Here is a 144179-nt window from a genome sequence, read left to right on the forward strand (position 1 = left end):
ACAACCACCAAATAAATGAATAAATATTTAGTATTTAGGACTAAATCTAACAAAACATATACTATGGACTGAATTGTGTCCCTTCAAAATTCATATATGGAACTCCTAAACACCCCCACCCCTCACCATGTAATTGACTTAGAGATAAGGCCTTTAAGGGGGTGATTAAGGTTAAGTGAGGTCATAAGGGTGGCCTTTCCGAGAAGAGACACCAGAACTCTCTGTCATGTGACACAGAAAGAAGCCATCTACAGGGCAGGAAGAGAGCCTCCCCAGAACTCAGCCATACTGGCACCCTGATCTCGGACTTCCAGGCTCCAAAACTGAGAAAATAAATTTCTGCGTTTAAACCACCCAATCTATGATACCTTGTTATGGCAGCCTGAGCTGACTAGCACAAGGTGGATATAACACCTTTATGGAGAAAAGTATAAAGCTATCAAAAAATATTTTAAAAGGCTTAAATAAGTGGAGGAATATTTCATGTTTCCAGATAAAAACACATAACGTGTAGAAATGGCAGTCATTCCTAAATTCAAAGATTCAGTTTCCAGTCTACAAGTAAGAATCTTGAAAGTCACCTCTCCATCCTAACAAGTAAAAGAGCTGAAAAAACTTAAGGCCAACTCTTCTTAGATTTGTAAAAGAAGTAAGGTCACAGTACAAACCACTGCCACAATTGGAGAGACCAGCAGGAGAACACAGACTCACAACTTACCCAAGCACAAACCCTCGAGCTGAAACCACAGGAACCAGTGCTGATGTAGGGAAAACAGCTGTAATTGACAAGTTGCCCCAGAAAAGTGTGAATAAGCCTGAGAAATAAAAACTCCAGGGGGACCCAGTCTTTGGCAATAAAACTTTTGTGAGTTTTACCTCCTACAGCTCTACCAAGTTCTTACATTGAATATCAGAAAAAAAAAATCCCTTTGTGCTTCTAGCAGGGGGAGGGGGAAAGGAACCATTTAAAAATATGTCAGAATATTCTGTTCTTAACAAAGTCTGCTCTCGGAAGAAAGTAGCCAGAACCTAACAGATGTGGGAGAAGGGAAATCCCCAACTCCAGTGGACTCTAGCCTTCCACATGGACTGGAAGGGAAATACCCAACTTCAGCCCACTCTCACCTAAAGCAGGAGAAGGGGCTGAAGAGCACAGATAAAGTTCATAGTCAAGAATACAGATTCACTAAAAGACAGACCACCACATTACTAGGGCCTATTTACAGCAGTTCTTTTTACCTGGTACATCATGTCTGGCTATCAAGAAAAAATTATAAGATACTAAAAAACACAATTTGAAGAGACAAAGCAAACTAGAACAGACTCAGGTATTGGAATTCTCAGAATAGGGATTTAAAACAACTATGATTAATTTGCTAAGGGCTCTAATGAATAAACCAGAGAGCATGCAAGAACAGATGGGCAATGTAAGTAGATAGAAAGCAGTAACAAATATGGTAGCTCTTAATCCAACTATATCAAAAACCATTTTGAATGTCAATAATCTAAATACACCAATTTGAAGACAGAGATTGTCAGAGTGGAACAAAAAATAAGACCCAGTCACAAATTGTCTACAAGAAACCCACTTTAAAAATAAAGACACAGGTAGATTAAATGGATGGAGAAAAAATATACCCCATGCTAATACTAATCAAAAGAAAGCAGTAGATATATTCATTTCAGCCAGAGCAGACAGCAGAGTAAGGAAAGTTATTGGGGATAAAAGAGGGCATCACATAACGATAAAGAGGCCAATTCTCCAGCAAAACATAACAGTCCTTAACATGCATATGCCTAACAACAGAGCACTGAAATAGGTGAGGTGAATACTAATAGAACTGCAAGGGGAAGTAGATGAATCACTAGTATAGTTGGAGACTTCAGTACATCTTTATCAGAAATGGACAGATCCAGACAACCTACGGAATGGGAGAAAATATTTGCAAACAATGCAACTGACAAAGGCTTAATTTCCAGAATATACAAACAGCTCATACAACTCAATAACAAAAAACAAACAAACAACCCAATAAAAAATGAGCAGAAGTCCTAAACAGACATTTCTTCAATGGAGACATACAAATGACCAATAGGTACATGAAAAAATGCTCAATATTGCTAATTATCAGAGAAATGCAAATCAAAACCACAATGACGTATCACCTTAGTCAGAATGACCATCATTAAAAAGTCTACAAAAACAAATGCTGGAGATGTTGTGCAGATAAGGGAACCCACCTACATTGTTGGTGGGTTGGTAGTTTGGTGCAGCCATTGTGGAAAACAGACTTTACCCTATGATCCAGCAATCCTACCCCTAGGCATATATCTGGAGGAAACTCTAATTCAAAAAGATACATGCACCCTAGTGTTCACAGCAGCACTATTTACAATAGCCATGGCACGGAAACAACCTAAATGTCCATCAACAGATGACTGGGTAATATGCATATGTATATAATATAAAAATGATGGAATACTATTCAGCCATAAAAAGAATGGAATTATGCCATTTGCAGCAACATGGATGGACCTACAGATTATCATACTAAGTGAAGTAATCTAGAAAGAAAAATACAAATACCACATATTTACATGTGGAATCTGAAAAAATGACATAAATGAACTTATTTACAAAACGGAAACACAATCACAGACATAGAAAACAAACTTATAGTTACCGGGGGGAAAGGGTGGGAGGGATAAATTGGGAGTTTGGGATTTGCAGATATTAACCACTATATATAAAATAGATAAATGACAAGGCCCTACTGTATAGCATGGAGAACTATATTCAATATCTTGTAGTCACCTACAGTGAAAAAGAATATGAAGAATATATGTGTGTGTGTGTATAACTGAATCACCATGCTGTACACCAGAGATTAACACAACATTGTAAATGACTATACTTCAATTAATACAAACAGCTCATACAGCTTAATATCAAAAAAAAAAGCCAACAAACAACCCAATCAAAAAAATGGACAGAAGACCTAAATAGACATTTCTCCATAGAATACATCCAGATGACCAATAGGCACCTGAAAAGATGTTCAACATCACTAATTATGAGAGAAATACAAATCAAAACTACAATGAGGTATCACCTCACACCAGTCAAAATGGCCATCATTAAAATGTTTACAAATGATAAATCCTAAGAGGAGGTGGAGAAAAGGAACCCTTCTACACTGTTGATGGGAATGTAGTTTGGTGCAGCCAGCATGGAGGACAGTATGGAGTTTCCTCAGAAAACTAAAAATAGACTTACCATATGACCCAGCAATCCCAATCCTGGGTATATATCCAGAGAAAACTGTAATTTGAAAAGACACACTGCACCCCAATGTGCACAGCAGCACTATTTACAATAGCCAAGACATGGAAACAACCTAAATGTCCATCGAAAGATGAATGGATAAAGAAGATATGATACATATATTATATATATACATATATATATAAAATACATATATATATATATATATAATGGATATTACTCAGCCATAAGAATGAAATAATACCATTTGCAGCAACATGGATGGACCTAGAGATTATCTTATTAAGTAAATCAGAGAAAGACAAATACAAATACAAATATGCTATCACTTATATGTGTAATCTACAGAAAGATACACATTTTATTTACAAACCAGAAATAGTCTCACAGACATAGAAAACAAACTATGGCTACTAAAGGGGAAAGGGTAAAGGGAAGGATAAATTAGGACTTTGGGATTAACAGATACACACTACTACATATAAAATAAACAATAATGACCTACTGTATAGCACGGGGAACTATATTCAGTTTCTTGTAGTAAGCTATAATGGAAAAGAATCTGAAAATATATGTATATGTATAACTGAACTGCTTTGCTGCACACCTGAAATCAACTACACATCAATAAAAAAACAAAATAAAATAAAAACAGCAAATAAATAAATAAACACTAGCTCTGTCTGGAATTCTGTTTTGTATATGATAGTGGGTGAAGATTCTTTTTTTTTTATTTTAACAAGCATCTTGTACATCATTTATAATTGGCCCATACTTCACCACTGATAATTCAATGGATATACTGTCATGCATTAGGCTTTTACATATGGGTAGATATGGTACTGACCTCTCTGTCTTAAGCTTATAAAATATGGTCTTGATGAGTTGAATTAATTCATGGAGGGCCTAAATAAACAATGTCTTCTGTAGATTTCAGATATGCTCTGTTTGGGAAGAGAGTTTTCTAGATCTACTTCTGTCAGGTCCTCTGATGGCCACTGTGGTCTGTGGGGTCTGCCTACTCTTCCTCGATGACAGAGCTCTACTTGTCACAGGGTAGGAACATGCCAGACAAAAGTGAAAAATCAAGATGGCATAAACCATTGGATCTCAACCTGCTACATATTACAGTCATTGGGGAAATGTTTAAAACCGCCAATATCTGCACCCCACCTCAGCCAAATAAATAAGGAACTCTGAAGGAAGGGCCCAGGTTTTTGTTACAACGGCAGATGGTGGCCCAGGTGATTACAACGGCAGATGGTGGCCCTGGTCTAAGCTGGCCATGACTATCCAATTTTCCTTTGCCTGTATTTAGTTTAGGAGTGTGCATCTATGTGACCCAGTTTTGGTCAGTGAGACGTAAGAGAAAATCTGCTAATGGGTCCTAGAAAAGATCTTCCACGCTGATGAAAGTTCAGTAAGATGTACGTGTCTTCTTTTGCCTGTGTGTCTTCTCCCTTCTTGCTCTGTTGTGATAGGAGGTAATGAGAGCTGCGGCAGCTGTGATCATGAAGGTAGGACGATCACCTGAGGCATCAAAAAAAATGTAAATCATGGAATGATGTGTGTGTATTAATAGCAAATATATTAAAAAATAATATGTATATAAACAGTAGAGTAGGTGCAATTATTTGAAATTTTAGGGTATTGGATTTAACGTCTTTAATGGTTACCTATATGTTACTACTAATCATTAGAGGTTTCTATCTAATTTTCATTGCACAGTCATGATCCTTTTATGTTTTGTAGATGATTTAAATAATACGTGCAGAATGCTTGAGAGTGCTTTGGAAGAAATTTTACATTGTTTCCTTAGAATTTAACATATCTTGTATTTGTTATACTTTAAAGAGCCCTTTATCTTTGGACGTTTTTTCCTACACCAGCAGCTCTTATTTTACCCCCCAAGCTTTGCCAAGCTGTAACTAAGCCAATATCGATTCTCTGCAACCACATTGAGGTCCAGATTGATCAGTCAATATTATAGCACTTAGGGAAAGAGAAATTTCTAAAAGGATTTCTAAGTAGTGGAATAATACAATATTTAAATCAAAACACTATATGCTTTCCTAAGTTTGTAGGTCCTAAATTTAATTTGAAAAAAAAAACTTGAAGTGGTTTGTATTAAAATTTACTCATTATAACTTTACTTAGTGTTTTTTAACCAAGTTTACTTTAAATTAACTATAGCTATAAATGTACTATATCTAACTTGGGCTCATAAAAAATCATTTCCATGTTTGTTTATTCAAGGGGAATAATCTGCTGTGAGATTGACCAAACCATAAAATTTATCACAGCAAATAGTTCTCTAAGTAGAAGAGAGAGGAGGAATAGTTAATGAGTGTAATAGACTGAATATTTTGACTTTTATTGATGGAGCCTGAAATTATGTGTCTCTCCCTAGGGCATCCTCTTCAGAATTGTGATTTCTCAGCTTATTCTCAGGGTCCTTTTTCTTTTAAATAATTTCTTGCCTCTTAGCCTTGTCTGGATCACAATTTTTTTTCCGCCTGAAAAATTACAGTACTGCTTATCATCGGGGGTATAAAATTTATCAAAATACTCTAGAAATGAATTGAATTTTTTCTCATTCTATATCATAGTAGAGTCATTCTGGATCCTGGTAGGACTGTACATCACAGTCCTCATGTTCTACAAAGATTAGGCAGATGACTAGCTGGACCAGTCAAACTCTCTGCCTCTGCCAGGAATTTGAATCTTGGGCAGAGTGACACTGGGTGGAATAAAGGCACTTGGCAGTAAATCATTCTGATGGTCGCACCCAAAGAGACCACCAGTAAATGTCTTCTATAAAGATCCCCAACGTTGTCCAGGTCTATTTCTCCCAAGATCAAGTGGTTCTGTTCTCCTTTGATTCTATGACTCACCCAACAGTCTTCCCATGTTGTTATCAGGGAGTGGTAGGAAGCCCTTAGGTTAGCTGAAGTTAGTTTCTGTAGCTTGCAACCAAAACTCCCCAAGTAATGCAGGCTAAAACATGTATATATACAAAATCAAATCAGCTATATTAAACAATGAATGATAGGTGCCAAGTGAATGATACAGACAGTAAATGTCGTAATAGCTCAGAAGAGTTAAATATATCTGTTGTCTGACAAAGCCATGGAAGACTTTATAAAGGAAATGGGACACACATCACTGAGCTCCTGCCGCCCACCCATTGGACAGCATCCATGAAAATCAGTAGCAGTGTAACATTGAGGTAAGAGCTCAGACTCTGAAGTCAGACAGAACTGGGTTCAAATCCTGGCTCTTCCAGGTTGTATGATCTTGTTCAAGTAGGTTAGCCTCTTTGTGCCATAATATCCTTATTTGTAAGATGGAAAGAGTAGTACTCCTCTCGTAGGTTCATTGTAAAGATTAAACCAGGTAATGTCCATACAATGGTTAGCACAGTGCTAATAAGCACTTAATTTTAAAAAGAAATGAATCAATCATGCATTTCTTGACAATGGTTGAGACATCAGACTCATCTCTCCAGGGGGAGTGGATGAAAGGGAGCAACGTCCTTGGGCCAAGGAAGCGACATCACCAAAAAGGGATCCATTCCTCACCCCATCCAACTCCCACCACACATGCACCACACATGCACCACACATTTTCTCAGGATGGAGGGCATCTCATCAAGGTCTCTGTGCTGCTATTATCACAAAGTCTTCAATAACTTGCTAATGTTGGCTTATTAGCCTGTAGCAACCCTGTGAGACAAGCATCATTATCACTATAACACATGGAGGGGCACAGTGATTATAATGTCCTCACTTGGGTAATTCAGAGGGTCGCCCAAAGACTAAGAAATGGATTTTTATTAATCTGATGCCTTTCCTAATTTTATAAAGCCTCCATTCTTTCATATGTGGCCAAGCAAGACTAAGAAGGCAACTATTCACATCTCCCACACACATACACCCAGTTCATCTCTTAGAGCCGAAAGGGTGAGAAATCTGACAGACTGAGCTTTTATTTTCCTAGACAGACTAACATCCCCCTTTAAATGGAGTGTTTAAATTACTGGGTCAGTTTTAGACATTAATTGTTTTTCCTCCTTACCAGCAGGTGGGGACCTGGAGGAAGAAGGCTGAATTCGTTAACAAAATGTCTCCATACTGCTGAGATGTGGTGTGAACTAAATTCACAATCCTGCTAAGTAAATCTAAAAAATCAATTAGAATACAGAGTATTAAATGCTATGAAGAGAAGCTCCTATGGGAACACGATGCAGCAAAGTAATTAATGTGTTAGATCAGACCCGTAGAGGATCCCACCCAGGATTTGGTACCCCCAGTGAAACCAGTGCACGTGGGCTGAGGGGCAGAGTGAGGGAGCATGGCTGATTTTGACTTGGCATTTCATCAACTGGAAACTTAAGAGTATTTCTTGAAATATCGCCAGGTTGGCATCTATTGATTTCTCCAACTCTCGTTGAAAATTTTTATATATCTATACCATTTCTTGGGGCTTTCAATCTCTGAAGAGGATATTTCTGAAAATTCTGTTTGTTATCACCCAGTTTTGGTAAGTTAGAAAGTGTGAGGTGATGCAGGTTCTCTGTGTATCAGAATCTTCCTCTTCAGATGGTTTCTCCCACTTTGAGAAAAAAAGAAGCCACTATGTTTATTTATGTTCGAGGTTTAGATAGTAAGTATACTTTGCTCAGAATGGCTCAAAACGTTAATTTTTATTTCCTCTCATCCAGTTCTTCTTCCTGCCCCCAGATAATAACTTGGGAAGAATCCATGACTTTTTTGGTGTCTTTGAAGTAGAGTAAGTCCTTGGTTAGTAATTGAAATACCTATGAGAGTTCCCTGTCATAAGCAGAACTGTGAACGTGGTTCAGTGGTCAATGTTCTCACCCTTCTCCAGCTTGAGCCCACCTCAGGCAGAGAAGAAAGGGGAAGTGGTCCCTTGCTTTCCTCTTTCGCCATCCCCACTTCAATTCCTCCTCTCCCCAGATTGCTAAAGGACGGGGAGGGGGGAGATGAGGGAAAGGGATAGGAAAGTCCTTGCTTGACCAGTATTTCTGTGAACCAACGCCTGCTCTCCGGTATTTAAACCTGACTCTCTCTTTGTTGTTGTGGATGCTTTGGAGGCCCTCCTCCCTTCCCTGAGGGTCTCTGACCTGCAGCTCATTTGCCAAGAGTCAATACATCTCAATTCCCAACAGTCTCTGACTCCTTCCCCTACCCCTGGAACTGGCATCATCCCAGTTTCCCTCAGCAGAAGACTCCTTGTCTTCTTGCAGACCTTCCTAGACAGGACCTTTTTCTGTTAGGGTTTAGCTGCAGACCAGAGAAACCCCTCTAGATCGTTTCAGTGGAAACGGACTTAGAACCAGGTTGTTGGAGGCTTACAAAATTGTTTGGAAGGGCTAGAAGAACAGGCTCTAGGCAAAGCTTCTTTTTTTTTTTTTTAATTGAGTTATAGTCAGTTCACAATGTTGTGTCAATTTCCAGTGCAGAGCACAATTTTTCAGTTATACATGAACATACATATATTCATTATCACATTCTTTTTCACTGTGAGCTACCACAAGATCTTGTATATATTTCCCTGTGCTATACAGTATAATCTTGTTTATCTATTCTATATATACCAGTCAGTATCTACAAATTTCGAACTCCCAGTCTGTTCCTTCCCACCCCCCTCCCCCTGCCAACCACAAGTTTGTATTCTATGTCTATGAGTCTGTTTCTGGTTTCTGTTTTGTATTTATGTTCATTTGTCTTTTTCCTTTTTTTTCAGATTCCACATATAAGCGATCTCATATGATATTTTTCTTTCTCTTTCTGGCTTACTTCACTTAGAATGACATTCTCCAGGGACATCCATGTTGCTGCATATGGCGTTATGTTGTCATTTTATGGCTGAATAGTATTCCATTGTATAAATATACCACATCTGCTTTATCCAGTCATCTGTTGATGGACATTTAGGCTGTTTCCATGTCTTGGCTATTGTAAATAGTGCTGCTATGAATATTGGGGTGCAGGTGTCTTTTTGAAGTAGGGTTCCTTCTGGATATAAGCCCAGGAGTGGGATTACTGGGTCACATGGTAAGTCTATCCCTAGTCTTTTGAGGAATCTCCATACTGTTTTCCACAGTGGCTGCACCAAACTGCATTCCCACCAGCAGTGTAGGAGGGTTCCCTTTTTTCCACGTAGGCAAAGCTTCTTGAAACAGCTCCCATTCCAAGATCACATCTCCTTTGTGGTCAGGAAAGCTTCCACCAATGCTGCAGACAGCTCCTGAAGCTACCTCCTCCACAACCCATTCCAGTCTAGTGGACGCCTCTCACACTGCCCTCCCCCTCCTCATCCAGTTCCTAATGCCAGTCTCATATGAGTGCAGATGATGGTGGAACTTCAGCTCAAGACACCCAGGAAACACAAAACTTAGCTTTCCAGCTTCTCAAACAGGAAGGCATGCCAGGGCCTAGAGTGGATGCCAAGGGACTCAGTCCATAGGATCTGGCACAGGACCCAGATCTCTCACATGAGATTCATACCTGGCTGTGGAAAAGATGCAACAAAGTCTGAGAGGGTGCCTTCAAGTCAGGGTCTCTCCCTTGTTCAAGAGATACATTTTAAGTGGTCTCTTTATGTCTCCTTCTCTTGATTTGAGATGAAGAGAGAAGCTGTCCAAAAATTCCGGCGTCACTTCTAACATTTGCTTACACTTGTTAACAGAACCCTGATTTGGTGTGAGAATAGGTCATAACTGATTCAGGCCATCTTGGCCAGTGACTGCCCTCGGGGTGGGTGGATGTGGAACCCCGTTCTGGCCAATAAAGGGAACTCCACTAGTGCATTCCGGGAGACATTTCTGTCTGACGAGAGGGGGGCCTGTGAGGAAAAACCTGGTGTTTTCTTATTGTGAAATCCCTGCCCTCTGCCCTCACTTCCTGTTTTCAGTGCTGATGCATGTGGACCTGTTTCTTGGACTTGTGACAGCCATCCTGTGGCCACGGGGCAAAAGGCCTGAGGACGGAAGCCACCCACTGAGGAGAGACAGCAGAAGCGTGAAAAGTGGTCAGGTCTCAGTGGCATTTATTGCATCTCAAACCAAACTAGGACCCACTACTGTCGGGTATTTTGTCAAGTGAAACCACAAGATACTTTTATTACTCAACCAGTTCTTAGTCAGGCATTCTGATACATTTTGACTGACCGACATTCATGCATTTTGACTGACCAACACCCAGGTTGAGCCCCTGGAACCCATGATAAGTGAGAGAGAGAGGTAGAGAGAGACAGAGAGAGAGCGCGACAGTCTGGGCCTAGGGAAAGATTTGGAGCCTAAGTCAGCAAGTGAGTATTTTCACACTTCTGTACAGTTAGGACTTTCTGAGCAAGTTTTACCAGAACCTGAGTTAAAGAACCAGCATCGGGAGTTAAATTATGACTATGATTGAATAGCTGGTGAGGCAGCTCTGGAGAGATTTACCTCCCTGGAGGTATGTGTTTACATTTCAAAGGGGGCCAAACCTGCAACCAAGGAGACGTCCCAGGAGGTGTAAACCAGGAGAGGCTTCTCTGGTCTTCGCCTCCCCCCCAGACATCTATTTATATTCCAGAAGGTAATAGCCCAGGAACTTTTCCCTTCTCTTCCCAAGGAAAATTAGTGTTAACTAGGCAGAATCTTTCTCTCCCTTTCTCAGGGAGGAAGGGAGAGAGAGTTATTCCTCTCATATATATACTCTCTGATTCCTGACTGGGGGCAGGTGCTTCCTCTCCTGCAGCACAGAACCCAGTGAATGTCAGGTGACATCTGACTCCATCTCACCCTGGGGGTTGGGCAAGGATAGCTCCTGATATAAGGAACAAGAGCTGATCTCTGCTCCAGAAACCTCACATATGCATTCAGGATAATAGAAATAAACATAGATATTAAAAACTGATCAGCCATAGAAAGAGGCTTGTGCATGATTCTTCGCTGGAGAATGTGACTCAGTTACAAAACAGTTTAATGTGATTTTAGGCTGTGTTGATACACACCGAAATTACTGTGCAGATATATCAAGGGAAACAAATATATCTAAGCCCCCGGTTCTAACCTGACGTAACCATTTCTGGGCATAAATTTCAGTAAGAAACTGAGAAACTAGAGTGTTTCTATGCCAGAGGAGGTAGCCAGATAAGTGATGGTCTTGGAGACCATGACTCGCAAGCAAAGGTAGAAGGATCTGGGGTATTCTGAAGGGTCATCCTACCTATGAGGGAAAAATTACTTTCTTTTTATTGCTCAAAACAAAAGGCTCACACACAAGGAGAGGCAGATTTTAGCTTCGTATAAACAAGAATTTTTCTAACAAAGATTTCAGCAATGCAGTGAGCTGCTTGGAAAAGTAGTGAGTCCTCTTGTCATTGGAAGTAGTCAGGTGGCAGCTGGGATGGCCATCTGTTGGAGAGGTTGAGGAAGAAATCTGTAGTTGATGTGGGAGACTGCCTAGTTGACATTTTAGGACCCTGACATCTCTGTCTCCACCAAGTTTAACTGGCCACCATCTGAATATTCTCTTTCTAGCCATTGTCCTATAGAGTTCCCTTCCTTGATAGTCTGCCAAATTCAAAGTTGTTTTTAACTTCCAGAGTTGAAGTCAAGGCTCTATCAATTACTTTGTGATTTCTGGTAAATTACTTAATGTCCTCTGTAAAATGGGGATACTGATACCAATACTTCCTACTTCATAGGGTTATTATGGTGATTAAATGAAATAATACCTGTAAAGCACGCACAGCACTTAGAACAGAATCTAACAAGTGCTCAAACCCAACGGTTAATATTGGTTTATTAATATCTTCACTTACTGTCTTTCTCCACCTTTCACTTGGCTACCTACCCATCCTTCACATCTTTGTTGGTTTGAATTTACATTTCTCTTATTTTCGGTGAGTTTGAGTGTTTTCCAAATGACAAAGAGCAATTTGAGCAATTACATCTTCAAATCTTTGTCTATTTAAAAATCATATTATATATAACATATGTAATAATAAACTGTATATTAAAAATTATATATTATATTTCTAATATAGTCTATTATTTGTTAGTCATTTTACTGTCAATTTATAGGAGTTTTTTATATATTGGGTCTATGGTGATAGTTGTAACATTTTTCCCAACTTATCCTTTGTCCTTTGACCATAGAACTTTCAAGGTTTCTTTTGAAGTTTAGAGTATGTGGAAGGTTTTCAAGTACATATGTATTAGTGCTTATCAATCTTTTATTCATGCAAAGCCTCCACTCTTATCTCTATTCTTACTGACTCCAAAAGGTAACAAAAAGTGTAGCTCCTCCCACTAGCGTTTCTGATGTCTTTGTAGACACACAAAATAAACTGCTTCATCATCAGGATGCTTTTGTGTTGTGTTTTTAAAACAGACTTACCCTTTCTTGATGATAATTTATCCGTGTCTCTGCTGCTGAAGAATAGCTTCTCAGAATAACATCTGATCATTTTGTAGCCAAGTTGCTACAGAGGTTCCACTGCAAGGCTCCAGACAGACTGGAACTATCGTAACCATTTTCTTATCTGCCAGTAATAATCAGGTTGCCAGCCAATCAGACACCTGGTGATAGGGAAATTGAGTCCCTGCTGCTTAAAAGAAAGGATCCTGAATTTGTTGGCAGTAATGTCGACATTTCAGCCCCATCGCTGGGCCACTCACTGAAGGGAGGTAGCCGTGCTATAGGGGACTTGTATCAGAAGGCGTGATTCATTCAGTTCAGTTCAATTCAATCCGTACTTCCTGGTCTTTTGTTAACAGCCAAACACCCTGCCTGGCTTATGGGCACAAAGAAGAACACATTAATCTTCTAGTGTACTGTAAGGAGCTCACAGTCTAAAGGGGGAACAGGATAATCAGTGACTACAATAGAGTTAGCGACATCCAGAGACACAGAATATGTTTTGGAAATACAGAGCAGAATTTTATCTCAATTTATCTCTAAGGTTCTCCTAAACATTACCTGTATATCCAGCTGTTTCCCTGTAAGTTATCTTTACTCACAACACTTTTAACACTTTTAAATGAGAGGTTTTTTCCCCCCCAACACCACATATGTGGCATCTTTTCCAAAACCACTTCTCCAACTCTCTGGACACCAGGAGGTCCAGAATTCAACTCAATTCAGACACAAACTGCTTGGCATTAGTACAGACCCCACTAATTATGGGCTCAGTCCCACAAGACTGTCTCCCTCTCAGGTTAGATAACTTACTAGAACAGAGCTCAGGAAGACACTCTGCTTACTATTACCAGTGTATTATAAAGGATGCAATTCAGGAACAGCCAGGTGGAAGAGATGCTTGGGGCAAGAAAGTGGGGAGCTCCATGCCTTCTCCAGTATTCCACCCTCCCAGCCCCTGGTGTCCTCACCAACCTAGAAGCTTTCTGATTCCTGTTTAGGGAATTTCTAAAACCCTGTCTAGGGTTTTTACAGAGTTCCAGTAAATAGGCACAATTGCTTAAATTATTGACCATTAGTGATTAGCTCAATCTCTAGCCCCTCTCTCCTGTTTAGAGGTTGGAGAGGGGCAGGGCTGAAAATTCCAAGCTTCTAATCAAGGCTTAGTCTTTCTGGTGACCACCCTCATCCTGAAGCTATCCAGGGCCCTGTTTAGGGTCATTTCATTAGAATAGAAGATGCTCCTATCACCTTTTTCACTTAGGAAGTTCCAAGGACCTTAGAAGCTCTGTTCCAGGACTGAGGGAAAGACCAAACAACTCTCTTACTGCACCACACCAGGGCATTTTTGCAATATCACCTTGAGCCCCTTATCTCACAGGCCATACTTTCCACCCACCACTTGTCCCCGTCTTGTCCCAGCATACTTCAAGGTGGCCTCCTGATTACATACCCAGGGACCTGTGCAGACTCTTCAGCCCCTGAAGCTCAAGACCTTGACATCTGCCTAGATTCCTTCCACTCCTTCCCTCCTAGAGACTGGTCCCTCACAAGCCTTGCCCTTTCTTCCTCTGTAATATTTCTCACATTTCCCTCAGACCTTTATCTCATCATTAAAATAATCTCTTGTCCTAAATAATAGTATTTTCTCCACCATTCACCATTCCATCCTTTACTACCCAGATTAACATTCCCCAAACTAGCTTCATAATGCAATTTTCCAGTTTAAAAAATGTTCAATAATTCTTCATTATATATTGGATAAAACTCAAGCTCTAAAATCTAACATTTGGTGAGTCTTTTAGTAACTGGACATCACTTTTCCTTTCCAGTCTTGTCATCATCTGACCACTGTGCTCATGCCTGTTCCCATCAGATCGCTGCCTTTGTTATTACTGAAGCAATCATTATGCTTCCACATAAACATCTTTCCCATCATGTTATCCCCTCTCCTCCTTTTCTCCTCTCCTTAAATCTCTCTCTTGCATGTGCTCTCTCTCTCTCTCTCTTTTTTTAATACTCAAGGTTTTATTTAATATAATAGCAACCATTGGTGAGAATTTAATGTTTTCCCTAATTTCCACACATCTTCTGGTTTGGAAGGACAATTACAAAAACAAGACACACAAAAAACTGATTAGGGAATCAGTGGTGACCTCACTATCCACCCACAACCAGGAAATGGATGGGAGGGAGAAGGGAATCTCCACATCAAAGGAGATGAAGGAAAGATCAAGGAAAGTACTGGCAGTCTCTGCATTTCCATTCAGAATGGATGGACCTGGGCCACTGGTGGCACTGGTACAGGAAAGAGCATTTTTAAAAAATTACATAAAATATTTAAAAGATGCCTAAAATGAACAGCTGAATATGTGAGTGTCCTCTAGGCTCTGCAAGATGCCTTTAAGGTTAACCCCTGTGGGAGCAGAGGGTCTCCTCACCCAGGTGGAAAGAAATGGACTCCATCTTCAGGTGAAGGAGAGGCAGTGGCTCACAGCCCTCAGTGATTGGGATAAAGACCCCAGGAGCAGGATGGCCCACCTGCACAGCCTGCCCCTTATCTCGACAGTGTTCCTCCCCAACCCTTCTGGTTTCAAGCGAAAAGTACTTTTAACCTGGGCTCGGGGTTTTGCTTTGTTTTGTTTTATTTTAACATTAAGATCGAGAGGAAGGGGGTACTCTGGAGCAAGAATGGGTATTCTGTGCTAGATTCATGGAATTCTCTAAGTTTGAAGTGTCCAGGGATTTGGATTTTAAGCACTGGCAAGAGTTCCCTTTGGAAATTTCATTGTGGCCAAATGATTACCAAGCATCGCAGCATCTCTCTGCCAGCCTCCCACTCTTGGAAAGGGGGCAGGGTGAGAGTTTAAATAGCCTGGAAAATGCGTTTCATCTTGGTAACATTTTCCACTGGGCATTCACACTGGCTAGTTTGCCAGGGCTGCGCTACAGGTCATCTGAACAGGGACTCTAAAGGCTTCTCCTAAATCTAAGCCTTGTCAAAAGATATCTATCTCCAGCACCAGCCCACAGAAAGAAATTTAAATTCCAGAGGGTGGGAAAGGTGACCTGAAGGATTATTTTTTTTTTTAAATCTAGTATGTATCAATCATCCTTAGAGTCTTCAGTAAGAAATGGAGGTCAAGACCTGGGAGTTGAAGGGGAGGGATGTGTAGCCATGCCCCCTTCAAAATCCAGACAGAAATTGCACTCTCAAAGAGTGCAATTTTAAAGAATGCTTCTTTAAAAAAAAAAAAAAAAAAAGAAACACCCCCTCCCAGATGTTGTTTATAGAATTAACAAGCTGCTCAGGGTATATTTGGTAGCTGTGGCACTGATGATGTGGGCAAGTGACTAGGTTTCACAGGTTAATATATAGCTGTGCATATGCATGTAGCCCAGAAATGTGCGGAGAAGGGGAAGTTCCAAACCAGGTAGAGAAAGGCAGTGGGTCCTCCTCTCTAAAGGGGGGTGCAAAGGGCTGAGTGCCCTGGCCGCAAACAGCCAAGGTACCTGATACCCTATCAAGCATTACAGATGGCGAGAATGGAAAAAGATTCTGTTTCTGGGATTTGCTGCCAACACCATGAGCCCCTTAACACAGTTGCTTTGATTCAAAGCAGATGATCGTTGTGCACTGGCTGAGTGGTGGACTCTCGAGTGAAGCCCACACAACCAGCAGGCTGCATTCTAATGGAAATATTTGAACTGGGACAGTCATGTCTGAGAGTCCAAAAGAGCTGGTAACCCAAAGGAAGAAAAAAAAAACCCATCTGTTTTGACTCCATCTCGAAATCAGAAGGAAAAACAAAATTCATTTGAAGGTGCTTTAAACATGAGTTCCTGGCTTGTGAAAGAAGTACCTTTTTTTTTTAACAAGCTGCCTCAACAGCAATGCTTCTAATTCAAGCATACCCTAAAGCAAACAAGGCTACAGATAAGAATATGGGACAAAGAGATAAGAGTATAAATCCAAACAGGAATTTGCATCTTTAAGATGTCTGAAATCTCTAAAAATTTGGTTGGGCATGGATGCCAGAAACATAGTAGACGTTCACTAAGAATGTTTGGAACTGGCAAGCCTCATCTAAGTTTGTTTTGAGGTTGAAGGCAGGACTTGTTCTCTTTAAGAACACATTTCCATTAGGAAGCCCAGGACAAGGGACCCACGGAATTAACCTGCACACTGGATGTAGAGGGGCAATCAAGCACAGATCAACATTTCTAATTCCCAGATGTTCCTGACTTTATTGAGAAGTGGCTTCTTGGGTGGGAAAGCTGACTCAAGTCTAAGCCAGTGGGCTGGAGGGACCCAGCATTGATTCTGGTGGGGGCCTGACTTCCAGATACTACCATCTATTTCACCCTGAATCTGAACTGTTAACTTTTCTTCAGCCCAGGAACCTAACATCTAAATCACATTTGCTCCCTTTGCTTGACAATCCTAACTCCAATTAAATCAGCTTTAGTGGCTCAGCTGGCAGGATTCAATTCCCTTTCTCTGTCAATTCCTGCTCAAGGAGATGGCAAATAATTGAGTCTCAGAGACACCAAGCCAAGGACTAGCAAATAAGCATCTTTGGGAGGCTGGTAGTTATACAGACAACATAGCTCTCAGTACATCATCTAGCTTAAACCTACCCATGTTGACCTGGTTTCATTCTCTGTTGGGAATGCAGTGGTTTTAAGGTATATCCACCAATTCTTTGCTACTGCTCCTTTCAGCAGGTGGGGTATAATTCTCCTCTCCTTGAATGTAGGCTGGCTGAGTGGCTTGCTTCAAAGGAATAGATGATGATGATGATGATGATGATGATGATGATGATGATGATGATGATGATGATGATGATGATGATGGTGATTAAGGAAGAAGTGACAGTGGGTGTGCAGCCTGCCAACAGACACAAAGAGAGAGCTTGGAAGTGGTCTCTCCCTCTTTTCTATGTGTCCAAGTTTTAGTTGTTTCAAGGTTCAACTCCAAGTTCCGTCTGCACCGTGAAACTCGAGTGGTTGCTCTTGTCCTCAGAGGATATTTTTTTTCCTTTTATGAATTCCTAAGACACTTATTCTGTGCCATCAACTGGTACTTAAACAGATATGTGTCAGTTTGCTAGGACTGCAGTAACAAAGTAGCACAAATTGAGAGGCTCAAACAACAGAAATTTATTGTCTGGAGGCTAGACATCTGAGGTCGAGGTGTTGGCAGGGCTGGTTCCTTCTGAGGGCTGTGAGGATGGACCTCTTTCCTGCTGCTCTCCTAACTTCTGGTGGAGTGTTTGGCATCCCTTGTAGATGGCATTCTCCCTGTGTCTTCCTATTGTCCTTCCTCTGTATGTGTCTCTTTCTCTTCACAGAATGTGCTCTTTTTATAAGTACACCAGGCATATCGGATTAGAGGCCAATATGACACCAGTATGACTTCATCTTAACCAACTACAACTACAATGACCTTATTTCCAAATGATGTCATGTTCTGAGGTGGTTAGGACTTCAACATATGAATTTTGGGCAGGACACCCTTCAACCCATAACAGTGTATAGAGTTTTATCCCAAAGCACTCACTTACATTCAGCAAAATGCTCTCAGACAAGAAATATAAAAATGGAAAGGAAAAACACAATCTGAATAATCTAAATGGCTTTGCCCACTGTTTTGCTTTATGCTCCCCAGAGGAAATTGAGACGGAAGATGAAATTCTGCCACTCACTCAGTCAGATGCAATTTCCTTATGCCTGTTAGAAACTCAGCATCTAGTCACTTAGAATGTGATCTAGTGTTTAAAAATATGTATTCTGTAATATACGATATTTGCCCTGTAGGCTGGCTTTATAATCTCACTTCCAATGAGATGCTATCTTACATTTTGCTGGGCTGCTCTAGTTCATTATACATCAATGGCAGAATAATGCGTTTACACTTCATTGAATTCTTTCACTTGTACCTGGACAGCCCTCTCCATCCCTCTCCCACCCCAGCCATAACTAAACAAATAAACACAGACTAGAAAGTTCTCAGCTTTTAAGTGAAACAAAAAGGGAGGGAGTATGGGAGGAAGAAAGGAGGAAACAAAAAATGAAAAAGCTTTCTGCAAGGGTAAGGCTCCACAGGATATATGACATGGAGGTTTATCTTCCTGCTCACCCAGACTAAACAAAAATGTCAAAACTAGGGGAGTGTGGTGGGTTGAATGGTAGCCCCCCCACCCATTAGATATATGTCCACATCCTAATCCTTAGAACCAGCAAATGTTACCTTATTTGAGAAAAGGATCTTAGCAGATGTAAGTCAGTTAAGGATCTTGAGATGAGGGGACCATCTGGATTTTCTGGGTAGGTCCTAAATGCAATGATAAGTGTCTTTATACAAGACACACAGGGAAGATTTGACTAATACAGAGAGATGGAGGTAGAAGCTGGAGTGATGTTACAAGCCTAGGGAGCCAAAGAATGCCAATGGTCACCAGAGGCTGGAAGAGGCAAGGAAGGCCTCTCCCCAGAGCCTCTAGGGGGAGGGCAGCCCTGATGACACCTTGATTTTAGACTTCTGGCCTCCGGAACTGTGAGAGGATACATTTCTGTTGTGTAAAGCCACCCAGTTTGTGATCATTTATAATGGCAGCCAGAGGAAACTAAAAGTAGAGGAGCGACTAGATGGACTGAATAGGATCAGTACCAAAGAACAGAGGCTAGGAAACCCCTGCCGTGCACATCGCACGCACCGAGCAAGCAAGTGCCAAGGGGCCTCTGGGAGACAGGGTAGTCTGTGCACGTATAGCACTGTGTCTAGGAGCTTTCACAGCTGTCTTTCTCATTATCGTCTGGAGAGGGCCGCACATTTGCAGCAGCCAGCAAATAGCTTGTTGATGTCCAGCATGAATAATGCGTATCTGTACCCACAGAGTTTGCTCAGCCTGGAACTGATGCAGCCTGCTGGCGGACCTGTAATGAGGTAATGAAGATGAGTGGAGCAAAGCAGCTACTGCTGGTTAAGGTGAAACTACATGCAACTGTTACCAAACTCAGGCTCGGCTGCTCATCATTCAAGAATCCAATACTGAGAGACAAGTGTTAGATAAAAGGAAAGACAGCTTTATTACAGAAGCTGGCAAGCCTGGGGAGGAAGTGGACTAATGTTCCAAAGAACCAACTCCCTGCTGCCAATCAGGGGGCAAGAGTTTTTAAAGGGGAGTTTCAGGACTGAATAGGCAGAGGGAGGGGACTACATGCAGAACAGCTCCAACAGTCATCTTGAAATTGGTCATGCAGTGGTCTGATCAGTGACATCTTGGTTGTTTTAAGTATAGTTACTCTTCAGTTCCAGAGTCAGTTTGTTCCCATTTCCTTGAGGCTAATTCTTGGAATTGTGCAAGACGGAGCAGCTTATGTCATGGCTACAGTCTGGTCATCATGTAGTTAATTTCCATTTGGTGAGGGTTTCAGTATCTATAAAACAGCTCAAAGAATATGGCTCAAAATATTATCTATAGCTCTTGAGGAGGAACTATTGTTTTGTCTTGTTTGACTGTTTTCTTTTGTTTCTGCATTTTCTTATGTCTCTGATTAAATTTATCCTTTGCCTAAAGTTTTTCTACTGACCAGAGGCAGGCAGAGGACATGGTGGTGGGGGACGTCTGTTCTGGGAAGGCCCTGTAGGGTCCTACTCCGTTACAGAACCAGCTCAAGATTTCCTATGGAGCAAGACAATAAAAAACACTCCACCAAAACCAACTCTACTGCTGTTAGCCCCTTCAGGGCTACATGGTGCCACCAGTCCCTGGGCTTTTGGGGTTTCTGCAGAGTAGTTAGGTTGCTTCTTACCTTTTCCCATTGCTGACTGGGATTCAAATTTTTCAAGGCTGAGAAGTCAATTTCTAGCTGTCCAGCTGCTTGCCAGTCACCAAATTTTATTGCTCTTATCTCCTCTACCATTCACTTTGTTCTCAAGCCTTTTTAAGTGTATCTTTAAAATTCCTTTACTGATATTTTAGAAGGATGAAGGAGGCAGGGAGAGAGTCTGAAGCTAATATATACATTTAACTTGCCATCTCTAATTAGAAAGATGCAAAATTTTTATCTGAAGATTTGTACTTTGATTCAGTTCTGGGAAACTCTTAACAATGATCTCTTTAAACATTTCTTCTCTGATGAATTAGTTTTCTCTTCCTACAGTAACAAGTCACCATAAACTTAGCAGCTTAAGACAACACAAATTTATTATCTCATAGTTCTGTAGGTCAAAAGTCCAGGTGGGCTCTGCTGCCAAAATCAAGGTATCAGCACCCTGGGATTGTATCTGCAGGTAAGAGAACAGGGGAAGAAATCTGCTTCCACGCTCACTCAGGTTGTTGGCAGGAATTCAGTTTCCTGTTGCTGGAGGGCTGAAGTCCACGATTCCCTGCTGGCTGTTAACCTCCTTGAGCTCTCCTAGGATCCCTGCATTCCCCATCACACTGCACCCTCCATCTTCCAACCAGCAACAGCCGTCAAGTCCTGCTCACACATCTCTGCTTTTAAGGGTTTGTGCAAATGCATTGGACCCACCTGGAAAATCTCGGACACTCCCTATTTCAAGGCCTTTAACTACCTTAATTATATCTGCAAAGTCTCTTTTGCCATGAAATGTAACATATTCATAGGTTCCAGGGATTTGGATCTGGACATCTTTGCGGGGTCTGCCTACTATCCCTTCTTCTGCCTTCCTCGAGTCTCTGAAGCTATTGTCTGTATTTCTTAATTGCTTTTAAAATATATTTTATTTCTTTGTCTGCACTGGGTTCTAGGTAAATTCTCTAATTCTTTTTTTTTCTAATTCTTTTAACTGTGCCTAATCTACAGTTCATCCCACCTGATAACTTTTTTAATTTTGATGACTATATTTTTAATTTCCAAATCTTCCGTTTGGTTCCCTTTCATATACATCTGTTCTTGTTTCATTTAATAATTCTTATTCTTTCTGATAGCAGTGCTTCCTTCCACCTGTCTAGACGAGTGGTTTTCCACCAGCGGTGATTTTGCCTCCGGAAGGAACAGCTGGCAATGTCTGCGGAGATTTTTGGTTGTCGCAACTTGGCAGATGCTACTGGCATCTAGTGGGTGGAAGCCAGGAATGCCACTAAGCATTCTGCAATACACAGGACAGGTCCTCTGAGACAAAGAATTTTTCAGCCCAAAATGTCAAAAGTACTTAGGTTGAGAAACCTTGATCTAGATCACGTTACACATACTCATTTTAAAGGTTTCATCAGAATCTTCAAGTACAGAGAATTCATGTTTTGATGTTTTATTTTGTTGACTATCTTCATTAGCACTGGATTTCTTCTTTGTATTTGATTTGCAAGCTCATTTTCAGTGAAAGGTTATTTCTTTTTCTCTCTGCATCTGGCTTTCCCTCCTCTTAATTGTCAGTTCTGAGGGTGGCCCCACCAGGATTGCCCCACAATTCAGAGTTCCTGTCCTCTGGTGGTTTTGGAGAACTAGAAAGCCCAGAGCAGGCTCAGTTTCTGTTTCCTTCTGCCTCCCCAGCCCTACCACTTGCTCAGAGACTAGGACCTGGGGGGGGGGGGTGCACCAGGTATCTCGACCTTAGACCTTGGAGTCAGTCCAGCTGCGAGTCTGACTCTGGCCTTCCATGTCACCTGGAGCAAAACTGGCCTGTTACTTCAGGGTCCCACTCGCCTTTCTGAATTTCTTTGATTTTGGTTTTTACATTTTCTAATTCCTATGTGTTTGGGGCAAAGAGAAGCCAGCCAAAGTGTCATCTGGACTGGACGGCTATTGCATAGCCACTTTGCTATGATACGAATTTATTTTTGGCTCAAAAAAGATATTTGTCACATCAGCAAAAGTGTGTTTAATTTTACCCGTTCAAGACTACAAAAACCATCTACAGAACCTAACTCATTGCCTCCTAGAAATTCCATAAAACAACTTACTAAAGCACGTGGGAAAATAGACAAGGCACACACAATGGAAAAATGGGTACAAAGTTATTTACAACTCACAGAGCAGTTAAGTGATAATGCAAAGATGGAAGAACATTTTCAGAATGGAAGTCCTACTTGGGAGAGTAGTAAACAAAAAAGTAGGAAACAAGCTCCTCTCTGATCATCTAAAAGTTTTCACGGAAGAAATGCAATTCTAGGATTTGACCATGTGTTTTCTGTATGTGAGCAAGCTCTCTATAACAAGTTGATTTACATTTAATTGCATTCACAAATGTTTATTGCGGTTGGTGTTAGAAAAACATAGCTGAGTAAAATAATCTCTGACTCAAGGAATTCACAGTTGGTGGGGTGGCAGGGAGAGACATACAAATAAATAATTACGTTTTGACGACTTGAGTTATAACTCATGGGATCAAAATACAATGTTTTACTCATCGTAATGGAAAGGGTATAATATAAGGGTCTGCACATCTTTATGGGGACATGGGTGTGGAAGCAACAGTTAATGGTATTGGGTGCTTGTCAGGGAAAGTTGCAACGGCAATTGGAATATTTAAGCTGGAGTTTACGTGGTGAATTGGCGTGCACCTAGCAGGTGAAGGCTAAGCCGCAGCAGGGACCAGGGCTGGGCAGCGTTTTAACCCCGCGCCCAGAAGGTCAAGGCACCCGACGAAGAGGAGGCCCCAGTCTCTGACACCCGCTGAGGTTCGGGGTTTGCCGGCCGCCAGGGGGCGCCGTGGCCCCGCGCGGTAGGGGCCGTTGCGTTTCCGGGCACCGGGGCCCAGCGCCGCCATCTCTGTCCCGCGAGTCCCCGCCGCCCGCGGCGAATCGTCTGCGGCTCCCGTTACCGGGGCAACCGCGGCGCCTCCTCCGCGCCGGCCCGGATCGTCTCTCCGCGCCATTTTCAAACTGTCCTGGCTCCGGAGCCGGTTTCTGGGGCGGAAGGAGCCAGCGAGGGAGGCGAGGCGCAAGGGGCGATGCGACTGCAGGCGGAGGGAGCGGCGGCCGGGGCTTCGGGTGAGCACGCCGCGGGGCGGGAGGGCCGGGCGGGGCGGCGCCTCCGCCTCCCGGGCAGTTCCCGCGGGCCGGGCCCGGGCGCTGCCGGGAGGGCGGCCGCGCGGCCGCGGGAGGAAGTGGGGCCCGGGCGGGCGGGAGACTCCCTGCCGGCCCCGCTGCCGACACCCGCTTCCCTTCAACACCCGACCGTGGAGTTGCGGCCCGGAGGTCGGCCTGGGGCTGCGGGATCCCGGGGTTCCTCCTGCCCCGCTCGCCACGGGCGTCGGTGCGGTCCCTGCAGCCCGCCTGCTACTGACTGATGGGTTGATTTAAAAGTTAAAATGCCTTCTTCCTGTAAGAATCGTACAGACTCGATAAAAATAAAAGTGCCCCAAAGCGTAGGACGAGAACCATTTACTAACTTCTGGCCGGCACCTTAGTAAACATCCCCTCTGCCTTCCACTCTTTACTACTTTTAGTTCGATAAGGAAGGACTCCGAGATAACCTCAGTTAGGGTTGGTTTGGAGTTTTGTTTTGTTGTTGTTGTTGTTTACTTGTTTGTTTAGCCTCTGTGCATGTATATACACAGGATACTTTTGTAAAAGTAAGATGTACTAGCTTTCAGACATCAACCCCCCCCCCAGAGTTAAGCAGGTGGATCGTTCTAAATAAGTATGCGTGGAGGATCTCCAAACCTAACCTTTTATGTTGCTTTGCTAGAAACTTTAAGGATAGTCACAATGTTTGGATGGTGGGGGTGGGGGGTTGCGGGGGACAGCGGCTCATGGGTGGAGAAAGCGTAATAGCATGTTTTTTGTCCTTGGGAGGATTTTAATCTTCATCTGCCCTGTGTGTTGATGATTTTTTTGATTCATATTCATATTCATATGAATATCATATCAAAAGTATCATTTCTGGGTAAGCAAAGTTGGTATCAGACAAAAAAGGAGAAACGTTTCGGCGGTGAGGCCCTGCTAGTTCTTGGTTTGACAGGTGCGTTGCTGATGTCTCCAGGAGTTTGTCTTCAACACCCTGCATCAGTCAGGTCCCTCTTGTGGAAAGAACCTAGAAAGAACCTATTATAGAATGGGGACGCGATTCAAAGAGGCTTGCAGGAGTGTGGAGAAGGAAGTGTTTGTAGAAAGGAGTAATCAAACAGGTGCTAACCCAGGAGTAATTTGGTAGGTTGAGGCGGCAGAGTACAGAAACCAGAGAAACCAGAGGATCAGGACTCAGGAGACCTGATTGCCCATCCCTTTGTGGCCCTGTGTTTTAAGAAAAGTTACTCTCTTGAGGCAGCCTTTCCTCATCTTTGAGGAAGGAGGATGTCCTCCGCCCTGTCTCCCTCATAGAGTAGTTGCCAGGATCCAATTGTGCATGTGTTCATACAAATGCATGTCTTCTAAATTGGAGAGCATGAGCAGTATGCCTTTCTTGTGTGTGTGGTGTGTGGCTTTTTTTAATCTAAAAATCTACGTAAAATTTATGTGGTGAAATGCACAGATCTTAAGTGTGCTATTTGAAAAGCTTTGGTAAATGTATACACGGATGTAATCTCTATCCCCATCAGCACAATATTTTCAGAAAGTTCTCTCTTAGCCCTTCCAGTCAATCTCCACCACCCCCACAGCCCTAGGTGACTGCTGTTCTGATTTCTGTTCACATAGTTTAATTTTGCCTGTCCTTAAACTTCATATAAATGAAATCATACAGTACATGTATGTGGCTTCTATTGCTCAAGTGATGTTTTTAAAATTCATCCATGTGGTTGTATCATGGGTGTATAACTACTGATACACGTCCCTTTTATTCCTGAGTAGTATTACATTGTATAAATATGTATAGTTTATTTTTTCTTCTACTGTTGATAGATACATAGGTTGTTCCCTGTTTGGGGCTATTATGAATAAAGCTGCTATGAATATTCTTGTAGAGTCTCCTTGTAGATGTTTATTTTCATTTCCTTGAGTAAATACTTCGGAATAGAATTACAGAATCACAGGATAGAAGTATGCTTAACTTTATAAGAAACTGCCAGACTTTTTCCACAGGGGTTTTATACTCCTGTCAGCAATGTGAAGATTCCAGTAACTCCAAATCCTTGGCAACATTTGGTATTGTGCCTTTAATTTTAGCCAGACTAGTATGGGCGAAGTTGTATCCCATGGTGGCTTAATTTGTGTTTCCCTGATGTCTCATGGTGTTAAGCACCTTTTCACATGATTATTCTCATCACGTATCTTTTGCAAATATTGGCCCGTTTTCTTATTCGGTTGTCTTTATTATTGAATCTTAAGAGTTCTTCCTATATTCCATGTACAAATCCTTTGTTAGATATTATGAGTATTTTCTCCTTTTGTTTTTGTTTTGTCAAACAAAAGAGTGTATTTTGATGACTAGACATTTTAAATGTGAAGAAGTCCGATTTATCAAATTTTTCTTTTATATTTAATGCTGTTAAAAAAGGCCTGTCAGTGTTCTCTGCCTATCTCCGGCTTTTTTTCCTTCTAGAAGCTTTATTGTTTTAACTTTAATGTACAGGTTTATGAGGAGATACTTATTTTAGTGCAGCAACATAAATATCATAAGCATTGGATTTAAATCTATCTAAATATTCCAGAAGGCTGCCTACCTGAAAAGAAACAAAAAAACATTGCTTCATATTAAACGAATCTTTTCTTTTAGCATGAAATAATAATAATAGCTAATAATTGAATGATGTTTCACCTTTTTCTTTTAGGACTTTAATTTTTGGACGTGAATAAAACTAGTTTTGGAAGATAAGATGACTACAGCTGCAGAAAGAAAGTATGTTAATATTAGGAAAAGGCTGGATCAGTTGGGATATCGCCAGACTCTGACAGTGGAGTGTTTACCTTTGGTAGAAAAACTTTTCAGGTAAAGCTAAAAATACAATTCTAAACCTGTGTGATCCTTAATGCCATTTATCTAGTTTCTGATTGAACTTCTGCTTCAGTAAAGAAATGGGTGGAGTTTTAAAAAGTCCTTAAATCGTCTGAAGCTCCTCTGTTCTTAGGTCCTTCTCCCCTGTCATCAGTTCAGGGCCTCCGCATTGCAGAACTCCTGAGTCAACCATTTAAACTATGCCGTTCAGAGTAAATGTTTCTGAGGATTTTGCCTGTGAATAAAAGTACAATTTTTAATGTGATTTTCTGATATAGTTAGAAGTTCTGTATCTGCTTTACCCACTGGTCTTTATTTTTCATTGAAATACAGTTGACATGTCCCTGGGCTCTAATTACTGTTACATCTGTAATGGTTCTCTAACGTGGCTGGCCATTCCTTTACCTGTTACATATTACTTTAACTGAAAGAGTCTTTGTGATTTTTGTTCTTTTCCACGAGTTCTGTTACTGTGATCTGAGACTCGAAGCAGGGAAGTTGCTCAGGAAGCTTTTGCGGTAGGACTGCAAGCGATGATGAGGGAAAGGAGAGAACGAGCATGAAAGATACCTTGTGGTCTTCAGTAGGGTCTCTAGGATCCCTCATGATCTAGTTCTGGAGCTGCATTTCAGAGTTATAGGGTAGAAGGATGTTTAACTTTCTAAGAAACTGGCAAACTTTTTCCACAGTGATTTTACACTTGCACAGCTTCATCTCCCGTGTATGAACCACTAGAAGCTCCTAAACACATGTACACTGTCACCCTTGGTCTCTCCATATGTAAAGCCCTTCTCCCCTCTCCCGCCTTCCTTGCTGGGATGCTCGGTTAGCTGTATGGCCCGCAGGATTCTGTCACACCTACCGCATGTAACCTGAAATACTCATCATTGTTAGAAACTTGTTTTGTCTTCCCGTTAGAATGCAAACTTCATGAGACCATAGGCTGACTCGATCGCTGCTATGCCTAGGGCAGGCTGAGCACATAGTTGGCACTGAACTATTTGTTGAGTTTATCACATAGTATTATAATTTTTGACAAATTGTTAGTGGAATATAAGCTCCGTGACAGTGGGTTCTCTGCTGTGTTGCCTGCTCAGTAAGTATCGATGGACTGACTGTTCCGCTGGTCTCTGTTCTTAGAGTGATTCTTATTTGTTGTGGTCCTTGTTCTTAGCATATAGCAGACATTCAGTAAATATTCGTTGAATAAACAAATAAGTTTCACAGATCCCACAGCATCAGGTAACTAATTAGATATGGGGGACAAGTGAGAGAGATTCTAACTATGTGGCTCATAACTTTCAATTAATTCTGTTTGAAGAAATTTTTGAGTACTTCCTGATACTTTGAAAGACTCCTAGTGTTTGTTTATTTTTGGATTTGAGCCCACTTAGCATTAACATTTATTTTAAGTCTTTTTAGAAATATGTTTTTAGTTATTAAAGGTTAATAGGCTGTTTTCTTGTATTTACATTTTTTTTGTTCTTTAATATTAGTGATCTAGTTCATACAACTGAAAGTCTTCGGAAATCAAAATTATCTGCTGTGAAAGCTGAAAAAGAAAGTGCCAATTTCGATTTTGTATTGGAACCTTATAAACTTGAAAATGCAAGATTGAGTAAGGAAAATAATGAATTATACCTGGAATTAATGAAACTGAGAGAACAATCAGGCCAACACATTAAAGGTAAAACTATGATTTTTTAAATGCAATATTTTTGCCCTTTTTGTCTTATATGTAGGAAAAAAGCTAGTCTACTTTTAAAACTATTGATTAGAAAATGTGACAGTCTTCCTGTTGACAGCTCTTGAAATATCGTAGGGTATGTTGAAGAGTTCTCAAGAAGGAAAATAAATTTGCATTCCATAGCTAAATTCATCTTCACTGTATGAGGATTACATTTTTAGAATTAAAATTGCTGTAGAAAATATTAAATGCTGGTACTGAAAAAAAATGTTCTTGAAACAACTTTGTTATTCTTTTATGGGAAATAAGAAGAGTAAAGTGAGGTGAAAGCCACATATCGTTCTGATTCTTTACTTCCCTGTCTTTGACCTGGAAGGTAGGAATGGAATAATTTCAAAGGTACTGAGCAAAGAGTAATTATATGGCTAACTTAGTATAAACTCTTCTTGTACTTAGTGGAAAGCCCTCTCTAATACCTGGCATGAATTCATAATCCCTTAGCATCATATCCAATTTATTGGATCAGAAATCATGATTTATATTAGGCTCATAAAGCAGAAGAAAAATGTAATTTCTTTTTGTGCTTAGTGATTTATTTGCAGTTTTGTTAATAGTGGTAGAAGACGTATAGCCTTTCCAGCAAAGCATACGTAAGACTCAGGTGGAGCCTTTCGAATTACTGTGACTTTTTGTATTTTGTGAAATGGAAGCACTTCTTACATTTCTTGATCTGTAAAATAGTCTTTGAATCTTTTTCATTTTAAGAGTTGAAAACTACACTGAAAAAGTGTGCACATGAAACAGCTGATCTGAAATTTCTAAATAATCAGTATGTTCATAAACTCAGACTTTTAGAGAAAGAGAGCAAAGCTAAGAATGAAAAAATTCAACAACTTCAAGAAAAGAATTTGCAAGCTGTAGTACAAACCCCAGGTGAGTCTGTTCTTTCTTAAAACAAGTTATACACGTCTGATCTTTTAAAAATATTAAAACTGTTGACTGAGATGGGGCTTTGGATTTTCATGCTTAGACTTTAGTATTTGAAAAGATGTGTTGGATAGTCACAAAAACTTTCAAATTTATTTCTGAAGATCCAGCTCGTATCTTACATGTATGCTTAAAAACTTCTGTAATAATAGCTTCCTAGATACAAGCAGTCTAACTTCAGTGCCTAAAATTTTATTTCCTTAATCATTAATTAAAATTTTTTCTGTTATTATTATCACTATTATTATTTTAGTTCTAAAAGTAATTCATACTCATTTTGAAAATGATGCACTTTCTTATTTCTTAGTTTATTTTACTGTTTTTAGCTTTATGCTCAGTAGTTCTCAAGCAAGGAAAAAGAAATGATGGGGCATATCCAGAGTTAATGGTTGTCTGGGCATAAAGTTGGTGGAAGAATCTCCAGTACTGGTAATAAGATCACGGAGATGTCTAAACCATGGAATTAAGATTATGGAAGTAACTGAGGCCTAATAAAGTACTGAACTATGAGACTAGGTAGAGACTGAGGGATTACAGAGTGTGGTGAGGACCAATGGTCATTTGGTCAGAATGAAAATTTATATCATAAGAGAGTTGAAGACCTGGAAACTGGCTCAGTTCTAACCCATGACAAAGTCCAGGCATAATCATGTTACCATGTGCCTGTAGCTGAGTGAAGAGGAGCCTCATGAGAGTTGAGGAATTGTGAACCGAGTGGCCAGGGTTGGGGAGGAATCAGTGGGGCTTGAAATGGCAGGAAATGAGATGGCAAGGAGGACTGTGAGCCAAAGGCAGAACAAATGGAGAAACATGGGAGAAGATCTCGGAAGTAACTAGAAGATTAAGGGGGAAAAAAAAAAGGATAATTAGATTTTCTGAGAAAAGAGTGGGACAGATTGAAGAGAGATTTAGGAGGTGTAATCTTTAAATTTTAGTGCCTGCATGTGGTAGACTTGGAAAGTAGAGGAATCCCCAAGTTTCTGTTTCACATGAATGAGTGCCTGGATGATACTGTTCCTTAAGATAACTGTGGAAAGCAGAGCAGGGATCCACCCTCCACAGAGGGTATGCTGAGTATGTTATATCCACGAGACATTCACATTGAGATTCTAGGATGAAGCAGGATATGTAGATCTGTTCTCAGAAGTGTGGTCCCAGATGGAGATTCAAATGTGGGGATCATTTGAATATCATGTGAATTGAAGCTACGACTGTAGTAAGGATTATCTAGTGAGATTATGTAGAGTGGGAAGAGAGGAGAACCAAAGACAGACCCTAGGAAAGTTGGCATCTAAGGCCCTGGTGGAAGCAGAGGGTCTTTGAAAGAAACTGAGAAGGAGCAACCAAGGAGGAGAACCAGGAGATAAGGGGAGAAGAAAATGGCTTACCTTGCTCAGGTGTGTAACTACAAGCAGGTCATTTAAATACTTTTGACTTGGTTTCTTCAACCTCAAAACAAGAGATTAGAAGTATAAAAAATTTGTTAGGATTCTGAAGAAGACAAACTTGTGGGTTATGTTTGTTCTTTGTGAAGATCAATTAGTTTTTCAAGTACGTGTCTAATCTTGGCCAGATACTGGAAAATGTAAGTTATCCATGTGGTTTGGACCAAGACAGGATATATCTAGCCATAAACAGAAATTACTCCTTCTGCTTTTAAGGATAATTAAGAAAACATTTCCCTCTAATTCAGAGTATACATTTTGTTGTATACTAATTTTGCTTCTTAAAGGTTCAATTATCTGCTCTTTTGGCATTGCTTAATAATGTCTATTTTAGTTATCACTGCCTTGAGCTCCTTGTTTGACAGTTTCCTGCTGGTGATGACTTCTTGAGCCTATAATAGTGGATACCACAAGGTGCACTCAACTTTTAATCTTGCCAAAGTGTGGTCCCCATTTAGTGGAGGAACAGATTAAATCTGGGCATATGTATTAAGCATGCAGAAAATAAAGCTTGCTTTATTATTGTGTCTTATTGAAGTTTTCAGGAGTGCATTGTTTAGTTGAAGATGAGGTGGGTATTTATATATATAAGTATTTATCTATATGAGGGAGAAACATTTTATCAGTATGTAATATGAGCTAGAGACATACCTTATAACAAAAAGGCTAACCTTCTGAAATGCTTAATTCTAAGACAAGTGTTTTGTTTTGTTCTCAATTTTTTTTTTTGAAACACACGTTTGTATTTTTTTAGGTGGCAAAAAAAGAAGTATTGCTTTCAGGCGCCAGCGTATGCAAATTGACGAACCGGTGCCTCCCTCTGAAGTCAGTTCATATCCGGTTCCTCAGCCAGATGACCCTTACATTGCAGACCTCCTGCAAGTGGCTGATAACAGGTGCATTAAATAATTCTTTGTTGGCTCTAGTTAATTGATCACTTGGTTAACCAGTAAGTTTCTTGATAGTAGCGGTTCTGTCTTAATTATCATTATGTTTGGTGCCTAGCATAGAACTTTCTGAATAAGCACTCACTAAATGCTTTCGGAATGTATTCTGAATATAGAAGGTTTCTATTTGTTTTGAAACTTCGATTTCAAATAGATCATGTATCAGATGTTTCTGTTCATATTTGCTTGAAAACAATTCAGTGCCAATCAAGAGCCTGTTTCAGTAGAGTTGCTTTGACATTTAGTTTCATCACCCAAGTAATCTTTTACAGACTCTATTGGTTCATATTTTTGTCAAATGCCAGTAGACATGAATAGATTTGTAACTGGCTTTGACATTCTTGCTTCATGATTCTCTAGCTGTACTATGATGGTATCTCCTTAAATTGGAATCAGATATAAATTCTGTTTTAATTAAAACTTCAGTAAGCTCTCTGGAAAAGGCATTATGTAGGTGTTCTGGGGATGTAAAGATAAGGTGATGTTGCAGCTTTTGAGAAGCTTACAATCCAGTAATGAAGATGAGACAAGGGAAATAACACAAAGTGTTCAGAAAATTGTAAGAGGAACACAAGCAGGAGAGCGCTAGTGGCAGCCAATCTGGTCACAGCTGCAGAAACACTTTAAAATGTGGAATATACAAGTGGAAGTGATTAGTGTAGTGAGCCTTTTACTTTGTAGATTATGCAGAGAATATGGGGGAGTTTTCTGCTTTATTAATCTCAATGTAACAAAAAAAAATACAGTGGGTGAGATACTAATTAGAATCTCTTAGCTCAGTTATTCTCACACAATATTAGGTACCTGTATTTTTAGTTATCTGACCTTACCCATGAAATATTTTGTGTTTTGTTTTTCTGGTTCAGTTATAACTAGGACTTAGTGTGTTAGTATTATTTAAGGAGTTTTTTTGGCTGCATATGTATCACTCTCTTTTTCTTTCTTGTGTCTTAACATTCTTCTTTTCTATCAAACCATTGTAGATGGCATCGATCTCTTATTTGTTTTAATTTACACATGCACATTTAATTGTATTCAGAATCATTTGTGCATAAAGTGTGCATGTTAAGTTGGAAAATTGTAGTATGTCTCAATATTTTTCTTCTCTTCCAGATTGTAGCACAGTTCAATAGAAAATACAGGGTCATTTAGGGTTAGAAAACATTTGAGTCTCTTATTTCATTTAATGATACTGTGAATTTTGGACTAGACACTTAGTTCCCTGAACTTAGGAATTGGCAACAGTACCTCAAAGAGTTGTCTTAAGGATCAAAATGCAGTAGTAGACATAAAATAATCTTGAGTTTCAAATTATTTACCACTCAATTTTTTATCTATTCTTGTAGAAGTAAATCTCCAAGATGTTGTTCTCTGTTCATGCTGTGGCTTTGGAACCCTTTGGCATAGCACTTCGTACCTCATTGAGAAACAGAAAGTAGAGAGTTTTTAAAAGAAGGCATTTAGTTTCACTTCTTATTATTTTTTAATTTCTTAACAAATGTATGTTGGCATTAGTTATAAATGTGTTTCAGAATTCAAGAACTTCAACAAGAAGTCTACCAGTTACAAGAAAAGTTAGCAATGATGGAAAGCGGACTGAGAGATTATAACAAGCAGGTAGGATTTTTATTAACTTACATAGTAGGGATTGAGATGGGTGTGCTGTGATTGTAAATGGAATTGGGTTATATTTGATACTACTGATACTAAGGGTTTTTTTTTTAACTGATCTCTGGTTGATTTACAAAGTTGTGTTAATTTCTGGTGTAGAGCAAAGTGATTCACTTATATATGTATTTTTTATATATTTATATTCTTTTTCATATTCTTGTCCATTATAGTTTATTACAGGATATTGAGTATAGTTCCCTGTGCTAAACAGAAGGACCTTGTTTATCTATTTTATATATAGTAGTTTATATCTGTTAATCCTAGACTCCTAATTTATCCCTCTCCCACCCCCTTTCCCCTTTGATAACCATAAATTTGCTTTCTATGTCTGTGAGTCTGTTTCTGTTTTGTAAATAAGTTCATTTGTATCACTTTTTTAGATTTTCGCATATAAGTGATATCATATGGTATTTGTCTTTCTCTTTCTGACTTACTTCACTTACTCTGATAATCTTTAGGTCCATCCATGTTGCTGCAAATGGCATTATTTCATTCATTTTTATGGTGGAGTAGTAGTCCATTGTGACACCACATCTTCATTATTCATCTGTCGATGGACATTTAGATTGCTTTCATGGCTTGGCTATTGTAAATAATGCTGCTATAAACATTGGGGTACATGTATCTTTTCGAATTAGAATTTTTTTCTGGATATATGCCCAGAACTGGGATTGCTAGATCATATGGTAACTCTATTTTTAGTTTTTTAAGGAACCTCCATATTGTCCTCCATAGTGGCTGCACCAGTTTACATTCCCACCAGCAATGTAGGAGGGTTCCCTTTTCTCCACATCCTCTCCAGCATTTGTTATTTGTATACTTTTTAATGATGGCCATTCTGACTGGTGTGAGGTGATACCTCATTGTAGTTTTGTGATGTTCTCTCTGGTAATTAGTGATGTTGGGCATCTTTTCATGTCCCTGTTGACCATCCATATGTCTTTGGAGAAATGTCTAATTAGGTCTTCTGCCCTTTTTTTGATTGGGTTGTTTGTTTTTTTGTTATTGAGTTTTATGAGCTGTTTGTATATTTTGGAAATTAAGGCCTTGTCAGTCACCTAGTTTGCAAATGTTTTCTCCCAGTCTGTAAGTTATCTTTTCGTTTTTTTTTTTCTTTATGGTTTCCATGGCTATGCAAAAGCTTATAAGTTTGATTAGGTCCCATTTGTTTATTTTTGCTTTTATTTCTATTGCCTTGATAGACTGATAGAAGAGAACATTGGCACAATTTATGTTGGTGAGTGTTCCACCTATGTTCTCTTCTAGGAGTTTCATAGTGTCCTGTCTTATATTTAAGTCTTTAAGCCATTTTGAGTTTATTTTTGTGTATGGTATGAGGGAGTGTTCTAACTTCACTGACTTACATGTGGCTGTCCAGCTTTTCTTGCCTCCTTTGTCAAAGATCAATTGACCTTCATGTGCAGGTTGTAATTTTCTTTTTTTTTGGTAGTGTCTTTTTCTGTTTTTGGTATCAGTGTGATGATGACTTCATAGAATGACTTTGGGAGTTTTCCCTCCTCTTCAATCTTCTGGAAGAGTTTTAGAAGATTCAGTATTAAGTTCTGCTTTGTATGTTTGGTAGAATTCCCCAGTGAGGCCATCTGGTCCTGGACTTTTGTTTGCATTGGTCTTTTAAAATTACAGATTCTATTTCATTTCTAGTAATTGGTCTGTTCAAGTTATCTGTTTCTTCTTGATTTAGTTTTGGTGGCTGCATGTTTCTAGAAACTTGTCCATTTCTTCTAGGTTGTCGAATTTGTTGGCATATAATTGCTCATAGTATTTTCTTATGGTTTTCTGTATTTCTGCAGTATTGGTGGTTAGTTCTCCTCTTTTATTGCTTATTTTGTTTATTTGTGTCCTCTCTCTTTTCTTCTTGGTGAGCCTGGCCAGAGGTCTGTCAATTTTGTTTACCCTTTCAAAGAACCAGCTCTTAGTTTTATTGATTTTGTTTCTATTGTTTTCATAATCTCTATTTATTTCCTCTCTGAACTTTATTATTTCCTTCCTTCTGCTGACTTTAGTTTTTGTTTGTTCTTCTTTTTCTAATTCTTTTAGGTGGTAGATTAGGTTGCTTATTTGAGATTTTTCTTGTTTTTTGAAGTAAGCTTGTCATCATGAGCTTTTAATACAACTTTTCTTTTTCATCAGTTGGTTGGTAGAATTAATAACTGGAACAGCTAGGTGCCTTCAGATCATTCAGCCCATTCCCTTCATTATGCGTTGAGGTAAATAGTAGTTTTTTGTTTTCTTTTGTTTTGTTTTTAAGGTGAATCATCTATCTCCCCAAATATTATAACTGTATTAACTGTTTCCATCTCAGGAAGTATTTTATTGAAGTTTGTTATGCATTGTAATATGCATTATAATGGTATTTTATATAATTTTTTTACTCTTACTATAGATTTTGTCATTTCGAATATGTCTTTTTGAAAGTTACTCTTCTGTGTTGCCACATTTGTTGCGTGATTCTTCTACAAGTACTAGTACCCCATAAAACAGTTTTCCAAAGAAGCAGGGGAGTTAATAGATGCAGAGTTAGAGCATAACTTTAACAAGCTTTGTTCTTTCATACTTTCTTTTGATGTCTTTGCTAAATTCTGATTTGGATAATTATAGGCTTGCTTTCTTAATAAGCTTACTGAGGTTTAAATTGGGTAACACGTTTTTTATTTTCTGCACGTGACTGCATTTTTTGGAATGAAGAAATCTCCACATACAAATATAGATGTAACTTATGTGTTGGTATAATTATCAATAATATATTATTGATAATTTCTCTTTGGAACTGCTCCACAACTTCATTTTCTTTTGGATTTCCTTTTCTCACCCTTTTTTTTTTAACCTCTTATGTAATATCTTCTTTGCTTTTTGCCACTGCCTGCTCCCTGAAATGTCACTGTTTCCAAGGATTCTGTCCCTGACCCTTCTGTCCCTGTCTGTTTTCTCAGATAATGTTATCTGCTCTCTTAGTTTATTGCCTGAATATTGATGACTCCCAGGTGTCTCAGGATCTGCTGAGCTCCAGATCCGTATTCCTGACTTTACACTGGGAGCTTCCACTTGGATGAAGGCTCTTTGTACACATGTGCCTAGTACTGGACTTGCTGTCTTCTGTCTCAAATCTGATTTTCCTCCTATATTGTCTTCTTGGATTGGTAGCATCACCATCTGCCCAAGCCAACATTCTGTAGTCTTTCTAGGGCTCATTCTCCTCCTGTCACATACCACTCACCATGTTTTGTCAGTTCTGAGTACTTTTTAAACTTACTTCTGCTCTGCCGTATCCCACTGTTTTATTTTAGGCCCTAGTTATCTCTCATATATCCCTGCAGTAGGTCTCGCTGCCGCTGATTTTATTCTTATCAAATTCATCCTTTAGTCCAGAGTAATACTTCTCCTTAGCAGAGTACTCCGTGCTTATCATAATTAGTTCCTGCCTAATTCTTCAGACTCACCTCCAACTGTTAGTTCCCTTGCACATTACAATCCAGTCATACTGAGTCATTTTTACTCTCTTAAACATACTGTTGTTTTATGCTTGCTTTGTCACTGCCTGGAACACCCATCCCTCCTTTCTTCTCTTCCTAGCATCATTTATAACCTTTTTGGTCATATTTATTTGATAAGGCCTTCACTTATTTCCATAGGCATGACTACATCATGGAGACTAAATCACTTTATTTCCTGACTATTTTGGTATCCCATATATATTTCTGTTCTACCATTGAACAACATATTAAAGCAATTATTGGTTTACTTGCTTGCTTTTCCTGTAAAGCCATGTGTTCCTGAAAGTCAGGGACCATGTTTTATTCATCCTTGTATACTTAGAACTATGCTCAGTAATTGTTAAATTGAATGCTTGGTTTTTGTTTTCAATTTTTTCGGAAAAGAAAACCAAAGTTTGAAAGTGTGTGGATTTTTCCAGATTCTTGCATGTGAATTCATGGCTGACAGTGATGTTTTTGATCATATGTCTGTTGTTTTCTAAATAATAGATAATTAATTAAATCACCCCAGCCTCATATCCTTTTTAATACTGAGATTCAGTAGCAATTCACTTTTCTTCGTGTCTTCCACTCATTTGTTTATTCCACATTGATTTCACGAGGCACTGAAGTAGTTCAGGCTCAGTTCCAATGCTTACTAATTTCTTTTTATATAAACATTACCTAATATTAGAGGAGAAAAAAAAAACGAATTAAATTAGAAAGAATCTCTTCAATAAAAATACTTATGAAACCTATGCTGACAGTTCTTATGTTGACTTTTTCTGTGCTTATTTTTGCTCTGCGTAAATGTATTTCATAATCCCATATAGGTGTGGGTACCTATATGAATGTTAATCTCTTATATATGTTGTGGGACATAAGAAAAATGGAAGTATAGCCAAATAAATGTTTTTCCAGTGTTAATCATTTCAGTTCAAAACCAGGTTTTTTTGAATGATAGCATGACTTTCTGTCTTCAGATTGAGCTAAGAGAACGAGAGATAGAACGGCTGTCGGTTGCACTGGAAGGGGGTCGCTCCCCTGATATCCTTTCTCTGGAGACTAGAAATAAAACCAACGAGAAGCTTATTGCTCATTTAAATATTCAGGTAATGACTTTTATAATTATTTCACTGAGCATATAAAATCATAAGTATTTGTAATGGTCTATGGGTTTGTAAAAGAGATGGCGTTGTTTATTAGGGTATTATTTACAGTGGGAAAAATTTCATAGAGTATCCAAAATTGGGTGCAACTAAAAAATCAATCTTTTTAAAGAACATTTAATGAGGTAGGAATATATTTACCATAATGGTAAATATTTGGAAGACAAGAACCGTAGCTGCAATGTAACCAACCTTCAGTTTGCTTTTAAAAGAATGTATGTATTCATGCAGAGAGAGAAAATAGTGGAAGAGAATACTCCAAAATACACTAAAAAAGTTTATCTTTGTGTGAGGATAGTCTTCTTTATGATTTTCTCCATTTTCAAAAATTTTATGATTATTTCTTTTATGATATAAAAGATGATTTTTAAAAATATATATAAAAATTAAACATATAGTTTCCATCTACCTATGTAGTGGATTCCCTTGCCATACATTGGGCCTAAGAGTGAAAGAACAGGAGACTTCTGTGAAGCATGACACATGACCTTTATAGATGTCATGTTGCCTGGGCTGCAAGCGGAAGAGAGTAAGTCCTGGATATCAGCAGTAGCTCTAGAGCAGTGCTGTTCAATAGAAAGAGGATATGAGCCACATATGTAATTTAAAATTTCCTAGTAGCCTGATTAAAAAAGTAAAAAGAAAATAGATGAAGTTAATTTTAATAGTGTATTTACCTACATATATGCAAAATATTATCATTTCAATATGTAATCAATGTTGTAAAATACTGTGATATTTTACTTTTTTGTTTGTACTGAGTCTTTGGAATCCTGTGTATATTTTGCATTTATAGCACACCTCTGTTTGGACTAGCCACATTTCAGCTGCTCAGTAGCCGTATGTGGCTGTAAATGGCTACTATATTGGACAGCACAGTCTAGACTAATATTATCATAGTGATAATCCTGTCATACTTATAGAACTCTGTATTGGGAAAAATTTCTTATTTATCCTTTCCTTCCATGCTTGAAAATTGAAGCCAATGGACATATATTTTTACTAAACCATATGTTGTCGGTTTTGCAAATCAAAATAATACATTTGCAAATGTAAAGTACCTGGGGTTTTAATTTTTGGTATTAAAAAATACACATATATAATAGTGTTTTGAAATATTATTTTGAAAATTAGGTATTTAGGATGATTTTCCCATTCATATACCTATGAATTACAAATTCAATTTAGGTTGACTTTCTTCAGCAAGCTAATAAAGACCTGGAAAAGCATATACAAGAGCTTATGGAAACCAAGGAAACAGTAACTACCGAAGTCGTTAATTTAAGTAATAAAAATGAAAAACTCTGCCAAGAATTAACTGAAATAGACCAGCTAGCACAGCAGCTGGAACGACATAAAGAAGAAGTGCTTGAGACTGCCGATAAAGAACTTGAGGAAGCAAAGGTATGTCCAGGCTAGGGAGTGGGTATAGCTCAATGGTAGAGCACAAGCTTAGCATGCATGAAGTCCTAGGTTCAATCCCCAGGACCTCCATTAAAATAAATGAATAAATAATAAAAGTAAATAAATCTCTTTTAAAAGAAAAAAAGGTGTGTCTAGGTTGGGAGTGTTCATTAATTCTCCTGCAGTATAGTGAGCTTGAGTCCTTTGGATATCTGACTTGGGTCTTTTGGTTTATTTTGTAATTCAGGCTTTTCTAAAGTGTTATTTACATCCCCTAAGTGCTTGCAGTTGTTCTAGTTGTTTGAGTATCTTTCTGAAGCACATCTGTTCTTAGGATAGCTCTTCAGACTCCATCATTTTTTCCTTCAAGGTTTCCATCTCCATCCTTTTACCTATGCATTGTGAGCAGGCTTTGGAAGTTTGTCCTCTAGGTCATTTCATGCTCATGAACCCTTTGAAGGTACTGTTTGAAGCTATGTATGTCCTTGAACATTTTTAAGTTGGTAGCTAACATTTTTCATCTTTAAATTTAAATAAATGCAAAGGATGTAATTTCCAATCAGTTGTAAATATTGATCTCTTAAAACTGTCTTATCATTCTTTTAAATATAGCCAGTAGAATCCAAATGACCCTTCTTGAAATCCCCACAAAGTTTTATCCTATTTTAACATATTTTGTGCTTGAGTATCTTTTTATGATAACTCTGTCAAACATCTCTTCAATTTTTTTTTAACATTTTTTATTGATTTATAATCATTTTACAATGTTGTGTCAAATTCCAGTGTTCAGCACAATTTTTCAGTTATTCATGGACATATACACACTCATTGTCACATTTTTTTGTCTGTGAGTTATCATAACATTTTGTGTATATTTCCCTGTGCTATACAGGTGTAGTCTATTCTACAATTTTGAAATCCCAGTCTATCCCTTCCCACCCTCCACCCCCCTGGTAACCACAAGTCTGTATTCTCTGTCTGTGAGTCTATTTCAAACATCATCTTCAATTAAAACATACATGAATTGAAATTTTTTATTTTAAAAAATGTCCCGTGACTGTAAAGTTCAGAGTGTTAATATTTTCCTCTAAATAGTATTATCATTATAATTATTAGTAATCAGTGGATCGGAGTGACAAGTATAGCACAATGTTGATAAATGAAAAGGTTAAATTGTATTAAATGAAAAAGTTAAATTTTTACTGGAAATACATCTCTTAGTAAGATATAGTGCGAGAAAATAGTGTCTTAATTAAAGTCTTTGACCAGCCCCAAGATTTCAGATTATCTGTTTGTCTGGTGCTTTAGAAGTTTTTTATGTCTAGAGATAAAATCTAGAAATCCAAAAAGGAAATTAAGAAAATAATTCCATTTACAATAGCATCAAAAAGAATAAAATTCTTAGGGATAAACTTAACCAAGGAGGCAAAAGATTTGTACACTAAAAATTATGAAACATTGCTGATAGAAATTAGAGACAGAAATAAATGGAAACACATCCTGTGTTCATGGATTGGAAGACTTTATATAGTTCAAATGTCCATACTACCTAAAACAATCTGAAGATTCAGTGCAACCCCTTCCACATCCCAATGGTGTTTTTTACAGAAATAGGAAAAAATCCTAAAATTCATATGGAATCTCAAGGGACTCAGATGTGCCAAAACAATCTTGAAAATGAAGAACATAATTAATGCAGTTTTAATTTTGCTTTGTGGCTTCCTCTCCTTTTCCACTTCCTTTTGCATATAATGCTGTGCACACAATGTACTGAACATAGCTTCTCATGCCCCATTGGCAGTAATCAAGAATGACAACTTGGCTCAATAAAAGATTCCTACGAGGCTGTGATATTTTAACCTTTGCATTCAGTATTCACAGTTGTAGTATAGAGTATCTAGGTGGGTAGTAGCAAGTGGTGATAGGATAGGAAAATCAGGAAATGAAAGGGCCACATGATGAATCTTAAAAATCAAGCCTCAAGGAAGGTCCCACAAGTATACAGACCAAAAAAAAAAAAAAAAAAAGATTCTCAAGTGGCCCTCTTGCTTCACACGTTACAAATAGGTCCCGTAAGCATTCAAGATACTGAGAAATTAAAGAGAAACCTCAACTTTGCCTCCTCTTCACTGAAATTGTGGCTTAGTACTGGCTAAAGCCTCAGATCTCACTGGTAAGAGAGCACATGGACTGCTTGAAAAATGATTTGGTCTCTTGCACTGTGACTTAGTGATAAGTATTCTTGACGTTTAGGTATTTACCCTAACAGGCTTTTTATTCCTAGAAAGAGATTAAAAAAAAGCTCTCTGAAATGCGGAGTCTTGAAGAAACAATGGGAAAACTTCAGCTGGTGAGTAGGTGTCATATTAAATTGCCAAAATTTTCATTAAGAAAATTTTTGTTTTATTTTACATGTTTTTACTAAGATATAATTTATCTATCATAATTTTCACTCTTTTGAGTGTACAGTTAAGTGGTTTTGGTATAGTACAGAGTAGTGCAACCACCAGTATTGTCTAATCCCAGAACATTTTCATCTCTCCAAAAAGAAACCTCATGCCCATTAGCAGTTAGTTACTCCTCATTTTCCTCTACTCAGCCCCTGACAACTAGTCTGCTTTCTGTTTCTATAGATTTGCCTATTCTGGATATTCTGTGTAAGTGGAATTATATAATATGTGACCTTTTGTGTCAGGCTTTTACTTAGCACAAATGCTTTCAAGATTCATGCATGTCATTCTTTTTTATGGCTGATAATATTCCATTGAATGTACATATTTACTTTCATTTATATTTTTACAATTCTTCAATCTCATGGGTAATAGGTGGCAAGTTATATTCAAATTTGGAAAACCTGTTAGGAGTTTTATATTCTTTAAATGACTTCATGACTTGTTAGTTTACTAATACTGAAGCTAGAAATTGGTAATCACTTGGTAAAGCTGTTGACTTTTATGAAAAGCACTCAGCCATCTTTTAATAGTTTCAATTTGGTAGTCCAAACCATTTTACTAGTCAATGTTGTTTGTCCTGGTGGTCTTCAAATGAGAGAACTAGTAATCATCCCAGCATAAATCTAGATATAGTAGATAGTCTTATAGTCTAGAACTAGCAGAACAAATGTCTTACTTGTAAGTAGAAACTCCTAGGTAGTCACCCAAAAGATTATTGAGAATTTTTTCAAGTAATCTGTTGAATTGGATGAGTTTCCACTAAGATTGGAAACAAAGACTAATACTAATTTCCAAGTTTCCTCATTATGCATACTCTTTTTACAGTCTAGCTAATGTTCTGGTGTCAGTCATAAGGGAAATTAAAACATGTAGCCATTTGTGGTACATTGGCATATGGGTGATGCTCAAATGCTTGTTGACTTTTGTATGCGCACTATGAACGGTGTATCACAGTGGCTTCCTGTTTTACTCAGCTGCTTATCAGGTATTCATTTCAATTCAATAGTGAATAATTGAATTAGCTAACCCTCCTAAATGTTGTCCACTTTTGAGTCTCTTAGATATTGTAAAATTCTCCCATGAGGTCAATAAATGTGAAGTAGATGTTTTGATGCTGTTTTCTCCACACTGTAAGCTCCACGAGGACAGGGGTTTTTGCTGTTTGTTCACTGCTGCTTGTATGCACACTCTACACAGTTGTATGTGATTCATAGTGTTTGTCTCAGAACTGTGGCCAAGCTTCAGTATTGTTGCCTGACAGCAAGGTGTTACTGTAGTTATTTTCTGACCTTTATTTTTTCCATTGGTACTACATGTTACGTATTTTTAAGATAAATCCTAATGACGTTATTGCTAACATTTATTGAGTACTTGCCATGTGCTGGACACTGTACAGAGTGCTTCACATTCATAGATACTTCCATTCATGTATGAATCCTCAGTGTCTGGGTACTGGTCTTATCCCTGTTGTGCAGATGAGGCTGAGAGAATAACCCTTGCACTTACGGATACCTATGGAAATCTTAGAGCAACGTCTTACTTCTGCTTTCCTAAACACTTTCAGCTTTTCCTTAAAAAAGCTTTAATATTTTTTTATTGCACAAGTACATATTTATTTTCTAAAAAGACAATATGCTGAACAAATTAAAAGAAAATAAAATCCAATAATCCTATTGCTTTAGAAAGGAGCATTGTTGACATTTGGGATTTATGGTGCTTTTAGCCATAACTAATAATTAACTTCAACTGAAACCATATGTTTGACTGATTATAAGTGTGTGTATGTGAATTACTCTTAAATAAATGTGCTTACCAAAATATCTAAAGTGCTATAATATTTTATAAAGTTGTTAGAAATCTTAATTATAGTATTAAAATTTGCAGGAATTAAACTTATGTCATAAAGAAAAGGAGAGACTGAGTGATGAACTCCTTATAAAATCAGACCTGGAAACTGTGGTTCATCAACTTGAACAAGAAAAGCAAAGACTTAACAAAAAAATTGAAAGTTTTGCTGTTACAGGTAAAATATAAAATGTTGATAACTTGAAAATTGTGATGTCCTCTTAATGTACTATTTTTTAGTAGATGATCTTTTATTCATTTATTCAATAAATATTTGTTGAGTGCTTATATGCAGAAACCAGACCAGGCACTGAGATATAATAGAAGTAATTAAGACTAATTGGCTTTCCAGATACCTGTCCTAAATGACTTGGTTTAAGGAACATGTAAGGATTCATTCATTCATTTGACAAATGTTCATGAGCCTGTTTTGGTGCTGGGGTGGATAATGGTAAACAAGATACACAAAACCCCTGCTCCCATGGAGACTTTAGTTAGCGAGACAAACTAGTAGCATATAAGTGAAGAAGTTAATTTCAGATGATAAGAAGTATAAAAATAAAATGAAAGGATGTGCTAGAGATTGACTGATGGAAGGGCTCATGACAGGACACTAGCCATATGAAGATCTGGGGCAATTTTTCAGGAGGAGGGGATGGCAAGTGCAGAAGCCTGGTGCCATTAAACTCCGTATGTCTCAGGAGGTGGAAGCCAGTGTGCTGTTTTAAGAGGAGGCTATATCCTAGGCTCTTCTGCATCCACATGGGTAATCTATTTGACCCCTTCTCCATTTAGCAGCTGTATGACTTGAACAGGTTACTGAACATTTGCCTCAGTTTCCATTATCTTTTGGATTAATGATGGCACCTAACCCGAAAGGTTGTTGTGAGGATTAAATGGGTTAAAAATTAAAGTGCTTAGACCTATGTTTAAAAATTTGCAAATTTACTTCCTTTCATTGCTAGATATCCTGGCATTTCAGTGTAGTCTTTCAGATATCTGAAACTCTTTTCCTTTGTGTTACAAATGCATTCCTGCTGCCCAAAACCCAGCCTTGGATCAAGCAGAACACTTACACACGCAGCTAAGCACTGCTTGCGTGTGCACCAGCCATGTGGATAGCACTGTAAGTTAGATGGTTCCAAACCGCAGCAGCACCCTCAGGGATGTATGGAAACCTTACTTTATATTTCTTACTGCTTGATCTCCCCGGCTCTCTGCAGGGAACATTTCAAATGTTTTTCATTTTCAGTAAACCCATTCTAACTGAATGATCTTACTTCCAGTTTCCCTAAGAGAATGGAAGCCATCTGGGAGACATTCCATCAGTTTCCTGTCCCCAGATCTTGAACCTGTCCATCTTTATCTTCCCTCCTGTTACAGTGGAGCCCTATACCTCTTATGAAAGGACACTGCCTCCTTCTGTTCTCTGTATCCTATCCTCTCCACTTTTAAAACGCTTACGTATTAATTACCTTCTTTCCAAAACTTTACTGTTTTTTCCCATTGACATTCAAACATGCTTACCCTTCTCCCATTCTAAAACAAAACCTTTGACCCATTCCTCTCCAGCCACTCTTTCCTCCTGATTATAGCTTTACTATCTTAAAAGGTCACCCACATTTGCTTTTCTGCTTGATCACCCACTGCCCTTTAGCTCCTCAGTCCACTCCAGTTGGCTTCTGTCCCCACCTCACCAGCAAAATTGCTCTTGTTAAGGTCACCACTCACCTCCATTGTGGTAAATGCAGTGGACACTTTTCATTCATCAATTTATTTGACTTCTTAGCATTTAACACATTTGCCCATGCCTTCCCACGCTCCTGCTTCCTTCCCTCTCAGGTAACTCCGCAGGATGATCCCCCTGTTCATCCTCCAGGCTACTGTTCTTTTGTAGCTCTTGTCCTACTGCTGGTAGAGTAATTGCTTGACCTTGGCTATGCTCTTCATACTTGTATCCTTAGCCCATGCTGGGCATTTAGTAGATACTCTGTAAGTAAATATTGGTCGAATGAATGAAAGAAAGGATGGAATAGATCTTGGAAATCATTTCATCCTTCAGAGTGGTAAAGAGCATCAGTTAAATAAGGTTAAGCTATATGAAATTGCCAGTGTTAGGCTACTTTTGACTCCTGAAAGGTGATTTTTATGGTAAAAGTTAATAATAATTTGAGAAAAATAAGTTGTTTTGATCTCTTTATGTGTATGCTATATTAAATTCAAGCTTAATGTTAACATCATACATATTATGATCAATTGCTTATACATAAATTTTCTTTTAGTTTTTTCAGGTCACCAGAAAGTATCATGTTGTGGGGAGGGTATAGCTCAAGTGGTAGAGCACATGCTTAGCATGCGCAAGGTCCTAGGTTCAATTCCCAGTACCTCCTCTAAAAATAAATAAATCTAATTACCATCTCTCCCCAAGTAAGAAATAATAATTTTTTTAAAAATATCACATGGTAATTTATTGTTGCACTGTGTAATGCTAAATAGTACTCATCCTTGTATATGACAAAAACAGGAGGATTTTGACTTATTGGATTTTATTTAAACTTTTAATTTAATTTTTGCTTTTATATTTTTCTCCTTTCCTTTCAGCATTTACCTCTTTGATATCTGGCAGTTACAGGTGATATTTAAATAGCTGAATTTTAGTAGCTTGCATTCTGAAAGTTATTGATATAATTTATTTGGCTAATTATACATTTTGTATGCAACATTGTTTAAGATTTAATGACTTTTATTTGCAGAAAGAGAACTTACTTTGGAAGTTGAGAGGATGAGGCTAGAACATGGAATAAAACGTCGAGACAAGTCACCTTCTCGTTTAGATACATTTCTGAAAGGTATAGAAGAGGAACGAGATTTTTATAAGAAAGAGCTAGAAAGACTCCAACATATAATACAACGAAGATCTTGCTCCAGAAGTTATTCTACATGTGAAAAAATTCCCGTGTTTAAAACACTAGAAAAGGTAATATCTATGAGAGTAATTGATAAGGCAAGAGAGTATCTTTATGAGCAAACTTTCCTGGTTTATTAATTGTATTAAATGTAACTTTATTCATGCTTGCTTTTAAGAAGTTTTTCTTAATTTTGATATTTGTTTTCTTCTGTGACCTGTACTTTAGACACACTGCGTTAATTAGGAGAACTACTTAAGAACAAGGCATAACATACTGATTCCTGAAAATTAAGGAAACATTGAATAGCTCATTTTATATATGGGAGGAGTGCAGGGGCATCTGAGCTTCTAGAAACTGGAGCCAGAAACTCATGCTACTGGACATTGTCTCTCTTTCTAGCCTTTACTTTCTGGTATCAGCTGCATTTCCTCTCTTGAATCAGAGTGGCTTTTGTTCACACAGCAGGCAACATGGCTTCATGCTGTCCCCAGCCTTGGACCAGTCAGAAGGGCAGGCTGGGTATCTTCCATGATAACCGTGCAGCAGGAGAAGGTACAAAATGGAAATGAGTGCTGGGTAGATCATCCCATTGATCCACTGCAGCCACATTTACAGCCTGGTAGTCTGAAGATGTACACTATATAAAGTTAACCATGATTCATGAAAGAGCAAAAGCATGTGTCTGTATTTTAGGTCTTACTTATTTTTAACTTTTTATGAGTATAATTTGGATTCTTTAGATTTTTCTTTTCTTTTAAGCTTTGAGCTATAGGAGTCCTGGAGGCTTATATGACCCTAACATTATCCACACACTAGATAAAATTAGGAGAAGTTGGGAGTAAAGTCATTAAAACATTTGATTTCATCTTTGTCTGAATTTACCAATTCTGTCATCTTTTTTCTGAAGATCCTCTGTCCATTGTCAAATGGCTTTGAATCATTTTCCGATTAGACTCTGTTTCTTAACCTCATTGGCTAGTGACTAAATTTGATTTACAGAGTGTTAGTATAAACATTATGCTATTATCTATTACAAGCCCAATGAATTGGTGGAAAAATACAGTATAAGTTAGTTTATGTGTTACTGAGTTGTTTTTTAAACTCTATATATTCTAGGAATCAGGAAAAATAAATTGCTGAATTGATCACCTTCATTGTGTAAGGCAGTTTTTCACAAAATAATTGATTAGTTTAATCAAGTATTTATTAAATAGGTCTAAGTAGATAAATATCTCAATGCATTTAACTTAAACATTTGATTCGTTTGCTTGGTGTGGATTCAAAATTGAAAGACAAATGAGATACCAGCCAGATACTGGTAAAATTAGGAGAGACTTCCCCACTTGGAACTTATTTAGTTTCTTGAAATATTCTAACATTACCTGACATAGATAAAGAATTCATTTTGTAAAGTCTAGAAAGTTGGTACATTGGTAGCGTTTTAGAGTCCCAATAATATATTGTAGGCATGATAGAGTATAAGGGGGCATGTACACAAGTGAAGTGGGTAAGACAGTTGTGAGTGCTGAAAACTAGAAAGTAAATCCCCACCTAATACTTTAAACATGTTAAGAAACACTTGACAGATAACAAAGACCCCTCTCAAGCTGGATTTGGTAAAAGCTATGGGTTTTCAACCCTTGCTTTATGGCAAATTGTTAGGCAGTTTCTTGGGATTGCAGTCAGAAAAGAATATTGTCACTTTTAATATCAATGACTTTTATTAACAATACATCCATTGATTTTCTTGCCTGTGTAGGGACAGCAGTGTCCCCTTTCACCTCTTGTACTCACAGAGTTCCAAATGAGTTTTGAGTATAGTGTAGTGGAAAGTGCTTTGGTGTTAGAGACTCGATAAAAATTTCAACTCCATATACTGACTTTATGACCTTGAACAAGTTACCTAACTTCAATGGAGCCCCAGTTTCCTCATTTGCAAAGTGGAGAAAGTAACTACAACCTCTTGTAAAGATTACATGGAATAATTTATATAAGGGTCTAGCATAGCACCTAGTTCTAGTAAATGTTTCGTTTCCTTATTATTTGCTGATTCAGAGCACATCAGGTATAGGTAGAAAATTAAGTTCAGTTCAATAGATATATATACCAAGTGCCTGCTGTGAATGAGGCACCCAGGATATGAGATGAAGAAGACCTAGTTCCTGTACTCAGTCTTTAACGTTGTGTGTGTGTGTGTGTGTGTGTTGGGAACAATGGAGAGGTGAAAGGGAATTATTAACACAAATGTAAGTACCTACATACAAGATATATTTAGAAAAGAGCTACAGTTCCTACTTAAGAAGGCCAGTAAATAGATGTTAGGAAATTCGTATGTTTTACCAGGTACCATGCTAGACACTAAAGATATGGTGAGTATGACCGGATACCTGCTGCTGTGTCTCTCATAGAGCTTACATTTTAGTGGTAAAGACACATTAAACACCCAACATGTAAATAACTTTACAATCTCATGTATAATAAGTGATAATGAAGAAGATTCATAATGCTATGAAAGTATATAGAGGGACATCTAAATTAGATTGGAGAACCTGGAAGGACTACTTAGAGAAAGTGACATTTAAGCTGAGACCTAGACAGTAATGAAAATTAGACTTCCAAATCCTTACTCACTGAGCTCTCCTTTTCTAAAATCTAGGCAGACCACCTCCTTTCAGTAAGATATTTTTATTTAGAGATGGTTAGGTTACAGATTTTCTTTTATTCTTGTTTAAACCCTGATTAAGTCTTCCCCTAATTGCTTTTGTCCTGTAATATATCTTGTCCTTTAAGGTGTCCAGAGAGCTAATCTCATCCATTATGCCTTGATTTTGCTCACCTAACCAAGGGGATAACTTATTTCCGAGTGGCAGGTGAAGGGTATTTCACAGATACCTACTATTTACCAAGTCTCCATTGGACATAGTTATGTGCACGGTAAATACTGAACAACACACATCAGGATACTTCCCAGTGTACCAGATTATCAGATTATCGCTATATGGAGCCTCTGCATTTAGAACTTGAACATTAAGATACTACAGATCCCAGATTTACATTTACTATCTTGATTTTCTACAATAGCTGTGAAGATAGTGGATTTTGTTGAATTGTACTGGAATAATAGGTATAATCTTTTTATAGAAATGTCAGAAGTAGTTGCTTATTCAGTGAACATCCTTAATGTACACCATCTGGTAGAAATATTTCTACTTATCTGATTGCAAAAATAGACCTTACCCAGGTTTGAAGCTGGGACAGTTGGGGGTTGGTGTGCCTGGGAAATTGATCTTAGATTCAGTCACAGAAAACAGAGGAATGTGCTAGGCTGTTACAGTTGCTGTTCTGGGTGAGCAGGTGCACACATGCCCTGTTTCTTCCCCGGGAGAGGGTTATAACTAGGGGTTCCCAGCAATCAGCATGCATCAGAATCGCTTGGAGGACTTGATAAACCGGTTACTGGCCCCTGTCCCCAGAGTTTCTGATTGAGTAAGTCTGGGGTGGTCCCAAAACTTGCATGCCTAATCAGTTCCCCAGTGCTACATGCTTCTGGTCTGGTGATTATACCTTAGTCGCCACCAGTATAAACAACTCTGGGAGAATGACAGTTGGAGCATTTGATGGGATCTAATGAAGTAGCATCAGTGGCAGCCAAGTCCCTTGCTGGGAACTTGAAGGCTACGAAATTTGTCCCCATACTGCCAGCACTCTCATCTCCTGCTCTTCTCATAGATTAAAAATTGTGCTCCTTGTTTACACTGTAGGATATTGTGTTCTTTCTGTCTCTTAGCATCTTTCAGTCAGTCTTATCATCAGCATCCTTGTGGCAACCATGTGGTGATAATTACAACAAATGATAACTTCTATTTTTAAATTATGTTTCAGGGTGATTACAATTCAGAAATCCATCTGATCACGAGAGAAAGAGACGAACTCCAGCGTATGCTAGAAAGATTTGAAAAACATATGGAGGATATACAGTCCAATGTTAAATTATTGACAGCAGAAAGAGATAAACTAAGTGTCTTATATAATGAAGTAAGATACTGATTATAATTAAGCCAACAGATTATGTGGAACTAGTTAACTATAATGGAACCAATATATATATATATCCTTTAAATTACTGTACTATATGGACCTTAGTGATTTTCCTTCATAGTTAGAATTATAAGTAATAGTTTCTTCTATCATCCTGTTCCCAAAGCAGGGATTTCTGTTGCTTTTCCATATTTATTCTTCCTCTTTTCTAGCCTATCTGTGGGTCAGGTCAGTTAGAGATAATTCCCTATTTCTAAAGCTTCCGAAGGGTCACAGCCTGACTGAGCCAAGTGCATCCTTGGGATTCAGACATGTTGGGATATGTCTGTCAAACAGTGGGTAGTGCCCACTAATTGAATATATTGGATATTAAGGACTTAGCCTCTAGGGTTAGGGAGGGGAGATTCCATACAGCTTGGCCCAGTTACCAAGCCTCAGTTGTCAGAGGGCAAGGTGAGTCTGAGCAAAAGCATGGTGTTTATCACCTAAATTTGTTCCCATAGCAATCTCCCATGAAATCCTACTGCTATTTTGAGAGCGAGAGAAGGACATGCAGGTTAAAAGTTCAAGTTCAAAAAGCTGTTTTCACTTTTGAAGCTTTTCTGGGATTCTGCAGTACAAACTGATCCACTTCTGGGCTTTTCCCACTGTTGGCTTAGATTTCAGCTTTCTTGGGTCTGCTTAGTTAATTACTAGTTGTCCATCTGCCACTTGGTTTCAAAATTTTTTTGACTGGCACTTCCTCAATCTCCTTGTCTTTTTGTTTTTATTATTATTACTTTAATCCTTTTAGTCTCATTTTGGTGGCATTTGGGAAAAGAGCAAAGGTAGCATGTGTTTAGTTTGCCTTTTCTTAAACTAGGAGCATATCCAGTGTTTTTTTAATTTACATCTTTCAATTCTTAAAGGCTCAGGAAGAATTATCTGCACTGAGACAAAAGTCTTCCCAAACCACAGTTTCCCATAATACTGTTAGTCTTATAGAAAAGGAAAAAGAACTTGCATTATCTGACTTAAGAAGAATTATGACAGAAAAAGAAGCTTTAAAAGAAAAGTTAAAAGTAAGTAATAAGATCGACTTATTTTTGAAAGGTGATTTTTTTAAGAAAAAGGAAGTTCTTTTTATATGATGTGACTATTTTGATACTAGGCTGGGGATTGGTAAATAATGGCACATGAGCTAAATCCAGAACACTGTTTTTATATGGCCCGTGTGCTAACATTGGGTTTTACATTTTTGAATCATTAAACAAATATCAAAAGAAGAATATTTCATGACACATCTAAGTTATGAAATTCCAATTTCATCATTGGTTAATGTTATTGGCCTTCTCATTTGTTTGTGTGTTTTATGTAGCTTCTTTTGTGCTGTAGTGGCAGAGTTAAGTAATTGCAACAAAAACTGTATGGGCCACAAAGCCTAAGATATTTATTATCTGGTTCTTTATAGAAAAGGACCAACCTCCAGTCTCAATAGGAAGGCCCTCATGTGGAGGGACATTATCTTTCTTTGTAAAAAAAACTTCCTTGAGATACCATGTAATTCATCCATTTTAAAATGTACAATTCATTGGGTTTTAGTATATGCAAAGATTTGTTCAACCATCAGCACAGTCACTTTCAGAGCATTTTCATTACCTCAGGAAGAAAGCCTGTACCCGTTAGCAGCCACCCTTCATTCCCCCCATCCCCCTCAGGCCTGGGCGACCACTAGGCTACTCTCTGTCTCTCCACATTTGTCTACTCTGAACATTTCATATAAATTGAATCATTCAGTATGTATTTTTATGTCTGGCTTCTCTAGCTTAGCATAACATTTTCAAGGTTCATCCATTATGTAATATGTGTCAATACTTTATTCATTTTTATTGTGGAATGATATTCCATTGTATGGACAGACAACATTTATTTATCATTGGGGTGGTTTCCACTTTTGGCTATTATGGAAAATGGTGATATGGACATTTGTGTACAACTTTTTATGTGGATGTATGTTTTCATTTATCTTGGGTATGTGTCTAGAGTCATGTGATAACTATAACTAACCATTGGGCACCTGCCAGGCTGTTTTCCAAAGTGACTACCATTTATATCCCCGCCATCAGTGTGTAAGAGTTCTGATTTCTCCGCATCCTCACCAATACTTATTATTATCTCTGGTTTTTATTACCATCATGCTGGTGGGTGTGAAGCAGTATCTATTGCGGTTTTGATTTGCATTTCCCCAACGGCTAATGTGCTTATTTTCATGTGCATATTTGGCCGTTTGTGTCTCTTCTTTAGAGAAATGTTTATTTAGATCCTTTGCCCATTTTTAAACTGAGTTATTTGTCATTATCATTGAGTTGTAAGAATACTGTATATATTCTCAATACAGATCCTTTATCAGATATATGATTTGCAAATACTTTCCCCATTTTTCATTTTCTTAGTATTGTCCTTTGAAGCACAGAAATTTTTAATTTTGACGAACTCTAATTTATCTATTTTCTTCTTCTGTTAACATTTGTTATTGAGTTACAGTCATTTTACAATGTTGTGTTTGTTGCTTATGGTTTTGATGCGATATCTAGGGGCAATAGACTATAACTCCAAAAAATGTTAATATACATAAAGCACTTAACAGTTCTCAGTACGTTTTAAGAACTCAATATTAACTATTATTGTTACTATTATGAAGTCCATAGTTTACTTCCAATAACTATTATTGAATAAATGCTTAGAAATTAGTAGCTAAGGTTAAGAATAAGAACATTTAAGTATTATAAAGGTAATCTTTATGTCATAAATTTTTAGTTAAAGTTTTACCCCAACAGAATACTTTTAATTGGGATCTTTTGGAATACTGCCTTCCTAAAATAAGTGTTAAAATTACCAAATGGAAAACTTCTGCACAATATGGCAGCTTTTAATACAAGCTACTGATTTGTCCTTTTCCATATCTGTTGAAATGACTAAGGAATGTAAAAATAGGATTTAAAAATGTAGTACTACTGAAAACTCAGATAAAGTGACATTTGTATTACCAGATGATCTTTCTGGATTATAGGATGCAGGATTTATGAGTTTACAGTAGATCTTTCACTTGAAAACTGAACTAATTCTTTCAGTCTTCAAGTCTCTAGTAGCTTCCTGTTGTTCCACTCTCCACCCAGCCATTGGACCCAGGCATCATCACTGACTTCTCTCTCCCTAAAAGCTCCTATCTCTCAATTAGTCACAAAGTCCCAGTGATGCTATGTCTTAAATAATAGTTAACATTTATTAAGCCCTTTCCATGTGGAAAGCTCTGTTCTAAGTGCTTTTTACAAGGCTATCTCAATAAATCTTCACAATTACCTTTTCAGTTGGGTCATGTTACAGAAGTGGTCTCTGAGTTACAGTAAGTTCAAATAATTTGCCCAGCCAGCAGACACATGAAAAGATGTTCAGTATCACTAATCATAGAGAAGTGCAGATCAGAACCACAATGAGATATCACCTCACTCCTGTCAGAATGGCCATCATCAAAAAGACCACAAATAACAAATGTTGGCGAGTATGTAGAGAAAAGGAAACACTTGCACACTGTTGGTGGGAATGTAAATTGGTGCAGCCACTATGGAAAACAATAATGGCAGTTCCTCAAAAACTAAAAATAGAATTACTGTATGATCCAGCAATTCTACTCCTGAATATGTATCTAAAGAAAATGAAAACACTAATTTGAAAAGATATATGTACCTTGATGTTCATGGCAGCATTATTTACAATTGCCAAGATATAGAAGCAACCTAAGTGTCCATCAGCAGATGACTGGGTAAAGAAGATGAGGTGTGTATATATATATATATATTTATATATATGTATATATATATAAATATATATATAAAATAATAGAGTACCACTCAGCCAAAAGAAAGAAAAAGATTGCCATTTGCAACAATATGGATGGATTTGGAGGGTATTATACTTGTTAGATAAGTCAGAAGAAGACAAATACTGTATGGTAGCACTTATATGTGGAATGTAAAAAGTAAAACAAACTAGTGAATATAACAAAAAAGAATCAGACTCATAGAAAACAAAGTAGTGGTTACCAGTGGGGAGAGGGAAGGCGGGTGGAACAAGACAGGGGTAGGAGATTAAGAGGAACAAACTGCTATGTATAAATAAGCTACAGTGATACATTGTACAGCACAGGGACCATAGCCAATATTTTATATGTAACTATAAATGGAGTTAACCTTTAAAAATTTTGAATGACTATGTTGTATTCCTAAAACTTATATTATGAATCAACTATACCTTAATAAAAATAAAAAAAATTTTAAAAATGATAATAATAATTTGCCCAAGATTACCTAACTAATGAAGTCACAAAGAATCTGGTTCCTGAGCTCACATTGGTTTCTCTTGAATCAGTCTACTTGTTTCCATTGCCCTGCCACCATCCTGTTCTGGCCACTCTTCGCAGCTGCACTAGTATGTTAGTGCCCTCTCAAATCTGTATTTCACACTGAAGTCAGAGTCATCTTTCAAAGATATAAATTTGATCACATCACTTCCTATTTAAAATTCATTAACTATTTTCAGGGACTTCGATGACTGACCCTTGCCTACTTAAAGGTGTAGCTTCTTTTCCCCAAGCTCATCTTTCCTTATTCCCTACCTCTCATTTTCTCAACTCCAGGTTTAATGGACTTTTTCTTGCCCTCAACTTTCTTCATAGGCTGTTGAAAAAATCCTTCACCCCTTCCAATCCCCTCACCTGGCTAATTCCCATTCATCCTTTAGAGCCAGGTTAAACATCTTTTCCTAGCAGAATGTTAACGGAGTTTATTTTAATATCTTGTTTAAAGTTTGTCTTTTCTACTGGACTATAATGTTGGTGACATCAGAGACTTTACCCATTTTACTCACAACTGTATTTCTATCACCTTGCTTGGTGCTTGGTATATAGTATGTACTTAATACTGGTTGGATGATTTAGTAAATGAAAAAAATGCATACAGCACAATGACCTTTTCAACAAAATATATAATCCAAACATCAGATGTCTTTATTTACTTATTTTTAATGGATAACATGGATGGAAGTAAGAATTTGCACTAGAAAAATTCTCAGACAAAAATAAATAAAAAAAAAAAAGAAAAATTATGGGGAATACCAACATATCACTTGTCCTAGACTTAGCATCAGCAAGAGTTGGACCAGGTAAAATAACCAAGAAAAACCTCTTGTGTTTACACTGTTGACCAGCTTATTCTTAAAACTCTGATCTCTTGCATTGCCCTGTAATATTTTGTTTTCTGTGTCTTTCCGATCCCATCTGTTCTTTGTTTACACTCTGTTCCTCTTACATCTCCTCTCATGAAGGCATACTCCTGAGCTTACTTAACCTGATGGGTTTTTCCCTTTATAATTGTGTTAATGGATTGATCTGTATAAATCTTTACAGATCCGTGCCAATCTGTGTCTTCTATTAAAGTCACACTTGGAGGTAGAGTGTAAAAGATAAGAACCTCTTGTGTTTTTGTTTTCAACCCAAAGCATTATTTTGTAAAATTTCTAATAATTTTCTTTCTAAAACATTTTTGGGTTATAAAAAGACAAATGAAATAGTACCATAGGCTTGCATTGCTTATTGTGGTAATTTTGTTTTATTATCTGATGTGAATGAACATCTATGAAATTCTCTTACAGCATCTCCAGGAAATGAGTATTTTTGGAAAATCAGAATTAGAGAAAACTATAGAACATTTGACATGTGTTAATCACCAGGTAATTTATGAAACTGGATTTGGGATGTATTTTGTTGTATGAGTGACTAATTGTAGTTTTAGTGTACTGTATGTTTTTAAAGTTACAAAATAATATGTTAGAGAAACTGTGTAACAGTGATGAGGAGTGTATACTCTGAAGGTTGATTACTTGGGTTTAAATCTGTCACCTGCTATCTGTAAGCAAGTTTCTTAAACTTTCTGTCCCTTAATTTATTTGTAAAATAGGAATGATGCTAATACTTCTTAGAGGTTTTGTGAAAATTAAACAAGTTAATACAGGTCAAGAACTTAGAAGAGTCACTGGCATATCATAAGCACTCAATAGGTGTTAGCTATGATTATGTTGTTTTGTTCTTGTTTTAAAAATCTTATAGTACAGACTAGAGTAAAAAGCGAAATTCATTTTTACTCCTTTTATTGCTCTCACTAGAGAGAGGGTTTTTTAACAAATTCACATGTGTTCTGCTAGTCTGTTTTCTCTCTGTGTTTTGTTATGGCTCGTTTCCTTTTCTGTATTGTTACTGGTTTTATTTGTCTACTACTTCTATCAGTTTTGGGTCAGTTGATTTTTTTTTTCCCTCTTTCTCTTAATTTGTATTTTCCTGCTTTTTTGCATGCCTGGTAACTTTAGATTGGATGTCAGACATTGTGAATTTTATTTTCTTGGTTGCTGGAGAGCTTGTATTCCTAGAAACACTCTTTGTTCTGGGATATAGTTAAGTCAGATAGAAGTAGCTTGATCCTTTTCAGTTTTGCTTTTAAGCTTCATTAGGTGGGACCAGAGTAGCATTTAGTTTGGACTAATTTTGTTTTACTACTAAGACTACATCTTTTTGAGTACACTACCTATTGCCCTATGAATTATGAGGTTTTCAAATGACTGATGGGAACAGAAACTATTTCTGGCCCTACATGAGCTCTCAGTATTGTTCCCTCTAATTCTTTGATGATTCTTTCCCTGGCCTTGGATTGCTTTCTAGGAACTGAGCTCTACTCAGCTGAAGGATCGAGGGGCACCCTTTACAAAACTCTGGAGCTCTTACTCTGTGCAGCTCTCCTCCAGTATCTGCCCAGCAAACTCTAACTGCCTTGGCCTCCCTTGCCTCTCGTATTATGAACTTACAGGAACCACCAGGTTCAGCTGGGTTCCTTTCCCTGTGCCACAGTCTGGAAATCCTTCAGACAGTAGGCTAGAACAATCATAGGGCTCATCTCCTTTGTTTCCTGTCTCTCAGGGATCACTATCCATCATTGCCTGATGCCCAGTGTCTTGAAAATCATTTCATGTATTTTGCCCAAATTTTTAGTTATTTCAGTAGGTTAGAAGGGTCCCTGTCACTCCAGCCTGCCTAGAAAGCTGAGAACAAGAATTAATGAATGGGAAAATTTATCTGAGGTACTAGAAGTCAATGGAAAGAGACTAGGAGATAGAGAATACAAAATAAGTTAAAGCTTTAGAGAAAAAGGGAGAAGGTCCAACATTTATTTAGTCAAAATTTTAGGAGACTATAATAGCATGTGGGAGAGTCAGTATTTGAAGACATAATAACTGATACTTTTCTAGGTATTATAAAAGCACAGGAATCCTCTAATTCAGAATGCACAGTGAATTCCAGTAGTGTGACAAGTCTCAAGTAAGATAAATAAAATCCATGTCCTTTTCATAATGATAAACAATACCAGATACCTATGTATAGTTTTGTAGGATCTTAATGGAAAACATTATGCAACCTTATTAAGAGACATTAAGGAAGATCTAAATAAGTGGAGCAATATATCAGGTTTATTTAAAAGGTGACATGTTTATAGAAAGAAAGTGAATTCTCCCCAAATTAATCTGCACAATTGATAGAGTTTCAGCTGAAATCCCAAGAAGGCGAGGTGTGTGTGGGTGTGTGGGGTGTGTTAAAATTGACAATAGATTTTAAAATGTACGTGGAAGCTGAGCCAAGAGTCACAAAGAAATTTTAAAGAAAATGGTGTGGAACTTGTTCTACTAGATATTGAAGGCTCTGGAGTCAGTGATTAAGATAAGAGTGGTAGTGCTCAGGGATTGAGAGAGAGAAAACCCAGTAGAGAAAAACCTGCAAATTACGGAAATTTGATCTATAAAAGACTCAGATCAATGAGGGGAAAGAGAGGATTATTCAGTAATTGTTTCTGGGACCATTGCCTGTTCATATATATGTATATGAAAAAGGAATTGGATCCCACGTCAGATATACCATACTCAAAAACTAGTTCAATGTTACTTGCAGTCTTGAATGTTCAAGAAATAACTACAAATTTTAAAAGAAAATACAGGAAAAAAATCTTTTTGACCTTAGAGAAGTAATAATAATAGCAATTGTTTATAGAGCATTTACTATGTGTCAGGTACTTTTCTTAACATTTTATATAAATATACACACATACATATATATTTTTCACATATATAATTTTAATTCTAACAACAATCATGTGAAGTAAACGTTAGTATTAGCCCCATTTCACAGATAAGGAAACTGAGGCAGAGGGGAAGCTTGCTCAAGCTAGCAGGTGTCTGGTGCCAGAATGTGTGATCCTAAACAAGACACAAATAAGTTTATTTCTTTAAAGAAAACAGATAAATAGGATCACATTGACAAGAACATCTTTGTTTATCAAATAGCCATAAATTGAAAGGACAAGCACTAATTGAGAGAACAACTTGCTACGTATACATTTAACCTAAAAAAACTCAGCAGAAGATATGAATTGACACTTCCTGGCAGAAGACATTATAAATGGTTAACGTAAAAAGATATTCTACCTCAATAATAGGGGAAATACCAATTAAAACCACAGCAAAATCATTTCATATCCATCAGGTCATCAGAAATTAACAAGTTATAACAAATATTATAGCGAGCAAGTTTAGCTTCTGGGAGTGCAAACTGGTACCTCCTTGAGAGAATGTGGCATTGTTCTAGGTTAGCAAAGGCATACCCCATTAGCCAGCAAATCCATTTCTAGAGATATACCCTGGATTGAAGTCAATAAACTACGGCCCCCAGACCAAATCTAACCTCCAGTCTGTTTTTGTAGTAAAATTTTTATTGGAACACAGCCATGCTCATTTGTTTATACATTGCCTGTGGCTGTTTTTATGTTGTAGTGGAGTAGTGACAACAGGACCATAAGGTTCACAAAAACCTAAACTTTACTCTCTGGAAGAAAATGAAAAACAATCTACATGGGGAAAATAGATAAACAATGGTTTAACTTAATGGAGTGTTACAGAGCAGTAAAAATGAATGAACAATAGCTTCAAACATCAACCTGCATGAATCTTACAAATATGTTGAAATAAGCATGCAGTGATTCTTCAGTAAGCCAGTAACTCCCCTTAGGTTTCATAGCCCTTTCCCAAACAGGCAGACATGTGATATGGGTGGGAAAAGATGGCTTTACTTTTTTGGGGATATGTCATTGGATTAAGCTGATCAAAACAGAGGTAGTCCATTTTGTTTCTATTAGGGAATCTTTGGTCTCCCAACAAATTTAATTCACTATTTTAAAATAGAAGAGTATCTTAGGTATATGAACTATATAATACGTGAGCCCATTAGGAAAATTGAGTATTTTCTCCATGTACATTGGAGAAAATTGTTTTGTTATGTAACAAATCTGTTATACATCGTCTGGATATTCACCCGACAAAAATAGGTATGTGAATTATGTTTGCACACATTCTCAAAAATAAATAACTGTCCCTTATGAGTAGGTATGTTTGACGCCAGTGGCTTGTGTTGTAATTAATACTAACGGAGAAACCAGAGTCAGGAATTTCTTTATAAACTGTATATTGTTTGGAGATTAATACAAGTGTGCTGTGCTAAGGAAAAGCAAGAAATGAGAGCGGGGAGGGAAATAGCTCAGTGGTCGAGCACATGCTTAGCATACAAGAGGTCCTAGGTTCAATCCCTAATACCTCCATTTAAAAAAAAAAAAGGCAAGAAATGAGAAACACAAGACTCTATACTGTGGGCAGGGGTTGGGGGATGTGACTGGAGACTGCTCTCAAGTTTCAAGGGTTTTTCATTTTTAAGCCAGGTGATGGGAACCCAAATGTTCATGTTTTTATTCTTTATACTGTACACGTACTCTTGTTTGTACAAGAATTCTGAAAGATTTTTAATGCAAAAAAAAAAGTTTACTTTCCCACCTCCCTATCCCCCAAATTACCATCCATAACTCTTTCAACTCTTTTCCTGGTGTTTACCTCCCAGTTTCTAAATAATGTGCTTGTGCTGCATAGTCTTACTTTATTTAAGGTTACTTAGTGAATTTCCACGACTGTAAATGATGGCTTAGAACTCCCCTTTTCCTTCTCCCATTACTTCAACATAGTTTAATTACACAGTTTGCTTACTTTAGTGGTTGCAGTTTATGTTAGCATGACTTCTCGTGGTTCATGGTTCAGCCAACTGGGACAGTACTGCTCTCGCCTTTTTTCTTGTAGATCTTTTTCCTGGAGTTAATAATTGCTTTTGTTCTGTTTCATTTTTGTTTTCTGTTACTTTTCTGGTTTTCATCACCAATTTTCATCAAGAACTCCACTCTGCCCCATGCCTTTCAGTATTTTTTGAGTTTTCAAACCCATCAGTTCTGGTTTTTTCCCTCCCTGAAGACCTCCCTTCCTGACCTTTCCATCTTCTTGCTCCATTGTAGACTGTGTCTCTCCATCACTGTCCTCCTAAGACTGTCCCTGACCCCCTCTCCTGTGTTGAATCTCACGTCTTCTTCTTGATTTGTTCGTTCATTTGGTATAGCATCTCTCCAGCAGTTTCCTAAAAAGAATACATGGGAGGAAATTTTTCTGGTACTCTACTTGTCTGAAAATGTCTTTATTCAACTTCCATACTTGATTTATGATTTGAGTTAGGTATATAGAAATCTAGATTAGAAAATTGCTTTCACTAAAAATTTTGAATACTGTCCTCCATTGGTCTTTCAACTTTCTTTGAGGTACCTGAAGCTGTTCAGTTTCCAAGTCCTTTGAAACATGTTTTTATTTCTGAAAATTTTTAGGATTTTCTCTTCATCTTGTGTTTTCAGTTTCTTTCGTAATTTACTCTTTTTTTTTCCCTCTCTCTCTCTGGAACTTTTACTAGTTGATTTTAGATTGCCTAAAGAAGTCTGAGATTCTTATCCTTTCTCCTTTATTTTCTGTTTGACTTTTTCTTCTACTTTCTGGGAGATTTCTTCAACTTTATTTTTTAGCCATTCTACTGATATTTTATATATATATTTGATTTTCAAGAGAACTTTCTATAAAGAGATATCTAGGGTGTGAGAGTCCCAATATATAGACTTTCAGCCAGTCTTGTTCAAGTCTGCCCGTGACCCCACACCACCACTTTGTCCCTCCATGTGTTGAGCTTCTTCAGGGTAAGTCAGCTGCTCATTGGTATTCCCTCCTGTGGTCATTTTAGATCAGTGAGTCTTGACTGGGATCAGTTCTGCCTCCTAAGAGGTATTTGACAATATCTGGAGAATTTTTGATTGTCACAGTAGGGGAGAAAGTACTTCCTGTATCTGGTAAGCAGAGGCCAGAGATCCTGTTAAATATCCTACAATGCACAGTGCACAATGCACAGGACAGCCCCCCACAGCGAAGAATTATCTGGCCTCAGATGGCACTGAACCTAGGACTAGAGTGTATATAGTTCTTCCACTCTGAGCTACTATTCTGTCTACTTTGTCTTTCACAAGTTGTTGAAGTCACTCATTCACCCTGTTTTCTGTCTTATTCTCCATGTCCTTGTGAGTATATAACTTTCTTATTTCTTTACTATTGTTTTAGCACTTTTTCCAGAGGAAAGGGAGAAAAAAATGTATGTGATCAGTCTATAGTTTTAACTGGAAGACTTAAATTTATCACTAATATGTCTTGGTTTTGATTTTATGTGTAGATCATTATTCCATATAGAATTTATTTTTGTATGTAAAGTAAAAGAAATTTAGCTAATTTTTTTGTCTCCAATGAGTAGCTATGCCAACTCTATCTTTAGAAATGCTGCCTTTTCAAAATTTACATTTGTGATATGCTTGTCTATAGCTCTGTGAAATCCATACTGTTTTAATTATATAGCTCTCTAGTTTATTTTGATATCTCATAAAGCAAGTCTAGCTGCATTCTTTTCCCCCAAACTTTTTCCTGTTTTTTCTTAACTTTCTTTTCTTCTAAATAAATTTTAGAATGAAATCTAAGTCACCCATTTTATTTTAAAATGGTTTTGTTAGGATTCTTACTTAAATTTCATTGAATTTATAATTATTTCAGGATATTTTAATCCATTTCCAACATTGTGTTCCCATTCAGAAACATGGTGCCGTCTTTACATTGTCAGGTTATGTTTTATGCCCATCAGAAAATGTTATAGATCCTTTATATCCTTTATAAGTCTTGTCTATTTTGTGTTCAGGTTACAGTATTTTCTCTGATTTTTCTTCAACTCAGTCCTAATCTACTTTTTAAAAAAAAATTTTCTCAAAAATTTGGTCTGCTATGGTTTTCCTTCCTGTTTCATTGCTGTTATGGATATATTCTCTTCTTCTTTTCTTGCCTTTTTGTTTGTTTGTATCTTTTCTTTCATTTCAGTATTTGGTATTGAATGATATTGAAGAGGAGAGGTCAATGTGTTTGCCTGTTCTGACATCTGTAACCTAAAACAGATAACTTTTAAAGTATTCTTAAATAAATATAATTTATTTCCTTAGTTTTCTTCCAGAAATATTACTAGAGTGCTTAAGGAAAAGAAACTAAGACATATACCTATTAATTTTTTTTAATTTAAATTATAGCTTGAAAACGAAAAATGTGAATTAAAGTCTAAAATGTTAATAATGAAAGAAACAATAGAGTCTTTAGAGAAAAAAACAAAACTCCAAGCTCAAAAACTTAGCTATGTGGCTGGTGACTCATCTCATCAGAAAACAGAGATGAACTCACTTAGGTAAGTTTATCGAAAGTTTTGTTATTTCACTTCTGGGAATGAGCTTGTGGCTAGATAAGGTTCATAATGGTGGCATTTTGGACTAGGGTTTTGAAAAGCAGTAGTTCCCAAAGTTGGCCTTGCGGCAGTAGAGTATGGATTTAAGGACTGATCTCTGGAGGTTCTTACTCACTGAGTGAATCTGGGTAGGTTTTGAATGTCTTACTTTTTTTAAAGACTTTCATAGATTGATATGATTGCAGGCAAATTTTTGTACCTACTTCCTTCAAAAATCCCCCTAACAGATGCAGACATACTTTGTTTTATTGTGCTTCAATTTATTGGCTCTTTGTAGATATTGTATTTTTTTTTTTTACAAATTGAAGGTTTGTGGCAGTCTTGCATCAAGCAAGTTTATTGTGCCATTTTTCCAACAGCATTTGCTCACTTTGTGCCTCTGTGTCACATTTTGGTAATTCTCGCAGTATTTCAAACTTTTTCATTATAATCATGTTTATTATGATGACCCGTGATCAGTGAGCTTTCACGTTATTACTACAACTCACTGAAGGCTCATGATGGTTGGCTTTTTTTAGAAATAAAGTTTTTTTAGTTAAGGTATGTACATTATTTTTTTAGACATAATACTGTTGAACACTTAACAGACTACAGCATAGTATAAGCATAACTTTTATATGCCCTGAGAAAGCAGAAAATTCATGTGACTTGCTTTATTGCTGTATTCACTTTACTGTGATGGTCTGGAACCAAGCCTACAGTGTTGCCAAGATATGCCTGTACTTTTGATCATTTGTACTCCATAGTGTTGAATTACTGAAAATTACAGTTTTTTGCTACCTGTGTCATTGCTCTTCTTGTTCCTCTTTCAAAGAAATGTAAAATCAGAATATTTATATACAGAATCTAAAAAGATGATGTATCTGAAAAATGGTAAGAAGGTCAATATGGCCAAAGTAGGCTATATCTACAGGTTGGAGTCAGGTTATAAAGAACTTGGTATGATAACCAAAAATGTCTGGATTTTACCTTATAAACATGAAGAACAAACAAATTTTTAACCAAGGGGGTGACACGAGTAGCATGCCTTTTAGGATGTAAACTCTGGTAGAAATAAGAAGGTGGATTTGGAGTCTTAAGAGATTGATGGCAAACAGTGGAGACAGTGTGTCTAGACTGAAACAGTGGCAATGAACTTGGCGAACAGAGACCAGATTAAGGAAACATTTCTTACAGAAAATCAAAACAAATAGTGTAATAATACCAAGAACTGGTTGTGTCTTTTTAATTAAGGAATACTATTTAGGAAGGTGTAAGGTAGAAGCTTCTTTTTCCCTTTTTTTTTTCCTTCTTCTAATACATGCTGTGAAGGAGAGCTACCTAAGTGGAATGGTCTCTTTTCTTCTGGCTCATGTCTATATTCAGCTCCAAAGTACAGATAGCATGGTATATTTCTGTCATCCAGAGTTACTAGTATACCTGTTTCCCTTTTGTGTCCAGCTGGTTGAATCTGCATTTAATCTACTTTGCTTTTTCGTTCAGGCTATAGCTACAGCTCTCCTTTCCTTCCATTGCAGGAGGCCCTTTCCAGTCTTAGAAGGCAGAGCTTTCAGCCTTCTCTTGGATCCCCTACCCTGCAGCTCCTTTGGCTTTTTCTTTGCTGGACTAATACCATTTTCTCTTACTTACAGTCTGCTTCTTCCCTCACCTAGGAGTAGTTCAGTCATTGTGTTATAGGGAAGGATTGTGAGAAATTTTCTCTTTATCTTGTATAAACTGGGGGAATTGCAGGATTCTATAACTTTGCTTTTCTCTGACAGACAAATCTGACTTGTCTCTAAGGAAAGTGTGTCAGTCATATTCTCTGTGTCAATATACATTGGTAGAACCATGAATTAAGCTATCGAGTCTAAATCCTGAAACCAATACAAATATAATACCAAGAATTCTATGGAAATAAAGTCACCTTATCCAAACCTCATGCCACTTGTGATATGGTTAATAAAGATCTTACTGCCACTTTAATCACATCAAGTTCTGTTTCCCTTGACATGAAGACATTTAAGAAGCTGATAACTCAGATAGATGAAGCATATCTTCTTTCCATCCACCTGGTAGGCCCATCTTCTCTTTCCCTTCCTGAGTCAGGCATTTTTCATTAAATTTCAGTGCCACCAAGCAGTCTTTTCTATATCAAGCACAGTCTCTAATTGTCTAAATAGAGGATCTTTGGTTTTTTGATGCAACAGCAGAGGACAATAGCCTTCATCCTCACCATTGCTAGCCATGAGGCTCTAAACATTTGGATTCCTGCAGCTGAAAATACCCTCAGTCTGTTTGCATTTCACCTTAGTCTTTAGTTATTCTGTGTGTCTTCTTTAAAACTAAAGAGTTATATGACTTATCCAGGATTCAAAAAAAAAAAAAAGCATTAGCAGATTTTCATGGAAAGAGCCCATAAGCTGTAGTTAGAGTTATTTGTATGGTAATAGGTATCAGTTATTATAGTAGGGTGTGTTTGTGTATTCAGAAAAGCAAGTATAACTGGTCTCCCTTGAGAAGTATTTATTTGTTAAAGAGAATTGAGAACCATTTTAGATAAGAGAAAGAAGGCTCATAGATTCCTTGGGGTGCCTGCACTAATTATCTTCTGGGCATGCCTAACATTTTTTTCTACCAAGACAGGAAGAGGAGCCAGGGCCCTAAGTGAGGGCAGCTGAGCTCATGGAGCTGGACTTAGAAGGACTACTGGATACAAATCATCATCCCTTTGCAGAAATGTAAAAGAAAAACCAGTCCTGATCCCTTTTCCCCTCTTAGGTCATCAAGAGATGATACTTAATAGCAGCCTTTCTCAGTTACTGGTGGGTCATAACTATAGACTCTTGGAGACATCTGAAATAAAACAGGGGTACCATTTCAGTCTCTCTTTTTTCTACTATGCCATTAAAATCCAAAACCTACCTCTCTTAGATGGAGCTTCAGCTCCATTTTAGATCTTGAACACTTCTTATGAATAAAGGACCCTTTAAGATGCTGTCTTTCTTAAAATATACTCTATCATGAAGGGAAGTAAATACTTTTGACCCCTAAAATGAAAACATGTATATCTCCATGTACTGTAATGTAACTGAGGAATTTGAATCTCAGATAAATGGTCCTATCCATCCACATGGCTGGTAAGTAGAGAACTAGAGCTTTGATTCTAAGTTAAGTTTTATTGCTTCACTTTTGGTAGGAAGTCATCACTTCCCTTTGCTTTGTTTATAGCACTTTCGAAACTAAGAAGTTAGCTCATTTTCCCAGCAACTTAGTTCTCAAAAGATTCTCAGATTTTCCTTTCCAAACACCATGATGATAAAAAAAAAATAATAGTCACTCAAGTATTCTTTCCTATGAACTTTATACCTCAATTCTTTCATTAAGGAGGCCTTTATCTTAGCAGCAATACTTCTGTCAGAAAGTTACCTCCAAGGTCTGATATAGAGTCTCATTTATCCCCTTCCCTGTCAACATTAGAACATGAAAAAGCAAAGCTATTTTTATGACTCACTTAAGGGCCTCCTTTATATATATAATCAATCAAGATGTTATCCTGCCTTCGTTTATCAACCCTACTTTCATCAGCAATTAACCCTGCTAATGAACTTAGATGTAAAAAGATCTTTTACATTTCTACTTAGGATTTCAAGCACTGCCAACTACTCAGTGTTCTTCTTTAGGAACTCTGGGAGCTGTTCTGTTTTTGAAAGGATTCGATACAGCTTACTGACAGACATTTTCCCTTCCACATAGAGGATACTCTGTGTTCTTCACAGAAGGCAATGTGATGTAGTAGAAAAACAATGATAACCTGGATTTGCGTATTTTCTTTGCCTTAATAGCTTTACCACTTCGGACAAGTTATTAGTTATTTGCTTCTATAAAATTGAGATAATAGTTCTGATTATAGAACTGTTCTAGGAATAATGAGCCTTTGTTTATTAAGTATCAATACAATGAATATACACTTTCTTCTTTCTCCACTCTCTCTAGCTATATCCTTCAGAGCAATAGCTGTAGCTTTTACAAACAGCTTGAATACAGTGAGTCACCTGGACTTTATAGATAATTTTATGAAGTGAAACTGCTTGAACCTAGTGTCTTTCTGACCTGGATCTATTTGGTTGTGAAATTCTAGAGAAGTCAGTCTCACCTTGAATTTCCTCCCTGCCTCTAGGTCATCCATCATTCATTTGCTGTTAGATCAATCAGGGTCATGTCTTTTGTATTTCAGAATATCTCAATATTGCAAGTAAAACGTCTTCATTTCTCTGGGAGATGTCCCATTTCACTAGTGGTTTCAGAATCCAACCTCCTCCTTGTTAGGCTAAGCCACCTTTGGTATCATCTTCCATCTTACCTTCAAACAAACCCTAAGAGGAACCTGTGGATGCTCCCAATGTATGCCTAAGGTAATAGTCATGTATTTCCAGCAAGGCAGGGCTAAGAATTCCTAGGCCAGGGCTATAAGCATCCAAAGACCCTAGATGACATGAAAGCAAATTCTTGTTACTTCTGAAAAAAAAAAATCTTACTGATCAGTAAGAGATTCATCTGAAATTGTCTTTATTTCTGCTGTATGTTCTTTGTTTTGCTCCCTGAAACCAGTCTTTAGTTTTAAATCCTCATTGCACTACAATAAATGCCTGTTTCTTGTTTACTGTGACTTCCAGTTGACCACCTATCAAAAAGTCAAAATAGGAAGAAGAATTAAAAGTTCACTGATCAAGATGGTCAGGATCTTGAAGTGCCAGGCCATTCTATAAAAACAGGATTTTTCCTTTGCGTTGACTATCAGAAATAGATTTTAAGAGAAAGAGGGTTGATATTAGGAAACTGAGAAGAACTTTAAAACTATCAGGAAGCCTCTAGGGAAAAAGTATACAATTAATTTGATATTTACACTACATTATTTTTAGGAAAATGGAGCCATTTTAAAGAATGGTAGACAAAAAGGAATAATGTGTATATAACATATAATGCCATTGATTATACTGGAAGTGCTTTAAAATAAATTTTAAAACTTTAAAAATAAGAAAAATATTTTTAAGATCTTTCACTTTAAAAAAATTATTTCTACCAAATGTAATACCATTTGTTTTTGTCTACTGATTCTAGGATGGTAAATGAGCAGCTACAGCAGTCACTTGATGATTATCAGCATCGACTTTCCTTAAAAAGAACTGAACTTGAATCAGCCCAAGCACAAGTTAAAATACTGGAGGAAAAAATAGGTACATGTTCTTAAATTTTGTTTTTCCTAATCCTAATTTATGTTGTGTAACAAACATTTCTTTTCATTTATAGGTAAACTCCACCTTAAGATGACTTCACAGGATGAAGAGGCTCATGTAATGAAAAAGACCATTGGTGTTATTGATAAAGAAAAAGACATTCTTCAGGAGACTGTAGATGAAAAGACCGAAAAGATTGCAAACTTGCAAGAAAACCTAGCTAATAAAGTATGTGACTGTTAAATATTATGATCCAGCATCTGAACAGAAAAGATTATTTCATTCTGTTTCAGATATGCAATTCTTATTGCCCATGTACAAGTTCCTAAGACTCAAGGCCATATCTTCTAATATGTTTAAATTTCATTTTATCCCAATAATTTGAATCTTTTAAAGTTCTATTTCTAGAATATAGTTTTATCATACATGATTACAGAAAACTCAAGGAAAGAATTTAGATTCTTAGAGTGGGTAGAAATATGCCAGTATGTGAAATTTAATTGGGACAGAGAAATATGTTTACTTGCAGCTTTCTTTTATAGCATAACTTACATAATTGGATTTGAACCATATAAATGTGATAAACTATATTTTAAATTCGGCTGAAGACATTTCTGTATTAATGGGTTAGAATCTTATGTATTTTTATAATTTCTATAGGAAAAATCTATTGCTCAGATGAAGATAACAGTCTCAGAGTATGAATCTTCTATGAAGTAAGTAATAATGAAATAGCATCCAGCTTTTTTAGAAATTTTCAGTGAATGTGACTTTATCTATTTGAATAGCAATCTGGCAATAGCAAATTTTTCATTTTTTATTTTTCCTGTTTTTGCCGGTGGCACTTATCATTTTCTCAGTCTCCTGCATGGAAATGTTATCCTCTGTAACTTTCTCCCCTTCTCTGTCATCTACATCTAAACAGTTATGTCTTATAAATTACTCTTCTACGTACTTATTTTCTCCTTATTTCTGTTGTTTAAGAATAGAAAGGGCCCTATGCAGCCTCTAGTCATTAAAACTTAGATTACCTTAGTAGCCAGTGTTGAATTTATTCTACATCTAAACCTTTTTGAACACTGTTGTAAGTTTTATATTTATGTCTAGTCTCTCTACTTAAAGACAAAAGTCACTGATTATATTTATTTTGTATACCCTTACATATTATATTAGAAGTGGGGGCTTAAACAGTAAATAAATATTTGCCAATTGACTCATTTATGTTCTGCTTTAACACTTGAAAGTCTTCTGTTTTTGCTTGACTTTTGGAATAATAAATTTATTTTACAACTTTATTTGTGCATAATGATTGGTAGAGATCTAAAATATCTGCTTTACCTACTTAATCATCGTTTTAATGCAGTAGTTGTAATTTCTTGCACTCTTAGCATACTTAATTCAGAGTATAACAGTTTTCTTTTAAATGAACTAAGTTTTCTAAAAAACTTTCTTTATTATTGCCACACCTTGTAACAGCCAGCTAAAGGAAACACTGATTAATCGGGACCGTGAGATAAACAGCCTCCGGCGCCAGCTTGATGCAGCTCACAAGGAACTTGATGAAGTAGGAAGATCTAAAGAAATGTCGTTTAAGGAGAACAGAAGATTGCAGGATGATTTGGCTACAATGGCAAGGGAAAACCAGGTATGAGCACAATGCATAAACTGATAGTTTTATAGTGTACAATTTTACAATATATTCATTGTTTGCTAAATTTTAAAGCTCTGAATTTTAATTCTTTCTAAATTGTAATTATATAAATATCAACAGCAAAATAAACAATTCTTTAAGGAAAATGGGGTTCATAAGGATATTTTAAAATGGGAAAATAACACTTAGGAAAAGTTTTCCTTTTTTCTTGCTCTCTCTTATTTCCCAAATTCAGAAAGAGCTATTTGAACATAAATAGAACTCATTAGGTGCTACATTCATTTTAGATTTGTCTTCCACTTTCTTTTTATTTATTTATTTATATTGAATTATAGTTGATCCACAGTGCCAGTGTTAGTTTCAGGTGTACAGCAAAGAGATTCAGTTATAAGTACATATGAATATAAATATAAATATATATTCTTTTGCAGATTCTTTTCCATTATAGTTCATTACAAAACACTGAATATAGTTCCCTGTGCTATACAATAGGTCCCTGTTGTCCATCCATTTTATATATAGTGTGTATATGTTAATTTCAGTTTTCTGCTTTATAGGAAATCTCATTGGAATTAGAAGCAGCAGTGCAAGAAAAAGAAGAAATGAAGAGTAGAGTTCATAACTACATAACTGAAGTGTCACGATGGGAAAGCTTAATGGCTGCTAAGGTGAAAAAACATTGTTTAGGTTGGATTTAAGACTGATTTTTTTAAACTTTTTCATGATTCTTTATTCTGTCTCCTCTATTAGACATTAACACATGCAAGTGGAGATCTTTTTAGTTTCCCCACAGACCTTACTTATTATAGTACCTGCACTGATAGCTTATGCTTCCTGTATTAAAACAAAAATCCCAATGTGTGTGCATGTTTATGACATGAGTACTTCACTGAGTGACAGTTACTAATTTAGAAACAATTTAATTGTGAACCAGGAAAAAGAAAACCAAGATTTATTAGATAGATTTCAGATGCTCCATAACCGTGCTGAAGACTGGGAGGTCAAAGCTCATCAAGCTGAGGGAGAAAGCAGCTCAGTTCGGCTGGAACTCCTTTCTATTGACACGGAGAGGAGACACCTTCGAGAAAGAGTGGAGCTACTAGAAAAAGAAATTCAGGAGGTAATATATTCATTTGTCTTGTACAGACATTATTTAGAAAACATTCAAAGACACTTCACTGAAGTGAGGTTTAAGCATTGATAAAATCACGTTTGATGGTAATCTTTTGTCATTAATTCTGATAGTGCTTAAGAGCCCCATTACTTTTCTATTGTAGTAAAACATACATAACGTCAAGTTTACCATTTTAACCATTTTTTAGTATACAGGGGCAGTTACTACATTCACATTGTTGTGCAACTATCATTATCGTCTTTCTCCAGAACTTTTTCATCTTCCCCAGCTGCAGCTCTGTACCCATCCAACAGCAGTTCCCCATTCTCCCTCCCCCAGCCCCTGACACCACCACTCTACCTTCTCTCTGTGTGAATCTGACTGCCCTAGTGCCTCATGTGAGTGGAATCAGACAGTATTTGTCTTCTTGTGTCTGACTTATTTCGCTTGGCCCCAAGGGTCACTTAATCTCAAGGTTCATCCACATTGCAGCATGTGTCAGAACTTCTTTCCTTTTAAAGGCTGAATAATTTCCATTGTATGTATATATCACATTTTGTTTATCCATTCATCTGTCAGTGAACATTTGGTTTGTTTCTGTCTTTGTCCATTGAGAATGATGCTGCTTATAAACATGGGAGTACAGTATATATTCGAGTCCTTGCTTTCAGTTCTTTAGGATATACCCAGAAGTGAAATTGCTGGATCATATTGTAATTTTATTTAATTTTAATTTTTTAAGTTTAATTTTTTGAGGAACTGCCATACAATTTTCCACAGGGGCTGCTCCATTTTACATCTCCACCTGCAGTGTAAGGGTTCCAGTTTCTCCGCATCCTTCTCACCAACGCTTGTTATTTTCTTTTTTTTTTTCCATAGCCATCCCAGTGAGAGTGAAGTAGTATTTCATTTTGGTTTTGACTTGTGTCTTCTTAATGATTAGTAATGTTGAGCATCTTTTTGTGTGTTTTTTGGCCATTTGTATATTTTCTTTGAGGAGATGTCTATTCAAATCCTTTGCCAATTTTTTAATCAGGTTTTTTGTTGTTGTTGAGTTGTAAGAGTTGTTTGTATATTCTGGATAGTAATCCCTTATTAGATATGTGATTTGTAAAAATTTTCTCCCATCTTGTGGCTTACCTTGTCACTCAGTTTTATCCTTTGATGCACAGAAGTTTTAAATTTCCATGAAGTCAAATTTATCTCTTTTTTCTCTTGTTGCCTATATTTTTGGTGTCATACAAGAAATCATTGCTAAATCCAACATCATGAAGCTTTTTCCTGTTTTTTCTACAAGTTTTATAGTTTTAACTTTTTTTTTTTTAATGGAGGTACTGGGGATTGAACCCAGGACCTCGTGCATGCTAAACACGCGCTCTACCACTTGAGCTGTACCCTCCCCACATCTTTGATCCATTTTGAGTGAATTTTTGTATATGATCTAAGGTAAGGTTCCAACTACATTCTTTTCTGTGTGGATTTAAATAAGCCTTTGTCATAAGGACTGTCTAATAAAAAATCTCTTAAAATTTTGAGTTCAGTTAAATATAGGGACCCTAAGTAAGTTAGATTGATACAGAACAGCTGGCTATTTGTTCTGTTTTTGTTTTGTTGGTATAGTATTGTAGTCGGTCTTCATTTTTCAGAAGAAAATACTGATTATCTATGGTCATAGAATTACTAGGTACAGGCTGGAAGAGTTTTGAGATGCTTGGCAGAAAAAAACCTATTACTTTGAAAAGATTATTGGTAGAAAGATGGACATTAAAGGTGATTCTGGTGAGGACTCAGAAAAAAAGGAGAAAGCTATAGAGAAAACTTTTATTATTTACAAAATACATAAATCATCATGAATGGAATTTGTCCAGAATAAGAATGTTTCTTCTAGAGAGATCTCAGGTGGGATTGAGGAACATGTTATTAGAGGCTGGCAGAAACGTGATTCCTATTATAAAATGTTGGAGAACTTGGCTGAATTACAGTCTACTTTTAAGTGGAAAGTAGAACTTATAAGTGATGAACTTGGCTATTTAGCTGAGGAAATTTCCATGCAAAGTATGAAAGGTGCAACCTGGTTTCTCCTTGCTGCTATAGTAAAATGTGAAGGAAAGAGATAAATTGAGGAAGGAACTGCAAAGCAAAAAGGAACGAGGACTTGATGATTTGGAAAGGTCTTAGCTTATCCAGCTAGTGTGTTCTGGAGCCAGGGCCGAGTGTGTGGCTAAACAACCTCTTGGTAAATAGATTAGTTGTGTAACTCAAGAATCCAGTCGGTCACCTCAGCAGAAACACTGCCAACTTGGGCTGAAAGGGACAAACAGCAGGATGAAAAAAAGGAAGGCTGAACTTCATGGATCCTACTAGCAGAAAACAGGCCAACAGAATTACGAACATCTGTTCTCCTTCAAGAACGACTGCAGGTGGCCCAGAGACCAGCAGGGCTGCCAAAGGCAGTTCAAAGCTGGTGAGGCTGCTACTGCTCCCACACATCCAGAAGGCATGGGCCCAGGGGATGGGACTATTTCCTCCTTGATCCCAGAAGACAGAGCCACTGTCACTGAGGGCCAGGAGGTAGGGCTGTACCTGAGGACTGAGAAGGTAGGGCTGCCCTAGCAGGCCCAGAGGTCAAAACATCAAGGTGCACAGGTCATTATTTTTAGGCCCTGAAATCTAATAGAATTCACCCTGCTTGGTTGCAAACTTACTTTGGACTGGTAATTTCTTTTTGCCTCTATTTTCTCCCTTTTAGAATGGAACTGTTTCTTCTATGTCTGTTCCACCATTGTATTTTAGAGGGAGGTAACTTGTTTTCTAGTATCACAGATCTGTGGAAAGAGGAATTTTGCCCCAGGATGGACCATACCGAGAGTCTTAGCCCTTCTGATTTAGATGAGATAGAATGCTGGGATAGAGTGAATATATTTTGCACATGGGAGGACATGAGTTTTGGGGAGCTGGAGGGTAGGTAGAATTATGGCCCCCCAAAATATTTTGAAATCCTAACCCCTAGTACCTGTGAATGTGACCTTTTCTGGAAATAGGACCTTTGCAGGTGTACTCAATTTAAGATGAAGTCATACTGAACTAGGGTAGTCCGTATCTCAATGAATGGTGTCCTTGTAAGATAAATCTGGACACAAAAGACACGAGGGAGAATGCCAGGTGAAGATGGAGGCAGAGATTGGAGTGGTATGTCTTATAAGGCAAGGAACACCAAGGACTGCCAGCAACCACCAGAAGCTTGGAAAGAGGCATAGAACAGATTCTCCTACAAAACCTCCAGAAGAAGCCAACTCCACCAGCATCTAAATTTCAGACTTGTAACCTCCAGATTTGTGGGGGATACATTTCTGTTATTTTAAGCCACCCATTAATTTGCAGTAACTTGTTACAGCAGTCCTAGGAAACTAATACACTATTTCTGTAAGTTTTTCTATTAAGAGTATAATAACTAAAGGAATGTTTTTCAATCTTCAAACTAGTTCTTAGGAGAAACTATTATTTAGTTCTTCTGTTCTTTGTCATTGTTCATGTTCTTATGTGGCATGAAATTGACTTAGATATTGATGTTTAGTTTGGGGGGATTTTGATTAACTAATTCATTAATATTTGGAAAATCCAAATATTTACTTTTATGCAACTGTTGAACTTTATTAAATCTTCACAGCAGCGTTAGATTTTTAATGTTGATTCATTTCAGTAAACTTTGTTCATTAATTTTGGTTTTCAAATGTGGATTTCTTCCTAAACTCTAGAAGTAGACTTTATACCAGTATGTATGTATCACTCACAATTTAAATTGTGAAAAATTTTAAATGTGGATTTTTCTAGGAAAAAAGTCTTTATCAGTATTTCAAATTTCGCTTGTTATTTCACTTATAAAGTTGTGTACTATTATTAGGTTAAATTAAATTTAAATATGACTTTAGGTATTTAGTTTTAAAACAAACTCCATTTTTGAAATTCAGAATTTAACTAAAGGCCATTGAGGAGTGATAAGTATATATGTTACTTTTTCTTAAAAAGGCATTATTATGATAATTTATAAAGGAAAATTTAATAGAACTTTCATATTCACAACCCTAAAACAATAATTTTCATCTTCCAAATACATACATGAGGTTCTTAGTTACCATGATTAATAATTATACACAGTTTATTTTTTTAAACATTAAGTAGGCCATCTTTAAATAGTAGGCAACTTCATGAGAGTATCTTAAAATGTGCAAAAATTGGCTCTCATTTTTATAAAGTGAAGTTGTAGCTATACAGATTCAAGCCTTTAAAATTATTGGATTACTTTAACTTTGTACCTGTTTCTTTTTCTGTTTTCAGCACATAAATGCACATCATGCTTATGAATCTCAGATCTCATCAATGGCAAAAGCCATATCTAGTTTAGAAGAAGAGCTGAGACACCAGGAAGATGAGAAAGCAGCAGTCTTAAATGATTTGTCATCTCTTAGAGAACTTTGCATTAAGCTTGATTCAGGCAAAGATATTATGACCCAACAATTAAATTCCAAAAACCTTGAATTTGAGAGGGTAAGAACTTAAAGATAGTGTTGTAGCATACTGTTTTATTCAGCGCTACTCTGGTTGTTTTACTTTACCATGCACTGCCCAATGTATTTGTTCCTTTTTAAGTAGTGACTTGACTAAAAGACTTTGACGACTAGATTTGACTACTAGATTCTTTGCCAAGATTTCTCTGGCAAACATGGTGATGAAATGGAGTGCTGTTTTGGAGCAGAGGGGTATTTAGGAGAATATGATTCTTCTAAATAAAGAGTAGAAGCATATCCCAACACATTTTTTCTCGGTTTAAAAGTAAGGCTTAGATGAAGGATTGAGCAATCGTTGCTTCCTAAGTAGAAGATTTTTCCTGATAAATTCTTCTTAATTTTAAAAGTCAAGTTAGCTGAAACTTCCCATTCCCAATCTGAAGCATTAAACACCCCAGTGTGTGTTTTCAGACATGGGTATTTTCAGTTTTCACTCATTTAGTAGTAACTTTATATTCAGGCACTGAGGAGCTTCAGGACTGGCTTGACTATGTAATCAGAATATACATATTTAATAGACCAGAAGGGCCTCCTTGCTGATAGGATGGCCACATTTTAGGACTGTATATTAAGTACCCTGTCTTGATAAAATAGTGCAAAAGAAAACTGAGGCTTGAAGTAGGTCTTAGAGCCAAAATAAGCCCTTACTAAAAAGAGCAAAGATTATTTTGAAAATAAGGTGTTTTTCTTTTACTTAGAAAGTAGTGTAAAATCTTTAATCGGTACCCTAAATGAAGCAACTGATTTGTGTATAGCTCTGCAGATATTTTTTTAGAGTCAGCCTAAAATTGTACTGAAGTAATCTTATTTTGTTCTTCTTGTAGGTTGCGATGGAATTAGAAAACGTAAAATCAGAATCAGAGCTGTTAAAAAAACAACTGTCAAGTGAGAGACATACAATTAAAAACCTTGAATCATTGTTGGCTACAAATAGAGATAAAGAATTTCATTCTCATTTAACCTCCCACGAGAAGGATACAGAAATTCAGCTACTTAAAGAGAAGTTAACCCTTTCAGAAAGCAAATTGTAAGTGTAATAAATCAACTTATGTGGGGTAAATAGATTGTCACAAATAATTCTTCAATATGGATAAATTTTTGTAGATTTGTAGCATAAAACAAATGATAGAAAAATACTGGAGGAATAAGAAAAATTTTTTTCTATTTTTACAGGGGAGAAGGAGATAGGAGTGTGAAGGGTGTTATAAAACCGAAATATTTTACTTATGTGGCTGCAGTTTTTGGAAATGTAGGGGTTTAGTTCAGAAGAGATACCATGTTTGGAGATGTAATTTGTGTATCTTCACCACAGAAGTTATACCCACAGAAGAGAATGAGTGAACTTTAGAAAAATGCCTAAACTTGAGGAAGGAAGAGAGAAGTCAGCAAAGGGGCGAGCATTTCAGAATGGGGAGAGTGGGCTGTGTCGCATGCTGTGGATCAGGAAAAAGACTTCGGAAAGGCCATGAGATTTGAACCTCATAAGTATATCGATTACCTTTCAGGAGATTGATGATGGTGTCTTTTTAGGATGGAAAACTTTGGACATATTTTTGGAAGAAGGGAAGAAACCCAGAGTAGATAGTGCAAGTGGAATAATTAACTTTTAAAAGGAGTTAAAATATTTCTCTTTCTGAGATAGACGTCAAGAAGGAATCAATAAAGATACTTTACTTTTTTTTTATTTACTTATTTTATTTATTTATTTATTTTGGCAGAGGAGGGAAGTAGTTAGATTGATTGACTGATTGATTTTAGAAGAGGTACTGGGGATTGAACCCAGGACCTCATGCATGCTAAGCATACTGTCTACCACTTGAGCTACACCCTCCCACTACTTTTTTTTTTTTTTTTTAATGGAGGCACTGGGGATTGAACCAAGGACCTGTACCACTGAGTTTTACCTTCCCTGCAATACTTTACATTTTGATGTTACAGTTCATGTCTTCTCAGATTTGTATCTCCAGCATTGCTACAGTGCCTAGCACATATTAGAAGCTCAGTAAATGTTTGTTAAATAAATGAGATGAATGGAAAAGAAAACTTTGTGATAAAAGCTCCAGATGTTTATAGAATTATTGTTCAAAAGTCTTGATCTTCTCTTTTTTCATCCTTATGTGTCACTTCCATTTGTATTTATTAATAACAAAAATCAGTAGCACTTGACTCTCTATAAAATAGTATTTGTTACTTATTTATTTGATTTTTTAAATTTGTTTTTAAGAACTAGTCAAAGCCGGGAAAACACCATGCTTCGGGCTAAAATGGCACAATTGCAAACAGACCTTGATACTCTGAAAAGGCAGATTTCAACTGAAAGATATGAACGGTAAGAAAATATTTTTAGCATTGAACAGTGTTTTTATTTATTCCCTATACTATTCCAAAAAGGATTTAATATGGCTTACAAGTAATAAACTTTTCTTAGCATTAATATGTAAAATAAATTTCTTTGGTAATTCTTCCTGGAAAGGCAACAAGTGTTGTAGAAGGTAATATCACTACAATAAATAAAGTAGCAAGTATTGTATAAATGTTTCCTGTAATGTTCCTCAGGGCAAAATTAGGGTGTTATCTCAAAGGATGTAGTTAGGGAATCAGCAAGCTACTGTGGATTCTACAGGAGTCCAAACATCATGGTCCAGTAGGAGTTCCAAATGCAGGCAGACCCAGACACGGGGAAGGAAAGCATAACAGAAAATGGATTGTTTCACTTCTAACATTGGGAGTTTTGAGATAGGAAGAAGGAAGAGGACTAAATTTATGTGCAAGAAGAGGTGGGAAAGGTAGGGGCAGAAAGGAGAACCAGTCAACTTGGAAAATATATATTCAGAGGGGCTTCAAACAATCTCTTAAAGTATGTATTCCTTTAATTGAAATCTCCCTTATCCATAGCTTAAAAATGATTTAAAGACAAAGGATTTAAACTTAGTAGAAATATTAATTAATTGAGTAGGAATTACTTTAACTAATAGCAGTAACAGGACCTTTTATTTCTATGCCACTTTTTGGTATAATCTCTTATTTAATCTTCACTGACAGAGAACGAGCAATCCAAGAGATGCGTCGGCATGGTCTTCGCACACCACCCCTTAGCTCTACTCTGAGGTCTCCTTTACATTCTCCGGAACATGTAAACTGATTCTCAGAAAGGTATGTGTGTTACACCAAGGACAAGCAAAACTAGTCTATGGCTATAAAAAAAATCAGAAAGTGTTTTTCTGTGTAGGAGGAGGGGAGATCGCCTACAAAGGTGGTCAAGAACTTTTGGAAGTAATAGAATGTTCTGTATCTTGGTGAGGGTTACAAGGGTGGTATATAGAAGTTAAAAACTTGAACTGAACATTTATAGTCCATGCATTTTATTGTCTGTAAATTATACCTCAGTTGAAAAAGAGAAGACATCACAACAAAAATTAAATGACACTATGAGATATCACAGGGTCATATTTGATGAAGTGCCAAATTCAGGGTAAAAATAATAGGTAATAAAAGTGTGGACAGAGACACAGAAACAGGAACAGGTGGCACAATAGTCAGTCTGACAGGAATAGCAGGTTGCTGGGGTCACTGAGGGAGAAAGGCGCTGAGGGTAGAGTGGGGTATGTGGAATGTACCGAATGTGAGGCTGAAGAGACGGTAGACTTGATTCTCTAAGTCAGGGAGAGTCATCGAAGGTCCTCCTGTGTATAGGATGAGTACAGAGGAGGGGTAAAGATGGAAGGACTGTTCCTGGTGGATTAACTTCACAACTGTATTTGGGCCATTTTGGGGACAGTTGAAACCAGAGGCAGGGAGACCAGAAAGAGGTATGAAATGAATAATCAGTTCCAGATCAGTAAATAATATTGAAAGCTAGGATAGATTTTTAAAAATAAATTATAATATACGTACAGAAAAGTGCTGTAAAGGTGTTCAATGAGTTTTTACAAACTGAACACACCTGTGCACCCAGATTAGGAAACAACGCATGACCTCTCTTGGGCTTCCTTTAGGTCATAAGCCCTGCTCTAAAAGTAACTGTCCTGATTATTAAAAGCATAGACTCCTTTTGTCTGTTTCTGGACATTTTATAAATGAAATCTGACATTTCTGGCTTTTTTTTTCCTCATCAGTACCTTTGTGAGATTTATCCATGCTGCTGTGTGTACTTGTAGATTGTTCAGTCTTGTCACTGTATGGTATTCCATTATGTGAGCTTACCGCAATCCATTTCCTTGTTCTATTTTTGATGGGCACTTGGTAATTTCCAGTTTGGGCTATTACCAGTGGAGTTATGGTAAACATTCTAATATCTGTATGTTGGCGAACAGATGCGTACATTCCTTTTGAATATACACTTAAGAGTGAAATTTGTCAGGTCACCGGACATGCATGTTCGTTGCATGTCAGGTCGCTGGACTGTGTGTTTGAGCTTGAGTAGTTACTGCAAGGCAGTTTCCCAAAGGGGTTGTAAAGAGCTAGGACACATTTGGTTGAGGAAGGGTCCAGGTGATGTGCTGATTCATTGGAGATGGGAATGAATGGGAGAGAAGCATGTCAGACCCAGAGTTTGAAAGGTAGATGACTGAGGAAAATGCATGCTCATTGACAGAAATAGTAGTCAGTCCTTTCAAAAAAATATGCATTTCTTTGCCTCTTTCACTGGAAGTATATAGAAGATAATTAAGCACTCTTTGATGACTCTGAATCCTGACTGTGAACATTAGTTACGCTCTATGCATTAACATATTGATGCCCCCAGGGTTTATTGGTATTTGCAGGGCCTATGTTTAAATGTTTCCTAATAGCTGTGCTTTTTCTTTTGTGTTTGTGTGATTGAAACATTAGTTTTCCTTTTTCATTTTGAGGCTGGCTGCAGTCGCTGTGTCCTCACAACTTCTAAGCTGCCGCTTTCATTTGAAAGTGATTAGATGGAGGTTCAGCTTCTCATTATAAAACTTCGTAGGAGTTGTGACAGACATTTTTTTCATGCTTGGTTCACAGCTCCATTTTAAATCAGGGGTTGGTAAACTCAGGCCTTTGCGCCAAAGTCCACACCACTGCCTATTTTTGTAAATTAAGCTTTATTGGAGCATAGCCACACCCATTTGTTTACATGTTGTCTAAGACTGCTTTTCTGCAGTGGCAGAACTGAGTAGTTGTGACAGGGACCTTGTGGCCCACAGATCTAAAATATTTACTTACTAGCGTGCTTTTCATGTTATGTATCCCCTGGAAGGCTTACTTGTACACTCAAATAAGAGTGAAAAAAGCAAATAGTTCCTTAGTTTTATGAAAGTAGAGAGTCTTGACTCCCAAGGATCCCCAGATGTACTTTAAGAACCACTGATTTAGAACATAGTGGATTCCAGCAATCTCTAAAGCTGTGTGATGAATTAGAAAACTTTTAGAAACTGTAATAAAATATATATAACATGAATTTTTCCTTAACTATTTTTTTAAATGTATAACTCATTGACATTAAATTCACAATATTAAACAACCATCACCACTGTTTCCAGAACTTTTTCATCACCCCAAACAGAAACTGTATCCATTAAGCAATAACTCTCCAGTCCCCTGACTTCACCTCCCCAGCCCCTGGTAACCGCTGATCTACTTTCTGTCTCTATAAATTAGCCTATTCCAGATTTTCATATGAGTGAATTTACACAGTATTTATCTTTTTGAGTCTGGTTTATTTCATTTAGGATAATGTCTTCAAGGTTCATCTATTTTGTAGCGTGTATCAGAACTTCATTCCTTTTCATGCCTGAATAGTATTTCTTTGTATTTATACCACATTTTGTTTATCCATTCATCGGTTGATGGACAACTGGGTTGTTTTTACCTCTTAGCTGTTGTTAATAATGCTGCCATGAACACTGGTGTACGAATACCTGTTTTAGTCTGTTTTCAAATCTTTTGGGGGTACCTAGAGTTGCTGAGTCATAAGGTAATTCTATGTTTAACTTTTTGAATACTTAGCCAAACTTTTCCACATGATTGTACAATTTTACATTTTCACCAGCAATGTAAGAATTCCAATTTTCCAAATCCTTGTCAACACTTATTTTCCTTGTTTTAATTATAGCCATCCTAATAGATGTGGATTAGAAAGTGCCTATAATCATTAACAAATTCCCAGAGCATCCTAATGATGTTGTTAATTGGTAACACATTTCCATTTATATTTTCTCATATTGTCACCAAAACTAATTTTAAGGGATTTCCTTGCAAGTACCTAGAAATGAATATGAAATATTCATATCATCATATTTACAGTATCTCTCTAATAGTAAAAATATATAATCCAATTTTTTTACTGTTCTAATTACTGCATCTAACACATGCTCACTGAGAAAACATAAAATACAAAAGTATAAAGAAGAAAATCAAAGTCACTTTTTTTACATTTATTATTGGGTTAAAATATACATAAGGTCAAATTTATTGTTTTAACCATTTTTAAGTGTACATTTCTCTGGCAGTTAGTTCATTCAAGCTCTTGTGCAAAAATCATTTCTACCATCAATCTCCAGAACTTCTTCATCTTCCCCAACTGACACTCTGTACTCATTAAACAATAAACTCCTATTCTGTCCGCCTCCCAGCCTCTGGCAACCACTGTTACAATTTCTGTCTCTGTGAATGTGACTATTTTACGTACCTTATGTAAGTGGAGTCATGCAGTATTTGTCTTTTTGTGACTGACTTGTTTCACTTATTATAATGTTTCCAGGTTATATCCATGTCGAGCCTGTGTCAGAATTCCCTTCCTTTTTGAGGCTGCATAGTATTCCATTCTGTGTATGTAGCACACTTTGTTTATCCATTCACCACTTGGGTTGCTTCCACCTTTTGGTTATTGTGAAAATGCTGCTGTGAATATGAATGTACAAATCAAAGTCACTTTTAACCCTACAACTCAGAGAAAATAGCAATTAGCATTTGGTGTACTTCCTTCTTATGTTTAATTTGTAATAAACATACACACACATGCATAGACATATATATGTAATTTTAATAGAACTCATACTCGAAATTGTTTTTATCAGCTTTTTTGTTTTGTTTTGTTCTGTGAGGGTATTCCCCTTAATATTGTTGCATGCCTTTATTCTTACTGTTAGAGCATTTTCAAAAATGCCATTTTAAACCAGTGATTTAACAGTTCATCGAATATTCCATGATTCATTTAATCATTCTCCTCTTACAGGACATATAACCTGTTTCCATTTTTTCCTTATAAATAACATTTTACACCAATATTAGAGAACCTGTCTGATAATTTCTTCTTAAGTATGTCTTCCTAGATATAGAAAAAAATTACTTTCTTACTGTTTCCATTTTGTGATTTTTCATATTTTAATATGTGTGTGTTTTAATTGGAAGGGTGATTGGATAGCACATAAGTTCAAAATGTTTGAAAAAATATTTGTCCATCCCTAACATCCTATTTTAAGACTCAGACAACATAATTTACAGTACTTGTTTATAATTTTCCTAAACCTAGACATTGTATTATCCCTTCTTTTGAGTGAGATAACATACTGTGCTATCTCATTCCTTTCACTGCATATCACTCTTTTAGTACTTACATACTTTGATGTGGTTGGTAGTTTTGAAGGGAATATCTTTTTGAAATAGAGAACAGTACTTCTTAACTATTAAATATAACTTGATTATGGGCAAAGGTTTTATTAGAGACTATAATTTCAGTTAAGACATTACTGAATTTCACTTTTTCATGAATGTACTGAGTCATTATGTTTATCATTTTTTTCATAACCCAACTTTCCTCTCTTCCCCCTTTTCAGAATGATGCCTTTCAGTGAGTTGGCCAAATGGATTTTTTAAAGGGCAAACAGTAATGAAATATTTGAAGTACTTGTTCCTGAAAATCATGGACATTGACACAAATTCTACCTCTGTCAACTTTTATTTAAATCAATGAATATTTATGTAAAAAAATTGATTTAAAAGAACTATATCTATGTGTATATTTTCTTATATATGACAGAACAAAATATGTATTAATAGTGCTAACTGATGTTATATCTGTATTTTTATTACTCCTGACTTAAATTACTCCTCAAAGTGTGTTTTTACTGTGAATTAATATAATGTATTGTTCACATTATGCTTTAATAATCTTTTTCTTAATGAGCCATGATATATGTATGTAAATATTCTTACAGTACTTGTTTTTAAAGTGTATTTAGTTTCCATGCCTGTGTTTATAACGCGTATCTTTAACGCATTCACAAAGGTTGATCAACTTTAATGCTATGCTGTCATGTTTAGCTTTTTTCTTCTAAATGTAAAACTAATTATTCACCAATTTATTGTTTATCATTGAAGGGAATACATTCAGGTCTATTCTTATAATAGCAGAGGTCTTGATAAAATGATGGTTACCATACATAATTTGTTATTGTCGACTAGAAGAACTGTGAGGGGAAAGATTCATTTGTATTTTATATACCGTATTATATTTTATAATCACATGGACTCTTCACATAATATCAGTTCTATCAAAATCAAACAAAAAGCTGTATTTAGAATTTTGTAAAACAATAGAACAGAAATTTGGGACATTCTTCAGTAAATAAAATTCCTCACTTACTAATCTAAATTTGGGGTACAAAGGTATATGGGGTAAATACATTTTGTTAAAATTCCAATATGCATTCAATAATACCCAATAATACTTCTAAACCTGTACGTTATAATTTATCAGTCTTCCAGAATAGTATGGAAACACTGAACTGTGACAAATTAACTAGAAAACAGGTTTTTACAATTAATTTTCAAAGTTATAACTTTAAAGAATTTAGGTATATACAAATACTAATAAAAAACCAGAAGTATAAAATAGATTGTCATATAAAAACTAATCGTGTTTAAACCATACACATTTGAAGAAAATCCTGTTCTTAATGGATTTCATTATGATTAAAAAAAAAAAGAACTTAAAAACTAACATAGGAAAGTGGAAGACCAGTTATTTACGATACACTTTATTTCCTCCTGTGGCTCACTAAAGTGGAGTTTGTGTGCACATGTATGTACATAGGGGTGGCCAGTGTCCATTTTCTAAAACTAACTTTTTTTATGTTTGGATTATGCCCTTTTCAGTACCTTAGTGTACATTTGAATGTGATGTGGCATACTTTTGCACCATCTTTGTAATTTTATGTATTCCATCTCCTGTGTGTGAATTCATATATTATAGCAAAATACAAGAGAAATGGGGCTGTTGACAATGTTATATGGAAAATCCTTTAATAAATATATGTAAATAAAATAAATATTTGTCCCCACCTTTTCCCCCAAAGCAACAGCAAGACATATTTTGTTAGATATTTTTAATGTTTTCTATAATTTAAAAATGTATAGCTTCCTTGATTGTTATTTTCACAACCATGATACTATATTTTTAATTAGTTTTATCTTAAAGTACTGAATATTCTGACCTCTTATAGATGTTTTTAATTTGTTTTAAATAATTTTAAATTATGGAGCCTGACAGATTTTCCAATAAACTTTCCAGTTAATTTATTTTCTCTTTCTTACAAATAATTTTTTAATAATTTTAGCAATATTCATAATTCTAAAATTAAGTACAGTTTACTGAAATCAAATTTTAGCATGGATAAATCTCTGAACTCAGGTGATATATGGAGAAATCTGTAAACTCAGATGTCTGGCACTTTTTTTTTTTTTTTCTGACTTTCAGTTATTTCCAGTTAGTTCCAAATACAAGAAATGAAGTCAAAGTTTATGTTTGAAATCCATTTACAAAACGGCTAAACAGACTTTGTGTGTGTGTGTGTTTTTCTCTGTTATAAATACTGTTTATTGAGATCATTAATTATCATTGAATATGCCACCTGCTACCTCACCTTGTTACAATTTATCACACATCTGAGCTCATACCCCTCCCTACAGTTCTTAGAAAATATAAGTACCTGACTTACTGACTTACTGCCATTACTTCTATCATCAGTCTTTTTATGTCAGTATCTTCATGGAGCAGGCTTGCATATTGGAGTTCCCTGAAAATTTTTAATAAGGAACTGATTTCTGAAACCTTCATCAGTCCAAGTAAATAAGAATCTCTAGGAGTGAGGTGTTGGGCATTTTAAGAAAATTTCAGATTCTCTAGATGACTCTAATGTGCAGCCAGGATTTAAAATGCTAATTGAGAGACTGACCCACCAAATTGATTTCATGACCTGCTAATGGGACTCAACCTATATTTGAGAACACCACTCTAGGTCTTGTCATTACCTCCAAAACTCAACTTCCAGCATCCTACTCACTCCTTATTCTAGGTCACTCTATTTATTATGCCGCCAATTCTTTGACTCGACGATCTCTAGACAATTGATTCTATCACCTACCCTTCGTCTAAAAATCCATCACTCTCAGTTTCCTCTTTATCAAGCATAGACATCATTTCCTTGCATATACCCTAAATTCTCCCTTTCCTTGAACTGAAAACTCAAATCTTACTTGTATCCAATTACTGTAACTACTCTGCACCTGTACCTAAGAAGCTGAACATGGCAGGAAAAGAAATCAAAGATGCTGACTCTTTTCACTTGAAATGTGTGGCCCTGCAAATCAGGGGCCCACAACACCCTGTGAGAATGCTTACACATTTTCCTGGTTAATTCACACGTAATCTCTACCCTGTAAGTATTTCACACCTTCTCTGTACTCAGACCTTCTATCCTCCCTCCTCACTCTCAGCCTGCTCCTTTTTTCACTGAGAAAATGGAAAGAATGAGAAAAGTTTCTCAGTCACCAAATCTCTTAACACATCTGTGTCCATAGAACTTCCTTCCCTCCTCGTATAGCATGATGGGTCTCTCCTCCAGCTATTCCATCTAGTTGTGATCAGTATTCATTCCTTCTACCATTCAAAAGACTCCTGCAGTTAACCTCACATTCCAGTCATTTTTGCTCTGTAGGCTTGTTCCCACTTGCATACGTACCTCCCATTTCCACTTGCCCATTTTAAAACCCTCCTAAACCCTACCATCCCGTTTTTTGTACCCTTCATACCAAAAATTCCTTGAAAAGGGGTTAAATATACTCAGTTCATCCCACCTTTCCATCTTGAACTATTCTAATCATGCTTTATTCCAATTACTCCAGTCAAACCATTCTTTTCAAGGCCCCAACAACCCCCATGTGTTCTGTATTTCAATTATTACCTTTTTCTCACTTAGTATTTCCACTTGGTGCTTTTGTTGTTGTTGTTGTTGAAGTATGTCAGTTTACAATGTGTCAATTTCTGGTGTACAGCACAGTGCTTCAGTCATACATGAATATACATATATTCTTTTTCATATTCTTTTTCACCACACTTAGTGCTTTTTTGTTACTTTCTATTGTTATTTAATACCACTCTTATTTTTAGGAAGGGCTGGGTGTAGATACAGCTTTAAAATCGTGCATTGGGGCAGCTGGATCTATAAAAGTACTGATTAATGAACTTTATTTGAAACAAGACCTATCTATATATATGTATATAATTCAAAACATAGAAGGGGGAAATCACTACAAATACATCAGGTATCAAAATTTTTTAAATGAAGATGATTATATGCTAATATATAAAATGGATAAATTCCATGAAAATTTAAAATGCTGAAATTTGGTACAAGAAATAATGCAGAACTCCACTAGAACATGTGTTAAAGAAATTGAAAGACAGTCAAATGGAAAGGTCTGGAATTTTATTTTACCTGAATTGCAAGCTAATGAGTTAACCTATTACTGTTTCCTAAATGCTGGCATAAAATAAGAGACTATTGGATCAGAGATAAAGGTCTTTATTCTTCACGGCACAGCAAGCAGCATAGCATCATGTTTGCACTGGTTCTCTGTACCTCTCCAAACCCCACGGGGCAATGTGGAGGGACCCAGGGGACCACTAAGCACGCAGAGGTTCGTGTCATAGCCTAAGAACACTGAGCTTAGTTACTCCATCTCTTTTATAGCAAGCAATTAGTAAGCCTGCCCTTTGTCCCAGAAGGATACATTGCTTCATCCCGCAAGGTTGCTCACTGCAAACACAGTGCTGAGACAGGGCCTGAGTAAAGATCAGTCAGGGCCTTGTCTTTCCTGGCACACCCACAAGAATATAGAGGGATTCCTCAGGGTCCATGGCAAATTGCCTCTCCCAGGGATGATCTACCCCTTAATCCTACACATTCTTGGCCAAACTTGAGTATGCCACTCCACTGACCACCTGCTCAACAGAGGCTGGGACCAAACCTGTTCAATGTGTCTCATACAGCATAAATGAAGGTTACTATCAATAAGATTACAAAAGTAGAAGAAGGAGGCTAACCAGTAGTGCTGACCTCAATCAAGCCTCCCAGGATCCCAGACACAGCCAACTGTAACTATCACGGGGAGCAGTGGGTGTTATCTTAGACATCTAGGATGTAGTCTAAAGTCAATCTGTTATTCATTATGACTCATGCAATTTAGACTGACCTGCTAATCTCTGGTGTCATTGCCAGCAGGGCAATAGATGAGCAAAAAAGCCACTCTCGTCCACAGTGAAGAGTCCGTGACCATCTCTCTTCCACATACAAACAGCATGAAGGTCACAAGTCACTCTAGTGTGGAGTATGTTGTTAAACTTGATTTGGATCATCATTACATTGGTTTGGTTGAGAAACCAGGGTTATGTCCCTGGGTAGCTGCAGCCTTGAGAGTTGTACATGGCAAAACCCAAGGCTGCTCAGCTGTCAGGAGAAGCACTGGGAATTCGTATCAGTAAGATTTTAAAAAGTTTGTGCTGGTCTGTGTGTTTGTACATGTACGAGGCAGAGTCCACGTCCAGGAACGACCATTGAAGGTATTAAGCATAGAAAAATAAATGGTTCAAGAGTGGATGAGCTCTGTTTGCGTAGCACGTGGACAGGAATGACAGACACAGCAGCAGGTCAGACTGCCAGCCACTGCAGTTTCTTGATTCAGGCAGACCGTATGATTTTTCGCCAGGCTGCAGTGTAGGCTCTTTGTAGGGGACAAAGAGAGCATTCATTGCTATTGGTTTGGGCCCCGCTCAAAATATGCTGATTTGTGGGTTAGCTGATATAAAGGACCAAACTAGAATGCCCAAGTGAGGCACATACTGTCTCCAGTTCCCCAAAAGTCCAACAAGAAGCCAAACCTCCTTTTTGGTCGGGGAGAGGAGGGAAGGGGAGCAGAGCTACAGCTCTTTTTTCTGGGGTGCCCGAGGAACAGAGGGCTGTGAATCTGCCCATTTAATCCCAAGAAGCTTCACTTGGAAAGCAAGCCTCTGAATTTTGTTGAGGTTTATCAGCCACCCTGCTTGGATAGGCATCTGACTAGCCAACCAGTTGGATATCATTTATAGGGTGAAAACTTTGAAATCAGAGGGTAAGGAAAGACACACATGCCAAATTCTGGTTTACCCACTAGTGACAAATGGCAGTGGAGTTTGTCTCACTAACATGTCTACTTTCTGCTCTTGCCTGATTGGGGTAATCCTCTGTGACACTTACAGGATGGAAGCATAACACCTCAATTCCTAACACTCACTCAGATGTACAAGCAACAACAGCACACTGAGTTAGTCCCTAAGTTCGCACCCGTAAAGTCAAATCAGCTTCTCTTCCCCATTCAGGACCCTGCCCAAATCCCATCAGTTAAATTCGAGCATCATTGGACGAGGTAGGATGGCGACTTGGATGGCTATATCCAAGGGAGCCATAGAAATTTAAGTCCTCCCCTCCCTGAAGTTCCTAAGTATATTTGTGCAGAGTGTGTATGGCCTTCAACCTTGACACAGTCATTTGGTTCCTTAAAGTAGCAGGACTTTCCTGAGGTCAGGAAAGAGAAGGAGGCAGAGCTCAGAAGGCACAGAGGGAGAGAGCAGCTCCTACGTGTGGGTGAAGAATGTCACCTGCCACATCAGTAACAAAGGATGTTGCAGCCATCAAGCCATCAGCCACTGCAGCCGTTCCGGACTGTGAGCCCTGAGGGGATTCAGGATGAAACCAGGACACTGGCCCTGGAAAGCGGAAGTTCATATCAAAGGAATGGTTTCAATGGCCCAGATTCTTGCATCTTCCCATACATAGAAAAGCACCAAATTCATTAACTCGAGGTATCTGTTTTTCTTTAATTAATAGTAATCTTTTGATGTTTTCACTACCTGGTTTTTGTTGCAGAAACTTGTATATATCCTGGCGCCTCCCTTGCCTCTTTGGGACAGTCCCTCAGAGCTATCTGAGAGGCTGTCTTTGGCAGTTAAGTCTTCAGTTTTGTCCACCAAATAAAACAAAATTCTCAACTCCTAGGGGTTGTACTTTTCTTTCTCCTTTTTTTTCAGTTGACATCCCCAATAAGCAAAGCTTTGCACTGACTTCTGGTTTCAAGTGCCTGAACCAAAGTCCTGTGTCTTTACTGCTGACACCATTTGTTTCAACAGCCACAGTGTGTGGCCTTTTGACTGGGGCGGAGGGGCTTGCTGTTGCATCGTCATGAGGACATCTCATTCCTGTCCCACCTGAGGAGGAGAATACTGTTCAGACAGCTTGTTTCAACCCCACCTCTCATTGCTCAGCCTCTAAGTATTTTCATTAACAGGTAGGACCGACTGGGACTGCTATGTCCTCCCCGCCACCCAATGCTTGGGTGAGAGAGCATGCTCGCTACTACCAGTTCCTGCACCAGCTCCTCCTGTCCCCTAACTTCATCCCTTCTTCTCCAAGAGCCACATCTGTCATCACCTATCCTTGTCGCCCAGATTGAAGAACTGTGAGTGTTCTGAGACTTTGCCCTGCTGGTCGCCTGGCATGGAGCCTGCCACAGCTTCATGAGCGCCAGCAGAAGACAGGAGGCTTCTGGGTCAGGGACGAGGCTCGTTGTCACTGCACAGCAGGCGGTGTGAGTTTTACACCAGTTCATCGTGTTCCCAGATCCCACAGGGAGCATGCAAGAAGGCCTAGCTAGATACTGCAACTGCAGTGGGTTTATATCACAGCTGAGGAGCCAGAATTTAGGAAACCTCAGTCTCCTGTAAGGGGCTTCAAGCAAACCTGCCAACCTTTGCCCTGGAAGAAGGTCTCTTTCTTGTATTGGACAGAAAACAAAAGCTGCCCCCTGCTCTAGGGTGACACTATCTCTACCCTTCCAAGGCTATACAAAAATCCTTGAAAAGGTAGTACAGAATGAAGACTGTCCATGCCTATGCTAAAATGACACAGAAATGAGAGCTCTATGGAGAGTCGTCCACCAACACTTGTAATGTTCATTGTTTTCTCTTGTGGTAAAATACACATAAAATTTACTATTTTAACAATTTTTAAGCGTACAATTCAGTGGCATTAAATACATTCCCAATGTTGTAGAACTGTCACCACTATCCATTTCCAGAATTGTAATATTATTGTTAATACACCGCTGGTTTTGATTTTCTAGCATTTAATTTGGATTTTTCCTCTATACTCATAGGTGGGACTGGCCCTTAGTTATCTTTTGTAGGGAAACAGCATTGTCTAGCTTTGTTGTCATGGTCATCCTAGCTTCCTAGAATGGGTTGTGAAATCTCTTTTCCCATGCCCTGGAACTCTTGGCATTACATAGAAATTGTCTCCTTAACAGTTTGTTAGAGATGACTTATGAAATCACCTGGGTAGGTGTATTTTTTAGAAGAAAATATTTGACCACCTTCTCAGTTTCTTCTAAAAATATTGATCTATTCCAATTTTCTCTCCTTTCTTAAGTTAGTTTTGGAAACTCAGTTTTTCTGGAATCCATATCTTAATTATTTCTCTTTTCTTGTGAAATATTTATTTTGTGTGTCTCCTCACTGAATGACCTTTTCCTAGGAATCAACTTTTAATTTTGCTGATCAAATCTACTGTTTGATTTGTTTATTTTTTTGGCAGGGGGTGGTAAATTTGGTTTGTTGGTTTGTTTGTTTGTTTTAATGGAGGTACTGGGGATTGAATAGGAGCTTGTGCATGCTAAGCATGTGCTCTACCACTGAGCTATACTCTCCCCCCGATTTGTTTTCTGTTTCATTAACTTCTGCTTTCATTCCTTCCTTCTGCTTTCTTTGCTTTTATTTGCTTTCATTCTTGAGTTATATATTCAGTTTACTTTTAATCTTTCTTAAATTTCCTCTAAGAACTTTAGGCTATTTTGTCATTATTTTTTGTCATTACTTTCTAGATTCCAATTTCAGTTCTGGATTATTTAAACTGGGGTCACTATATAATTTATCATCCAAATTGGGATACTTTTGTGAGTGAAATATACACTATTGTCTGGATAATAGGTGTGAGCTGGGACTGTTTTGGATGAATCACTAAGTAAGATCACCCTATTTTTAACATGAGTTACTTTAAAGGAAGTTTTAAATTTTTCACATAGGATTTTGTTACAAATTCCTAATTTATTGAATTTTAATCAAAGAATGTGGTGTGCATGGATTTTGTTGTTTGGAATTTATTGAGGTTTTTTGGGGGGTGCACTAAAACTTGGTAAATTTTTGTGACTGTTCCAAATGGTTTTGTACAGAATGCATATTTTCTGTTTGTTGGATACACATTTCTTTTTGGGGGGGGGGGATAATTGGGTTTATTTATTTTTAGAACAGGTACTGGGGATTGAACCCAGGACCTCTTGCATGCTAAGGATGCAGTCTACCACCTGAGCTAAACCCTCCCCCAGATACACATTTCTTGATATCTTTTAGGTCAAGCCTGTCAATTTTCTAAAAATTTATTTTTGTCTATGTGAGATCAATTTCTAAGAAAAGTTAAAAAGTCTCCCACTATGAGAGCAGATTTATAACTGCTTTCACATTTTGGTTTAAATAATTCAAATTTTCTATTGTTAGATACATAAATTTTCAAGACTGTTATTTTTGTTGTTGGTTTGTACCTTTTATTTTAGCATTTAGTACTCTTTACCTTGAAATCTCTTGTATCAGATATTAATATTGTTCCTTATGCTTTCTTTTCTTTTTTAACAGCTTGAGATATAAATTATATATCTCCATAAAATTCACACATTTAAATTGTATGATTTGATGATTTTTAGTATAGTCACAGGGTTGTGCAACCATTACCACAATCAATTCTAGAACATCTCCATCATCCTAGAAAGAAACCCTATACCTATTAAGAGTCGATCTCCATTTTCCCTTCAACATCCGCAACCATGAATCTACTACTGTCTCTATAAATTTACCTGTCTGGACATTTGATACAAGTGGAATCATACAGTGTGTGCTCTTTTGCGTCTGGCTTCTTTCATTTAGCGTAACACCTTCATGGTTCATCATGTTGTAGCATGTATCAGTACCTCATTTCTTTTATTGTTGAATATTCCATTGTATGGATAATACCACCTTCATTTAATCTATTAATTAGTTGATAGACATTTTGATTGTTTCCACTTTTGGCCATTATAAGTAATGCTACTATAAACATTCAGGTACATGTTTTGTGTGGATATATGCTTTCACTTCTCTTGGGTGTATATTTAGGAGTAGAATTTCTGGGTCATATGGTAACTCCGTATTTAACGTATTTAGGAACTGCCAGCTATTTCCCAAAGTGGCTGCACCATTTTACATCACCACCTGCAATGTGTGAGGGTTCCAATATTTCTACATCCTCACCAACACTTGTTATTATCTATCTTCTTTTTAAATTATTTCTATCCTAGTGGGTGTAAAGTGGTATTTCATTGTGGTTTTGATTTGCATTTCCCTGATGCTTAATGGTGTTGAGCACCTTTTCACTTGCTTATTGGACATTTGTATATGTTTGTTGGAGAAATGTCTATTGAGATCCTCTGCCCATTTTATTTTTTTAATGTATTATTATTGAAGTATAGTCAGTTTACAATGCTTTGCCCATCTTAAAAGTGGAATATTTCTCTTTTTACCTGTTGAACTGTACAAGGTCTTTATATATTCTGCATGCAGGTCCCTAATCAGATACATATATGATTTGCAAATACAGGTATCCCCCAATCTTCAAAAGCTTGCTTGATGCCATTCACTTTTACCAAAGTCCTACATTAGTACCTGTTTTTACTAACTAAAAGAAATCCAAGAAGGATTTTTGCTTTTACCAAAAAAAAAAAAAAAAAAAAAAAAGGCAAAAAGCAAAAACAGTGTTCAGCGTTGGTTTTGCAGCAAGCTGTTCTAGAAAAGGCACACATCCCAAGCAGTGACAGTGGCATTGCCAACCTCCTTCTCCCCAGAACCACACTCAGCATCTCAGCATCCAGCTGCCATAACTTTGAACTGTGTCTGTGAGCATCTGTGCTTTAATCTCAGTTTATCTTGTGCATCTATTAGCAAGAATTGTTCTAAGGTAATTGCTTCTTTGCTTTATACTATTTCAACTTACGAAAGGTCTCATAGGAATGCTCTACTTTCAGAATTCAGGGCCACCTGTATATTTTCCCACTCTGTGAGGTATATTTTCACTTCCTTGAGGATATTATTTGCAGTACAAAAGTTTTTAATTTTGATGTGGCAGACATGGTGGGATATAGACTCTTGAGGCTTTGGAAGTCCAGGGTCTAACTCAGGGTTTCTCAGCCTTGGCACTACTGACATTTTGGACGAGATAATTCTTGGCTGTGGGATGCATTGTTCTGTGCATTGTAGGATGTTTAGCAGCATCTCTGGCCTCTACCCACTAGATGCCAGTAGTAGCACCTACCAACCAGTTGTGACAACCAAAAATGTCTCCAGACGCTGCCAAATGTCTCCTAGAGGAAAAATTATCCACACTTGAGTACTGGTTTAACTACATAATATGACTATATAATTTCTTTTGCATATTCTTTGACCAGTAACTTCTAATATAGCAGTTAAATGGTTAAAGATTTTCAAAATTCTTAACGTTTTGCATCCTCCTTTTGTATTGTTAAGGTCTCTGAAAATCCGTGTCTTGCATGCCCTTGCATGCCAAAAGTGGAACAGGGGACTGAGACCTGCTTTGATGTGCCTGCCACACTGTTATCGTAGCCCCACATGTGGTAACTGTGAACCAAGGTCTTTGCAAAGTGAGGGGGAAAAGTAGCACCTGTCAAAAGTGGTGCCTGATAACTTCTGATTTGTGAGGCCCATGAGACCTAGAAAGTTCTAATGTGAGCATAAATTCTCTATAACTCTTTCAGTATTTTAAGAGTGTATAATTGGGTGTTCCTTGCCCTGCAAAATTAAAAGACAGTAGACTTACACTTGATTTATGTAAAGCTGAATTTTTATAGAGTGTGTATTCGTGTCTTTGGCAAGACTATAATAAGTCAAGAAAAGACTCCATTTACATAGGTTCTACACATTTAATTTTTGGCTTCTAGTGCTGCTAGATCAAATCAAAGGGAACTTGCTTAACCCTTTATAAAATTCATTATGCTTATTTGAAATAAAGCAGACATCATTTAGAATATGCAAGCACTGAACAATGATACCTATATTTACAAAAATACACAACCATATTTTACTCTAGTAGTTAATTAAAATGTTTAGCTAGAAAAACCCAGCTGGATAAGGCAATAAGCACTAGATTCTCCCTGTATCAAAGTTGCTCCTTTAAGTAAGGTACCTGCATTAAATTTAGAGTAGTCCTGTTTTGGCATTGGGACATCTGACTTAAGATGGAATACCTATTAGGGTTAACCTTCATCTGCATCTTTTGTCACAGATGATTTGTTTTGTTTTGTTTTTTGCTTTGTTTTCAATTTCTTGTTTAATAATGACACGGAATTATTTTTAGGATCTTTGCAGGCAGAGTGAAGAAAAGATCACCAGAAACGGATTTCCAAGTTCCATCGAAATAGTCACTGCAAAACATGGAGAAAAAGTCTCAGTGCTTCCAGTTTGGCCATAAAAGGAAAAGATTATGATTAATTAAAATTTGAAATTAAAATTTCAAAGTCAATGTTTAATTTCATCATGGCTGGGGCCAATAATGCTCAATGTCAGTGTAACTTTGTTCAGACATACAGCGACTCAGCAAAGCAGTTTCGAGCCTCTTTCTGTGTGGCATCTTTCAACTTGTTTGACTTTCCGGAGTCCCAGTGCCATTTCTCACTGTTGGGGTTCTGCAGGGCGAAACTCCCTCTGGAGTCCAGGTCGCTCTCCTTAGTCTCCGGCTGATCCAGGTACCAGCGGCTGGATTTGCATGCCGAGGGGTGGTCCCGGGTTCTTGCGCCAAGTGACCCTCCCTGGGAGCCCGCCATAGTCACCTCAGACCCCAGGGTTCAGCCGACCCTCGGGCCATCCCCCGCAGGGGTGGGGAGGGCACTGACCAATCCCACGCCCTTCCCGGTGCCCGGCTCAGGTTTCTGGGCATCCCGCCCCCCTCAAGGAAGGGAGCGGTCCGGCGCGCGTCTTCCCTCGAGGGCGCGAAAGGGAACTCGGAGCTGCTCCGCGCCAGGGCCCGGCTGTCCAGCGGCGAAGCCGGGCGGGGCCGCGGCGCGGGTCCGAGCGCCCGAGGCGCGGGCGGAGCATGTGACCACGCCGCGCGGGGCCGGGCGCGCAGTGCCGCGCGGTGGCGGTGGCGGGGAGAGCAATGGAGGCCGCGGCCGCCTGAGAGGCGGGTGCGCTGCCGGTGCTGCTGCGGAGGCTGCTGGTGCTGCGAAGCCGCCGCGGGCTGTGCATCCGCGCTCGCCGCCCGCGCAGGATCGCGGGTCGCCGTCCGGCCGCTCTGCCACCCCTGGCGCTTGACCAGGACCTCAGGTGAGCGCCCTCTCGGCCCGCGGCCGGAGCCAGACAATGGGTGCAGCGGGCGGGCTTGTCCCCTCCCCTCGCGACCCCCCGGGCCAGGCCCCCGCGGCGCCCCGGGATCCTCGATCTTGCCGCTGCCCCAGGGGTGTGGGCTCGGCGTGGCGGGCCGTGGACTTCGGGGCGGTGTCCCGGCGCGTGCTGCGGAGACCCTCCCCGAGGAACCGGCGCGTCGTGTGCGCCGCTTTGGATCCCACGCGAGGAACCTGAGGACGGGGTGCGCCCTCGGGAACTTGCCGAGAGCGTGGGACCTTCTAATTCCCTCTGTCCTTCCCGCGCCGCGGCGTCCTGCTCCGGGGTCCCCGGCTCGGGTGCGGGCAGCGGCCGGGGTCAGAGAGAGACCTCGCCGTCTGGGATCACGGACGCTGACCCGGCTCAGCCTCCTCCCCTCGCCAGAGCTGCATTGCTTTGTTTAACCTCTGCCAGGCCATTTCGCACCAACTCTTGTTGCCCCAGTTCTGATGAGCCACCAGTTTGATGGCTCTGAGGCAAGACAAAGGTTTTCCCTGTTTACAAAGGCTGGAGCTGGGAAACTGCACGCTGCTGGTGGTGTAAAATGTGTTTTCCTTATCTTCTCCCAGGGGTTCTTGCGATGGTTTTCCTGGTTCTATTACCGTCCTTTCTTGCAGAGCTCTGTAGTGGCGAGATTGGACCTCCTAACCCTACCGAGACGGTGGGTGGGGTATGGCTTTATTCATCCTTATCAGTAAACAGAAGGGCAAACTTTTACATTTTAGATGTTCTCAGAATAGAGGCATAGTAATCATTTTCTGAATTCTGCATTTTAAGAGAAAATAAATATTTAAAGACACATTAATTTCGTGGTTGGGCGGGGTGACAGTGGGGAGAAAACCTAGCAACTACAACCATGTGTTGTGAAATTTTAATATGGTTTTAAGAATAATGGCCCGGAAACTGATCTGGGGGAGGTGAGGGAGTGCGTGTGTGTTGGGGGTGGTGGTGATGGAGAGGGAGTGGTTAGAATACAAAGGATAAGGCAATTTTAGTAAACGGTTCTTAGTAAATATCTTGTACCAATTTTCAGTTCATCAAGTTGTCATTAAATTATTGTTTCCCTGTAAAAATCACCTATAGTAGTTGTTGAATTATATATAAAATGGCTAACAAGTATTTGGCATTGTATGTGAGTCAGGAATCTGAAAACAGCAATCAATTTTGAGTAATTTTAAAAAGTCAACAAAGGAAAGACACTTCCACTACTCCCGCCTTTATTCTGTGGGAAAACGGAATCCTAGTTTAATAAATTCAACAGAAAATAACCTGTAAGAAAAAAATTTCAAAGGCAAGGTTTTTTAAAGAAGCATTGTGAGAAATGCATCTTATATAGGTGATAATGGTTGCATTGCTTCAACTCAGATATGTGAAAGGAAAAAGAGCAGGCTACTAGATTGGTCCTTTCCAGTATTAAAATGTATTTTCTTCCAGACGCGATTTGAAATGGAGAAACTTTCACTCTAAAGACTTAGCAGTCATTTAGTGCTGAATTTGGAGTCAGGAAGATAATATTACTAACCTGACATACTTAGGTAATTGGTATGAGAAACAAAAGCTTCCACATAGTTCTTTCCAAACTATGAAGCACTTTAGTAAATGTAAGTTATTATTATTGCTAGATAAGGAGGCTGTATTTTCTAATTTTCTCTCACACAATTTTGGGAAAATTAATTGAAATTAATGTGAAATTATCCAGTCTGGCATATATTAGATGTTCAATAAATAATTGAGGAAAGAATGAGTTAATGAAAAATAAAATGCAAATGGATAGAACATACATTCAGATCGAATTGGTTTACTTCTTTTAGTTTAATCAATACTTACTGAAGGCCTACTGTGTGCCAAGAACTGTGCGGACTGTTTCCACGTACAGTTCATAAAAGCCTGGTAATCTTCCTTTTTTGATTGTGTGATGTATGTTTCCATAAAGAATGGGGCCCCTTGGGTTGTAGTAATCATCATCGCATATAACTGAGTAGCACAGTAGAACATTTCACTTGTTATATGTGCAAATACTTTCTCACAGTGGCCTGTGGGGAGGCAGGGCAGATGCTATCATTCCCGTTTTGTAGGTGAGGAAATCCAGACACAGCGAGATTAAATGACTTGCCAGCTCCTCACTACTGAAGCAACAGTGCCAGGGACAGAAGCTGGACCTCAAGCCTAATGCTTTCATCTCTGAACCACACTGTCTTCTCCAAGATACACTGCACCTCCAGAAAATCTCTCTTGAGTTAGGCCTCATGAAATAGTCTATCTTTGGGGAAGGAGAGTATAGCTCAATTGGCAGAGTGCAGGCTTAGCATGCATGAGGTCCTGGGTTTAATTCCCCAGTACCTTCTTTAAATAAAAATAAACAAATAAACCTAATCACCCCCCAAAAGCCTGCCTTTGGAATAACTTTAAGGAAAAGTTATATCTTACAAGCTACTACTTAGTGAAGTGGTTAAATATGCAAGTTCTGGAGGCAGGTGACTACATTTGAACATGAGAATAAATATAAGTACTTAGCACAAAGTCTAGTAGAAACTAAGCATTCAGTGTCGGCTAATTATTTTTATTCTTATTTTTATAATGAAGCAGTGACTTTTAAACTTTTTTGGGGGGGCCACAATAAGAGATGCTTTTTACTTTGCCATCCAGTATATTGATACATTACAAATGTGTTTAATTAAAAAAAAATCATGAATCAGTACTTAGACTTCCTATGTGCAGTGCATTCTTATATTTTTCATTCTGTTTTATTGAGAAATTTAGGATGAGAGACACTGAATGATTTCACATCCCATTAATGCGTCAGGACCTGCAGTTTGAAAAGCACTAATGTAAAGGATAATCAGATTAATAAGTGCGTTAAAGAAAAATCTATCATTTAATCTTTATACTTTCCCCTTCTAATGATTGACAACATCAGTTGGAATTTGAATATTAAATTATACTGAAAATAGATTCTTAAACATTTCTTAGCAATTCTAACTGTATATGGAGTACTTACTATGGTCTAGGTACTGTGCTGAGCAGTCTGTGTGTGTACGTTATCTAATTTAGTGCTCGCAACAGCCCTGTAAGGATGTCTTGTGTTTCCATTTGATAATTAACATTAAGACTCAGACTGGTTTTATGAACTTGCCCAAGGTCATAAAGTTAGTGAGAGATGAAGCAAGAATTCAAACAATTCTGTTTGACCCCAAAGCTCTCTGCACTTTCAGCCCCAACCCTCTGTTCTGATGTTCTCTCACAGTGACTTCTGAAGATACATCATTCCTTCTCTTACATAAATTTGAATGGCGTCTTGAGAACTTACGTGTTGGGGTGTATCTTTTGTAGTTTCCTTTGAAAGGACCAATTTGAAGAAAATTTTGAAGTTAGTAAAGTAAGAGCATACTGGGTAGCATTAGTATTAGACTAGTATTTCACTTTGACTTTGATGTAAATATTTTGGAATAGCTTCTCAAGTTTTTATGACAGTGTCGATTAATTGGTCAGTTTTATTGAGCACCCGAAGTTTTAATATATCTTCAGAAGAGACATGAAATAGCTGTGTAACTATAAAAAGACTTCATTACAAATGAATGTCAGCTTTTGTTCAGGCACAAAATGAAGACTTAAGAGCTACAAAGTGTACTTTATATTATATTGATTTGTTTCAAAATCACCAGACAGTGAAAGTATTTATTTTGTTAAGTACTTGTAAGACACCACCACTAATTGTACTATTAATTTTTTTTTGTATTTCAGTTCTTTGCACGTGTTTCTTAAATTTTTAGCAGTATTTTAATTTTAATTTTTTAGTAGTTCTGGGACTTTCTTCCTCTTTAAAAAATATTGTGAGAAAGAATTAAGGAACTGTATTTTATAAGGAGTACTTAGAAACACAAGTAGATAATTTTACATGACAGTGGAAAGGAAATTTCACTGTTTCTTTTCACACTCATGTCTTCCAGACTCAGACTCTTTCAGTGTCTAGTTTGCATATTGCTGTTGACATGTAGGAGTGTATCTTATAAATAAAATAATTACCAGGTGCTTAAAGATACATAGATATGCTCCTGCTTTTGCATTACAGCTTCCCTGTACATGGGGCTTTAAACTTTCAATGGTATGTTTAGTTTATTTGTTGAATTAAGGTTAGGGTTTTCAAAACTGATAATTTTTTTAAAATATTAGAGCTTGTGTAGCTCATGATAATCTTATTAGACAAAGAACAGCAGTTTCATGGTTTATGTGGTTTGAAAATCTACATACTTCTTTTCATCAGTCATCATTTCTCATAAGATTAGATAAAAGTGAGTATATTGTTTCACTTATTGTTGGACATCAGATTTTACCCTTAGATGAGCCCTCAAAAAACCGTTTTGCCCCTAACGAAATTGTGTACAGTTGTCATAGCTTATGTTTTATGCTTATTTTGTTAATTTATTCCTTTTGTCTAACACTTGACCCCTAGTGGATTGGTATAGTTTTTGTGAGCATCAAGGCATATTCCAGCTATTGAATGGTCACTGTAATTTTTCTTTGTTTAGGCAGGTACACTGGATTCCCATTACATTTTGTACTACTTTTATTCTTGATGTGAGAATTCTTAGAGATAAAAAGAGCAAAATCAATTTAGATATATACTTGTACTAGTGCCTTTGAGACAGATACATATGCATATTTTAGATTTACATATATGTGTGGTTTCTGAAGTTATATGAGAAGTGCAAAATTACAAACTCTTAATCCATAAATTTAAAAATTATCTTAAGTAACTGTGGAAATATAGAAGCTGCATAAAACCTTTAAGAGTTGTTAAATGCTTTAATCACTAAATGCTTAATGTTATCAGAAATATTTAAGAAGCCAAATAGAACAACCATGTATAATAGCTTTTATAGTCTAGTAAGTTTATATATGGAAAGGTGATGCCATTTAAAATTGTCAAAAGTGAAGTGCAGAAATATTTTCAGTCAGATTTTAAAATCATCACCAGCTCTTCCAGATATTTGTAGAATTTTTCAAATAGTATATTTCGGGGCTTACGTGGAAATTTCAATAAACTTGCTTCCAAAACTGGTACTATTTTAAATATGTTTGAGGAAAAGATATAGAAGTTGCCTCCCTGAAACACTTTGGGAAGTATTTAAATTGGAAGTAAGTACTCAGCTCACTAGAGACAGGCTGTTAGAATAGAATTTAGAAGCAGATACCAGCTGCTGAGAAAAATTATTCCCAGGAACAAGAAGGGAAGGGAAACTTGCAAAAAAATGTGTTGGTCTTTTCACCAGGGAGGGTAAGACCAACCCACCCAGAGGTCCACAGCCTGGCTCCAGTCCCTGGAGAGCGATTGGCCGGCACTAATGGGGGAGGGGAGCAGGCAGGGAGAGGGGGCAACAGAGAAACTTAGTTATTGTTGAAATCTAGGATAAGCCAGATTCATTAAATAATCTGTGAAAATTCTTGTGTACAATTGTTAACCCACAGTTTCCTCACTTGGGAGAAATGAAAAGGATAGTCCATGGTTCCCATGGAAGAGGAAACATCAGAACCCCATTGTCAAAGCCATTTATGGTCTCAGGTCGAGGCCACAGCTGATGCTCTTAGTTAGGGAAGCTTGTGACAGGTTCAGCAGAGCTGGTAAGACACTGCTGATGATTTCCAGGCTGTCCTAAATGATTGCATTCCAGGTTTTCTTCTTTTTGAAAAGTTCTTAATAAATATAGAGTGACTTTTTCTCTACCAGAGCATCACTGTGACAGACGGAGGGGGCTTGCTTGGCGCGCCTTCTGATGCAGCTGCCCGGGCATGTTTGTGATGGGTTAACTGTTTTCTAGAGTTAATGAGGTCAGGGTCACAGGTTCAGTTCCTGGGAAGGCCAGTTAGCTTTGCTTTGTTCTCTGATCTCATATTGTACTCTTAACCCAGACCAGCCATCTGGCGAAGGCAGATCATTGATCACAAAGGGACTAATAAGTGAGACGGTGTGGGAGGAGCAGCGTGAATCTTTCTCAGTGGATGTTGAGTAATTAGAGAAGCAATTCCAAAAGCATGTGCACGTTTGTGTTTCATAGCATTATCTTAATATGTGGAAGATAACGTGGCTGTCACATAACTTTCTTTGTCATTTCTGTTGAACTCCCATTTTAACAGTTTTTTCAAGTTACAAGTTCTTAGAAGCCTCATTCATTCTGCAGTTACACTGTCTCAAAGATTCTTAGATTCCCTCTCCGTTTGTAGGACAGCAGCTCTGTTAGTGAGAACAGGGTAAGTCTGAAAGTAGTAGATCAAACGACCTACTTGATTGTTTACAGATCCAACTCTATTGAGTTAAAAAATAAAAGTTAAAAAAAAGCAAAAACACTTTTGAATGAGAATAAATAGATTGAGAATATCCAGGAAAATACCTTACAGTTTTTCTAAGCCTCTTTGCATCTATTAATCTCTTATTCCCTTTATTAAAATTACTTCTAGTGTCAAGAGAAATATCTGAAATCATCTAGACCTGTGCTGTCTGTACCTGTAGCCACTGGTCCCCTGTGGCTATTGAGCATTTGCGATGTGGCCTGTCCAAATTGGAATGTGCCCTAAGTTTAAATAAGCACCAGATTCCAAACACTTGGTATGAAAAAAAAAAAGTAAAATATGTTATTGATAATTTTAAAATACCGGTAACATGTTGAAAAAAATGTTTTAGCTATGTTAGATTGACTAAAAACATCATTCAAGTTAATTTTAACCTTTTTTTAATTTTTTAAAATGTGCCTCCTAGAAAATTAAAACCTACCTATGTGACTTGCGTTGTATTTCTCTTAGGCAGTGTTGTTCTAGACCATCCCTTCATTTTACAGATGAGAAGGCTAAGTTCAGAGGTTAAGTAACTGAGCTGAGTTCTTTCCACTGCCTGTAATCTCTCCCTGCTAATGGGTTAGGTGCTCAAGAAAATGGGGACTCTTTGAACCATTAAAACACCGTTTAGTCCATGGCAATTACCGTATGTTGCAAGGTCTGCGTCTAAGTCATTGCGTGTTAGGTATTATGCGAGGGGTATGTGTGTGTATAGGAGAGGTGCTTGGTTTCATTTATAATGTTGCTATTTAGGGTCTGTCCTATATAGGTCAGAGACCCTCTAGCTTTATTCAGTTCTGAGAAGAGCACATTAAATGATTAGACATTAACAGTTGTAACTCTGGGATAAAAGAGATGTGGTGCTCATTTGGGTGGGTACTTCAATATATATTTCTTGTTGCAAAGTTTTGAATGAACCTTAAGGACCAAGCAGCAAGCTTGTCAGGCTGTATTCGTTTTGGAAGGAGGAGAACTGCCTGTGAAGAGAGATTACTTAGCCCGTGTTCTGAAGAAAGAGCTTATGAGCTGTTAGTCACCATCTCTTACCCATGGATGTGCCTTATGTCCCAGACGAAGAAGTAGCCAGGATTGGGTGCTGCCAAGCTCTGGCGCCAGAATGGGGGCTTCCTGTTAGTTTTCTGACATAATAGTCTTTAACTGGCAATGATAAAAAGGAAGAAAACCTCAGGACCAAATTTGTTATTTTTAGTGGAGATTTTTTGTTTTCCTAATCAACATAGGCAGCTCAAATGAACATTTTTTTTAACATTTTTTTTATTGAGTTACAGTCATTTTACAATGTGTCAAATTCCAGTGTAGAGCACAATTTTTCAGTTATACATGAACATACATATATTCATTGTCACATTCTCTTTTTGCTGTGAGCCACCACAAGATCCTGTATACATTTCCCTGTGCTACACAGTACAATCTTGTTTATCTATTCTACATTTTGAAATCCCAGTCTGTCCCTTCCTACCCCCCATCCCCCTGGCAAGCACAAGTTTGTATTTTATGTCTATGAGCCTGTTTCTGTTTTGTATTTATTTACTTATTTATTTATTGATTGATTGATTTATGTATTTATGTATTTATTTATTTTTAGATTCTGCATATGAGTGATCTCATGGTATTTTTCTTTCTCTTTCTGCTTACTTCACTTAGAATGACATTCTCTAGGAATATCCATGTTGCTGCAAATGGTGTTATGCTGTCGGTTTTTATGGCTGAATAGTATTCCATTGTATAAATATACCACATCTTCTTTATCCAGTCATCTGTTGATGGACATTTAGGCTGTTTCCATGTCTTGGCTATTGTAAATAGTGCTGCAGTGAACACTTGGGGTGCAGTTGTCATTTTGAAGTAGGGTTCCTTCTGGATACATGCGGGATTCCAGGGTCATCTGGTAAGTCTATTCCCAGTCTTTTGAGGCATTCAAATGAACATCTTAAAGGTGTTATGTTGTTATGTTATGCAGTTTCAGATCTAGCCTTTCTTTTTTCTGCCCACAGCGTGCTAAGTTACTATCAGTTTGTTATCTGTGACAACTCGTGAACAACTTTGTCAGGCAACCCCTGACACTTCAGTTAATCTCATCGTCCATACTAGTTGGTAATGTACATGAATTTATCCTTTTAGTAGGAGTGGTGTGGAGGCTTAGAGAAGATATACAGCCACTTCCTTATAGAAGTATTTCTGGATCATCATTTTCCTATGCTTTTTGTCTGTTATGAACAACTCAGGTTTGATCCTAGGTACAGAGAAACAAAACAAGAGAGCAACCTTTGAATGGTTACCTTGGAGTAGGGCAACATAAGTAACTGTGGTATGAAGTTTAATGAGAAATACCATGACCATCCACATCTCATTGTAACCCCAGTTTACAGTGAGTCATTGTAAACCCAGTTTATCTTATGTAAGCAGACATGTGTTGAGTACTGTGCACCCTGGGCTGGGCACTATGGACATAGCACCAAAAGAACAAAGTTGAGGGGGGAGTACAAGTCACTTGAATGTGAACTTTGGTTGTAGTTTCTAGTTGAGAAAAGAAGGTAGCATTTTTGCATTGCTGCAGGTTGAATGAATGAATGCATTAGGGTTTATGTTCTACAATTCACTAGCTGATTTCATGTGCTGTCATGTTTAATGTCATGTCCCGTTTCTAGCAGTAACCAGCTTTTTTCCTTTGTGTCTCTGGGACAGTCATTTGGGATGTTGGGAGGTGTGTTGCCCCGTGGGGAGTCACATTGAACGTGGAAGGGTAGCACTTGTACCCTGAATTCCTCCTCCTTTCCCAGATCCAGCGGTTCATACCAGGCACTGTGGAGTTGCTAGTGAATATAAAAATGAAGAACTCACAGTCTAATAAAGAAGAAAGACAAGGCAGAATGTAAAGTGTGCTACGATAGAAGGTCGAAGTGCTGTGGGAACTCAGAGGAAGGGGTGTTTTGGTGAAGGAGAGAATGAAGAAAGATAAGGAGGTAGCTTACAGAGGAAGTGATATTTGAGCTGGATCTTGAAAGCTGGGTAGAGTTTTGAAAGATGGAGAGGACTGGAAGGGTATTGTAGAGGTAGGGAACAGAGTGAGCAAAGATAAGGCAAGCGTGAGAGCCATGGTATACTGAGGTGGCAGGAACATCAGGCATGGCAGAGAGTGGTGGGAGGCAAGACTACAAAGAGAGATTTGAAAGGCTAAAGAGTGCCAACATTTTTCAGGCACTTGGGGGAGCTATCAGAAGCAAGGAGTGATGTAATTGTACATAATCTGGAAGGATGACTGGAAGTTAAGCCTGTTTCAAAGGCCAGGTTTCCCTCTAATTAACTTAGTGACCGTGGGCAAGTCACTTTACTTCTCTGGGCCTCAGATAATCGCATGTATAAAACAAAAGGGCAGGGCAAGAGTTATCCAGTCAATCAGTAAACAAATACAGTAGTTACCAGGAGCTTGGTCTGTGCCAGGTGCTGTTGTTGGTGCTGGGATATGAAAGAAAACATACAGGGGACAGGGTATGGCTCAGTGGTAAAGCGTGTGCTTAGTGTGCATGAGGTCCTGGGTTCAGTCCCCAGTACCTCCATTAAAATGAATGAATGAATGAATAGTAAATAATTAAACTTAATTACACCCCCCCCCCCAAAAGCAGACATACAGTCAGGGCCCTTTGCTGTGGAGATGATCTTCCGGTGTATGTGTATAATACAGCATCAGGTGGTGATAAAGTACTAGAAGGAAAATCCAGCTGAGCGAGCGGAGTGAAACGTGGTCCTGTTTTGAGAGAGAGCAGCCCGGAGAACTTTGAATGAAGTGAAAGAAGCCATGGGAATATTTGGAGTCTCTTCCAGATCTCGAATCATACGTATAATTAAGTGAAAAGCTATGGGAGTTCAGTCTCTTCTTCAACATTGATTAAAGTCAGTTTCCAAATAGATTGTTGTTCTTACAGTTTTGATTAGCGTTCCACCACTAATGGTTATTGATGGGCAGACTCCTTTGAGCACTCCATCTTTGAAATAGCTCGACTAAGTACAGCATAATCTCATTTTAGAAAACAATTTCTTCAGTGTTCTGAAAGAATGCCCCTTGTGTTGGTAATCCTCCACCTCATCCGCCAGCGCATTATCCATCTCAAAGCTTGTGGCTTAGGGAAGGGGAAGCAGTTTAAGCAACGAGATTTAGGGTGGTAGTTCAATATATCAGATGGCTCTTCTAAGTTATTTTAATATAAATTAAAATTAAGTGGGAGCTCTGGGACAGCCTTGTTTTAATTAGAGTTGGAATGCATCTTAGGAGACCATTTCTGCCAGTTATAATCATAACAGTGGCATTATGTTTTTTCTAAAAAAAGAATCCTTAATAAGCTGGGTCTTTCCTGAGGTCTTAAGAAGTTTATTTTATAGATGATTCATATCAAATTACGTCTTTGGCCCTAAACCTTTTCCTTGGAGATGTGAAACAGTTGCACAGTAATCCTCAGAAGAGGATGCTTAAAACTGTCTTGTTCTTGACATGCACTGTTAGGTTGGGAAATCTGGACTTAACAGTGTATCAAGGACCATTCACAGGAAGTTTTATTTTACTTTATTTTTTTCCATTTTTAAAAATTGTAGTATAGTCAGTTTACGATGTTGTGTCAGTTTCTGGTGTACAGCATAATGTTTCAGTCATACATATACATACCTATCTTCCTTTTCATATTCTTTTTCATTATAGGTTCATACAAGATCTTTAAAATGTTTTTTAATTTTAAAAATTAAATTTATTATTTAAAAAAAACTTTACTTTTTTTGGGGAGGTAGTTAGGTAGTAAACCTGACTTATTTATTTATTTATGTTTGCTAAGCATGTGCTCTACCACTTGAGCTATACCCACCTCCCCCAAGGTATTGAATATAGTTCCCTGTGCTGTGCAGTAGAAACATGTTGTTTACACATGGAGTTTTAAGTTGATTTCCCACAAGTTAGGTCTGCAGTGTTGGGAAGCTAGAGTGAGCGGTAAACTACTCTCAGAGAGAGTGTAAGGTGGGATCCCTGACCTTACGCTGGCGTGGAATCCAGGCTGTTGCTTTGCTTCCTTGCCTAGCCGTTCACAGCCAGTGACACTGGCCCTGCCTGAATTATTTAGCTTATCTTATCCGTGAAGATAGTTACAAGGAGTTGTTCTAGAACCAGATGACTTACAAATTTGGGGCTTGCACATGTATTTTTGTCTTCTCTTCGTTCCCCCTCCTCCTGAAGATAGAAATACCTCCTAGTCTTTGGTTCTTGCCTGCTGGTTGTTTATAACCCCTGCTCTAGATTGCCTCATTCTGCCAGTCCCTGTTGCAATATGATTTATCGTTTTAAAATTAAATTCTCATTATAGTTCCCTCATGCATCTACCTTCCTCAGAATGTTTAGTTGTGCTATAGAGCTTAAGAAAGAGAGGTAAGAAAAAGGAAGGAAGGAAGGAAGGAGGGAAAAAAGAAAGGGAATTCTGTTTGAACCTTGTACTAACAGGTCATGTTAATATTTGATTAGCTCATTATATCTGAATTTCCAATATTCTTTCCCCTCCAAATGTTAAAAAATATTTTTATTGTAAAATATTTATACAGTTTACCATTTTAACCGTTTTTAAGTGTACAGTTTATTGACATTAGGGGCATTCAAAATGTTATGCAACCATCACCCCATCTACTTCCAGAACTTTCTCACATCCCAAACAGAAACTCTGTTTGTATCTGTTATCAACAACTCCTCATTTCCCCCATCCCCTGGTAACCTCTAATCCACTTTCTATCTCTGTGAATTTGCCTATTCTAGGTACCTCATGTAAGTGGGATCACATAATATGTCTTTTTGTGGCTGACTTATTTCATTCAGAATGATGTTTTCAAGATTTATTTATGTTGTAGTATATATCAGACCTTTATTCTTTATGGCTGAATAAGATTCCATTGTATGAATATAATACATTTAAAAAAAATCCATTCATCTGGTGATGAACACTTGGGCTGCTTCCATGTTTTGGTTGTTGTAAATAATGCTGCTTTGAACATGGGTGTACAAATATCTCTGTGAGAACCTGCTTTCAGTGTTTTTGGATATGTACCTAGGAATGGAATTGATGGATCATATGGTAATTCTATTTTTTGAGGAATCACCATACTGTTTTCTATGTTGACTATACCATTTTAAATTCCTACCAGCAAAGCACAAGGGTTTTGATTTCTCTACATCCTTGCCAACTATTGTTTTTTTTTTTATAGTGACCATCCTGAGAGATGTGAAGTGATATCTTGTTTTTGATTTGCTTTTCCCTAATAATTAGAACTTGAATATCTTATCATGTGTTTATTGGCCATTCCTGTATCTTCCTTGGAGATATGTCTGCTCAAGTTGCTTTCCCACTTTTGAATCAGATTGTTTGCTTTTTTGTTGTCAAGTTTTAGGAGTTCTCTATATATTTTGGCTTTTAATCCCTTATCAGATATATGATTTGCAAATATTTTCTTCTATTCTGTGGTTGCTCTTTTATTCTGTGGATAGTGTCTTTTGATGCACAAAATTTAAAATTTTTCATAAAATCAAATGTGTCTGTTTTTTCTTTTGTTACCTGTGTCTTTGTGGTCATATGCAAGAAATCATTGCCAAATCCAATATTGTGAAGCTTTTGTCCTATGTTTTCTTCTAAGAATTTTATTGTTTTAGATCTTACAGTTTGGTCCTTGATTCATTTTGAGTTAATTTTTGTATGTGGTGTTAGGTAAGGGTCCAGCTTCATCTTTCTGCATGTGGATGTCAACTTTTCCTAGCACCATTTGTTGAAAAGACTGTTCTTTCTGCATTGAATGATCTTAGTGCCCTTGTCAAAAATCATTTGACCTGCGGGGGAGGGTATAACTCAGTGGTAGAGCACATTTTTAGCATGGGTTTGATCCCCAGTTCCTCTGTCAAATAGAAAATAATAATGATAATAAATAAATAAAATAAATATTACCCCCCCCCCCAATATCATTTGACCCTATGTGCAATAGTTTATTGCTGGGCTCTCTGTTGTATTCCATTGGTCTATACGTCTTTCCTTATGACTGCATTGTTTGGATGGCTATAGCTTTGTATTATGTTTTGAAATTAGGAAGTGTGAGTCTTCCAGTTTTGTTCTTCTATTTCAAGATTGCTTTGGCTATTAGGAGCTCCTAGAGATTCCATATGAATTTTAGAATAAGTTTTCTATGTTTGCCAAAAATCATCATTGGGATTTTGATAGGGATTGCATTGAATCTGTAGATGGCTTTGAGTAGTATTGACATTTTAACAATATCAAGTCTTCAAATCCATGAACATGGGATGTGTTTCCATTTATTTTTATTTAATTTCTTTTAGCAGTGTTTTGCAGTTTTCATTATACAAGTCTACACTGTCTTGGTTAAGTTAATTGTGATGTATTTTATTCTTTTTGATGGTATTGTAAATGGAATTTTTTTGTAATTTCCTTTTCAGATTGTTGATTGTGTGTGTAGAGATACAATTGATTTTTGTGTGCTAACTTTGTATCCTGCTACTTTGCTGAATTCATTTTTTCTAACAGCTTTTTTGTGGAGTCGCTAGGGTTTTCTACAGAGATAATTTTACATCTTTCTTTCTTTCCAATTTGGATGCCTTTTTTTCTTTTTCTTGTCTAATTGTTCTGGCTAGAACTTCCAGGACTATGTGGAATAGAAGTGGTGAAAGCAGACATCTTTGGTTTGTTGCTGATACTCGGGGGGAAACTTTCAGTCTTTTGCCATTGAGTATGATGTTTTCTGTGGGTTTTTATCTGAATAGACCAATAACAAATAATTTAGAGAATAAAAGCAATATAGATTTTCCCCCATGATTTAATCTTGGTAGTTTTTTTTGTTTGTTTGTTTCAGGGAATTTGTCCATTTCATCTAGGTTATCCAATTTTTTGGCAAACAACTGATCATAGTATTCTCTTCTAATACTTTTTATTTCTGTAGAATTAGTAGTAATGGCCCACTTTCATTCCTGATTTTAGTAATTTGAATCTTTTATCTTTTTTTCTTAGTCCAATGAAAGGTTTGTCAATTTTGTTGATCATTTCAAAGAACCAACTTTCGGTTTCATTGATATTCTTTTCTATTTTACTATTCTCTGTTTCATTTCTCTCTGCTCTAATCTTGATTATTTCCTTACCTTTGCTAGTTTGGGGTTTAGTTTGTTCTTTTTCTAGTTCTTTAAGTTGTAAAGTTAGGTTGTTGATTTGAACTCTCATTTTTTAATGTAAATATTTATAGCTAATAATTTCCCTCCTAGCACTGCTTTTGCTGTGTCCCATAAATGTTGGTATGTTGTGTTTTCACTTTCATTAATCTCTAAACATTTTTAAATATCCCTTGTGATTTCTTCTTTGATCCATTGGTTGTTTAAAAGTGTTTTGTTTAATTTCCACAGTTTTGTGAATTTTCCACTTTTACTTTTGTTATTGATTTCTTACTTTATCCTGTTGTGGTCAGAGAAGACGCTTTGTATGATATCTGTCTTTAAAATCTGTTGAGACTTAATTTGTTGTCTAACAGAAGGTCTGTCCTGGAAAATGTCCCATGTGTACTTGTTGCATAAAGTGTTCTGTATGTCTGTTAGATCTTGTTGGTTTATTTTGTTGTTTAAATCCTCTCTTTCCTTATTTACCTTCTGTGTGGTTGTCCTACCCATTTATTGTGAGTGGAGTACTGAAGTCTCCAACTGTTATAGGTCTTCCTTGAGTTACAATGGGGTTATGTTCCAGTAAACTCATCATAAGCTGAAAATATCGTAAGTTGAAAAAGCACTTAATATACCTTACCTACTGAACATCACAGCTTAACCTAGCCTATCTTAAATGTACTCATTTACATTGGCCTACAGCTGGGCAAAGTAATCTGACCCAAAACCTATTTTATAATAGTGTTTAATATCTCATGTAATTCATTGACTGCTGAACTGTAAGTGAAAAACACAATGGTTATTAAGTGTATTGCTTGTTTAGCCTCATGATTTTGTGGCTGACTAGGAGCTGCAGTTCGCTGCTACTGCCCAGCATCATGAGAGAGTATCATCCCGCATATCTCTAGCCAAGGGAAAGATCAAAGTCCAAAATTCGAACTACAATTTCTATTGAATGAGTATCACTTTAACACCATCGTAAGGTCAAAACACTGTAAACTGAACAATCATAAATAGGGAACCTATTCCTGGGTCATGTGTTTTTATCTATTCTGCCAATCTGTGTCTTTTGATTGGAGAGTTTAATTCATTTACATTTAAAGTGATTACTGATAGGTAGGGATTTACTTCTGTCATTGTGTTATTTGTCTTCTATTTGCCTTCAGGCTTTTTTATCTCTCATTTCCTACATTACTGTCTTTTTCTGTTTAGTTGATTTTTTTATAGTCAAATGTTTAAAGTCCTTTCCCATTTCCTTTTGTGTATATTCTGTAGCTATTTTCTTTGCAGTTACCATGGGGATTACATTTAACATCCTAAAATTGTAATACTCTAATTAGATTTTATACTAGCTTAACTTCAATAACATACAAAAACTGCTCCTTTACAGCTCTTTCCCCACCCCTTTTGGTTGTTGTTGTCATAAAATTACATCTTTATGTTTATTGTGTGCCAAAAAACGTACTCTAATAATTCTTTTAAATGCATTCATCTCCTAACTTACATAGAAATCAATATTTGGAGTTACACACATTGTTACAGTAACACTAGCTTTTACATTAGTAATTATTTTTTCTCTTAAATCATATAGAAAGCAAACAAAAAGTATAGTTACAAACCATTGTTATGATAATACTAGCTTTTATAATTGCTCATGTGGTTACCTTTCTTGAGATCTTTATTTCTTTATACAGCTTTGAGTTACTGTCTGTAGTGTCCTTTCATTTCAACTAGCAGGACTCTCTTGAGCATTTCTTGCAGATCAGGTCTAGTGGTCATAAACTCCCTCAGTTTTGGTTTATTTGGGAATGTCTTAATTTCTCCCTCACTTTTGAAGGACAGTTTTGGTGGATATTGGTTTCTTGGTTGACAGTGTTTTTTGTTTGTTTTTTAGCACATTGAATATACAAGCCCACTGCCCTCTGGCCTCCAAAATTCCCGTGAGAAATCTGCTGATAATCCTGTTGAGGACCCCTTGTATGTGGTGATTTGCTTCTCTCTTGCTGCTTTAACGTTTCTCTCTTTGTCTTTTGGTTTGTTAATCATTGTGTCTTGGTGTGGTCTCTGAGTTCATCTTAGCTGATATTCATTGAACTTTTGGGATTTTTATATTTATGTCTTTCATCAAATTTGTGCAGTTTCAGCCAGTACTTCTTCTAATATTCTTTCTGTCCCTTTCCTTTCTCTCTCTCCTCACTCTAGGATTCTCATGATGCATATGTTGGTTAGCTTGATGGTATTCCACAGGTCCCTTAGGTTCTCTTTGCTCTTCTTCAATCTTTTTTTCTTTCTTTTCCTCAGCCTTAATAATTTCTATTGCTTGTCTTCGAGTTCATGAATTCTCTCTTCTGCCTGCTTAAATCTACCTTTGAATCCATCTAGTGAATTTTTCATTTCTGTTACTGTACTTTTCAGCTCCAGAATTTCTTTTTAGATTTTGTATTTCTTTATTGATATCTCCATTTTGTTCACACATTCTTTTCTTAACTTTCTCCACCTCTTCCTTTAGTTTCTTGAGCATCTTTAAGATAGTTGTTTTGAAGTCTTTGTCTAGTATATCTGTCATTAGGTCTCTCAGGGACAGTTACTAGTCTACTGATTTATTTTTTCCTTTGAATGGACCTTGCTTTCCTGTTTCTTTGTAAGCCATGTGATTTTGTTGTTGTTGAACACTGGACATTTGAGTCTAACTCTGGAAATCAGAGTCTCCCTATCCCCCGGGGTTCACTATCTTCTGTTATTTTGTTGTTGTTTTGATTGTTGTAGGTTGTCCCTGTGCTGAGAATTAGCCTGAAGTGTAAACTTAATGTCTTCTAAGGTCTTTTCTGAACCTTTCCCAGGGTATATGTGATCACTTCTAATTTTTCCCATATATGCAGTTGGTTTTGGATATCCTGGTCTTCAATGTCTGACTCCCAAAAGGAAAGAAAGTGAAAAAAGGAGGGTGGAAATGGGTATTGGCCTTTTAAGTTCCCAGAAGTCACTTCAGCCACAGGGAGAGGAGCTTACAACAATGGGAAGAGATATAGCAACAATGGCTGCCAGCCCCTTTGCCTGCACCTCTGTGGTCAGGAGTAGCAATCAGCAATCACAGCACAGCTCCCCAGTATTTGGCGGGGGCAGAGCCCTTTTTGCCTACCCTGGCTCTTTCATGCTGTGTGCAATCTGCTCTAGGAACCATGCACAGCTGCCTGCCATGTGGCTGAGGGTGGGGGACGGATAACTGCCGTGGTGCCAAGAGCTATAATTGCTGAAATTGACCAGAATTTACAGTCCAGGTCTTCCCCTGGAAATTTTAAGCTTTCAAGAGATTCCTGGCTTCCAAAATAGTTGCATCAAACAGGTTCTGCCAGTACAGTTGTTTTCTAGGTAGGGAGACAGATTCTCTGCCATCCTCCCAGAATCCCTCTCCCCTTTGCCCATTTTTGAATTGGGATATTTGCCTTCTTTGTTGTTGAGTTGTGGAGTTTTTTATATATTCTGGATATTAATCACTTACCAGATACATGATTTGTAAATATTTTCTCTCATTCTAAGGATTGTCTTTTCACTTGTTAACATGTTTTCTTAACAGTAGTAGTTAATACAGTTTCAAAAGCAAGCAGCAAACACATACTCATCTATTCAGGTAGGTACTAAGATTGATGCTGTTTGATGAAGACTCCCAGGAGATGACAAGATGAAGAAGTCTCTGAATCCCAGTCTGGATTCAGATTCCCTGAGAGTTTACAACTGCTCCTTCTAGGAAGCCAGTGGGCAAAGCCATGAGTGAATATTGAGAAATGTAGGGCTTCCTACAGCCAGGGCATCTGATATAAAGTGGAGTTGGCTATTGGTCATTCATGTATTTTTCCTCCATGTTGCTTTCCAAACTTTGCTGATAACACCATGTTCTGGTTTTCTTATATACTTCCATCCACTTTGATTTGGCAGTGATGCTCTGCCCACAGTGTTCACCTGCTTTTCCCTGTCATATCTCTTTCTGTGCTGATTGTCCATTCTGTGCTCATGTTGGTGAGAGAAAAGCTGCCCACTAGTTCGAGGAGTAACCAGATAAGCTTTCACTCTGGTTATTTCTTTTGGGGACGGGATTATCCATTACAGTTCTATCTACAAGATTTTTTTTTTTTTATTGAAAGTCTTCTGTTTGCAGCTGCTGTATACAACTTTCTCAAGAAATTTGCTTTTTGACTGGAATTGTCATTGTTTGTGTACAGCCTAAAGCTTGCAGTGGTGGTGCTTACGGTTTTCACTGTCTGAATGAAGAAAACTGCCTTTATTACTCTCTCCAAACTCATACTTAGGACACTGGGAAGAAAACACAATTGCATACTTAATGGTTCTCTCCATCTGGCAAAGACTACTTTGTGGTGGTATGTGGGGGCTGAGTAGGGAAGCAAAAAAACCGCACAATACATGTTTTCAGGAAATCATCTCTGCAGTGTGAAGATGGAGAAACAGTATGAGGAGTTAGCGTGAGTTCTCAGTATGTGATCCCTTGTCTTTAAGTCTAGTAAATGAAATCAAAACAAAACAGAAAAAGTTCTCTAAGAGATTGAAGATCATTAAGAAGTGTAGAAATAGTCATGTTTTCTGACTTGTCTCTGTAGAGATACAAAGATACTAACTGCTATAGTTCCATCTGTATTTGATGAGAGAGGTGCATGGGAGGGGCTACTTTTTGTGCATGAGATCAACTCCAAGTGCAGTGGGCTGTAGAATTAGCATTGACAGATAGATTCATATCAAAGCAGGAATAGAGCTATTAATCATGCCCTCTTTCTATTCCCAGGGTGCCATCTCTGTTTTCAGGTATGGGTAAATTTCACATCCCCAGTATTGCACAAATAGATTCAATCAGTATAGAATTTGGGGGCGGGGCACTTTTGTCCTCTTGTAAGAGAACAAGAGTTGTTCTTAGATGGAGTCAAATTTTTAGTTTTAGTTAGTGAAATAATAACGTCATAAAACTGCTTTGCTAGAATAATTTTATGGTTACTGAATTTTCTATGTGTATGAATGTGAGTGTCCACCTGTACATATGAGTTTGTTTTTATGCAATCTTATTTATAAATCGTTTCTCAAAATAGAATATTTGGTTTTGATTGGTTAGAGAGCCAGTCTCTTTAAAAAGGTAATAAGGAAACAAATATTTCCTCAGAGAATATTTTAGAGTTTTACTGCACCGAGTAATGTTTCAGTGTAAAAGAAATGAGCCATTTCTGTACCTAGCCTCAGGTTATTGAGTCTTGCAGTATTTTTTGGCCTTCTTCCTTCAACTGCGATGAATGTGTTAGCATCTGTCCCAGAGCTAAGAATAGCTTAATATAAATTCCATACCACCCACCAACCTTGCAACAAGAGAAGGAATAAATAAGGACTTTCTCATTCTGAGTTGATTGAAACTTTTGGACCCTGGCAGATCTTATTTTGTCCAGCATCTCTAAATACCTCTGTGCTTTTTCAAGGGTAGAGACAGCTAGGCTTCACGATTGAACTTGGAGCTCATAGGACTCATCTCCAGCTGTAGCATCCTGTGGACTTCTTTCTCCAGACTGCAGACTGGAGCTCCCTTCTCTGAGTGCAGTCTTCTTGCCTTTTAGTGCCCCCATTTCCTCATAGTGCTCCTCTTTCCTTTTTGCCTCCATTCTGAGTTTTTCTCCTTTTTTCACCCCCTCCTATTTGCTCAGTGCATCAGTCTCCTGCCTACCTTCATGCTCAGCCTGGGGTCCGGGAGCAAATGTGTCAGTACTCATCAGTACTCCCCTCCTGGCACCCTGGAGACACTGCCCGGAACCCCAGCTGTTACACACCCTGGAGCACTTCCCTCTACCTCCAGCCTTCGTCACTGCTTCTGTTACACATTTATATTGCCGGTCCTTGACTCAGCTCAGCCATCATTATTTGTCAGGATTAAAAGGTTTCCAATAAAATACTAATTAAAAGTTTCACTGACTTCTTATTTTACTGCCCTTAACTCCCTAACACATTCTTCAAAGCACTTATTTCAAACTTCATCTATACACTTCAAATCTGCCTTCAATTTTGGATGACTTTGCCTCTTGCTTTGCTCAGGAAATTCAGTGTGAACTTGCTTTTCTTCTCTTTTCTTCAAGTATTGCAGTTCCCATAACTGTCTCACTATCTTAGGTTTTCTCTAGATCTCAGTTTTTTTTTTTTTCCAGGAGGGAGGTAGTTAGGTTTTATTATTTATTTTTAGAGGAGGTACCCAGGATCTTGTGCAGGACCTCGTGCATGCTAAGCATGCATTTTACCACTTGAGCTATACCCTACCGCCTAGATCTCAGTTATTTTAACAGACGTGTTTTGAATGCCTGCCTTGTTGGCATTTGGTAGATGCTGCGTGGTACTAACTCCCGTTAGAGTGGGTCAGTACACGTCACAAAGTACTCATACACACATTATCTCACTGAATCACTGCTCAAGCGCCTCTTTAGTGTTCTGGAAGAAAAACTTCTCTTTTTCCAAAGTTGGACTTTGTGTTTGTTCTCTTGACCTTATTCCCTCCCGTATTCTCAGAAACTTAGGTCTTAGATTATCTCCTTTTCCCCACCAATTTTTTCCCTACTTACTCTATGAGTATCTTTAGGCCTGACTTACAATGTAAAATTTTTTAAAAAATCAAACTCTCAGGACTTACTTCATCTTTGAGATGCTGTTCTGTGTTTTTGTCTTCACTCACTCACAGATTTTCCACAAGTATAGCCTTAAATCTCCATCTAAACTTTTAAATTTTCCACACTTCCCTTATCTCATGCATTCTGGTTTCTTATTCTCATCTTGAACTGAAACTACTTTGTAAGGATTCACCAATAATTTAAATCACAGCCCCCACAAAATGCAGTGCCCTTTGCCATCTGTATCTGGACAGCAGCTGGTCACAGACCAGTCATCTAAAGTGATTCTTCACCCGTGAAGACTACTGAAGTCGTCTGAGGTTTGGCATCGTGGCTGTGGTTGTCGGGCAGTGGGCGGAGGACATGAGCCAAATGCAGTAGGCTCTCCAGATGACTGCCTCTGGAACCTCTTGACATGAGCCTTGATGATCACACCAGTGACAAGGGACCATTATTTTCAATGGAGATATAAAATTGAGAGCCTTTAGTAGGGGTAATGTTTAAAGCAATGAGCATACCAGAAATTGACACAACACTGTAAACTGACTATACTTCAATAAAAAAAATTTTAAAAATAAAGATAACATGCAAAAAAAAAAAAAAAAGTAAAGCAATGAGTGTGGATGAGATCCTCAAGGAGAAAGTGTCAGAAGAGAATTGCTCCCGTGAACCAAGACCTAGGGCTCTCCTATGTTCAGAGGTTGGGCATTGAGGAGGATTTAGGAAGACTGGCTGGTGAGCTCTTTCTGGCAGAAATCTGGCAAGGAGCCCTGAATCTTTCTCCCTTTCTGAGTATCAGGAGGAAAAATTATGTGTTGAGTTACAGACCTTCTACCTTGTGCTCATGTAGCTTTTGTTCTATACTAATCTCAAGATGTCTTCCACCAGGTGACAGTTTATATCAGGAAGAAAGCATGGGGGACCCTTTCTCTTGTTCAAGAATGAGCTTGTGTAGAAGGCTGCCGGCATACAACTGAAGCAGCAGAAAAGCTGTGTTTCCCGTTCTCCCCTCTCCACTCCAGAAGAGAGAATATACCAGATCAAAGGAGGAATTAGAATCAATTAGAGAGTAGACTCTTTGAAATCATCGTAGCAGGTTGAGACTAGAAAAGGCCTTAATTAATGTGTGCACAGCTCAGCACAGCTCTACATATAATGGGTGAGCAACTTACGTAATTATTATTAGTTAACAGCTATTTTCTAATCCTAAACCGTCACTTTATAGATAAGGAAATTGAGACTCAGACGTTCAGGAACCAACAGTGATTCCTTTAAGCTATACAAAAAGAAAGAGAAATCAGTGAAAAGTCATTAGCTTGGCACCCAACACTCTCTGCTTTCTGGTTCCAACCCCATTTCCATTCAACTCCTCGGCCACCGCTCGCCCGTTCCACCTCTGCTTGGTACCTCCACTCACCCCCTCTCTTTGCTGACAGTGGCCCCTGTCAATTCCATGCTTCCCCCATGAGTGCTTTGCCTGCCGCCCCTCCCACTTCTCTCTCCTTGTCCAGGTTCTGGCCCATTTTCATGGCTCTGACAACACCTGTGAATTCCATCCTGACCTGTCCAGTCACATGATGTTCTTCATTGAAATTCTCTAGCATGATTTCCAGGACAACATCTGAGTGCTGCAGCTATGGTGGTGATGGTGGTGGTAGGAAGTAAAATGCTATTAGCTTCCAGTCCCCATCCCTCTCCTGCAGACATTTCCTGCCTGTGCTGCAGAGCAGAACCTACTGGGTAAATATGGGGCGGGGGAAAGCAGTCCAGGGGCTGTGCGATGTGTGTGTTTGTGTGTGTGTGCACCCGCACACACATGCACACGTACCCCCATGGGCAGGTACCTTTGGGCTCCCAAGGAAGGGAGAAAAACGGTCTCTTTTGCTTAGCAGCTCCCCGGATGAATCCCTTCTAAACAGATATTGTGTATTGTGTCTGGCATGGCCTGTGTGAAATTTTGCCAGTATTTATCACCTTGCTGTAAAAAGACCTTGTAAGGCTTTGAAGTTGGATCCCTCTCGTAAGAATATCTGAATTAAAACCGCAAGCGTAATAACCCTATTTGTACTGACAACTTCTAAGAATCAAATAACTTAACTTCTTTTGGTGAGACTTTTATTCTCCTACAGTTTTGTACTAGGATAAACTTAGGATAACCTTGGAAAAGAGAAAACTGATTCTTTGTGAGAAAGATACTGATGACAGTGATGTGTGCTGGTGCTAACTGGTGTCTTTTCAGGTAAACAATTTCTTGCTTTAAGGGCTGAGAAATAACAAAGCTTCCCTGGTGACAGTAATAAAGGATCAGTCCTTTTGTATCTACCTTTGCTCTTCTGTCCAAAATTGTATTTACCTTGTTGATAGAAGACCTAGGTTATTTTTCTCTACCTTAATATGTTGTGATGGTAACATTTCCTGTTAGTGTGGGTTGTATTTATTTATTTATTTAATTCTTACAAAAGTTTCAAAATTGGATATATGGGTCCAGATAAAGTATGAACTCTGGTTAAGATTCATAGTATAAAAGACATAAATTATGCATGTCTTTGAACTTCTACACTCATAAATTATTTTATATATGCTTTTCTATCAAGGTACATAATTTTATATTGTACTTTTTTATATAATGAACACTTGTGTACGAGTTTTTGAGTGGATGTATGTTTTCAGTGTCTTAGGTATGTTCCTAGGAGTGGAATTGCTGGGTCATATGGTAACTCTGTGTTTAATATTTTGAGGAAATGCCAGACTCTTCCAAAGTGGCTGCACCATTTTACATTCCCTCCAGTAGCGTATGAGGGATCTAGTTTCTCTACATACTTGCCAGCACGTATTATTATGAGTGTTTTGGAGAATAACTATCCTGTGGCTCTGAAGTGGTATCTCAGGGTGATTTTGATTTGCATTTCCCTGATGGCTAATGACGTAAAGCTTTTCTTTTGATGTGCTTATGGCCATTTGTGTATCTTCTTTGGAGAAATGTCTATTGAGATCCTTTGCAATTTTATATTGGGTTGGTTTTTTAAAATTTGTTTTGTAAGAGTTCTTTATATATTCTAGATACATGATTTGCAAGTATTTTCTTCCATTCTGTGAGTTGTCCTTTCACTTTCTAGATGATGTCTTTGAAACACACAAGTTTTACATTGTGATATAGTCCAGCTGATCTTTTTATTTTCTTTCGTCATTTGTGCTTTTTGTGTCAAATTTAAGAAACTATTGCCTAATCCATGGTCACGAAGATCTATGCCTATGTTTTCTTCTAAGAGCTTTATAGTTTTAGCTCTTGCATTTTAGGTCTTTGACCCCTTTTAGTTAATTTTTGTGTATGGTATAGTGTAGGGCTCCAGTTTTATTCTTTTGCCTGTGGATGTGGTGTTGTCCTGGTAAGAAAAGACTGTCCTTTCCCCACTGAATTGTCTTCACATCCTTGGTGAGAGTCAGTTATCCATAAATAGGAGGGTTTACTTCTGGGCAGTCGATTCTTTTCCATTGTTCTGTATGTCTGTCCTTATGCCAGTGCCACACTGTTTGATTAATATGGCTTTACTCTTTTTAATACTCACGTTACAAAAGGGGACACTTAATTGTATACAGAGGCATTGTCTCTTATTGGATCAGGTAGTAAAGCCAATGAGAAAGGCACAGAACAAACACAGGAGCAGTTTACCCTTGAAAATCCTTAAGAAGCTGCAGTGTTGGAGATCAAGCACCATTTTTCATTGGTTCAGCACGGCCGCTTTTTATCTGGTTGTTTCTTTAGTTGAGCACCAGCTGAAGAATTCAGCTTCCATTCAGGGGCTCTGCGATTTGCAAAATATTGACCTTTAAACACTAGAATTTCAGTGCACACAGAAGTTGGGTCCAAGGCAGATTCACATTTCTTTTCCCAGGCCCTCACTGTGCAGACTGGGTAATGGCTGAACTGCTTACAATATTCATTTCCATTGGTCCTTCCTCCCTCCTCCACTCTCCCTTTGTCTCTGCCTCTTTCTACCTCCCTCTCCTCTTCACTGCACCCCCGCTCCCACCCACTACTTCCCTTTCCCCTTTTCCTCCTCTCTTTCTTTCAGTTCCCCCCACCCCCCAGCACACTTTGCTGAATTTCTATATCTTCATGTAGCTGTGATACGGGCTGTTATAACCCCGAATTAAAATGTAAATAAAATGAACCAACCTTTGTCTCTTACAGTTTTTTTTAATCTTATTTATTTTTTTGTTGGGGGGAAGTAATTAGGTTTGTTTGTTTGTTCCTTTATTTTTTCTAATGGAGGTACTGGGGATTGAACCCAGGACCTCATGCATGCTACGCATGCACTCTACCAATGAGCTATACCCTCCCCCCTCTCTCTTACAGTTTAGAGTTGAGCAGTTAAAGTTCACCTTGTGGCAGGCAGTCAGATATTAGGATATTGTAGATACTTCTGAGGGTCTCAGCTGCCGGTGGCCTGGCAGGTGGAGGTGATGTTTTCGCCAGTGGATGCTGTTAAAGAAATAAACCCTGAGACTTGTATTCACACAATGAGCCGGTAAGGGGTTGCTTTTCTCCAGTCCCGGACACATAGCCCCTGGCCTGCCTATTGGTGGCTTCTTTCCCAGTCAACAGCCTTGTCCATTTATCTTGATTTCACCCAGATGAGGATCTTCAGGGCGGGTGGGGCGAGGCAGGAGAATGCACGGTGTGACCTCTCTCAATGCAGCCCTTCTGGACAGCTAGTAAGCAGTTTTCTGTGCTTTAACGGATCTCTAGAATTGAGATCTGTCAACATTTAACTATGCTGGCTTCAGATGACCAAACTCTTCAAGATCATTGGCAAGTGAGAGATGGATGAATAAATAGATAATAAAAAGCAGTTTGCTTAGCTGCCTGATTAAAGAGGATGTCACATAATCATTGTGAAAAATGTATGCAACTCAGAAGAGTGTTAAAACAGTAAAGATCATCCTATTAGCCACATTGGGGTCACACATAATTTTAGTTCGGAATTGTTTACCATCGCACGCCCTTTAGCTGAACGTTGATCTGGCTGTTTTTAATGAGCAGCGTGCATTCTCAACAAGGAGGGTGCTGCCTTCAAGGACTCAAAAACTGGTTCTTGGAGGGGCCAAAGTCTTAGATATAACAATGGTTTGTGGCCCTTCAAAGGGCCACAGCATGTAAACAGATATTTACGTTTCGTGTGTGAGGGGAGTGACGGGGGGGGGGAAATGTCTCAAAAGGCTCCCTGGCGGGTGCTTCTCCCTCAAATTCATGTGTTGAAGATGTTGACGTCCTAACCCCTCATACCTCAGATGCTGACTGATTTGGAGATAGGGCCTTAAAGAGGTAATTAAGGGTAAAATGAGGTCATTAGGATGGGCCCTAATCCAACATGACTGGTGTCCTTATAAGAAGAGGAGATTAGTACAAAGTAGAGCAGAGAGGAAAACCATGTGAAGACAAAGGGAGGAGATGGCCACCTACGAGCCAAGGAGGGAGGCCTCAGAAGAAATTAACCCAGTTGACACCTTAATCTGGGACTTCCAGCCTCTAGGATGGGGAGAAAATAAACTTCTCTTGTTTAAGCCACCCAGCCTGATGCTTTGTTATGACAGCCCTAGTGGACTAATGAGGGCAGGGGGCAGTGATAATGGCAAAAAGGTTGAGAAACACCAGTGTAGAATAAATTCCTCTGCTTTATGTTCTTTTAACTTCAGTTCTATTTCTTTCCAGTTCTCTATGTTACTAAAAATTACAACATTGTGTTTCAATTTTATTATCTTATTATAAGTACCATTCACCAAGGGATTTACCCATCCCCATCAATATCTAATTTGAACCTCAGAATTGCTTTCTACTGGTGCTTGGGCATTCAGATTTCTATTTTATAGATGCCCCTGGGCATTTATACATGTCAGTCCGTTGCCTAGAAAGACATTTCCCTACCCACCCTGTGCTATCCCTTTTCTCCAGGACCTTGCTCCTCCAGGAGGCTTTTCCTGACCTGCTAACATGCTTCTTAGCACTGTTTCCCCACAATGTTGCTAATCACCCTTACGGTGTTACCTGTTTATTTTCTGTTTCCTTTACCAGACTGGCAGCCCTGTGAGTGACTGGCAGCTCTCTGTTTCTTATCACTGAATTTCCGGCATCCAACAGAGTGCCAGGATATTTTGTTGATGGATGTATCAGATTATATAGCTAATAAACTGAACTTAGTTTATTCAGCATCTAAATTCAGATCTTTCTCAACAATACTGTGCTGCTTCTCTGATAATTCATCAAAATTATTTATCATAGTGGGTGTGGCTTTGTCTCTGTGTACAAAAGAATATTTTGTGGGGTCTGCTCTCTGCATGTGCTGTAGACCCCTGCCGTACTCTGACAGTGTGGCGTGTATGTATGTGTGCATGCATGTGTGTGTATATAATGGACTCAGCCTTGACTTGTTCCCCAGAGGATTTCCTGCTGCCTACCACATCAGAAAAGAGTCCTATTAGTTCTTCTGTAATTTCCCAGTAACTTCTTATTGGCGATTGTGATGCAAAAAGGTGCCTTCTTCCTTCCAGTAGTTGCTAGAGGTGGGTTTTGGACAATGTTTATGATATAACATGAAGTTAACAAGGCTGAATCCAAAGTATATGTACAGCACAGTTATAACTGTAATTGTTTCAGTCCTTTTCACATGCGACTTGCAAGTGGTGTGTGAGGTCTTGGGTTATATAAGGTGACTACGAAAGGCCTTTAGAGGGGAGGGTATAGCTCAGTGGTAGAGTGCCTGCTTGGCATGCACGAGGTCCTGGGTTCAATCTCCAGCGCCTCCATTAAGAAATAGATTAAATAAATAAATAAAACTAATTACCTCCCCCTCAAAAAACCACAACAAAACAGAAAGGCCTCTGCTCTCATGGCACATACAATTTTTTGAAGACTAGTCATGAAAACAGATGAATTCTGCAGGATTGGTGCTACAGCAGAGATGGGAAGAGGATGCTGCGAGGCCTGACGAGCCCAGCAGATGCTCTGCTGGGAGGTATTTTTGGAAGGCATCATACATGAACTGGGTTTGAAAGGAAAATAGGAATTTGCCAGATGAAAAATGGGAAAAAAATACACAAAGGCACCAACCTAGGGGAAGGTCTCGTCTAAAGAGGAATGTGTACATGGCAGAAAGCTGGAAAGGAATGGCCCCAAGTGAATTGCTGGTGTTCCATGGCTGTGAAATTATCAGTTTTCTTTTTTCTTTTTCAGAATTTCCTTTAATACTGTAGCTGTGTTGTTTTCATAACTCAAAATAAAATGAAGTAAACACCTGTGATGGTTGTATTAGAGCATTAGAATGAATTACTTTCTTTTTCTTAAAATTCTTTTATTTCATATTGCCTGTATTTGTACTTAAGTTGACATCCAGATTAAAAAAGCTAGTATTGCCCATTTGACTAAATTGTTATTAGGTTTTCAGGAGAGGACACAAAACAGGATACCGTTTGGTTCCTTTTTTGATAAACAGACCCCGAGTTTCCTTTTGCCTTGAGTTTTCATTGACTGGCTCTCCCCTTGGCTGCCAGGCTAGGTCTGGAAGTGTCATCTTTGCTGAGGTACATGGGGAAAAGGTGTCTTTAACCTGGTTGGCAGAGAGAGTTTACCCTGGGTGCAATTAGTGGAGTGCATTCAGCCAAGGAGGTGCGACAGCAGGGTGGCTGGAAGGGGTCTGGGAGAGACTGGATTATTTTAGTTACAAGGGAAGAATCCACAGATGGAACTCTCAGAGGCACAGCAGGTCCAGGGAATGGAGCAAAAAGCACTGGGCAGGTGAAGCTGGGCTGTACAGGAAACGAAGTCTGCAGACACTTGGCTGGTGGTGGAAGGTTCCTTTTATGTGGAGTCCTAGCATGTCTTGCCAGGGCAGGGGAAGCCATTTAAAGGCACCGTGCTGGCCCAGACACCAGGCACTGGAGGTTTTCCCAAAACAACTTCAGAGCCAGGCTGAATGGACTTCTCAGTGCACTGTGTATACCGAAGGTTTTAGCCAACTCTAAAGGTCTACATGCAGAGATATCTCCTTTCTGATTTCATTTGTGGAGGGAAGATTTTAAAAACAGATTTTAAATTACTTCATATTTGAATCATCACACTGTTCTGGATTTTTTTTCCTGCTTCCGAGGAGGTAGGAATAGACATGGTTTATGGGGTAGGCACTCAAGATTTGGCCTTTTGCCTAATAATTGTTAATTGCATCTGGATCAAAACCAAACTTATTTCTTATGCCCCCCAATAACTTTTGCTTTTAATCTTCCCCTTCTTTAAAAATGAAAAAACTCAACTTTAACTGTGCGATAGCAGATTTGTCTTTCCCCCAAGAAGGTGAGTGTAGGTTTACCATTTGAACGGTTTAATAATTTGAAGGATCAGAACGTGAGCACTAGCAGAGTGACACGAGAAGGGAAATGCCGGCCAGAATGAGGGAAACGGCAACTCATAAGGACCATTTTCTAATGCTTCTGAGTTGTGTTACTAGCTGAGTATCAAATATTTTAAATTACCTTTCAGAACAATGTTACAAAACATGGTAAAAAAATGAAAGGAATTATTTCAAAATAGTAGCATTTGCTGGAAATGTGATTATGGGTTCTGGCCCATAAAATGCTGTACTTTTTTTCAGAGATAGTACAATTCTAAACTTGATGTGTGTAAATCATCTTATATTATTTGTAAGCAACCAAGTCCACTGGATCAGATACTAAGTTGCACCAGATCTTCCCCCGTCTTCAGGGCCTATTGTGGCGTGTCCAGAGATCACATGTCACGTCTGCTTAAGAAGCCCTACATACATTTTCTTTTGTTTTCTCTTTTTTTTTAACAGGGCTTTTACAACACACACACATGTTACTACATGGGTGATTAAAGACTTCTTGTTTTGTTTGTCAGATAATCTCTGATTATAAACTAAAGAGTGGTTCGCACCCTCACGGAACCTCCTTTGAGCTAGAGTAGGGCACAGGCTGTGGTAGATGGTGGTAGCTTGCCAACTCGTTAGTAAGGTCAGTTTTCTAGAAGATATAGTTACAAAATAAAGTCCCCTCTCTCATCAACAGATAGTTTCAGTGGCAAAGTCAAGGTGACAAGACTTAAAATATTTATTACCCCTAAAGGCACCCACCCAGCAACCAGGACATCAGACCTTTATTAACAAAGACAAATGATCTGCTAAGAGTAGTGATGCCCTTCTTTCTAAAAACAAAATTCCTAAAAATGTCTTATTTCTCAAGCTACATTAGATCTGTAAACTCATTTTCTCTTGTCCCAATTATCTTGTTACCAGAGATCAAATTAAACACCTGCATCACGTCTTTTTTTTTTTTAATGAAGTATAGTCATCTTATGATGTTGTGTCAATTTATGGTGTATAGCATAATGTTTCAGTCCTATAAATGTGTACATATATTTGTTTTCATATTCTTTTTCATTATAGGTTACTATAAAATAGTAAATGTAGTTCCCTGTGCTATACAGTATAAACTTGTTGTTTATCTATTTTATATATAGTAGTTAGTCTGCATGATGTCTTCTAGTTCAAATTCTTTCATATCAATACCACTTTATACTTAGTGCCATTTTGCCTAAGACCCACCTGGATGGTTTATGGAGAATGTATCACATACAGTTTTATTTTTAATGATCTGAGCACCTGCACAGTATGACTGTCAGAAATTCAAAGATCTCCTTGAGGTAGAATGCTCAGGTTAATTACTGATTACTGATTACTTTTCTGACCAAAGTATTGTTTGTTTCCTGCCTCTATTCATTCAACTGTAGGGAGGTACATACTTAATATTTAAGGTAGTTAATATTTGTGTTTGATAATGGTGATATCATGAAAAGTTAAATAATATATTAAGTGAAAGCATCAGTATAAGAGATGCAGCAGGACCCAAAGAATCAAATTAATGCTCTGAAGTTATAAAGGAAAAATATCATTGTAGGCTAGAGTAGTTAAGGAGAGCTTTGGAAAGACTGTAGGGTTTTTGTTCATTCATTCAATAAGTGGTGCTGGGACCACTGGACAGTTACGTGTAAAAGAATGAAATTAGAACATTTTCTCACACCACATACAAAAATAAACTCAAAATAGATTAAAGACCTAAATTTAAGACTGGATACTATAAAACTCCTAGAGGAAAACATAGGCAGAACACCCTTTGATAAAAATTGCAGGAATATTTTTTTGGATCCGTCTCCCAAAATAAAGGAAATAAAAGCAAAAATAAGCAAATGGGACCTGATTAAACGTAAAAGCTTTTGTATAGCAAAGGAAACGATTGACAAAATGAAAAGACAACCTACTGAATGGTAGAAAATATTTGCAAATGATATGACTGACAAGGGATTACTATCCAACATATATAAAGTAACTTGTGCAACTCAACATCAAAACAAGCAAACAAACTGATTAAGAAATGGGCAAAAGAACTGAAGAAACATTTTTCCAAAGAGGAGGTGCAGATGGCCAACAGGCACATGAAAAGATGCTCAACATTGCTAATCATCAGAAAAATGATCTAATATGATCTAATAGGAGTGGCTTTCTTCAAAAAGAACACAAATAACAAATGTTGGCGAGGATATGGAGAAGAGAGACCCCTCGTACACCATTGGTGGGATGTAAATGGTGCAGCTGTTGTGGAAAACAATATAGGAGGTTTCTCAAAAAACTAAAAATAGAACTACCATATGACCCAGCAGTTCCACTCCTGGGTATATATCAAAATAAAACAAAAACACTAATTCAAAAAGATATATATCCACTCAATGTTCACAGCAGCATTATTTATAATTGCCAAAATATGGAAACAGCCTGTGTCCATCAACAGATGAATGGATAAAGAATATGTCTACAATGGAATACTACTCAACCATAAAAAATAGTGAAATTTTGCTATTTGCAACAAAGTAGATGGACTTGGAGGGCATTATGCTAAGTGAAATAAGTCAGACAGAGGAAGACAAATACTGGATGATATCACTTATATGTGGAATCTAAAAAATACAACATCCAGTGAATATAACAAAAAAGAAGCAGACTTACAGACATAGAGAACAAACTAGTGGTTACCAGTGGGGGGGCAGGAAGGAGCAGAAATGGGGTGGGGAGGGTGGGAGGCACAAACCATTGGATATAAAATAGGCTCAAGGATGTATTGCCCAACATGATGAATATAGCCAATATTTTGTAATAACTATAAATGGAAAGTAACCTTTAAAATTGTATAAAAATTAAAAAGTTTAAAAAATAAAAAATAATTTTTAAAGAAGTTTATTGAGATCTTACTAAGTTCCTGGAACCTCTCTAGGTATTGGGCATACAGCAGTGGACAAGACTGACCAGTTTTCTGCTCTTGAAGTTCTTACATTCTGGTGGAAGAACAAGACAATAAACAAAGGAAAAATCTATTTAACAAGAAATCGTTGACAATGGCTCTGCAGAACTGTAGTGTTAGTTCCTATAGGGTGGTGTGATAGAGTGCCTTGGGAGGTTACTTTAGACTGTTGGTCAACATAGGCTGCTTTGAAGTGGTGACATTTTAGCTGAGGCCTGAATGACAAGGAAGCAGCCATGCGATGACATCTGGGCCCCTCAGATAGCAGGGCATCCAGTGCCCAAGCCCTAACGCAGGAAGGAGCTTTATATGTTTAAGGGACAAAAAGATGAGATCAGAGAGGTTGGTAGGGAGCAGATCATGTGAATGTGTATGTAGGTTTTTGGATAAGAAATTCGGATTAAATGCTAATTGCAATGGCAAACAATGGGAGGTGTTTGAGCAAGGGAGGGCCGTGAGCTGGTTTCTCTTTTAGAATTTCATTGTGGACACTGTGTAAAGAATGGATTTAGGGAAGGCAAGAGCAAAAGCAGGGGTACTAAACAGGGGGCAACTGTAGAAGTCCAAGTGAGAGACTTACAGTGTCTTCTACAGAAGGGTGATAGGGGCAGGGGGTGAAGTGGGTAGATTTGGGATATATTTGGGGTGTAGAGCCCACAAGATCTGTGCGTGGCTTTGAAATGGGAGATGAGGAAATAGAATTCAAAGATGAGTTCTAGATTTCTGGCTAAAGCAACTGCGTAAATGATGGTGAACTTTGAAGAAAGGATAGAATTTCATATATGGAAGTAGGAATAGATATAACTTATGGGGTAGGCTTTTAAGATTTGGTAAAAATCAAAAGCTCCTTCTCAGGGTTCCAAGAACAGAGGACATAGCATTCTATTCAATAAAATTTTTAGAAACGTTTTAAATGTATAGTTTTTTTTCTGCATGATGGCCTGTCAGGAGCAATGAAACAGGAAGGTTGGGGAAAAGAAGAAAGAGTGGAAAATAGAAACAAGAGGAATAGGTAAGTCAGAGAGAAAGACAGAGATGGAGAGATACAGAAAGAAAAACTACAGACTAAAGAGGCAGATGCTCAGAATTAGAGACATGAAGGACACGCGTTCCTATGCAGGTTCTGCTTTCTCCTGCTTCTATACTCAGAGCCAAAGACGGATGCTGGAGGCAGTTGTAAGGAGGTCAGAATAGTTTTTCCTTGTTGTAATTAACTGTAGAAGTGATACCAAGATACCGACCAAAAGCAAATGAGACCAGATCTTTTTCAGAAGTAGGAAAATTGCCTTTCTTTCATTCTTTGTTATTATTAGAAAGGATCTTGGACCCTGAATGTTTCCAGGATAAAAATGTTTTTTACAGTTTGTTACTAGGTAAGCAGCGGATTAAATAATGGCCTGAAAAATGTATCATTGGCAGTGAACAATTAATTCATTTATTAAAGACAAGGGGCTCCCCAAAAGAGTTCTTTCTCCTTAGTGGACAAAGTGAAAAATTAACTGTCAATTGACAGGTTAAGTTGAGCTGCAGGAGTAAACACATAAACACATACACAGTAAATACATGCATACGTTCTGTCCCCTACCCTGTCATACCATACCATACCCAAGCCCACCTACATTTCTTGATGCAATAAATAGGCTCAATTTAGAATAGAAAAACACTTGGAGTTTTTTTGTTTGATTATTGTAAGTAGGATCTATATCCATCCTAGATTCATTGTGAATTTTCTTAAAAATTGATTATTGGTTAAAAATGTGTTTACTAGAAATCCACAAGGACCTACAAATGAATCAGTTCAATGGGGAGCTATAAGGAACAAGATATTTGACGTGTGTAATTAGAAGCATGCTAGGGTACTGTAAGGACAGGTGGGTTATCCGCTTCACCCCAAAAGACCAGTGAAAGTACCACAAATAATAAAAGTAACTGGGAGAGTTCAGGGGCCATGGAACTACATTGGGCTGAGGATTTTTCTTTTTATCCCTCTCCTCACCTCCTTCCCTCTTTCCTTCTCTCCGTCTTTCCTTCTTTTTTTCTCTTGAATTTTTGTATTTTCCTAAGATGACATGAAAAGAACACTCAGGTAAGTCATTATACTTGGGTTCTATTATTTATGATTATGTCCTAGTATTTTCGTGAAAAAAATTGGGCTTGATTCTAAAATTTAACATTCAGAAGTAATACTCAGTATGAAATTTGCATTTCTCCTTTTGTCCCGGCTTCTTGGTTTTTAGGACATTTATGATGATGTTTATCATATTGTTCCTGTCGGGTCAGCTCTGCCCGGCTCCGGGACAGAATGAAGCCAGGGGCACTAAGAAATGTCTGATGAGATGACTGGGGATGTGTTGTGATTTATAAAGACAGATAAATTATCACTACCCTTTCTTAGTAATGGTAGTAAATAACTGCCCCCAGCGGAGTTGTTTATGAATGGCCATGCAGGACAGAGAGGTAAAACGGAAAATCATCTGGTTAGTTGGAAAGATTTATGCAGGGCTTATTACCATATAAATTTTCTTTGGGCATTTCAAGGTGAGTTTTGATCATTACACATTATTCATCAAAGGTTAGGTAAATGAATTACATAGGAAACTGTTTTAAGTATTAAAAGAGATATTCTTGCGGGGTTGGATATAGCTTAGTCATAGAGTGCATGCTTGGCATGCATGCGGTCCTGGAATACCTCCATTAAAGGAAAAAAAGAGAGAGAGGGACATTTTGACCTGGGTCACCACTTAAGCCACATGAAAATCTCTTGGCATGGCCTTCACTACAGGTGGTGTGATTGTCACAGAACTTCACAGTTTGGTTTAATGCGTGGCTTTGAGTGGAGTGCTAGTGCCTGGCCAAGAACAAACCATACTCCCTGACAGACCTTCTCTGCAAACGTTCCTATCCAGGTGACAGAGATGAGAATAGATTTCAGGAGGCATCTTAGGAGGAAAAGGTGAATGCAGAAAAGGCAAATCTGAGGAATGTGTGTTGTCCATCACTAAATATTTCCCTCCCATTTCACATTTCTCAGCCAGGAGTCCTTAAAAAATTTGTAGTAGAATCTTTTATTTTAACGTTTATGTACGTGGCTCTCTCAGAGACCTTAACGATTCCCCCTTTTTATTTTCAAGTGGGAATTAATACAAGTCTGTTTGGCTGACAGTCCTATTAGCTCTGCAGGGTGTGGTTGGGAGAGTGGGAGTCTAGGATTCTTGTGGAAGTTCTCCTGCAAAACAGGTGTGTGGCTTCAAGAAAGTCTGCCCTCCTGGGCACCAAAGTCTTCATCTACACCAGGGGAAGAAGTTTTCCTGTAATGGACCAGGAAGTAAATATTTTAGGCTTCCCAGGCTGAGTGTGGTATCTGTTGAGATTCTGCTTTGGTTTTATTTGTCTTTTATAACCCTTAAAAAAATATAAAAAACATTCTTAGCTCGTAGGCCACACGTAAGCAGGGTGTGGGCTGATTTGGCCCCTCTGTCTTAGTTTGCCCACCCCAAACTATATAAAGGAGAAAAGGAGGAGAAAAAAGTAAAACAGTTGTTTAGATATAAGACTCCAAGGAACATCAAACTGAAGAGTAGATTCTGGAGGCAAGGGGTTTTATTTGCTTGTTTTTGTTTTATTTTAAATATTATGTATTTATTCATGATATAGCTTCTCTTTTGTAATTTTCTCGGTTTTAAATTTGATTTCACTTCTCAGTCCTGTTTTTCAACTTTCCAAGCATATTACTGTTTACCCTTTGTCGCACTCCCCCAAATTTCTTACTGCATACAAATTGCCTAGAGAAGCAAACTAGTTAGAGGAATGGCTTTCTTTACAGATGGAGATGTGACCTTTCTTTTACAAAAAGGCAAGCAGCCATTTTATTGCCCTCAAGCAAAGAAATGAGTATTAAGTAGGCCTGACCCCAGCAACTCTGAATTCTGGAAAGGAGCTGCCAGGAGGGAACAGGGAATGGCAGGAGGAGGCGGCAGGAGTGAATGTTAAAAAATGCCCCAGTCCTTCCTTTCTGATAGAGTTCTGATAGAGTCCTGTTACTCACACTTAACCAGCAGTCCAGGGTTCTAGTTAAAAGTGTCCCCTTAGTTCATGTTGGCAGGTGCTGGCTTTTTGGTTTCCTGGAGGACAAGACCCAGAAGAGGGCGCAATGAGCCACACCCCCAAACTCCCCCACTTTCCCTCTACCTCTTCCCCCACCCATACACCCCAGTCCAGGGCCCCCTCCTGTTTTCTCCTCTTAACCTGATTTCCACGGCAGTCGGGAACTGTCCAGCCACATCACTTTCCCGGCACAGCCCAGAGAGTTTCTTGCAGCTTCCTCCACTGTTGCATTGGTGGGGCAGTTGGTGAGGAGGCCCAGCCCCCATTCATGCCATGGGGTCTGATTATGACCTTGGGGTTTTGATTCCAGAACCACTCTGAACACTTTCCTCCTGTCCTCGGGCAGGCACATTTGAAAAAGAAGTCTACACTCCATGTTTTCACCTTCTATTCACTTGTTCATCTCAGTAATTTGGTAATAGTTCCCCCCAACTCTCCAAAAATGCACTATCTGCCCTTTTTTCTTTCGGAAGAGTCACTAGTGGTTTTGGCTTTGATGCATGGAATGGACACTCTTTCAGTCCTTCCCGAACTGAGCATCTTTGTTGCAGAGACACTGTTGGCCACTGATGCACTGAGATACCTTATTACCAGGTTGCTTGGCTCCTTCTCATGCTTCTCTGCCCCTTCTCATGCAGTCTCCGGTCTTGGCTCGCTCTCTGCCCACCGCTTTAGTGTTGTGGTTTCCCTCCCCTGGGTGCTTTTCAAAACTGTCTTCCCCTACATGCTTTCTTGAGCTGGTTTTGTTCATTCTTGAGGTGTTGACTATCGCCTCCATGTTTGTGGCTCTGCCAAAAGTGCATCTCCACTCCAGCCTTTCCTCCTCAACCTCACACTCCTTTATCCAGATGCCTGCTGGATGAACTAGTTAAACTCCCCACAGACATCACAAAATTCAGTCTATGCAAAACTAACTTCAATACCATCTCCCCAAAACTGGAAGCTCTTCTTTTGTTCCCCGTCTCCATCAACCAAGTCACCCAAGCCAGAAGCATGAACATCCTCCTAGATCTTGAAGTTTCTCCTTTGTCTACTCCCTTCCTACCCAATCACTTAGCAAGTTCTGCTGAATTTGTCTCGCCACTGCCTCTCCTCTGTATCCCTCCTCCTCTGCCACCAGTCACTAATTCGAGCCCTCGTCACCTCTCTCTGCTTTCGTTTTTTCTAGTTTTGTCCTCCATAAATTCATCCTTCCCTCTGTAGCCATATCTAAAATTCACACCTCTTACCACATCACATCTTTAGCAGCAACCCATCATCTGCAGAATGAAACCCCACTTCCTTAGGTACCTCCATGGTCTGGCTCCTCCTCCTCTCCAGACCCAGTTCCTGACGTTCTTTGTCCACTTTACCCTCTAGTAATACCACCTTTGCAGACTTCTAGGAGCAGTCCATGCTCTTTCATGCTTCTATGCCTCTTCTTGTGCTGTTCCTTTTCATGGACTTCAAAACTCAGCTCACATTTGATCCCACACATTGTGCATCCCTCTGTCACCACCTTTGTTGCAGTTATTTGTTGATACCAATGTCTCCCTTATGGACTGTGCTCTCTTCTAAGATAGAAGAGTCTTGTTTGTTTCTCACTGAATCCCAAACCCTCCCTCTCAGTGAATACTCATGATAACCCTGTGCAGTTGACATTATTATACTCATTCTATGGATGAGGAAACTAAAGCTCAAAAGAAGCTAAATAAACATCTTCCTAAATGTCATGTAGGTAGTGTAGCAGGCGAGCTGGGATTTTGTTAGTATTTACACATGCTAGTCATACATCCAGAGTAAAGCAATAACTTGCAGTTGTAAATTTAAGAAATACTCACTTTACCACTATTTACCTGTGAGTTTTGAGGCAGTAGAAAGAACAGTAGAGAGAGGACGGGGAATTGGATGAAGGCAGTCAAGAGGTACCGACTTCTAGTTATAAGATAAATTAAGTGCTAGGGGTATCATGTACAACATGATAAATATTAACACTGCTCTATGTTATATATGAAAGTTAAGAGAATAAATCCCAAGAGTTCTCAATATAAGGGAAAAAAATTTTTTTCTATGTCTTTAACTTTGTATCTATATGAGATGATGGATATTCATTAAACTTATTGTAATCGTTTTATAATGTGCATAAGTCAAATCTTTGGACCATACACCTTAAACTGATAAAAGTGCTATACGTCAATTATATCTCAATAAAACTGGAAGGAAAAAAGAACAATGGGTTTGGTGTCAAAGGCCTAGGTTGAAGTATTGTCTCAGCCATTTCTAACCAAATGGACTGATGCCAAGTTACTTCCTCCCTCGGAGCCTTTACTGAAACCATATACTGCATGTGGAGGTGCTTTGTAGGGGTCATGCAAATAGGACTTATTACTTAGTTTTTATTTGAGTTTACGTATGTGGGTGCACCTCAGAGACCAGATGCTGGCAAATTATTTTCATTGTTTCACAGTAATACAATCTCAAATTCTTTATAGAGATCGTTTCCTTTAGTTTTGAGTAGATTAATTAATACTTAGAATCTCCAGTAAAGTGCGCCACGTAGAACGCCCTGCAGAAGTCTAGGAGTACAAACGTACGTGTCTTGAAAAGTGCATACCTCAACTCCGAAGCGGGATTGTGTGTGCCAGCTAAATTGGGTCACGTTCTCAGTGAAAGGAGCTTGTATTGCTCCAGACACAGGGCTTCTTAGCCTTCTTTTTGTTAAGCTGCAAACACGATGCTTCTCTCTCCCTCACTGCTCCGTTGCTGCTTTTGTTACCCGAGGGTTCACTTTGCAGGTTTTTTTTCTGACCCCTATCACTTTTCTTGATAGGATGTCTGCTGTTAAGCTGCTGCCCATGGGCTCCACTTCCTGTAGGGAAGCTAGCTAGAGCATACAGGAGTCCTTCAGACAGTGTAGCTTTGGGGAGGGTATTATAGGATGTTGTGGTCTGCAGCATTGGATTCCCAGTTGAGTTGCTCCAGGTGCCCACTTATAAAGGAGGAGGATTTATTTCATTGGCTGATAGAATTTCAAGCTATCATTAATTTGTATAAAAAGTTTTTAATGAGGAGTTTTAAATTTACTCTATGTCTTCACCTTAAATTTTCCTTTTAAAGTAGTTTCATTTAAACAGATACGTTGAAAGGCACCTATGTGCTAAGAAACTGCTGGTGAGGAGATACAGACCAGGAGGGACTCATATTCTGCCTTCCTTGAGTTTACGGCATACTCTGAAAGGTAAACTTTAAATAAGTGGTTACACTTATGTGTGATGAATATAGTGAGAGGGGAAATGCAGGATTTAGGGGAGCTGTGGTGGACTTCAGTGGATTTGTCTGCCTGGCACCCCTTTCCTAAGAATCACCCCTTATACCCAACCATCCACGTGGTTATTACGAATGGAACCAAAGCTGAAGTCACAGTTGATTGGTTCAAAGGTGAGCACCTGTCACTGGGCCAATGACTATTCTCCCCCAGGAATTTTGGAAATGGAACAGAGGCAGGAAGGCCAAGGAGTTTCTGGGTGTCTAAACAGTAATGTGAATGCAATGGGAACTTTCAGGGTCACCATAAGGCCTGGATGAGGGGAGGAGGCCATAGGAAGAGAATGGGAGGAAGTGAATCCAATACTCAGAGATGTGGATACCAGAGATGGAGAGAAAGTTACATCTCCATGAGATCCAGTCAGAGTTCCCAGAATCTTTACTATACATTTCCCTTTTTTGCTTAAGGTAGTTTGGGTTGAATTTCTCTTGGATGACACCAGCGCAGTCTTTTCTAATACAGACACGTGTAGCCCCAGGACCTAACCCAAATCAAGGAATCAGGGAAAGCCACTTACAACATATTTTTACACAGTGTTGTCATTGTTGGTTAGATTCCCAGGATAACCCACACAGGATCATCTAACCCATATAGTGTAGCTGGAATTGATTTCTGTTTCTCCTTAGAATGGATTCGTTCATTCATATTGAAGGCCTGCTGTGTTCCAGGAATTATACCAGGACCTGGGGAAGTAAAGTGATCACAGGGCACTGGGCCTTGGAGGAGCTTTTGCTCTTTGCTAAACCACCTGCTGACACTGTCTTGTGCACTGTTGTCTCCTCCTAGGTTTTGGTTACATTATGGGTTAAGTAGACTTTGGTGGGCTAGTCCGGGAAACTGACCTCCATATGACATTGTTTCTATGGTAAATGCATTTCCCATTTGATGGGAAGAATTTATACCCTTTGGCTATAGCAGTTCATAATGCAGCAAATATTTTTTGAATACCTTCTATGTGTTGGATAGCATTCCAAGCTTTGGAAACAGTGATGAAAGACATGGAAAAGGCTCGGCTGTCATGAAACTTAAATGTTACTTGGGGGAGGTGGGCAATAAACAGTGGACAAATAAATGAACAGATAATTTAGCCAGCAATACGCGCCATGAAGAAAAGTAAAAGAGGATATGGTGGAGGAGGGTGACTGGGGTGGAGTGGAGAGCGACTTTGGGGTCAGGAAAGGCATCACTCAAGAAGGAACTTTTCAGATGAGAGACACCTGACCCAGGGAAAGAAGGGAACATGGTACTTCCAGGAACATGCCTGTCCATTCCACCAGCTGTGAGATGGAGAAGACTTACCAGTCTTGGGCCCTGAGGGATGGCCTCTTTGCTTATGGGAGTCAGAGTGGTATAGACCTGGGCTGTCCCAGTGCCAAGACCACTAGCCACAGTTGACTTTCAAGCACTGAACAGGGCTAGTCCAAATCAAAATGTTCTCTTCGTGTAAAATATATGCTGGATTCCGAAGACTTAGTATAAAAAAAGACTGTAGATATTTTCAGTAATTTTTATATTGATTGCACGATGAATTGAGAACATTTTGACATATTTGTTATATAAAATATATAATTAAAATAAAATTTTACTAATTGCTATTTACTCTTTTAACGTGACTGCTGGAAGATTAAACATTGCTTCCATGGCTCGTGTTACGTTTCTGTTGTGGTGGTGTGTGTGCTGTGTGGATATGCAGTTTTTTAGACTCAGACTGATGGGGGTTTGAGTACCTGAGGATTTTGTTGTAGTTTCTGTCCTTGTTTTGGACAATTTATTTGATTCTCCTCTGTCCTGTTTCATCTATCAAATGGGGCTAATAGTACTATATTGTAGGGTTGTTTTGAGGGTTAAATCGGATTTGGTAGAGTGCCCACTGTGTACTAGGCCCTGGGAAATCACACTCGCTGCTAATTTACAAATGTTTGTTTCCTTCCCTCACTTTCTGATGTGACACAAGTTAGTCATACGTGCCCGTGGGTATTTGGGGATATGTTTGGAACTCAGAGAGTGACTGTGTTGAGAAATTGCTATGTAGGTTCTTTACACTATTTTAATTTTTGGGTTTTTTTTATTTTTGCCTTGTTCTTTTCATATGAGGTTTCTGAGGTCTTTATTGTATGATGAAAATAATTACTCCCATTTTACAAGTAAAGAGATTACGTTATATCCGGAGTGGCCCCAGGGAGTTTGCTAGGCACGTTGAGCCTGGCCTTATGTTTCCTGCAACCTGGCCAACTTCCCTTCTCTTAAATGTTGTAGTCTTTCTCCACAAGGTAGGTGAGTCCTTCCGCTGCAAACCCTGAATAGGAATTCTGGTGCCAGGTTCCAGGCCAGAGTGATGCCTTATCTTCTGAAGGTTTTTGATACTCTTGTTCTACAGAAGTGACAATATCAGAATTCTGAAGACCTTATTTATGCTTCAAGAGGTCAGGTAACCAGAGACCCTTCTGGCCTAATGCCATTTTAGATAGCGATTAGTTGGAAGAAAATGCTGATGCTTTTTTTTTTTGGCAGAAACACAAGGGTCTTCCCTTCCCCGGTGGTCTCTGTTTCCCTGCCAGTAATGTACGCACCGTGGCTGGAAGTTCCTAGGCTTCAAGTTGGGACCCTGGTAGTCGTGATAATTGAGGTTATCAATGACCAAAGTCATTTGGTTTGAATAAGGACACCTTAAAATGACATTATTTGGAGGACTGAATTTGGCTCCTTGTTAATAAGATAGTCACCAGGAGTTGATGGCATAGTATGGAAACGTTTGCTTAAATCTTAGTTCAATGCAGGTAATAGTTATTGAGTCCAATGTCAGAAAAATAGTTTGCTGCTTTATTAGATGACTGAGGGATTTGAAAATTGTATTTGAAAGAGAAACTATTTGAAATGAAGTGAAAGCTAGATTGGTTTACATGTATCTTTTCTTGCAATAACTACTTGTTACTTTTAAATTTTTGCATCTCAAGGAGCTTTCTCCTTCTTCCCTAAGGAGTCACAATAGTATTTGCAACTCTATTCTATTGACTCCTGTAGTCTTTTAATTGGAAATGTAAGCATAAGACAATATGGAAGGAATTTCTATAATGACTTTATATATATATTCCATAACTCCATATACATTTGTCTATATATATTTAACAGAATTATCTACTAGAAATCTTTTAAAAAATTACATTTCTTGTAATAAAAAAATATAATTTATTTTGGATACCGATTTATACATCCACCAGAAAAGTATGAGAGTTACAATTTATCTACATCCTTAGCACCACTTGCTATTGGCAGATAGCTTGGTTTTTGCCCATTTCACAAGTGTAAAATGGTATTTCATGTTTGTTTCAGTCTGCATTTTCCAATCAGCAGTGCAGTTGAGCATCTTTTCTTAGAATTATTGACCTGTTGAACCTCCTTTCTCTGAGTTGCCTCATCATCAGGGTTGTCCATTCTTCAATTGTTGCATTTTTTTTCTTTCCACCTTTAAGGAAGTCTTTATATATTTTGAATCTTCTCTCCATCTCTTTGTTGTCTTTTAGCTTTATTTATGTCATCTTCAGTCAGGAAAAAGTAAAGCAACTTATCGGTTCCCTCCTTTAATATTTGTACTGTTTGTTTCTTTTTAAAGAACTGGCATAAAGTTATATCTGAGTCAAGAAAGATTTTGTAAATAAGACATTAAAATGCATAGGAAATTTTTAAAAGAGTGATAAATTAGACTATATCAAAATTTAAAACAATATAATATATCGTTTAAATCATATGTTCATCATACCTTCATTCATTCAACAATTATTTATTGCCTACAGTATGCAAGGAATTCTTCTGGGCTCTGACAATATCTGTGTAGAAAAAAATTCCTGCTCTCCTGCACTGACATTTTAGTGAAGGAAACAGACAATAAACTAAAAATAAGAACATGCAGTATATCCGTACCATCAGTACCGCTATGGATAAATATCGATGACCTCCACAGAGAACAGTCAGGGAAAGGAAATAGTGTTACAGTTATAAATAGAATTGTTAGGGAGGCCTCACTCAGGAGGTGGTATTTGAGCAAAGACCTGAAGAAACCGAGGTGGGAGCCTATGGTTATAGTGGGCAAGAATGAACCAGGCTGAAGACAGAGCACGTGGAAAGGCTCTGGGGTGGGAATGTGCCTGGCTTGTTCAAGGAGCAAGATAATGTGTCTGGAATGGAGTGAGCTGGGGGAAGAGTAGTGGGAGATAAGGTAACCTGATACCCTTGTGCAAGGCCTTGTAGGTCATTTTAAAGACTTTGGCTTTTATCTCAGAGGGATGGAAAGTCATTGGAGGATTATGACAGAGGAGTGATAGAAACTAACTTATCAGGATCACTCTGACATCTGTGTGGAGAGTAACAGTGAGGGGGAGACCCAGTGGGAAACCCTTGCGCATCTCATTGAGAGATGATGGTGTTAGCTATGGAGTAGTGAGAAATGGTCGGATTTTAGATATAGTTTTATATGTTTCATATTTTTCAAAGGTGGAACAAACAGAATTTGATGTTATTTTGGACGTGGGAGATGAAAGAGAAGAGTCAAGGATGGCACCAAGTTTTCTGTCTGAGCCATTGGAAGGATGGGCTTGCTAATTACGAAGATGAGGAAAGGCTGTAGAAGGAGCATGTTCGGAGGGGAAGAGCAGAGGTTCAGTTTTGGTTATAATATGTAGAGATGCCTGTTAGACATTCAAGTAGAGATGTAGACGAGGCAAAGGAATACATGTGGTGGAGTTCAGAGGAGAGATCTGGGCAGAATTACAAATTTGGAAAGCATCAATATATAGTTGATATTTAAAGCTATGAGACTATATGATGTAACCCAGAGAGTAGGTTTAAATTACAAAAAGAAGAGGTTCAAGGACTGAGTCCTAAAGCACTTCAGTGTTTAAAGGCTTGGAAGGACTCAACAGAGACTGAGAAAGTCTCCAGTGAGGTAGTGATGGTGAAGTTCTAAAACCAACAGAGGACAGTGTTTCAAGAAAGGAGGAAACCACCCACAGCCTCTAGCACTGCTGAGAGGTCAAGGAGGATGAGGACCGTGAACTGACCACCAGATTATTGGTGACAAAAACAAGAGCAGTTCAGTGGAATGGTGGTGGAGACAGACTGACTGGAATAGGTTTAAGGGGTAACAAAAGGAGTTGAATTAGAGACAGCAAATAGAAACAACTGTTTTTTTTAATGCAGGTACTGGGAATTGAAACCAGGACCTCATGTATGCTAAGCGTGCACTCTACCACTGAGATTTTTTTCCCTCCCCGCAAGACAACAGAGTTTTGCTGTAAGATGGAGCAGAGAAATGGGACCAAAGCTATAAAAGAAAGCAAGTGTTAAGAAAGGTAATTGTTTTTTTAATTGAAGTACAGTCAGTTACAATGTGTCAGTTTCTTGTGTACAGCACAATGTCCCAGTCATGCATATAAGAAAGTTATTTTTTTAAGATGGGAAATGTAGGATGTTTCTATGCTCTCATATGTGCCAGTGGATACCTAAGTAGAGTGGGAAAATAAATGAGGCAGGAGAAATGGGAAGAACTGCTGGAGGCTTCCCCTCGAATGGTTAAGAGTGGTTGGGGTCTGGCACAAAGTGGAGGGGTTGGTCTTAGGGAAATGGACGGGTCATCCATAGTAATAGGAGGGAAAAGGGAATACCGTATGTGGGTGGTCCCAGCTACAGGTGGGTGACTAGTACAGTGGTGAGAGCTCGTGGCCCGTCTCTTCTGGTTGCCTCTCTTCCATCAGCTGAGAGTAAGAGAGTGGGGAGGCCCTGTTGGATGTTGGAGGAAAGGGGATAAGCTGCAGAACAGTTGTCCAGGATGGTGAAGAATGGACGGTATGGTCGTATCTTAGGATTGTGACTGTACTAAGTGCTCTGTTGCTTGAAGTTCGTGATCATGAATTAAAAATTTGACTAGTCATTCTAGTTAACTGTATTTTCTCTAGCCATGTTCAAAAACACTGGTACTGTTGTGGAAGAGGTAATGATTAGGTTTTACTGGATTTGGTGATTTGACCCGTGAATAGGATGAAACGAGAAGAGGGCTAAGGAGGTGAAGGTGTGTAGAAGGAAGGGATGATTATGAAAGACCATGGATCTATCTTGCTGGCTAAGAAGAAACCTGAGGACGAGAAAATAGTGAATGATGGTGAAAACGGTATGGGGTCAACGGCTTGCAGGTATAGTGGGGACAAGGAATTGTTAGAGATGTTTGGAGGGAAAAAAGGAAGTGATAGAGGATTAGGTGGAGGGGGTTGCTGTTATTTATAATTTAAGAGAAGCAGTGTTTTAATTTTTGATTTGATTTTTAGTTGGCAATTTTAAAAGAATTATCTCTTTGGCCTGCTTTCCCCTCTGTTGTTAACATTCTGTAAACCAATGCTTAAATTTCTCCGAGAGCTCTAAAATGAAAATATTTATGTGTATGTTTAGTTTTCAAAAAGAAAGTTTTTTAAAACCATTGATGGTTGCTGGTTTTTGCTGCTTCTTTAAAATATTTTTAAAATGCCCTTTGGCAAATCCAATGAATTTAGATTTTCCTGTTTGAAGTTCTGGTGCTTTAAGCTAGCTTTGCACATTGACTTGACAAATGTTTTACTGCAGCATATGTAGAGTGCACAGTGAAGTTTCTTTGAAATTGAAGTAGAATTATCTGGCATCTAAAGCATAATGTGAAAAACAGTAAGGACTTAAGGTTTTCTGGTAGAGCAATGTGATAGATTTTGCTATGAGCAGGTTGTAATATAAACTCTGCCTTGATTTTTCATATTTTCATATATGAAATTTTGAAAAAATTTTTAGTTTTTCATTTTCACATATGATGCCATAAGTTCAGTGTTAACTCTTTACGTGCATCTAAGTATATAAATTTGGTAAAAAATGTAAGGAACTATTACTATGACCTTGGGAAATTCTACAAAGCGTGATCAACTTTAAAAAGAATATTAATTACTGAGGCTTATTCTGACCTACTCTTTAAGAATAATTTTAGTTGTCACAGATTTAGAGCACTGTTGCTTCATTTTTAATAACCGATATAATTAACTCTTCTTCCACTTAATAAGAATGAGAACTTGAGGTGTCAACAGGATAATTCCCAGGGGTTGACAGCTTGTTTCCCAGGAGACCTCCTCTTTTAAACTTGATGCTGCCACCAGTAGCTATTCTTTACCAAGGTAAACAGCATGAACTCTCTGCTGAATTCCTGCGCTGTTAATTACATTAGAAACATCATTTGCATAGATTCGATGACCATTCATTGAGGAACAGGTAGCTGTTTAGTTTCACTTGAAGGTATAGGTAACTGTGGGGTTCTGTCTGAATCATCAAAGTCTTCTTTGAGAACTTGGTCCTCCATCTGTCATGAGTACCATAGGTACCTTTAGAGTCACATGGCAGACTTTGGGTAGGCTGGACTTGTATATTTGCTAGTGATTATCTTATTCAAGTACCATTTTTAGGGCCAGGATCTGACATTAGTATTTGATGT

At 38.0% G+C, this 144179-nt stretch overlaps 1 protein-coding gene across 2 annotated transcripts; it reads left to right on the top strand.

Moving 5' to 3' along the window:
- Nucleotides 1-23464: 23464 nt before the first annotated feature.
- On the top strand, nucleotides 23465-85498 carry CEP135 (centrosomal protein 135). 2 transcript variants are annotated; one of them, XM_032497946.1, is made up of 26 exons: nucleotides 23465-23681; nucleotides 26402-26559; nucleotides 28062-28252; nucleotides 29018-29185; nucleotides 31439-31580; nucleotides 33164-33248; nucleotides 37777-37905; nucleotides 39151-39366; nucleotides 41651-41716; nucleotides 43704-43842; nucleotides 46418-46641; nucleotides 50456-50608; nucleotides 51520-51672; nucleotides 56297-56374; nucleotides 63205-63356; nucleotides 68514-68629; nucleotides 68703-68857; nucleotides 69290-69345; nucleotides 70106-70274; nucleotides 70838-70948; nucleotides 71215-71400; nucleotides 75730-75939; nucleotides 76784-76986; nucleotides 78184-78288; nucleotides 79002-79112; nucleotides 83759-85498. In XM_032497946.1, exons 2-25 carry the CDS (start codon nucleotides 26447-26449, stop codon nucleotides 79099-79101), a joined length of 3420 nt encoding a protein of 1139 aa, XP_032353837.1. In that variant the 5' UTR covers nucleotides 23465-23681; nucleotides 26402-26446; the 3' UTR covers nucleotides 79102-79112; nucleotides 83759-85498. The 2 variants fall into 2 exon arrangements, with proteins under 2 accessions (XP_032353837.1, XP_032353838.1); XM_032497947.1 differs by lacking the exon at nucleotides 75730-75939.
- The last annotated feature ends 58681 nt before the right edge of the window (nucleotides 85499-144179 follow it).

This window comes from Camelus ferus, chromosome 2 (assembly GCF_009834535.1).
Source record: "Camelus ferus isolate YT-003-E chromosome 2, BCGSAC_Cfer_1.0, whole genome shotgun sequence".
Lineage (NCBI taxonomy): Eukaryota > Metazoa > Chordata > Mammalia > Artiodactyla > Camelidae > Camelus > Camelus ferus.

Bases quoted from the DNA above. Each gene is read 5' to 3' on its own strand.
- CEP135 (XM_032497946.1), top strand. From the start codon at position 26,447: ATGACTACAGCTGCAGAAAGAAAGTATGTTAATATTAGGAAAAGGCTG. The intron at 46,642-50,455 runs GTAATATCTATG...ATTATGTTTCAG, and splicing joins TGTTTAAAACACTAGAAAAG to GGTGATTACAATTCAGAAAT. The intron at 68,858-69,289 runs GTATGTGACTGT...TAATTTCTATAG, and splicing joins AAGAAAACCTAGCTAATAAA to GAAAAATCTATTGCTCAGAT.